Source organism: Lacerta agilis, chromosome 3, assembly GCF_009819535.1.
Source record: "Lacerta agilis isolate rLacAgi1 chromosome 3, rLacAgi1.pri, whole genome shotgun sequence".
Taxonomy (NCBI): Eukaryota; Metazoa; Chordata; class Lepidosauria; order Squamata; family Lacertidae; genus Lacerta; species Lacerta agilis.
This window is the reverse complement of record NC_046314.1, coordinates 27,089,091-27,233,269: the sequence shown is the minus strand read 5'-3', so window position 1 is coordinate 27,233,269 and position 144,179 is coordinate 27,089,091. Positions and strand designations below refer to the sequence as shown.

At 41.9% G+C, this 144,179-nt stretch overlaps 3 protein-coding genes and 1 long non-coding RNA gene across 4 annotated transcripts in view; 2 read left to right on the top strand and 2 right to left on the bottom strand.

Annotated features, from left to right (window-relative positions):
• The window catches only part of ODC1 (ornithine decarboxylase 1), a 10,814-nt gene extending 8,279 nt beyond the window's left edge, over positions 1-2,535 (top strand). Inside the window, exons 9-11 of the mRNA XM_033143097.1 lie at positions 146-258; positions 822-1,036; positions 2,058-2,535. Coding sequence (XP_032998988.1) covers positions 146-258; positions 822-1,036; positions 2,058-2,199 — 470 coding nt within the window. The 3' untranslated portion in view covers positions 2,200-2,535. The remainder of the gene's footprint in view (positions 1-145; positions 259-821; positions 1,037-2,057) is intronic.
• A 20,952-nt stretch (positions 2,536-23,487) lies between these two features.
• Positions 23,488-94,640, bottom strand: HPCAL1 (hippocalcin like 1). The gene is made up of 4 exons (XM_033143096.1): positions 94,576-94,640; positions 29,121-29,523; positions 28,426-28,531; positions 23,488-24,625 (listed from the first exon to the last, which is right to left on the bottom strand). The coding sequence occupies exons 2-4, from the start codon at positions 29,496-29,498 to the stop codon at positions 24,528-24,530; spliced, it is 582 nt and encodes a 193-aa protein (XP_032998987.1). The 5' UTR covers positions 29,499-29,523; positions 94,576-94,640; the 3' UTR covers positions 23,488-24,527.
• On the top strand, positions 27,634-90,802 carry LOC117043442. Its single transcript, XR_004426188.1, has 2 exons — positions 27,634-27,843; positions 90,690-90,802. It is a non-coding gene; the product is annotated as an uncharacterized LOC117043442 (long non-coding RNA).
• LOC117044552 lies at positions 94,589-125,193 on the bottom strand. The gene is made up of 5 exons (XM_033145370.1): positions 125,164-125,193; positions 97,170-97,298; positions 96,430-96,522; positions 95,152-95,663; positions 94,589-94,802 (listed from the first exon to the last, which is right to left on the bottom strand). Exons 1-5 carry the CDS (start codon positions 125,191-125,193, stop codon positions 94,607-94,609), a joined length of 960 nt encoding a protein of 319 aa, XP_033001261.1. The 3' UTR covers positions 94,589-94,606.
• Positions 125,194-144,179: the final 18,986 nt, after the last annotated feature.

Genomic DNA, 144,179 nt, shown 5'->3' with positions numbered 1-144,179 from the left:
TCCTGATGACAATAACCATGCACAGCACTGTCTCAGGTTTCTGTTCCTTGGTAATGGCAAAGCATGACAAAATTGTGAACTGTCTTTTCAATATCTAGCCAATTGCTCTATTCTAATATTCTCCCCCCCCCCTCTCCCCCAATAGATGAAGAAGAACCAAATGACAAAACTCTTATGTACTATGTAAATGATGGGGTTTATGGCTCTTTTAACTGCATCCTGTATGATCATGCACATGTCAAACCAGTTTTGCAAAAGGTACTATGTGTATATTTTATATTCTGTTATATAATGTATTTCTGTATAAAAGTATACTGTTATAATTAAGCCCATTTGTGCTGTAGGTAACTTGTCATTTATCTATGCCAGATACTTAAAACAGGAAAAACAAAAGGGCATGGGTTCTTGCAGAACTGGTATAATGTAGATCTAACTTAGCGACTCTGACTCCCCACATCCCCCAGGACCTTTTGGAAATTGCTATGGGTCTTGGTGGATCTCAGTAGTTGTTCTGCCTGTTGTAAAAGCTGTAATTCCACAGAATTCAAATTGTGATGCAATAAGATACAAGAAATAAAAGCAATAAAATACAATTTAAACATCAGTATGACTATTCAATGTGATGGATGTGCCACCTCCCATCTTCAGCTGAAAATCCACAGATGACACAAACCACAGTTTGAGCAATCCTATTCTAACTGATCTCGGCATTATGTAATAATGGAGCACATTCTAAATACCATATTATTCACTATTGTATTATTGTTGACTGCTGTCGCAGTATGTATGCAATAACCACTTAAATTTTAAATTCTGTCTAGAGACCTAAGCCAGATGAGAGGTACTATTCCTGCAGCATATGGGGACCAACCTGTGATGGCCTAGATCGCATTGTTGAGCGCTGTGGCTTGCCAGAGTTGCAGGTTGGGGACTGGATGTTGTTTGAAAACATGGGTGCCTACACAGTGGCAGCTGCTTCTACTTTCAATGGATTCCAGAGGCCAACAATACACTATGTAATGTCAAGACCAGCATGGTTAGTAGTTCTGCTTTTAATGAAAGTACGCTCTTAAATTTGACTTAAGTAAAGTGTGAGTAAACTCTTGTTTGAAAAAGGTTATGTAGATTATTATGATAGGATGGAATATAAATAGACTGGGGCTAATAATCCACCGTGAGTACACAGAACACATTGAGATTCTTTGGTTGACTTAATAGCCTGCCTCACTAGCCAGTTGCCTGGTTTGCATGCAGTTTTAATCCATAGTTCATTTTAACAGTCATGGCTGGGGTAACCCAGCCAGATGGGTGGGGTATAAATTATTATTATTATTATTATTATTATTATTATTATTATTATTATTATTATTATTATTCCCCCCCCCCACTTTTGACTGCCTTGGGGAGGGAACAAGCCAGTTTGGTTTGTTACGAGTTGTGACTGTGGGTTTGTGGTTTGTGTCTTCTAAATAGCATGAGGGGTAAGCTAAGGACAAACCTTGACTTCTGTTTGTAGAGGAAAATCAAATGCAAGCCAGGGTTCATATCTCAAAACAAACAAGATAGGTTTGTTTCTTCCCACACATGGCAGTCAGGAGTAGGGAAGGAGCAAAACCCCTCATGCATAAATAATAGTTTAACATTGTGAGAGAACTGGACAGCTAATTTTGCTGTCATGTTTTTTCTAGTTCGGGGGGGGGGGCTGCTGTTTGGAAGGTTTGCTTTATCATGACTTCATCACAATTCTATGCAAGTGCAGAAATTCATATTGAGTGCAGAATTCACTTGTTTGAGAATCTCAGCATAATCTTAAAAATACATCCTCAAGGGTGTGAGTGCAGGGCTTGGCTAAAACTCAGAAGGCAGAGCATTTTCAAAATAAGGTTTGTGGTGCATAGCTCTTCACTTTCCCATAGCTAGGAAGAGCACTGATTTGTACTGTTTACAATCCTTTTTGGTGCAGAATTTACCAAGAGATTAGTAGAGGGTACACATAGCCATGGTTATCTAGGTCATCTAGGTTACTCACTCTTATTTCTCTCTCTCCCCCTTATTAGGCAATTGATGCAGCGGATAAAGGAGCAAGGTTTTCAAGCTGAAGTGGAAGAGCAAGATGTCACTTTGCCACTCTCATGTGCCTGGGAAAGTGGGATTGAACACTATCCAGGAGCTTGTGCTTCAGCTAGCATTAATGTATAGATACAGTTTTGGCTAACATGCAAGTTTAGGAATGGATTTTTAGGGCTTTTGGGACCATTAACTTAATTCTTGCTAGAATTTTTAAATGTTTTTGAATGGCTAGGGTGGCGTAAATGTAACTGAATAGACAACTAGGAGACGGGGAGGTCACATTTATCTGTGTTCCTATGGAAACTATTTGAATATTGTTTTATATGGATTTTTATTCACTTCTCAAGTATACTACTAAAACTGATCCTTTCTGTCTGTCAAGCATTGTAGCTTGCATATCTGGCAGAATGGTCTGGACGTAGTATTGTGACCTGACTGTTTTACAATAAAGTCTATTGAAATAACTGGTTAGCTGTTCTTTGTCTATATATGAACAAAAACCTGGGCTGAATAGATTTTTAGATCTTGTGTTGTCACCAGCTCTGGGCTTGAACATATTTATATTCTTTTGATATTTCTACATAATTATGCCTTCTCAGAAAGCAACTAAGGTGGTTCCCTTAAATCTGGCTGTCACTGTGCGCTGCTTTTGTTTTTTGCCTTTGATTTTTTTTTTTACTACTTGATTATAAGACACACAAAATGAAGGGAAGAGACTCTTGAGATGAGGCTTGCATGTTGTAATTATGTATACCTGTAACATCCCATTTAAAGTATATGAAGTATCTTAGTTCTTGGCTATCTAAATTTTAATAAAATACAAGCCTGCTTCTCTCAAATTACAGAAATGCCAGTCAACTATACTTTGCATACACAACCTTTGTAAATTGCCCAGGCACATAAGCTTGTATGGTTTCTTTGGTTTATTCTGTTGAACAATAAAAATGTTCTCTGCAAAGCATTTGTGTGGGAAAATGGCCCGTATGTAGCATTTAACTAATGAGAACACTTAAGAATCTGCTGAACTGCTTTTTCAAGGCAGGTATTTTTTTTAAAAGATTAGTATGAATTGTAGCTCAGAATTGGATTCCACTATAAAACATAGGCTTGAAAGTAAATGCATCTTGTTTAAGTGGGACTGATTTCAAAGACAGCAGGTTTGCAGTCCTCGTGAGAATGAGTTTTGGTTTTGACTGCTTCAGTGTAAATGACATGCTGGTTTTGCCTTTGCCACATTTTCTGTGGCTTCAGAATCTGGCTTTTCTTGTATGTCTCACCCTTTCATGGTGGTAGCACCACAAAATGGGCGGCGGGGGGGAAGCTTTGCACAAGCGTCATCTTGATCAGCATATACTTGAAAGTATAAATTAATACTTGATTCAGATTCTATGATTCCTGGTGTTCTGAATGGTGTATAATAGCTATAAAACAAAATATATAGCATGTAAATCAAATATTTTGAAAAGCATGCTATTTGCAACACAATTTTTCCTTAATTTCAGCTATGAATGATGGGTTAAAGCCCAAAAGCACTTGCAGAACATACTTAGCAGGACTGCTTTTAAGCGTCCCGCATGGTGCATTCTGTTCCTTGGACTTAAAAAGTGAGCTATGATTATCCAAAAACTCTATCCAGCTGCCAAAAGCAGTTGCTTATTACTTTATGCAGCACTGCAGTTATCCAAACATTTGGGGCTCTGCACTGGACGACGTTAATTAAAAATGCATTCTATCTTCCATAGGTGTTACCTGCTATAGATACGCAGACATTAAAAATATCAGCAGACTGGAGGAGGGCAGATGTCCCTATTTTCAAAAAGGGGGAAAGAGAAGACCCAAACAATTACCGCCATGTCAGCCCGACATCAATACCAGGAAAGATTCTAGAGCAGATCATTAAGCAAACAGTCTGTGAGCACCTAGAAAGGAACACTCTGATCACTAAAAGTCAGCAAGGGTTTCTGAAAAATAAGTCATGTCAGACCAATCTGATCTCATTTTTTGACAGAATTACAAGCCTCATAGATGAAGGGAATGCTGTGGATGTAGCCTATCTTGATTTCAGCAAGGCCTTTGACAAGGTGCCCCATGATATTCTTGTAAAGAAGCTGGTAAAATGCGGGCTAGACAATGCTACCATTCAGTGGATTTGTAACTGGCTGACTGACCGAACCCAAAGGGTACTCATTAACAGCTCCTCTTCATCCTGGAGAGAAGTGACTAGTGTGGTGCCACAGGGTTCTGTCTTGGGCCCAGTCTTATTCAACATCTTTATCAATGACTTGGATGATGGCCTTGAGGGTATCCTGATCAAGTTTGCAGATGACACCAAATTGGGAGGGGTGGCTAACACCCCAGAGGACAAGATCACACTGCAAAATGACCTTAACAGATTAGAGAACTGGGCCAAAGCAAACGATGAATTTTAACAGCGAGAAATGTAAAGTACTACACTGGGGCAAAAAAAAAAAAAAATGAAAGGCACAAATACAGGATGGGTGACACCTGGCTTGAGAGCAGTACATGTGAAAAGGATCTAGGAGTCTTGAAAGACCATAAACTTGACATGAGTCAACCGTGTGATGCAGCAGCTAAAAAAGCCAATGCAATTCTGGGCTGCATCAATAGGAGTATAGCATCTAGATTAAGGGAAGTAATAGTACCACTGTATCAGACCTCACTTGGAATACTGTGTCCAGTTCTGGGCACCACAGTTCAAGAAGGATACTGACAAGCTGGAACGTGTCCAGAGGAGGGCAACCAAAATGGTCAAAGGCCTGGAAACGATGCCTTATGAGGAACGGCTTAGGGAGCTGGGTATGTTTAGCCTGGAGAAGAGAAGGTTGAGGGGTGATATGATAGCCATGTTCAAATATATAAAAGGATGTCATATGGAGGAGGGAGAAAGGTTGTTTTCTGCTGCTCCAGAGAAGCGGACACGGGCAATGGATTCAAACCAGAAGTAAGGTTCCACCTAAACATTAGGAAGAACTTCCTGACAGTAAGAGCTGTTCGACTGGAATTTGCTGCCAAGGAGTGTGGTGGAGTCTCCTTCTTTGGAGGTCTTTAAGCGGAGACTTGACAGCCATCTGTCAGGAATGCTTTGATGGTGTTTCCTGCTTGGCAGGGGGTTGGACTGGATGGCCCTTGTGGTCTCTTCCAACTCTATGATTCTATGATTCTATAAAAAATATCAATGAGTGCTCTCTGCCTTGCTCTATCTGCTACGTTTGCACAATTACTGTTGTTGAGGGAATGGGGCTATTTCCGTACTTATTAAGAAAACCCAACTTCCATGCCAATGTTTTTTCTAAACCATGCCACTGCTATAATTTAATATCACTTCTACCCTAAGCTTAATTTATACTATTATTAAGTCTGGACAGTTTTGAGGAACTCTATTAAAACTCTGTTGCCAGATTTACCACATCCCAGTTAAGCCTCACCAACACTATATTTGAGGACTTGTGTTAAAATCTTTGTTTCAACCCCTACTGACCTATTGAAGCACAGGTCTGCTTCTGCTGTACTATCCTGAAATCTTGTTCTGGCTCTCCTACTAGACACCAGAGCCTTTTCAGGTAAGCAGCCTCAGAAAACCAGTATGCTTGACTCTTAATTAGTGCATGAAGGGGTTAAAACCATATAGCAAGCTGCCCTGTGAGGCTTAGCCTATGTCACTTCCCCTCACCTTGAGAGGAAATAGGTAATCAAGGTTTTTTTTAATCCCGCTCCACATGTGAGGAGGTTTGAGGCAGCCAGCCTTATGGTTTTTTAACCAGCTTCTTTCGTTTCAGACAAGAATGGAGTTTGAAACTATTTTTTTCTATACCAATAGTTTAGAAAACTTTACCTTTTGTAACTAAGCAACGTTTTACAGCTGTATGGAAAAACGCATGGCTCTGACCTTGGAAGAGTTTTGTAAGTAAACCATTTTATGACTTACCAAATGGGTGGTACCAGGGCACATTTTAAAGGTTTTGCAGCCTATATTTCCACACTGTTCTTTGCTGCATGTTTTGCAGTTAAATATCTGTTTTGGTTTTCTCACCAAAGAGTTCTTGCCCCAAACCTGGCTTTCAGGATCCCAACAAGCCTAGCTAGCTTTCCAAAGTGTGACTCCCTCTCTTCTCCCTCAGTGTTGAAGGCTGGTTCTCCCATTATTTCTGAGCCAAGCGATTTGTCTACTTTTGCAAGTCTTTAGCCACCAAGCCACTCTTGCTTCCTTTCAGGTCTTCTCATTCCCCTTCCTCTGCTGTCGTCTAATTTGGCTGCCAACCACAAGCACCAACCAACACAGACTGACCCCGGACCGCGTTGCTCCCAGGCGTTTATTATCTTCTGGTTCTCATTATCTACCTACCCCCAGCCAATCACGCTGTCGAACTGAAAATTCTAAACCTCCCCTTAACCAACCAGAATGTGCCTTGCCTTCTATGCTTTTGCACACGGAGAGTTCTATCTCCAACGCCGCCTCTGTTGTCGGTTGAGGTTCCTCAGCGGCAGTTAAACCGATTTTTACTCGGCTTTCCCCATCTAAACACATGACGATACAAACGACAGAATACGTGACAATGCCCATTAACCGTTTCAGCTAAACAGGGTTTCGTCACAAATACCACTATGTATGAAAACTGGGATGGACCGTATTTAGCTCAATGGGGATAAAGAAAAGCGAGGAGTGAGGCAAACAAACTAAATGAAAAAATAAAATAAAACAAACAAGGGGCTGAGGGAAAGTGGTGCAGGAGGAGACAGGGGAGTCTAGGAAAGGTGGCAAGATGGAGGAAGGAGGGCGTAGGAAAGGAAGGGAAAGATGGGGCAATGGAAAGGGAACAGAGGAAGGTTTCTGTGGACTGCCCTGAGACCTCCGGGTATAGGGCGGTATATAAATTCAATAAATAATAATAAAGTAGGTGCCTGAGAGAAAGGATGCAATAAAGCCAGTGGAGGAGAGATGGAGGAAGCATACTAAGGGAAAAATTGAGGAAGGATACTGGAATGCTAAAGGGGGGCGGAGTGGAGGGAAGGCAGCTGGGACTGAAATAGAGACAAGAGACTTGTCTTGTCTAGGTAGGCTTCAACTCAGTTTAAAGAACTGTGGATATTGAATAAAACACCAGTGTGAACTGTTTAGCCATCGTTGTTCCAGAGCTGTGTGTTAAGTATTAAACTTCAAATTGCTTTTCCAAAGTTTTCCCCAGATGTTAAAATCTATATTGTGTCCTATATCTATTGCCCAGTGCATCATAGAGGCTTTGACTTTTAAAAAATCATTTTAAGTTGCAGTGAGTTTTCAGCTTCAGAAATTGTTATATTTGTTGCTTCAGCTGATTTGCAATATTTGCATTTATAACTTTTTCTTTTTGCTAAACCTGTCCTAGGAATGGTAATTGGACATTTAAGGACTGGGTATACATTTCAGAAACAAAACCATAAATAATATCAGGCTCCAACATTAAATCCTTAATTTCATCTGTGTTGGTTTTATTACATGGCCAGAAACTTTAGATACACTCAAAAGTGTAGGAGTTACATCTGGGTCTGAGGGTGAACACCAGGAAGAGTAGACTTAGCATACAAAATTGGTCTTAGGGCAGGAAAATATTGTGAACCCTTGAATTTAAAATACTGTAAAACAACTTTAAAAGCTCATCATGCAGTTTTGACGTCATTTGCCACTAGGTGGAAGCAGTGCTACATGCAGTACTTATTTCTGTCTGCTCCTTGCTTAGCTATGGGCTGCATTTTTGGAATCACAAACATGTTTTCCCACGGTTCATATCTTGAGCCAGATAAACTCACCAGTGATGGTAGATGAGAAGGCAAGAGCTTTAACATAGCTGAAGAAGTTCAGTTTTGGGTGATTCCAGATGGGTGTTTTTATCATAGAATTGTAGGGTTGGATGGGACACTATGGGATGTGGGTGGCGCTGTGGTCTAAACCACTGAGCCTCTTGGGCTTGACGATCAGAAGGTCGGCAGTTTGAATCCCCGTGATGGGGTGAGCTCCCGTTGCTCTGTCCCAGCTCCTGCCAACCTAGCACTTCAAAAGCATTCCAGTTCGAGTAAATAAATAGGTACCCTGTGGCAGGAAGGTAAATGGTGTTTCCATGTGCTCCTTCCGTCATGGTGTTCCGTTGCTCCAGAAGCAGTTTAGTAATGCTGGCCACATGACCCAGAAACCTGTCTGTGGAAAAAACGCTGGCTCTCTTGGCCTGAAAAGTAGATGAGCATTGCAACCCCATAGTTGCCTTTGACTGGACTTAACTGTCCAGGGATCCTTTATCTTTTACCTGTGGGTTGTCTAATCCAACTCCCTGCAAAGTCAGGTGGCTTTTTCTTACACATACATATTTTTTTTTTTGCAGCATCTACATGACACTGTTGTCATTAAAGTGCCACTTTGTATTTTCTCCCATTTTATCCTTTCAGGATGTAAATCAATGATGCCTCCAGACAACCTGTTTATTGAGCATTCATTCTGATTGGTTTGCAGGGAGATAAACTGACATTTCATTTCACTTTTAATTTGTATACCGCCTTTCTACATTACTATACACAAGGTGGTTTATAAGCTGAAGAAACAAGACAGCAAAGTTCACACACATAATAACAATCTGATCCACTTGATCGTGGATGGAGGACTTGACATGGCATGTGTACCAGAGACTTGGTTGGATGAAGCAGATGGGCCTGTCCTTGCTGCTGCTTGTCCATCTGGTTTCTCTTATGCACAGCAACCCAGGCCTTGTGGGCGGGGAGGGGGGTTGCAGTGATTTTTAGGAAGTCATTAGTTTGCACCAGGCGTCCTATTGGGAAGACCCAGTTCTCTGAGTGCATGTTCTGGAAGTTGGGCAATAGGGGCAGTACAGGATTCCTTTTGGTGTACCGACCTCCCTGCTGCACCAAGGATTCCCTGCCCGAGCTGCTTCAGGTCATGGCGGATGTTCTCCTGGAGACACCTAGTTTGCTTGTCCTAGGGGATTTTAACATCCATGCTGACACGACCTTACAAGGGGCCGCTCAGGACTTTGTGGAAAGCATGGCCTCCATGGGGCTGTCCCTGAATAAGTCTTGCCCAACTCATAGCCGCGGACATGCCTTAGACCTGGTGTTCACCTCTATGGATGCTGATGATCTGACATTAAGTAAAAGCGAAACTAAAGAAGTGCCATGGTCAGATCACTTCCTGGTGCAACTGGACTTCTCCGTGACCCTTCTCCTCTGCAGGGAGGTGGGACCGATTCGGATGGTCTGCCCCGCCACTTAATGGATCCAAATGGTTTCCAGAGAGTGGTAGGGGATGTTTTATCCCATGTTGATGGCCTTTCAGCTGATTCCCTGGTGGCCCGCTGGAATGTGGAGTTAACCAGGGCTATTGACTGTTAGGCTCCGAAGCGCCCTCTCTGATTGCATGGAGCCCGGACAGCCCCGTGTTTTTCCATAGATCTGAGGGCAATGAAACAATCGCTGAGACGGCTAGAGCGCCGGTGGCGGATAACTCATTCTGAATCTAACCGGACATGGGTTAGAGCTCAATGTTGAGCCTACCAAGTGCTGATAGCGATGACGAAGAAGACCTCCTTATTCACCACCTTTCCGCATCTGCGGAAAACAGTGGCAGGAGACTTTTTCAGGTGGTTCGCAATTTAGCGGAACCACCTGTTCCATCAGGGCCCAGTACAGGCCACATGATTTCCGAGTCCTGCAATGATTTAGCAAAGTTTTTTGCAGATAAAGTCGCTCAGATTCGGGAAGAGGTAGACTCCACTGTGGGACCAGGTGTGCAGCCTGGGAGTAATTTTGGACTTGCAGCTGTCCATGGAGGCACAGGTTAATTCTGTGTCCAGGGCAGCTGTTTATCAGCTCCATCTGGTACACAGGCTAAGACCCTACCTGCCCACGACTGTCTCACCAGAGTGGTGCATGCTCTGGTTATCTCTCGTTTGGATTACTGCAATGTGCTCTATGTGGAGCTACCTTTGAAGGTGACCCAGAAACTACAACTAATCTAGAATGCGGCAGCTAGACTGGTGACTGGGAGCGGCCGCTGAGACCACATAACACTGGTCTTGAAAGACCTACATTGGCTCCCAGTACGTTTCCGAGCACAATTCAAAGTGCTGACCTTTAAAGTGCTAAACGGCCTCAGTCCAGTATATCTGAAGGAGCGTCTCCACCCCCATCGATCTACCCGCACACTGAGGTCCACCGCCAAGGGCCTTCTGGCGGTTCCCTCACTGCAAGAAGCCAAGTTACAGGGAACCACGCAGAGGGCCTTCTTGGTGGTGGCACCTGCCCTGTGGAATGCCCTCCCACCAGATGTCAAAGAGAACAACAACTACCAGACTTTTAGAAGACATCTGAAGGCAGCCCTGTTTAGGGAAGCTTTTAATGTTTGATTGATTATTTTATTTTAATATTTTGTTGGAAGCCGCCCAGAGTGGCTGGGGAAGCCCAGCCAGATGGGTGGGATATAAATAATAAATTATTATTATTACTACAAAAAAGTCACAATAGCTTTAAAGTAAACAATTTATTTATTTATATTATTTTATTTATTGAATTTCTATACTGCCCTATACTTGGGGGTCTCAGCGCGGTTCACAGAATAAAATCAAGATATAAAACCACCACAAAATACATAAAAAATAAAACAACAACCCAATAGCCCCCCCCCCAAAAAACACATTTTAAAAGGGAATAGTTTTAAATTTATATCAAATAAAGCAACATTCAATAATCCATTAGAATATAATAGTAAACAGTAAAATTAAATATCGGCAAATAATTAAACAGTTGACACTTATCAATGACAATAACGAATTACTAAACTATAATCAAAAATAACAGCAAGTCACAGTGCATAAAATAACACAAAACATACAAAACCATGTAAATGGATCAAATTGAGAAACAAGGGCACACAACTTACAAAATTATTATAATCATCATCATCATCATCATCATCCCTGAACTCCTCTCTTCCCAGCTGTTTCTGTTGTTCTCAAAGTAATGGCATGAGAAAGGTTCATATGCCTGGAGGGTGGGGCAAGGCAGGTGGAAAAAGCCATTGCCTGATGAGCAGCAGAAAGTCTCTCTCCCCTCACAGTTCTTCCTCTGCAGCAGCTCCTTCAGGGCTGGAGGGCAAGTGTTATCCCACACTTTCCTGTGGTTTTTAGGGGAGGAGGAGGAGGAGGAGGAGGAAGAGGAAGTAAAGTCTGTTGTGTAAGTGGAATGGCAGCATTGGCTCTATGTTGGAAGTTTCATTGTGAGGTATTATCAGTATGCTAAAGACACCTGCTTCTTTCTCTCTTTTTCATTAAATACAGATGAAACTGGAAATTCTGAATTGTCTGTGATCAGCATGGAGACCAGAAAACAGAAGCTCAATCCAGATAAGGTAGAGGTTCTGTGGGTTGGTGGTTCATCTAGTGTTCAACCTACCTTTTTGGATGACTTTGCACACTACCAGTTAACTTCAGCCTTATCTACAGAAACTCATGGGGTTTGTCTGCAGCATAAAATATCTTTCAGTAGTCTGCATAGAACAACTCCTGCTAGATAGAGATAGCCTCGTCCCAGTTATCTATGCCATGGTAAATCTTGTTCAGATTATTACAATGTGTTGCACTTGGGACAATGTGCTGTACTTGGGACTGTTGCTAAGGACCTTTTATTAACTGCAATTTGTGCAAAACACAGTAGCAACTGTAAAGGGCACATCTCACCTGTTCTCAGGTCAGGGAGCTGCACACTGGTTTCTGGTCCACTATTCAATAAGCAAAGTAACCGTATGCAAAAAACTGTTGCCAGGTTAGTTCCATGAAAACTGCCAAGAGATAAAATAGCTAAGGTGACACCTTTCAAGGGACCAATTTTCTGCATCTGTAATGGCATATAAATTGAACTAGCGTTACATCAGTGAAAACTGACCCACTGAAAGAGATGTGTGGTATTATCTGAATTTCTAGCTTGGCTCATCACCGCTACAAACCATAATGGGAAAATAGTCTGATTCCAAACAAATAAAATGAACAGAAGCCTAGGAATCTGTCCAATACGAAGTCAGACCACTGGTCTATCTACCGGTAGTTCAGTATTGTCTGAACTGACTAGCAGCAGCTTTCCTTTATTTTAGGCAAAAGCCTTTCCCAGCCCACCCTAGAGATGCTTGGGATTGAACCTGTGATCTCTGGCATATAAAGCACCCTACCAGTGTACTATAGCTGCTCCCTAAACTTCTGTGAGAAACAAGACTGTAAAATGCTACTTTCCAGTTGGCTTTTGAGACCTAAACCAAATGCAAAACAAGACTGTCTTACAAAATGTCCCTTACACTTCAGCATGTCAGAATGCAGGTGGTAGATTCAGAAGACCATTTGAACTCTCATAACTCAGAGCTGCATAGAGGGAGAAAGAATAAAATGTATTGGCTCTCATCCTTAGGGCACCAGCATGTCTGTTCATAGCAGCCGTGTGTGTCAGACTTTTAGAAAACAATGCAAGATTATTCAAATCCCCAGATAATCTGTAGAATGAACGTGGAGTCCACAGTAGGATTTCTAGATGCACAGCTGAATCCTAATATTACAGCAGAAATACTTTCAGTCCTGGGTAAGAGCACCAGCTCCTACTAGAGTTCATTGGAAGCTGCTGTTTCAAATGGAAGGTCCAGTTCACTGAATGTGATGTAGTAAACCAGGGGCAGCCAATGTGGTGCCCTCCAGATGCTGCTCACATCAGTCCCAGGCAGCATGTCCAATGGTGAGGTGAGTTGTAGTTCAGCAACATCTGGAAGGCCCCACTTCGGCCAACCCTGTAGTAAACAGTAGCATAAAGTGCATGCATGGGAGATGACAATTAGGCTCTAAATCTTTTAAGATCCCAGCCTAAACCTAGGGCAATGAAAATATATTCATTAAACATTTCAAGTGATTCATATGTTGTTTGCCAACTGCTTGTCTGGAGACTGTTCCATCCATCTGTAAAAGTGTGATTCTGTGAGAAAGAAAGAAAATTGCATTCATGCAGAAACACACGTGATGCAACGATCCCATTAATATGCAATGCTTATACCATCCTGTGTCTGGTAAAGGTGAAAGCTGTTTGCTGGGGGGGGGGGTTAAGGGGTGGTGGTGGTTGCATATAAAAAATGCATAAGGTAAGTTGCGTGCTCCATTGTTCCACAACCTCTCATGGAAGCCTTAGCTTTGTCCTAAGGAAAATACTGGAGAGCACGTTTCATAGCACTGCATCAGAGCTAATGGATAATATTCAGACGTCTTACTTTTTTATGTGTGTGTTACGTTTTTATTGTGGTCGCCTCCAGATGTTGTCATCCCTGATGATTGGCCATACTAGCTATGGCTGATGAAAACAAGAACATCTGGAAAGCACCCTATTGGTTACCCCAGTATTAGAAGGTTCAAACTGAAGCGTCTCACTCATTTCTTGCCCTTTCTTGATGTACTAACAATCTTGCTAATCTGTCCAGGTACACACTGAGCCAGGCAGAAAAGTCTGTTCTTTTGTGGGGCCTTTCCGTCTGCCTCACTAACTCCACACATGAAACAGGAAAAATAATTTTTCATGGGTACATCAAGGTTTTCATATTTAGTATGTCAGAAAGAAGGCTTGGCCAGCATTTTACTCTCTAGAATTTGGAGGGTGGGGTTACACACATCATATGTAAAAACGTTTTTGCAGCAGTGAGCATTCAATTATAGGACCTCCCACCTGTGCTCTGAATGGTGTAGTGCTACCTTTGTCAACCTGGTGTTTTGGACTACAACTCTCATCAGCCACAGCCTACACAGCTGTAATGGCTGGAGCTGATGGGAGCTGTAGTCCAAAAGAGCTGAAGGCCACCAGGTAAGCAAAGAGTGGTATAATGCAATGAAGAAGACTATGTGCTATTTGTTCGCATTTGCAAAAACAAAAACAAAAACAAAAAGTCACTTCTTACTGAAGGCACAGGGAAGAGGTGGTTAATGTTAGTGGTTTACTAAAGTGAAAGAACAACAAGAAGAGTAGAGACCCAGTTGCAATGTTTGAGTTGCTTGGCAGGGCTAGAAATGGCGTACATGTGTGCGTGCATACACAGGCCCCGAGTAAAAGTAAAACTCTGAGCAAGCACTATACAGCCCACTGACCAGTGAAATGCAATCATCACTGGAGCAAAAAGCATTCATTATTTAACTGTGTATAATGACACTATACTGCTACATAGCAAGGAACTAAGTACAGTGGTACCCCGCTAGACGAATGCTTCGCTAGACGAAAAACTCGCTAGACGAAAGCATTCGTCTAGCGGGAGGCTGCCCCGCTAGACGAAAAAGTCTATGGGGCTGCCTCGCAAGACGAAAAAATTTCGTCTTTTTTTTTTTTTCGTTTTTGCGGAGCGCGGCTCCCATTGCCACTCCGCAAGACGAAAACCCCGCTAGACGAAAATTTTCGCGGGATGAATTATTTTCGTCTAGCGGGGCACCACTGTATATATTCTGGAGTACTTGGCTAGGGTACCTGGAACAAGAGTTTTTAAATATATGCATTTCAACCAGATAATATATATCTTACTCTTATAAAAGGATGCTAGCTGGCACTACATTAAGATGTGTGTATCAGGTTGACTAGCAGTCTGGTTGCATGTCGAGGTTACCGTCCCAGCTCCCCCCAGTAATTCAGACATGACACATTAATTTTGGTTTGGGTTTTTGGCATAATTTTGGCCACAACTTTATTTAAATACAGCCAATGTGAGTGGTTGCTTAGGCATTGGTTCCGACTACTGTCCCCCCAGCCATGGGACAGCTGACATTTGCTTTGAGGGCGAAGTCAGAAAGGGTAAACACCTAAGGAAGAAGCGGAGTCGGGCCACGACCCAGGCTTCTCCCCCAAATGCTCCCAAGGACTCTGCTTGGCCCAAGCCTCCCACCACTTGAGGTGGGTGTGGACAAAAGCAGGAAGAGTCCCTGGATTCTTTTAACAGAATACCCTTATTTCAGGGGTAGGCCCATCCAATTTCCTACCCCTGCCCCGCGCATTCAGAGGTAGGCCCAGCCTATCCATACCCCTGAAGCAGCGTTACTAGGGGCAGGCCCAGCCTATCCTGACCCCTAGTGCAAGCAAATTTATAACCAATGCCTAACCGCCAACCTTACAAGTTGTGACGATTTGCTACGCAGTAGGCAAAACCGGTGACAAAAGCCAATCAGCCACCGACAAATTCCTACCGGGCTCCCGCTCCAAAGCAGACAACCCCATGACAGGCATAGCAAGGTCAAGCAGCAAAGCGCCGTTCCCAAATTAGGGAGGGCGGGCGGGAGATCCGTTGTACACCGCAAAAGTGAAACCAAAGTTTCACAAACTTAGGTTTTAAAGGCAAGAACTGTCAATCAAACAACTAGCAACATGCAAAACTCCCCAGCAACTCAACCAATCCTAGCTGTGGCCAGCCCAAAACCCCCTCCCAATAACTTGGAGCTGCTCCTTTAACCCTTCTGCAACCTGTGCTCTCTTCAATGGGAGAACACGCTTTACCACAATTTGTTACGGATTAGAAGGACCTTTGGTCTGATCCAGCAAGTGTCTTCTATGTTCTTAGAACATGTAAATCTCTCCATTCCCAGACTTATATTGGAGCCAGGATTACATGTGTCCTTTTCACTTGTATCTGACCTCAAATGTCCCATAGAAGAAGACCTATTGTTGCATGGTAAGCAAAGGTGAGCTTTTGGTTGGAAGAGTTCAGGAAAAAAACACCTAAACGATACATTATGCATTGTGTATTTTATAGATGTGTACAATGAATATTTTAAAATCCATAGTATCCAGGCATTTGGGCATGGATGAACGCACACAGGGCTCCTGTGCTAAATCATTCATGGAGCTTTTTGCATCGTTGACCCGTAAGTTCCATAGAGTTGCACCCACTGCACTGAAGGCACTTGTGTTTCTGGTCTTGTGGTCATAGTCCTCTCCCTGATAATTTCAGGAATTGATATGGGACATACGAGTAAGGTGTTCCTTCCAGGTAAAGGTAAAGGGACCCCTGACCGTTAGGTCCAGTTGCGGATGACTCTGGGGTTGCGGCACTCATCTGGCTTTACTGGCCGAGGGAGCCGGCGTACAGCTTCTGGGTCATGTGGCCAACATGTCTAAGCCGCTTCTGGCGAAACCAGAGCAGCGCATGGAAACGCCGTTTACCTTCCCGCTGGAGCGGTACCTATTTATCTACTTGCACTTTGACATGCTTTCGAACTGCTAGGTGGGCAGGAGCTGGGACCGAGCAATGGGAGCTTACCCCGTCGCGGGGATTCAAACCGCTGACCTTCTGATCAGCAAGCCCTAGGCTCAGTGGTTTAGACCACAGTGCCACCCACGTCCCATACTCCTTCCTGGATAGGGCTTAAAATATTCTGGACTAGTACAAAAACTTTAAACCTAGCCTGGTAGCAGATGGGAAGGTCTTTTAACACTCATGTAATGTGTTGGAGGCCATCTGTTACCATCATCGGTCTAGTTGCAGTACAGTATTCTGCACTAGCTAAAGCTCTGGACCAGACCCAAGGACAGTCCAACAAAGAACACATTGCAATATTCCAGTTGAGGTTATTGATGCATGGACTACAATGATCAGGTTGTCCTTGTGTCCTACTTTAATATAGAGGATACTTCTCTATTTGATAAGCTCATCTGCTTAAAGAGCTGTCCAGGCCAAGTCTTAAAGATAAGGAACTATAAAAACAGTGAGGAATAGAGGCCTAGAAGTCGCCCATCAACAGTTAGCACCTAAACAGCAGACTGAGCAGATTTGCAGATCAGATGGTCACTGTCTTGCCCAGTATGCAGTGAATTATATTTCTGTTTTAATGACATTATTTCCCCTTCAATTTGCTGCTATGCACAGACATCAGCATATGCAAATCTGAATCCCCCTTTGCCCTATTTTTTTTGGTAATGCATTTCCCTTTTGGGGATGATGTGTTAATGGTTGCTCTATTTTGGGCTCCTGAACCTGGCTACCTCAACCAATCATCTTATTCTTAGTAATATCATGTACCAAACAAATATTCTACTAGTGAACTATGCAGCATTGCATAGGACAGATCTGTAGAGAGAAACTTGCCTGGGGGTCTATGGCGAATAAATATTGCTGAGCTTGGAAGATTTTGTTAATTAAAGAGACTTGGTTTTTTATTTTTTATTTAAGGCCACCAATGAAGGGGTGGACTTCGGTCTTTCAAATTTTAGCGGCACCCTGTACAAGGCCAAAATTCAGGGCTCCCCACCTCTCGCCTTCTGCTCTGCATGTGCACTATGTCATAGTTGTGATGCCCTGCGGTGTCCCCCTTGGCTTGGTGCCCAGCGCGGGGGGAGCCTGTCGTGCTGCCCTAAATCTACCTCTGGCCAAAGCACCACAGTTCATATATGACTATAGTAGGTCTGCATTGGCAGTAAAACTAGAGAACATTTTAGTAAGCTGGTAACTTTTATAGGCCTATTTGCAGTGTTAGCATTGGTAGATTTTGTATGATATGCACTTAATTTAATTTAATGGATTTCCCAATATTGGCTATAATCTGACACTAGTTGATGTTGCAGAGGGTACGGGGTTGACTCTCCTTATGTCATGGGGCAGTGCCCAAAGTCTGCAGCCTTTAAAGAGACTGTGGATCCAGAGGTGCATTACAACTACCACTAAGTTGCAAATAACCCCTAGAATCATAGGATCGTAGAGTTGGAAGCGACCGCAAGGGTCATCTACTCCAACCCCTTGCAATGCAGGAATCTCATCTAAAGCATCCTTGACAGATGGCCACCAACCTCTGCTTAAAACCTCCAAGGAAAGAGATTCAACAAGAGACCATTCCATTGTCATACAGCTCTTACTGTTAGAAAGCTGCTGTTTTGTTGGACTCTCATTTCTTGTAACTTGAAGCATTGGTTTGAGTCCTACCCTCCAGAGCAGGGGAAAACAAACTTGTTTCCTCTTTCATAGGACAGCCCTTGAGATATGTGAATATGGCTATCATATCTCCTCTCAGTCTCCTCTTTTCCAGGTTAAACATACCAAGCTCCTTCAATCATTCCTCATAAAGCTTGGTTTCTTGGAGGAAATGGATTATCTTGTCTCATTCCATTCTGGTTTCAGGTTTGGGTTTGTGACAGAAACAGATCCTGACTGAGGACCTTATGTAGAAGACTCTATTGATTTTCCTAGTTCTCTCTGAAGATTTAGATATGGTTGGCCATGGTATCTTACTGGACAGACTTTGCAGGATGGGAGTTGGGAGCACAGCCTACCTCTAGGATTTGTTCTAGAAAGTGGCACAGCAAGTGATTAAATGCTGATGCAAATGCATAAAAAATATAGCATCAGGTTGTGGGCTGACTTTGTTGGATGCGGCCAGAGGAAGCTACAAGCTTTTGCTATTTTAACTGGCAAAACTTTGCCAGTTCTAATTGTGCTGCTCCTTCTGTAATCAAGACCCTATATGCTAAAAAGAACCCGGGCACTTATGGGTGAGCCTTCTCTTTGGGCAGACAGTCCTAATTACTTAGTATGTTCTGGTTGTTCCCAAACACGCTGTTCCTTCTGGGCCATTTATATGGCAAGATTATCTGTTTATCTATGACTGTAGGATGGTTCACACTTGGTGACTCAGGGATGAATGTGTGACCCAGCTCAGCTGTAAAATGATGTACATGAGGCAAGATGAAGTTTATATCTGTTGCGTTTGTTCTAAGATGGCTGATTCATTCATTCTCTCTTTCGCACACAAACACACACACATCACACAATACTGCAGCCATCTGGACATGAATGAGTAAATCAGACTCTAAAGACCTGATTTGTAGTAGTTTATTCAGTGGTGTCCACCATTTTCCTAAAACCAGCTTACTTTCCTACATAGCCCGCTATTTGGGGGAAACAGCAGGCTAAAACAGCGTTTCCCAAACTTAGGTCTCCACCTGTTTTTGGACTGCAGTTCCCATCATCCCTGACTACTGGTCCTGGTAGCTAGAACAGGACCCTGTGCTGGAATAGATAGCCCACAATTTGATAAATGCCTGGTGAGACGCTAGTAAGAATAGTAAGAATAGTCCTAGTGAAAAACCCTAACCCTGAACAAACTATATGTCCACACATCTCATTAGTTTTCCATGGTATATAATGTTGGGGCCATGGCCTATTTATGCTTCCAGGCTGAGCCATTTATCCAATTATGTTTATCACTCAGAGTACAGCCAAGTGAGCAGTTTCATCTAAATATACAGTATGCTGCATTTCCCATGTATTTCTGACATCTTTTCTTACGAACAATAGCTTTTATATCAACCAAAAACATTTGCCCGCAGGTGGTCCTCCTGTTCAATGCCAATATTTACACAGGGAGCACTATGTCAATTGTTCCATCTGCACAAGTTTTCAGCTTGCCAGATGGAATGAGCCCTTCTCTTCCCCCTGTTCTGGGAAGTCTCCCTACCCCCTGAGGAAATTGGGGTTGGGTGCCGGGTGGGAAGTCCCATTGCCCCAGCATAAGTCTTTGTGTGAGCCTCCACTAGCAGGACTAGTTAGCTGATTCCTGCCCTCAGCATCATTCTCAAGAATGGAGAGAATAGGTTGACCTTGGAATATGAAGTATGGAGGAGAGTACTATGAAGTTACCTACAAAATCTGTCATCTCTTCTGCCTGTGGGAAATTGATTTATGCAGAGATTGTGGTGAGTTTTGTTCATACAACTTCAGTGGTTGCATCTCTTGGATTTCCAACTGCACTGTGCGGGAGATGAGGCAAAACAACAAATAAGGCTCATACCAAGAACAAACTTAGTTGGTCTCTAAGGTGCTACTGGAAAGAATTTTTTATTTTATTTTGTTTTGACTATGGCAGACCAACACGGCTACCCACCTGTAACTGTTGCTATTGAAGGCATTGTGAGTTTGGGGGTGGAGTGAGAAGGGGGGGGGGAGAAGGGGGTAGTGCTGTTTCCATCTTTTGCATAATGTATGTATGGAGTTTTGTGTCAGCGTTGCGTGGATAGGTTCTCTATTCATTTATTTTTGTTGGCGCGGGAAATTGAGGAGCCCAGAACATGGTTGGTTGCAGCGAATTTTGTTTATGTGTGTAAGGGGGTGGGAGTTGTTGGGTAAAATTAGCCATATCAATCTGTATACTGTCGGGGGAGTTATGCTGTTGTCTTGCTTGGCTATACTGTATATGTAATAAAAGGAAGCCACACCAAGGTGAAGGCACCCTCTTGTCCCTGTGCTAATTTCAATTGGTTAGCTTTTCTAGTATGGCTGTTTCCCATATAGTTTGGTACCAGTGGTCTATGTTCATTCTTGACAGGTCCCTCCAGTGTCTAGTTAGGACACTTCTAGCTGCTGAGAGTAGGTGGCTCATGAGTTCTTTATAGTGTGAGTGTGCATTGTTGTCTTGAAACATTGGCTTAGACCAGAGTTTAGACCATTGGGCTTGTGGGGTCTTGGAGTAGTATTTTGTATATTGTTGATGCCAACCCCTTACTATGTCCCTCAGCTGTGTCAGAAGTTTTTTGAAGGTGGTTGGTGGTCCGGTGGCTGCTGCTTTTATTGCTGGATTATTTAAGAAGGCATATAGTTGGTGATGTATCAGCCAGAATATTTGGATGCCCCCTGGTTTGTCTTGTATTTCTTGTGTTGGCATGGGTTTGTCATTTTTGTAGAACTCTATTAGGCGGTATAAGCCTTTGGCTTGCCATGTTTTTATTTGGAAGCTTAGTGGGGATGGGTTTGGGGACATTTTCTCTACTTTTCCCGTCCATGGACTGTGTGAACCTGTTTAATGTTGTGGGAATTTTCCTTAATTTGTTTTGGAGGAATGGGTACACTGTGGAAGGGGTGTTTCCGATTTTGATCTCTATGTGCACCCATTGTTTCATTTTGTCTTCTAAAATGTATGGGATTGTGTGGTGCACTTGGCTGGTGATGTAGTATAGTTCTATACTGGGAATTCCCCATCCTCCTTCCGAGGGAGCTTATTTATAGCTTTTTGTGTGAGAAGACAATTGTAATTTTTTTCTGCGACCTACAGAGTTGGGTTGGGAGAATCCAAATTGGAAGGGTTTGTTATAAGCAGGTCACTTTGGGGGAAATTATTATTTTGATCAATGGCTATCTTGGTTTTGTTCCATTTATTTCTTTGTTGATTCCTGCCCTAGGGAGTGGTATAGTTTGATGAGGTTTCTGGTTATCTGTACCCCATGGTATTGAATTAGGAGCAGCACAGTTTATCTTTGTGGTGTCAGTGAATTCTTTTAGGATATGCGGGTGAAGGTGTTGAAACACATAGCCTCAGATTTTGTGAAATTCACTTTTAGGCTCAACACCGTTGTGAAGATGTTCTTTGGTTAAAGTGGTTGTGACTATCAGGTTGTCTGCAAAGAACCCTAGTTTATAGGTTTTGCCTTTTATTCCTATTCCCTTGATGTCAGGGGTTGCTCAGAGTCAGAATGCTAAGGGTTCAAGGGTTAGGATGAATAGGAAGGGAGATAGTGGGCATTCTTGTTTTGTGCCTCTTTGGATTGCTATGGTATTGGAGTCCATTCTGTTAATCCAGATTTTTGCTGAAGCTTTAGACTAAAATTGATTAAGGATTTGTAAGTTGGGGCCAAATTTCATATTGGTTAATACCTAATAATTAGGTATTTCCATTCCAAACAAGCAAAGGCTTTAAGGAAGCCCAGGAACATGATAATCAGTGGGGATTTGGTTGTTTTGCTGTGTTCAATCAAATCCACTAATTTCCTAATGGGGTCCGTTATATTGCAACTGGGGACAAAGCCAGGCTGGTCTGGGGTTATTAAGTTTGTGTAGGAAGCATTTTAAACAGTTGGCCAGGATTGATGTGAATATTTTATAGTCTTGATTTATCCGTGAGATTGGGTAGTATGATTCTACTTTGAGGCTATCTTTGAATGGCTTTGGGATAGAGACATGCAAGTTTTAGGGATGGGAGCCCCTTTGTGATGTTGTTAAACTTGCGGATCATGTAGAACATCAGGATTTCTTTGAATTTCTTGTAGAATTCTGTTGTAAAGCCATCTGTACCTGGGGCTTTGTGTGGCTTTAGGTTTTTGAGGACTGTCTCCATTTCCTCTGTGGTTATTAGGACTGTTCAGGAATTCTTGTTTCTCTGCAGCTAGGTTTAAGATGGTCAGTCATGTTAGGAAAATTTTCATTTCCTGATTGGTCAGGTTGTGGGAGGTATATAGGTTAGAGTAGAATCTTGCAAAATCTGATATTATTTCTTGGAGGAGAATGTTACATTGCATCACCCTAAAGGATGATCTTGTATTCATGCTTGGACTGATTTCCCCCCTGCACCTGTTTGCTAATAGTCTGGAGTTTTCCCCTCCATATTTGTAAAAGCGTTGTTTCAAGTATAGGATGTTGATCATTGTTTTATTAATTTCTAATGAGTCAATCTCTCTTCTTTTTTGTTCTATGAGTTTTTTTGGCTCCTGTTTGTAGCATGTTGAGAGGGCCGCAATATCCTGTTCTAGCTTGCTAATTACTCAGGAGGTTTGTTTGTTTGTTAAGGGTTGCCTTTTCTTTTATACAGGCTCCTCTGGCAACCACTTTCATTGCATCCTGGGGGGGGGGGTTGTTATGCTGGCTACACCATTGTTTTGGAGGGTCTTTGAGACACTCTCTTGTTACTTCATTTGCGGTCAGTATGGGGCTAAAGGACAATGATTGGGTGGTTTGCATTTCCTCCCCTATTTTTAGGGTAGCTTCTACTGTGGCATGGTCTGTGATTTTAATGTTACTGATGTTTGTTGCTTCAACCAGGGGGAATCAGACCTGGTGTGAGCAAAATGCTATCCAGTCTGGACATTGTACCATGGTGCCCAGATTGGAATGTGTGACTGGTGTTGCCTGGATTCTTTGACCTCATATATCATATAGGTCTCCTATTTTTAAAAGCATTTTTAGTAGTCTATAGGATTTTTTGATTGGGGGGGGGGCAATGTTGCCCATGGGGATGTGTTGTGGATGTCTTGCAGGGAGATGCCTCTCCCATCTAAGTTGAGGTTGCCTCCTAGAATTGCTTCCCTTCAGAGAAGTAAATGAAATCTATCTGTTTTGAGTTAGGGGCATATACGGAACCAATTGTCTGTTTGTTTTTTCCATCTAGTGGATCCCTTGGCAAAAATGAATCTGCCTTTTTTGTCTTTTAATATTGTTGTGGCTTTAAAATGTAGGTCTCTGCGCTACCCCCCCCCACTTTTCCTAAACTGGGAGCCAACTGGGTGAACGATATTTTAAACCAAGCATTTAGCTCCTCACAACTGGTCCTTTTATTGCTTTCCAGAGAAACCTTGCCATGCACAAACCTGAAACATTGAAGTATGACACAGAGAGACAAGAAAATCAAGTCTTTATTTCAATTAACATTTCTTGGCATTAGGCAGATATTAAATAACACTGGAATGCACAAGACTATTAACAGAGATGGACCGCAACAAGGTAGGACGGCCATAGCAAGTGTGTGTCAAATCACCTCACTTCACTCAAATGCCATTTTAAAAACGCTGCAGCCACAGTAAAGTGGCACTTCACTGATAAACACAGAAGGAAAAATATTCCTTTTAAATTTCATTAACACAGTAAAACGCTTGAACAATCAACAGTAAAAATGAACAAAGTGTTGCAATTGGTAATTAAACAGTGTTATTATCCACAAACAGCTAGTCATGCAGTGCCTTAATGGCAACCTTGCTATGCATAAATATCACTTTTAAAAAAGAGAGATTTGAATAATCACAGACAACTAGAAGAAATGAAGCATGGATTCTACTTGATATATTAAATATGACCTAAATATTAAAAAAAATTACTTCACCATATATATATATATATATATATATATATATATATATATATATATATATATATATGAATGGAAAGACCATTAAGTAAGTGCAAGCAATTTTCCTCATAGCAGGAAACTGGTATCATGCTCTTTAAGAAAATTCTACTCAATTTATTCCACATTTTATATCCGTTTTCTGGGAAGCAAATTAAAATGCCTGCCATTTGTGTTGGTCAAAAGGAACACATGGCATCTCTTTCTTAGGAGCTAACTAGAAAGTCATCTGTTCATATTAACCAAGTGATGTGCAATAAACCCCTCTTTAACCTGCCATTGTAAACATACCCTTCAATTATGTTAGATGTGTAGAGTGAATCATAAGGGGAAGAAACAAAGGATGGGATTATGGAAGGAGGAATTTGCATCAATGTTGGTGAGAGGAGTGAGGCTCTTTTTCACTTGGATACACAGACAATCTGGCAGTGGAATCTCATCCACTAGCCACTGAGGAATGGTTGAGAAGGCATCCATTTACGAGTAAAGCTTGAACAAGCCAGTAATTTTCTTTGCAAACTGTCCAGAGTTTAATTAGAACTGACTTGCACTGCTTGGATCACATTGTAACAACCGCACGATAGAGGGATCACTCTTGGCACCTTTAATAAACTCTTCGAGAGATAGTTTACCTTGAAGGGAAACAAGAGAAAGACACAAAATCAAATCGTTTTCTCTGCCAATGAATGGCAGCCAAAAGTAACTTATAAAAACTAAACTTAGCCTGTCAATTATTGGCTTTTAATATACCCAATTAGTTGCCAATGAGTTTTAAGATGATGAGCTAGGCAATTATTATGACAGATCTAACATTTCCCAGTTCAGGGTGCATTTAGATAGGATTGTGAACTTTGCACTCCAAATGATGGTACTAACAATACTTCTAGCTCCTCCTAATAATCCTTATTCCAAAGATCCTAGCAGACTGTTCTTGGGATGGGCTGTGTAAGGAAATCTTGATATGATGGAGACAATAGAACAATAATCAGAGTGTGAACCAGATAAGACTTTCACTTCCGTTTGCATATCCCAAAAACTCAAGACAAATGCAGATATTTTTAATGGAACTGACATGAAAAGCATGTTTAATCTCAGTAGTGATTCACTGCTTCCTTGAACTGACACCTTGCAGAGGTGTGAACCTGAATAAATCCAGACAGCAGCTGAATCTCACTCAGACAGAGATGTTTTTGAAACAAATGTAGAACACCTCCCTTGCTCTTGCACTATGGCATACAAACCAATGATGTTGGTCTATTTGAAACTAAGTAGACATAAAAACCAACTACTCTAGTTTAGCTTATTTGCATGCTTGGCTATCTGCATCAGTGGAAATATTTGTGCTTCAATAAATGGCTTACATTAATTCCAAATAAGAGCAGAACTACACATTAAGAGAAACAAAGGGCAACCTCTGAAAGTGACACCCCTGCTGGCAGTCCCAGATTATTTGTATTCACTATGACTCATTGCCGTACTTTGGATTGTCCTGAATACCACCATTTGGTTCTGTTGGGTGCATATTGGCTTGCCTGCTGATGAAATTGTGTGGTGATTGATAATATAGTCATTTATCTGTTTTAGACCCCTAAACAGTCGCCAGGACATTAGCTTGTTCGCCTCTGCATAGTTCCATCCTTATTTCAGACATTATGGTAGATTACAATGTTTAGCTGGTGATATAGTGCAATGTTGAAAACCAGATATCACCTAAGCCTCACATACATTGTGGTTCACGATATATTGCCAGGTCAAATATTATGAAGCTTATCACGATGTGAACTTCAAACTGGTTTTGGACGATATATCAATATATCGCCCAGCCCTAGAAGTGATACAGTTAGGATGATTGGGTTGAACACAGATATAACCTCCACAGACACCAAATATTGTGGAGGCCATCTGTGCTTGATCAAATCATCCTAGAAATCCCAGGAATACAGCAGGACAGGACAGAGGTTACACAATGGAAACATGCATCCATTTCTCTCTCTTTTATAGCCTTTCAGAAGGTCACAATTAAAAGTAGCAAGATCTCTGACTTAAAATTGTTATACTTGCCCTTCAATTAATTTCTCCCACAACTTGATGCTACTAAAGAGAGAAAGATGCACTGTGCTTACTCCAAAATGCACTGGCGCCTGAAGCTCTCCGAGGATTCAAAGAGTACATATACATCCAACAACTGTTACCCCACCTCTCCTAGGGTAAATGTTCTTCTAAGAGTAACAGCCAGCAGAGGACTTAAGTGAAAACTGGGGAGTCAGCAAATGAAAGGTACAGTGGTACCTCGGTTTAAGAACTTAATCCGTTCTGGATGTCCATTCTTAACCTGAAACTGTTCTTAACCTGAAGCACCACTTTAGCTAATGAGGCCTCCCGCCGCCGCCGCGCCGCCAGAGCACAATTTCTGTTCTTATCCTGAAGCAAAGTTCTTAACCTGAAGTGTTATTTCTGGGTTAGCGGAGTTAGTAACCTGAAGCGAAATCATAGAGCCTGTAATTCATCCCATGATTTCTTAGCAAGGAAAAGAAAAGTCATTCTAGGCATAATTACTACTCTCCTGATTTTGGTGAAGTCCTCCAATAACTGCTACCATGTTCCCCCCTTCCAGGTGAAGGTGGGGTGTTTTTTGTTGTTGTTGGGGAACAGGGTAGAAGCTGGGAGGATTGGGATGAAGCAGAAAAGTTGGCGAGGCTGCTTGAGATAGGTTGTATCTGGTTTAATTCAGCTCACAGTGATTTGAGCAGGGGCGGGCTCATCGTTGAGCGCCTCAGTTTAATATTCTCACCCCTTCTTGAAATGTGAGTTTCTTAACAATGTCTACGTACTGCATAAGGTAGGGTTCTTCCTTTTCCAAAGCTGTTTGAACACTGTGTTTACTAATAGGCAGCTTTTATTTTAAAAATTCAATTTGAATCATTGATGTGCATTTGCATTTGGTGCCTCTGGAGACAGTGGTTAAAAAAAAAAAGTATAACACATTTTAAGGCAATTTTAATCCCAGTTTTGATTGTTCCTATTATGAGAATAACTTCCATCACATTTATTTTGCCAGAGGGGGAGGTTATTAATGTTGGAAGTCATGTAATACCTAGCATGAAAGGGGCTTTGTTCATGCCATTGTTATCAACTGAGAAGTTAAATCTTTGCAAGGATAGGACACTTCTACCCTTGTGGGTTTTTACCCCCCCCCCCATTAAATATAATCACAGTTAGGTTTATGTTCTTCCTACCTTATAAATATTACTTCCTATTTTGATAACTACTATATTTGTATGCCTTCTCTTATGCCATTAGAGAGGTAACATTTCATGGAATGAAAATCTTAGCTATTCTGAAGTCCTGCTGCAACGGTTATAATTCAGCGATTGCTGTATTAGCCACATGCTCATGTTATGAGCTGCACTGGTGATTTATACCCAAATAAGTATTTCTTGATGGTCACAATCTGCCTGAAGGCACCACCAGTATTTGAGAATGTCTCCACAGTTTGGAATATGAGCCATGGGATGGAGAAACCCCATTTGGGGATATATTTGAGATCCCACTGTCTGTAATTAAAGACCAGCTCCAAATTTTCCCTGAGGTTAGGCTGATCTCAAACTACTGTCTCAGAGCAGTCACAAACACTGTCCTATCAAATCTCAGTTCACTTCTTGATGGGTAAGAGTCCAACTAAGTGGCAACTGTCAAATAACATTTTGGTCCTTCCCCCTTTTCTTCAAGTCATTAACAAAACATCTGGAAGAAGACTGTCTCACTTCTTAATCAGAATTGGAGTCCTCAACCATAGCAGTTTTTAAAAGTGAAAAAAGAGACACTTGGTGATGCAGTTGGGCTCTCCTGGGTATTGAATCATTTGACTCAAAGTTATAACTGAATTGTTACCCTTTTAACTGTGGCTGCAATGGGTAAAATGGATATTTTAACCTGTACAAGTGCTGTGTTATGCAAAAGAGTAGCTAAGTAAATATATGTGCTAAAATGCTGCAGTGAGAATAAACTGTTACAAATGAGGATAAAAGTAATAGTTATGCCCTAAATTTATTTCAGTTGCAAAACATTGCTTGGCGGGGACTGTGGTCCTGGAGGAGAAAAGTATTATGGTCAGGAGAAAACATACTGTGCATGAGGAAAAGTTAGCGCATGGAGAAGGGGATAAAAATGCATGCCCAGGTGTCACTTCTCACCAATGCTGCTTTCAGCAGACTACTTTTTCTGCAGCCAAAGGGCTAGAACATGGTTTGGTTTAAAAAAATGAAAATGTAAGATTTTCAGGTTTGTTTTTTTAATGTATGTGTCACAGATTGTGGCCATGTAGATCTCTAGACCCTAGAGATTAAGGAGTGATGAGCACATGCATGCACGCACATACACGCACCAGTGTTCCAATCATGTTTGTTATAGTGACTTGCTGCAAAAAACATACCGTCATTGTTTGTGTCCATCTGTCTGAATATTTTGTCTGTTCGTTTCTCTGGAGTTGATTCATCCTCTGGCATTTTCATTACCGAAGACACCATTTTGTAGATTGCCTAAGGAACAGCAAAATATAGGAAGTCAGTTTTGCATCCTTGAAGGAAGTAGTGGAAGCTTATTTAGCAAGTTATGGGAAATAAGTGATAAACAAAAAGCAGAACATGTTGGTCGTCGTTTATGCTGTTGCAAAAAAATAATAATCAGGACACTCACTATGATATTTACATAATGAATTCTCCATATACTGCATTTGCTTGTTTATATGCCAACTTACATTTTAGGCATAACAAATACACAGCCCTTATGTTTTCCTAGAAAATGCCCATCATTTTGATAGATTGTGTGTGTGTTTTGTTTACTCATTGGGAGGAATGATGCGTGAATGCAGAGGGCTGCACATTTGGAACTGGGTCTAAGATTTGTGTCTGTAAAATATATACGGTAGTAAGTACCTAAATATTTTCTGTTTGGTAGTCTGGTACAAGATGAGAAGAATTTAATCTGGAATGTGCTCCAGGCATGTGGCACACTGATCAGGATTATGCACACCTTTAAGTGTTAAAATATGTAGTATGTATGTTGGTTAACAAAAGATAAATGAATTATTTTGTACTGGATGAACTTTGTGTGTATCGATTTACTTACCTGCACTATCTCAAGCATTTCTGCACGGCTGATGTAGCCATTGCCATCAAGGTCATACATGCTAAATGCCCATTTCAGCTTCTGCTCAAGTTTCCCCCGAGAAGTGACACTCAATGCGATTATAAATTCCCGAAAGTCAATCGTCCCATCGCCATTGGTATCAAAAGTACGGAACACATGCTCTGCAAATTTTGAGGCATCGCCGTAGGGGAAGAAGTTAGCATATATCTTTTTGAACTCTTCAACAGTCAAATGGCCAGTTGGGCAATCTTTTAGGAAGCCTTTGTACCACTCTTGCAGTTCATGGTCTGTGAATTCTGTGTTCTCTCGGAGGTCCTGGAGCACTTCGGGTCTCAGTTTACTGTTCTGTTTCCCCATTCTGTTCTTGGTTAACGCCTAAGAGCTGCAACAACAAAAATCCAGTCATTCTTAAAGCCACTGGTGACATACAAAACACAGTGTTTTAAACACAGATATTAAACATATGGGATGGCAGGAAAGGGTGATGCATATATAGTGAATTTAAGAGAAAATGGATTATTTAATGTTGATAAAAAAAATTCAGAAGAAACAGCCAACGTCCTTTCCACTTTTGCCCAAGTTTACTTCTGCTGACTGTATCTCCTTCATATTCCACAGTGGCACAATGTGGATCACTTATGCAATAATTTCTTTCTCTTCCATTTTGATTGCGGGTGGCGCTGTGGTCTAAACCACAGAGCCTAGGGCTTGCCGATCAGAAGGTTGGCGGTTTGTATCCCTGCGACGGGGTGAGCTCCTGTTGTTCGGTCCCAGCTCCTGCCCACCTAGCAGTTCAAAAGCACGTCAAAGTGCCAGTAGATAAATAGGGACCGCTCCAGCGGGAAGGTAAACGGCATTTCCGTGCGCTGCTCTGGTTTGCCAGAAGCAGCTTAGTCATGCTGGCCACATAGCCCGGAAGCTGTCTGTGGACAAACGCCGGCTCCCTCGTCCTTTAAAGTGAGATGAGTGCCGCAACCCCAGAGTTGTCCGCGACTGGACTTAATGGTCAGGGGTCCCATTACCTTTACCTTTATTTGTACTGAACATAAAGAGTTCTGACTCCACCCCTCCATTGTGAGTTGCATCCATAAAAATAAAGAATCCTTCTTTGATTTAATGATGGCTTCTGCCAACCAAGAGGTGAGGTTCTTTTTTGCTACTTTCCACACTCCCACACTTTTCTGGAAAGTTTCCTAAACTCTCTGGAGCAGGGTTTTTTTTTTGGGGGGGGGGGATATGAGTGTTTCTTAAACTTGGATCTCCAGCTGTTGTTGGACTACAACTCCCATTGTACCTGACCACTGATACTGCTAGCTAGGGATGATGAGCGTTGTAGTCCAACAACAGCTGGAGATCCAAGTTTAAGAAACACATGGCTAAATGAAGGAGGGGGAAATGAGCAAAAATCACCCTCCCACAACTTCCACTGGTGGAAGGCTTCAACGGGTCAAAAGCCCTTTCACAAACAGAAGAGCACAATTGTACATACAAACTTATTTTTTGTGTAACAAGTTACAAAAACCATTATAACAAACTATTCCCCAAGCATAGAATTTTGTTCTCCCAACACTTTGTGTACCCAGTCATTGTGATTACAGTGCTACTGCTACTACATTTGCCACCTCCTGATTGTAATATTTGTGCATGTCAAAAGTGGAAGTAAAAAATACTGGGTCCCAAAATAAGACCTATTATTCTTATTACTTTTAACACTCTTACTGGAGGTTCATCAGATCTGTCCTGAAATCATTTCCCATGTTTGTCACGATTATATCCAAGCCCAATTTCATATCTACATGTACATCTTTATCACCTCAGGTGTATAAACGAAGTGGCAATATACAGTATTTTACAGGAATTTCTGATACCCAAAGGTATGAACCAATACTGTCAATGTGGTGCCCATTTTAGCATATAAGTTTATTCCTCCCATCATAAAAATATTGTATACAGTACTTTAGACATTGAATGTTGGGCTTTCTTTTCTCCTAACCTTCCGTTCTAGCTAAACAAGCATACAAAGTTGGAAGGCCAAAGATTTTAGAAATGTTTTGAAAGTTGATTGAAGAATTCCAAAACAAATAAGCAGGATACAGGAAGAGCAGAAGGAAATGTGATAAATTCACTGGAAGGCCTGGGCTAACAGCCACCCCTATATTTAATGGGATTACTCTAGAGGAGCATTTCTCTCACATTCACTATCACATTACATGGAAGTTCTCAAGGAAAATTCATTTGTGAGCATTCAAAATGATAAACCTGATTTAACATGTATTTAACAAGCCAGGATAATAAGCCCAGGACCTGATCTATCCATCCTGCTTCAATGTGACCACTAGCATTCTTTACAGTTTGAAAAGGAAACAGTAACTCTCCGTGCTATCATTCATTGCAAGATGACAGTGTCAATTTGCAAAGCCCATGCATCAAAACCTCTCTGAAAAGGATCTGTGAGAAACCAAACTCTGCCTGCTTCCAGGTTTTGGGGGGTGTTTGTGGCAGTGGGCCAATCTGAAGAGTCATAACAGACTGAGAGTGCAAAATAAACTTTTAGTAGCTTGCTACACTGAACAAGCATTTTTCCTAGGGGTTAACATGTTTCATACATACTGTATCTACAAAAGGAAAAGACTGCCATCATTAGATAGGATTACAAATAGATACAAACACCTCTTTCTCTCTTAGCTGTGAAAATTTGTTATGTTCCTCTCATTCCCAAATCCAGTCCATTCAGCAACATCAAGGGGATCTGTGATTGGCAAAACCATTATACATGAGTCATTCGTTTAAAAACCCCAATAAATATATATTGGAGTAGCACTGAGTGCAGAACTCTTGAGCTACATTTGGAGAGGGGAAAATAATGAGAGCTTTAATGCAGTGTTTTTCAACCTTTTTTGGGCAAAGGCACACTTGTTTCATGAAAAAAATCACGAGGCACACCACCATTAGAAAATGTTAAAAAAATTAACTCTGTGCCTATATTGACTATATATAAAATAATTCTCTTGAATTTTTCAATTTTTCCCACGGCACACCAGGCAACATCTCGCGGCACACTAGTGTGCTGCGGAACAGTGGTTGAAAAACACTGCTTTAATGCACACACTGGAATTCCTTGGAAACAATGACAGAATGAACTGTATGGACACTGGTCACGAGTTATCAAAGCAGCTACCAATAAATACTTTAGGATGCTAAAAGCAACTGTTCTTCCCCATGTCATGAGAGCCCCACTGTATTTACAGTGTATGCAAGCAGAGATTTGAAAAAAAAAGATATTCCATAAAGTTTGCATACACATTAGCAAGCAGCCAAGGTAATATGCAAACTGAATGTTGGGGAAACATTACCTGCATGAAGAATAAGTCATTGCAATCTGAATGCAACCCTTTATTTCAAAAGGGATGTATACAAATGGGCTAGTTTGTCTATGAAGTAGAATGTTTTAATCGTAAGATAATGGCAGCCAGTGCAGTCAGGCTGGGAATAGGCTCAAAGCGACCTGGCCACCAAATTCTGCACCAGCTGAAGTTTCTGAACCATCTTCAGAGGCAGCTCTACGTATAACACGTTGCAGTAATCTAACCTAGAGATTACCAGAGCATCAACAGCAGCAGTCCCTGTCCAGATAGGGGCACAGCTGGAACACTAGCCAAAGCTCTTGGAAGGCACTTCGTGCCATTGTGGCCACCTTAGCCTCAAGCAACAACAAAGGATACCCGGTACCTTCCTTCAGATATAAGAATTCATATACAGTACACAAGTGAACACATGTACAATCATATTTGAAAGGTAAAGCCTCTCATGAGAAATAAGTCTTTAAACAAAAGCAAGCTGCCCGTAAATTCTTTTCCTGCAGTCAAAGTTTTGATTTATACTCCATTCCATGGGGGGAGTGGGGACTCTGGGGAGTGTAATGGAAACACATTACATACTTTAAACCTGGATCTCTTTTTAAGGTTTTTCATTAAACAATGTATCATTATTTCAAGGAACTTTTCGAGAAAAGTAATTCAGCTATTGAGAAGGAATAAAATATTGCACTGGGTGCAACATTAGGCTTCTAAAGCATCCAACTACGTATTACATACACCTAAATTAGAAACTCAAGAAGAGAAGAAGAGGAGGAGGAGTTTGGATTTGATATCCCGCTTTTCACTACCCGAAGGAGTCTCAAAGAAAAGCCTTAAAAGCAGAAAAAGCAAGTTGGTAAGTGAGGCCTTTCTTTTTTTAACAGTCCGTGTCGTCTTCTGATGGAACAGAATCACTTCCCCTAACACTTATCTCCAGTGCTGTGCTCTTTGTTAAAATCACAGCCAAATCATAAAAAATAATCTAGATAACCACTCCATGGATATTGTTAGAACTGGGTTATCAATGCAACACTAGCAACCCAAGTGTAATAGAATGCAAACTCTCTCTCACATACTACCACACCATTATTTACATACAGTTTAATACAATTTAAAAGACCATTTTAGCACCTTTTCTAAAAACCATCCTGCACAGCTTTTCATCATAAACACCACAGAAAACATAAGCTTAAATTACACTATTAAAAATACCACAATTCTGTACACAACAGAACACAATATGCAGCTTCAGCTTTAAAAAAGCTCTTCCACAGAGCTTCCAGGAACTGATGATTTCTCCACAATTTTCCACAAAATCTACTCTCCATTTAAACTTCAGAGCCCAAGCAGTCTACTGAAATATTTATTTGTAAACATTTATATGCCACTTTTTTGTTGAGTACAGAATCCAAGGACATTAGTAAAGAAACAGCAATTGAATGCACTAAAAACATGCAGCACCAGATGGTGCCAGAGAGCAGAAATTTTTAAAACACAATTTTCCATAGGTAATTCTTTCTTTTGTTTTAACGATCTAATTTCTGACTTATTTATAGAGGTTTTTCCATTGTCTAGATCCACCCTATGACAGTGTACAACAAAAATTAATAATACATAATTTATCCACAACAAATACGAGAAAAGGCAGCAATTAAAACTGTTATGTAAGCTAAACCTTACACCAGGAGTAGCTAATCTGTGGCTCTTTGGATTTCAATGGACTACAACTCGCCTTCTCCCTGACTACTGGCCATGCTAGCTAGGGATGATGACAATTAGAATCCATCCTCTGGAGGGCCGCTGGGTTAGTCACTCCTGTCTTAAACAACATAACTGGGTAAATAAAGTCTTTTAACTTGGCAGCCAAAGGGTGCCCGGCTAGCAAAGCCAGAGTGTTGTCACTGAAAAACAACAACAACCCTCTTTTGTGGCTGGATAACATAGTTTGGATAGGGAAGGCAACTGGGTTTCCTGTAGAAGATCTTAAGACATGGCCAGGATGGTCTGGAAGAAGCACCCTTCTCATGTATTTGGTTTCCAGGCTGGCAAGCAGTAAGCCACTCTTTTGCTTGACTCTCAGGCTTGGCCATCTGAAAGCTTGCACCTGTGTGCTCTTCTGCTGCCAACATTGGGAAGCAGCATTTTGGCAGTGCTACTGTGCTTCCACTGGGATTTGGGGGGGGGGCAGAGAGAGAATGTTTTTAGATTACATACACAACACATGAATTTGCTTGCATGGTTTGGGGATATCTACTATACAGAAACACATTCCTGGTTTTATTTCTAATTTCCTCACCACCTCCTAAGTTTCTCTTGACCAACGGAGGGATTGGCAACAGATTATGGGCCTGACAATCTCACAAACACGGATAAAACAAGCAACCCAAGACCGATGCGCATGTAGTTTCTCAGACCAAGTTGCATATGAGCACCAAAAGTGGGGGTGGGGCAGGACTATTATCAAGAAATGGTGACAACCAGAGTTATCAGAAACGACACACTCTGATATGCTATTAATACTCCATTTATTTTCTACCCAGCATTGGCGATACAAAATCTCCAACCTGCTCAGAAACAGAAAGCAGAAAAAGAAAAAGCAGCCAGCTGCTCATTAATAAAACACATCAGGTTTAAACAGAAACCTGTGTTTATATCATTAGCTACTTCTGCATTGAAGGAAACCATAAACATCCCAGCCTCCTAGCTTTATTTCTATTCACTGTTTGCTCTAATGGAGCACTGCTTGCTTCCCAAATGTTGAAATGTTTAAACTAAGCTCCCAGCTGGTAGAGCCATAAGCCATGTAAAGAGCACAGAGGAACTCTCCAGCTAATTGTACACATTGACATCTAGGCAAATACTTGGCTCTCCATCCTTATTTCAGAATGTAAGATTATTTCATAAGATGTACTGCTTGCGCAAAAGGGTGGGGAGAAGAAAGAAGGAAGCCAAACCCTTTCCATTCTCGAGTATGTTAAAGGGCAGTTGTAATTAACAGCCTCACTATGGACACAAGGACAAAATTTGTATGAATGGGACTATCAGAGAGGCTACTTTAAAAAGACAAATAATTGGCATCTTGTATTTCCACCCCCCCCCACCATTTACTTTCTGAAAAAAACTCCCATTTTTTTTCTTTGTCCCTAATGCAGCATAAAACCCTGGGTCAGCAAAGTCAACAGCAACACCTCACAATGGCCTGCCAACAGGATCTATTGCTACCAATGCCATTTACTTCCACACTAGGCTGATCAGATTTGGCCCAGAGGCCATCACCTGCACTGAGCAAAAATGCCCTATGTCAGAGGTGAGGAAGCTGGGGCTCTCCAGACATTGCTTGGCTACACTCCCATCATTTCTGAAGGGAATGGTCTTTGTGGATGCGATTCAATGGGATGTGGATGTGGTTGTAAGGGACATGGCAGAGGCAAAGAGTGTGGCCACATGAGGGGTCCAATGGAGGGCAAATTGGGGGTGAAACAATGGCAAAAGAGGCACTAGAACTCATGCTTGTTTTTCCACAAGTATGGTGGAACAAGCCATTTAAGACATGCCTCCAAACAAATCTTTAGATCCAAGGAGCAACACTCTGTGAAAGATGTCCACTGTGTGCATTAGCAACTTGTAAACCACACTGAAATTATTCTATCTATATTACATGTCCAATGAAACTGAAATAATGGAACAGAAATGGGAAAGGAAGAAGAAACTCACCCAGTATAATGATCTCTGTTTGAAGCAATGGAAACTGAAATAGGCAGCTGTCTATGAGAAAGACTTTTTCCGCTGCAGGATATCCCCTTTATTTTGTTCCAATTTTGTCTCACATTGTTAAAATGCATTGGTCTTATATTATCTGCTTTTCCCACGCTCCCTTTCCCAACACAGGGGTTAGGCAAAATAACTTAGGATATTCTTCATAGATCATACATACAAACACTTTCCAAGTTGGCTTTTGTAATCATTTTTAATCTCTTGCAATGGTTGCACTGTGTGGCACACTCATGCAGTTTCAACACCTGCACTAAGTATGCACTGTGCATGTGTGATGTTGCACACCTAACATCCCCAACTGCTGTATTTTAGTTTGGAAAGAAATCACATGTTCGAGAAGGCAACTTCTAACGCTTCATTTTCAGAAACCTCACTACCTGGCAAAAATAATGTCACTCTTTACATGGAAGTGTGTGTCTGCTACATCATTTCAATCAATTCATGAAATAGGTAAGAGCCACTACCTGAATATCAAAGGGCTGTTCCACATTTTAAATATTGACTCAGCTGCAGTCACAAGTTCAGACACAGTTTGTGTTAATGCAAAAAAGAAGAATTCTGCATAGCTTGTTAAGAACATCTTCTTGCAACCTTACCTGAGCAGTATGCTTCCAATGATCTTACAGAATATTTAAAGTGCTCCCTGTGTGCCTGATTGGTCACAGGAAGACTCTGTAATCTAAAGAAACAGGAATAACATCCAGTGTACTTGTACTTTTTATTGTATAGATCAGAGGCCTATGGCCATTTAGACATTGCTGGACTCCAGCTCCCATCATCCCTGTCTGTTTGCCATGCTGGCTGGGGCTGATGGGAACTGGAGCCCAACAAAATCTGAGGCCACAAGTCCCCCATCCCTGGTGAGTAAAATGCCTAACAACTGAATTGTTTCAGTTGTTAACTTTGTACTCAGTGTTTTGTTTTAAAAGCCCTGGTTCTTTCAGTGTGATGGGCTTTAGTATAAGCCTTCTGTTGTATAATCAATTTATTAAGAGAAATTAACCCATAACTGTTCCTTAAATTAATTTATTAAGGCACATATCATGCCCTTGAGCATAACTTGTGCTTCAGATAGTTCCTACGAAATTAAATGCCCCCAAATCTCATTAATTGTGACAAAGAAAAGAAGTCTTGCTGCTGGCATCCAAGTTAACATTTCCTTCAATAGCTCTAAAAGGCTTTTTATCAAATCACTTCCCAGAGTCTCATTCTCTGACTTTGCCATAGCAACCCTTGGAAGAACACACCTATCCCTGCCCTGAAGTACAATTTATACAAGTGGTCAGTGAACATACATGAATATTGCAAAATCCATTTTTCATGTACTGCATTTACTTAAAAATAAGGTTACGTTTTCTGTTTTATTTTGTGAGCTACACAGTTGCCAAAAGGAAAGAAATGCATGTTAGCTGGGGGGAGCAGGCTTACCACGGAGTATATTTTGAGGACAGAATCAAATATGCTTTTGCACTTTTTATTTGAACATTTTTACTGTAAAGTGCCATTCAAAAATATATATTTTTGTTTGAAAGATTTCAAGAAAGTGACAAGTTCTCAATACAAACTGGGCAGAAATATTTGATCCTCCTATCACTTTTCTGTTTGCCTTTGACGTTATTGAAAAGAGCATGAAAAGGAGCATTAGCTAAAAGTAAATGCGCAATAAAAGAAAGTGAATCAAAATCAAAGTTCTGTTGTTTGCTTCTCAGATATGTTCAATGCAAGTTACCCATTAGATCATGGCAGTGTTCATATTCTTTCCATGCCAGATGTCCTTTAGCTGTCAGAACCAAAGCCTCTTTAGGGCTTAGCATTCTTGTGTACAGGGTCAGTGGAAGATCTCTGCTCACTGTGAATGTTGTATCTATGAGTTGCCAGCAACACACATCAAAATACACTGTGCATTAGTAAGAGATTTTCTGTGCGGTGCCACACCGTCTAGTACCATGGAGCATGAAGATATAGAAAACACATTAGTTCTCCTCCCTGCTTTGTTCTAAGAGGCACATTTTATATTTAAAGACTTCCAAGTGTGTTCACTGTGATAAAATAACTATTACACATTCCTCCCCAGAACTACTTGTTACATGTGCACACAGTCTTATCATCAGCTGTCAGTTACCATTTTCCCCTTGCCTTTTAAAACTCCTCTGTCTTAAAAGAGTGTCTTCCTAGCTAAGGGAGCCAAGTTTCATGTTATTACACTTTTAGGGTTGTTTACAGTCATTTGTTTCATTGCATAAAGCAGAGGTAGTCACCTTTTTTATACCTACCACCCACTAATGCATCTTTCTTGGTGGTAAAATTTCCTTACCATCCACCAGTGCTCAATGGAAGGAGGATTCAGCTTGTGCCGTAGAACTCCCTACCCACTTACCTAGAATCCTGAAACGCCCACTAGTGGGCGGTAGGGACCAGGTTGACAACCCCTGGCATAAAGTCACACAGGTAAATCCACCCTGATCACATCAGAGCATGGCTACGTTTGCACTATACCCTATGTATAACAATTAATAACAACTTTGCAAAATCTTCAATTAGGGTTGGAAACGGGCTGGAAGCCAGTGAAGGTGGCAAAGCACTGGCGTGATGTGCTTATATCACCCAGTCCCACTTAACAGTCTTGCCACTATATCCCAAACAGAAGTTTCTAGATCATTTTCAAAAACAGCCCCACCTACAACATATTGAGATTGGTTTAGGAAAAACATGACAAACCAAGTAGCAACCTCTAATGAGCTTTCCCCATGTCAAATGAGTATCACCTTCTCTACCAACTTCAGGCACAGAATAACTGTACTGCGTAGACTAGGGGTGCAGAATATCTAGTACATGGGCCAAACTTGGCCTGCTCAGGGTAACAATTGGCCCTTGAGGTCATTTTCCCAAAACCACAGCACTCAAAAGGCAACACGGGGCTGTTTGCAAAAGGATGTTGCAACTACCTTGCCCTGTGCTTTGTGCTTCAAAGTCCCAACAAACAGGGCTTCAATGTGCAGCACCATCCAATGTCATCATGACATCAGATGACAGTTGGATGGGCCTGCTCACTTGGTCTGCCAGAGGTTGAGCGTTCTGGCCAAAAAAGGCTCCCAAGAAATGTTCAAAATGACTAGTGGTGTGTCTGACTGTATCTCAACTCTTTAAGTTGCTAGTTATAAAAAGAGAAATTAAATCCAGAGAAAATGGGGAAAATTGATGGCCGAAGGTGGTTAGAATCAGAAGCAGATTAATCACACTTCATTCTTCAGGCTAGTTCAACACACAGGTCTAGAAGAGGGCAGAACTTGGTCTAACATACAGTATAACTTACACCATTTTGAAAATGGCGGACTCTGCTGTCCATATCCAAATATGTAAAAGGCAAATTCAGTAGAAAATAATGAGGGCAATCAAGTGAATACTTGAGACATTTTATGATAATGCACATGCAGATGTTTTCAGAAGGGTTCATGCATATATGTGTTCACATGTAGCCAGATATTCAACAGGTCTTTGTACTAATTTTTAGCAGTGCAAGTAGAATAAAAAAGTGAATTGGACATTTTAGATCAAATGCTAAGAGATCTTGTCTTGTGTGTTGGACCTGACATTCTAGTTAACAAGACTCCTATAAGTTAAGTTGCAGTGAGTCCATTTGCAATGGGAAAAAGTCCTCTTTTGTTATTATTTCCTTTTAAAATGAAAATACCAGCAAATCATAGCACCCATTGCATTCTCAAGGAGTTTAAGTAATAAGAGATATTCTTGCTACATTTCGGCGACAAAAATATTAACCTGTAGCTATCCCTATGGTTCCCAAGAACATTCCACAAGGAGCTCCAAAAAGGCAGCCTTAATACCAGCCTGAAACCATTACTAGTTATCACAATATATGAGTTCAACGGCCTGATGGTTGGTGTTGATGATTGTTGTTGTTGTTGTTCGAAACAAAATAAAAAATAAAAAAATCCTTCCAGTAGCACCTTAAAGACCAACTAAGTTTGTTCTTGGTATGAGCATTCGTGTGCATGCACACTTCTTCAGATACACTGAAACAGAAGGGTGGGGAGGGGTATTACTCAGAAGGGTGGTGGGAATAGGTGATTAATGCAATTAATGACTGCAATTGGTCTTCCTGCAAGACTAATTGCAGTCATCAACAGGTTTACCTCACCTATCAGCCAATCACCCATTCCCACCACCCTTCTGAGTAATACCCCTCCCCACCCTCTCACTATTTATAAGGGTCTGGTGACTTCTGTTTCAGTGTATCTGAAGAAGTGTGCATGCACACGAAAGCTCAAACCAAGAACAAACTTAGTTGGTCTCTAAGGTGCTACTGGAAGGAATTTTTTTATTTTGTTTTGACTACGGCAGACCAACATGGCTACATACCTGTAACTATTAATGATGATGATGATTATTATTATTATTATAGAAAACATGCAAAGAAAACAAAGAACCAGAAATAGAGACTCAGCGGAAGCTGAACATTTCCCTTCAAGAATGGCAGCACTCCAATGCACACAAAGTAATGTAGGGAAATTCCAAACGAGTGGCAGCTCCTTAATTTCAAAAGGGAAGAAAGAAGCAAGAGAATAGGGGTGGAAATTACAGTTGTTCAAAATAGCTAAGCCAAATGCTCCAATAGGCATTATAAAACATTTTGTTTTATACAAGAGAAGACATAAATCTTAGGACAAACTATGTACCTATTGGACCTTCTGTAGAGACTGGGATTGGAGAAGTTCCAAGCAGGGCTGGAGGAGGCAGGGAAAAGGGGGGTGGGGCGGGAATCAATGGAATTTGGGCAGAAAAATCTGCTGGAAGGAAATAGTTCATACTTCCCTTGTTATTTGAATGGAATAAAGAATTTTAAATAACTCTCAATCTCCAGTGCTTTATGCCACCATGTCCTTCTGTTGCTTTGCCTTGAAAGATATGTGATATACAGGTACTTTCTAACGGGTTGTGGGGAGAAGAGGTTTCTCACAATTTCTTCTTTATGCCGGGAAAACAGTAATACATCACACATAATCAAGGGCTTTTGAGTTCTTCTATCTTTACTTTTCCTGGACTCCATTCACGATTAACAGAACAAACATACACAACGCCCAGTTTCTCACTGAGAACGAAGTCATGATTTTATTATGCCAGAAGCATACAAAGGAATTCAAAGAAACTAATATAATCTACAACAGGCATAGGCAAACTCAGCCCTCCAGATGTTTTGGGACTACAACTCCCATCATCCCTGAACACTGGTCCTGTTAGCTAGGGATGATGGGAGTTGTAGTCCCAAAACATCTGTAGGGCTGAGTTTGCCTATGCCTGATCTACAAAGTTATGGATGGTGAATGATACCCATTACATCACACCACCCTCCCCAGTATATATAAGGGTCTGGTGACTTCTGTTTCAGTATATCTGAAGAAGTGTGCATGCACACGAAAGCTTATACCCAGAACTAACTTAGTTGGTCTCTAAGGTGCTACTGGACAATATTTTTATTTTTTATTTTATTTCGACACATTACACCTGTAAGTAATACTATAGGACGAAAAGAGCCAGTTAAAAACACACCTTTGATTTTGTTTCATTGTAAATATCTACATTATGTACCCTTCTTCCTCACTAATTGTAACAAACATAAGCCATGTGGTTTCATCTTGAGCTACAGTGGTACCTCTGGTTACGAACAGGATCCGTTCCGGAGCCCCGTTCGTAACCTGCGACGTCCGTATCATGAAGTGCCACATCTGTGCATGTGCATGACAAGATTCAGCACTTCTGCACATTATGTCATTGCACGCTTCTGCTCATGCGCAACGCGGCGAACCTGGAAGTAACCCGTTCCGTTACTCCCGGGTCGCCGTGGTGCGTACCCCGAACGTACGCATCCCACAGTGTACGTAACACGAGGTACGACTGTACTCATATGCATCCAAGGAAAAACAAATGTGCATCTCTTTATCTCCCTTTAGGCTGTTTTACCTAAATGTAGGTCACCTGGAATAGGCCAGGCACATGTTTGCTGCAAAATATGTCATCCTCCAATATTAATAATTGTGGTTTTTTTTCAATATTCTAAGTATTTTTCCCAACACATGCATAAAACTACCATCCCTTGGTACTGAAATGCGAATGCTGAAGGGAGTAAAAAAAGCTGTATATACATTACAATAAAGCCATTATTAATTACCCATCACATCTTTTATCTGTATAAATCAAAATTTAATAGTTTTCTGCAATGATTTACAACCCAGTTCTGCAGAGAGTGTTTCAAAGCAAGCAATATAAAACAAAACTAAGAAATCATTTACTGTATATCTGACAATTAGCATAAAATCCTGCGCAATTAACTAATGGGAACTATATACAACCTAATGCACAAAGTCATCCTGAAGAGCAGATGAGGATATGCAGTCACAGTGAGTTGCCATTCATGTTTATGTACTGACAGTGAAATCATTCTGCTGTCTTGCTGAAGAGGGGGTGAAACTGACAAAGGAGAGAAAATTTTCCAATAGTAATGACCTCAAGATTAAATTAAGCTAAAATATAAAAGAGACCATCTGGCAGCTAGCTTTTTAAAAGGAAGCTAATTTCTAAAAGCCTGCTGAAGGCAAATAAAGATTACTAAGAGCATCACTGGAAAAGACTTTCAGCGAAAGAACACTTAAAATGGCATGGAAAAGCACAATAGACACTCTGCCTTGTTTGGGTGACGATGACAGAGATGGTGTTATGAAAGGGAGGCACAGTTGGATGTATCTAGAGGGTATGGGTATTTCTTTACATATCTCCATGCTCAGTCATCTGTGATCTTGTCAATACAGGGAGATCCAGCTGATCTACTGAGAGATCCTTCTGGTCAGATGACATCTTTTATTAGGCAACTTCCTGAGGTTACACCAACCTGGAATACAACACAGCCTCCAAGAAGAATGTTCTCAATCTCACAATGGCTGCTTTTAAACAAATAGAGAGAATGGCGGGGGAGAAGTCAGCGTGGGGGATGGGTGGGGAAAAAAAGAGAATCCCTTTTAACAGATATAAAAGTTTACAGTTTGGATATAGAAAAAAACGCTAACAGGTTGAGAAGGCTATGCCTTACAATTAGAATGTTCAACACACTTCAGCCTATCTGTTCTCTTGGAAAAGATCAGCCATTTTACATCTTTGGGTAGACCTGTAATACAGGAATTTGACAAATACTGTACATGTTTGTAAGCTTGTGTTTGCAGAGATAACAGTAATGGGATAGGAGATGCTTGCAGATGAGAATCAGCAGGCAGGAAAGAGAGATGCTCAACCCTTTCCCTCCACCACAACTTCTCTCCTTGGGCAGTTTCTCCCCCTTGTGCTCTATGTGGCCAAGCTCTCTTTTGGTTTTGGAGCGAAAAGAAACTCTGATCATGGCCAGGAGGGGCATTTGCAGGACAGAATTGACAGGCAGTAGGGGAAGCACCCCTCCTGACTTGCCAGACCTCCCCTGCAAGTCCCCCGCCCCAACCACTGTTCTCCACAGTCGTTTTGTTTGTATTGTCTAGTTCTGCCCTGGAAAGAAATTCATTACAAAAATGTACACGCGTGCCACTTGTCAAACACCGCAACACTAATGCAACCATGCTGGACTCGCCTCGTTTCCCTGGGGATGGACCCAAGCATTGGCTGGTTGGGCCCGCCCCCTGGGGAATCCCTGGACCCAGGCTTGCTGCCATAGGCCAATCTGCAAGCAGACTTGCAGCCCTCCCCAGCTGGCTGCTGCATCGTTGGCCAGGCCGCAATGCCGCCTGACCGTAAGCGAATTTATACAACACTCAATAGTCTTCAAAGACCTGAATTATTTTTTGAGGCACTCAAAACAACCACCAACACCTGATTTCAGCATAAGCCAGACAGATATGAGATCCAACAAGATATTTAAATATAAAAATTCCATTTAAAAAGCAACAAGATCTCCCCCCCCAAAAAACAGATCTTTATTGAAATTTTCTAAACTACCCCTGGCAAATGTGCACCAGATGCACCAACAGTACTTGTTACCACAAATAAATATATACATAATAAAAGAAGAGCAGAGATAAGAAAGCACATTTGATTTGAACATCTTTGTTTATGCTACAATACAGATAATGAGAAAGAATTTACACTGAAACATCCTTTTACATTGCAATGCAGATCACTTCATCAGAAGACATTAGTACAGTGGTACCTTGGGTTACAAACACTTCGGGTTACAAACACTACCTGGTAGTAGTACCTTGGGTTAAGAACTTTACCTCAGCATGAGAACAGAAATCGTGTGGCGGTGGCGGGAGGCCCCATTAGCTAAAGTGGTACCTCAGGTTAAGAACGGTCTCAGGTTAAGAATGGACCTCCGGAACGAATTAAGTTCTTAACCAGAGTACCACTGTATTAGTTTTAAAAAGGTAGATAAACTTACTATTTACTTAAAAAGAAAAGGCTTTTCTGGCCGTTTCTGTGAAAAATAATAATGAATCACAGCATGAAAATTAATTGTTCTGGCAAGATTTGAGTTAATACTTAGCTGGGCCAAATCCACAAGATGTTCCTGAGACATCACAGACCTTAAATAATTCTTAATTAGCTTAAGTTTGCTAAATGACCTCTCTCCAGAAGCTACTGTTGCTGGAATTGTTAACGGTATTCTTAAGATAACACAAACATTTGGAAACAGGTCGGCAAGTTCTGTACTCTGTTAACAAGTTCAATAGATCTAATGGCTTTAACTGTGCATTTACAAAATGTGTGTTATGTGCTGTGGGTAAAATGTTTCATTTCTTTCCAAAATTATCTCCATTAAGGTCAGCAGGATATTGCTGTGATAGAGCTTTTCTCTCCACATCATTTACGGACATTGTGAGACATTTCCACAAGAAATCAATTTTTTCTGTCAACTGCTTAACAGCATTGAAATGAACGGTTTATCCTGCTATAACATTGTCTATCAAAATGTCAAACACACACTTTCGGAAGCAGGCCTCTTCTGGAGTATCAGCTGTGACATTCCTTTCTTCCAAGTTAGCATCAGGTGTGCTGTCGTTATTCGGCCATCACATACAGTGGTACCTTGGTTCTCAAACCTAATCCGTTCCGGAAGTCCATTCCAAAACCAAAGCATTCCAAAACCAAGGCACGCTTTCCCATAGAAAGTAATGCAAAATGGATTAATCCGTTCCAGACTTTTAAAAACAACCCCTAAAACAGCAATTTAACATGAATTTTACTACCTAACGAGATCATTGATCCATAAAATGAAAGCAGTAATCAATGTACTGTAGTCACACAATCAATCAATCAGTAGCTGAACTGGATTCCACACAGACCTCAGGATAACACTCAAAATAGAAGCATGACACTCAAAGCGGAAGAGTGGCACTCATCGGAAGCGTTAACACTCAAAATGGAGCACATTCAGCTTCCAAAAAATGTTTGCAAACCAGAACACTTACTTTACAGTGTTTGGGTTCCAAGTTGTTTGAATACCAAGGCGTTTGAGAACCAAGGTACCATTGTATACGGTAGAATTTTATTTTTTGTTTCTAAGAGATCTGTGAGAAGAGCTTCTGTGTTTGCTACTTCAACATCCAGTGTGGCATCTGTAGCTTGAATGACCTTGTTGCATCTATGCCAGCTAATTTTTTTTTTTGGGGGGGGGGGTTGTGTGTGTGTTTTGTTATGCCAGCTATTATTTTGTAGCACACAGCTGACATTAACACACAGGCAAAAGATGTCACATAAAACTCCATGGACTTCATTTATTGTTTTGTCCATCAAATTTAGTTCTAGGAGGTATTCCAGTGCTAATTTCATGCCAAGCAAGTGAGCTTCAATAGGTTTTGCACATTCAACACAATCTGGTCAACATGTTTCAGACATACAATGAAAAGAACTGAACAGGTGGTACAATTTGAAATGTTCCAGAAAACATTTGCTTCATGTATATCTTCAGCAGCAGCATTTCCACATAAGTTTAATGTGAGACAACTGCAAGGTTAAAAAAATGCTTTTGAGCATTGTTCTTGTATCCTTGCTTGTGTTCTGTTGTATTTTCTGGCCATATTTACCCCATTATTTTAGGCTTGAGCTCTACAATCACTGAGAGGAACAACATGTTCTTCCAATGTATCAGTTATCAACTAAGCAATTTCTTCCCCTCTTTTGTTGCTACAATCTGCAAAATTGAGAAATCTTTCTTCGATCTCATACTGTGTTTCTTTTAAAAGTACATATCTGAAAATAAATGTTGTTTGTTCAATATGGGTGGAATATGGTGTGTGGAATATACTATTACTGCAAAGTACTTTGCCGATTGCCTCTCAAGCAAAATGTGTTGTTTCACAAGATTCGAGCATTCTGCAATATTCGAGCATTTTGTGAGCCAGGGGACAGATAATGAACTTCAAGCCACTCACTCCTTTTCTGTGGCTCTTCTACACTTAGCACATGTTCCTGAAGGATGGGTCCCACCTAGAAAGCAGTTCAATGAGTCATAAAATTTGCTATTGTTTGAATCTCCAATTCTAGGGGATGAAACCAGTAAATGCTAGACCACTTTCTCCCAAGATTAGTACAGTACTGATGATGCACTTTAAAAGTTTCTACCATTTCACTTTCAGTTTTGATTGATGCTTCTAAGATGCCAGCTCCTGTCTCAGACAGCAGGCACCTTTCTAGCACTCATCAAACTAGGTAACATTCTCTGTGACTTGCCTTTTTCATGTTTTTGGATCCTGTAGTTAAGTTTCTGCCACTTCCTGCTAGAATCCCAGCCTTCAGCAGATACCAGTACAGACTGAGACACAGAGGTCCTAATCTTGACCATCTAAAACTGCCCTTCACCTCATGCTGTAACTGATCTCCCTCTGTTCCAACTTTTCAAATGTTCTCCAGTCTTCACCATTCTTTGTAAGCAATATTATAAATATAAGTAAACATTGCAGCTCCTAGCTGTGCGCATTTGATCAAAACGACAATGCAGCAAGAGCTTCCCTGCAAATTTTGGAATAACTTGAGTTCTGCTCAGCTGTAAGAAAGACTTTACATTTCCTTGTGTATTATATCTGAGCAACACTGTTTCTCAATTTAACCAATAATTCCAAATTAACTACTCCTTTTGTCCAGTCTTCTATTCATAGTATTAATGAAGCAGAGCACTATGAAATATATTGGGTGGGTTTCTTTTCTTTGTTTGAGTGGCCCCCCTTTTATTATACCTTAACAAATATAACTTGAATCAATGCAAATAAATAATAATAATAATAATAGTAATAATTTATTATTTATACCCCGCCCATCTCCTGATTTTAATTTAATCTCCTAATTCTTAGGAGAGTTGTCTGTAAAAGATAGTTTTACTGACGTAGTCAGTTCTTCATCTGTTCATGATGATAATGGTGCTAATGAGCTGCTTTGCCCTCCTCTACTTGAAGGTGGGCCACTGTCGGCACCAACACCTGCTGCCCTTCACTGGCAGATGGCAGTCCCTTCAGTAGGTGGTGCGTGAAAGACAAGGCAAGCCCACCTTCTTCCCTTGCTCACTCGCTTTACCGTATTTTGCGCTCCATTGGACGCTCCGGACCACAAGACGCACTTAGTTTTTAGAGGAGGAAAACAAGAAAAAAAAATTCTGAATAAAATGTTGTACTAAACAACCGTATTTAATAAACAACTGGTATATCACCCCCCCAATATTTTATTAAAGTTGGAAGAGGGAGGGAGGGAAGGAAGGAAGTAAGTGCCTGTTTGTGACGCTGTGATGCTGGAACTCCAGAGCAAGAAGTACTGGTACAGGAGCCCAGAAGCTCTCTCTGCTTGCTTTACAGAGAGGCAGCAGGAGGGAGGAAATATCACTGTGCCTATTAAAGCTACAGCCCCCACTTTTTTCCTTATTCACTTCCTTTTAGCCTTGCAGAGCCACCTCAGCCAAATGGAACCCTCTGCAAGGCTCATTATACCGCCAACAAAACACCTCATTAAGAACTGTTAACACTGATAACACTCCCGCTTAAGAACAATAGGGTAAAGCTGTTAGCTGTCAAATCTTCCCTGAAAGGGGATACAAATGTATCGATCTGAAAATAAAACTCTGAACCTTAAGGAAAACTTGTTACGCTTGGGTACGCATTTTTGTCTTTATTCTTGGACACTGTATCTCTGAAATGTATCCCTTCATTGCACTTTTTAAACTTCTGTATCCCAGAGTAGGTAAAAACACACAGATCCATCTGATACATTAAAAGGGATTTTATTAGTGAACAAATAAAACTAGAGAAGTCAAGAGAATGGCAAATGTACCAGTACATGCAAATGTTCAGTTCCCCCACCCACCCAAAATCCTGTCAGGCGACAACCACATTTTTGTTTGTAAACAGGACAATCAGGAATACCTCTCCCTTCCGACACCCTATTCATCCGCTTTATTCCCTTCACCTCACCCAGATAAGGATATTTGCTCCATTGTCCTTTTGCCGGGGTAAATTACAGTACCCGTAATTTTTTTAAAGCAAGATTTCCTCAGCTTTGTTTTGCCCCCAGGGCCCCAGCCTTTTCTCTGATAGCTCCGCCCCCCCCACTTGCGTTACAGAGAGCAGGGACGGCTCTGGCTAGCTGAACGCAAGGTGGGGAGCCGGTTTGCTGCCTGTGAACACTGTTTTTCAAGCCTGTTTTTGTGAACGGAGGTGGTGGGGAGGATCCAGCAGCTTCTCTGCTGCCATCCCCCACCCCCCCGCCGAACGCGGAGGAGGGGAAGTGGCAGCGGGGAGGCCAGCAGCTGCTGCTGGATCCACCCCACAACCTCTGTTCCCTTGTTTTTGGGAACGGAGGTGGTGGGGAGGATCCAGCAGAATCTCCTCCGCTGCCCACTGCCTCTCGCAGCTTGCTCGACAGGGAGCCTTCGCTCCATAAGACGCTCCAACTTTTTCCCTTACCTTTTCCGAGAGAAAAAGTGCGTCTTATGGAGCAAAAAATACGGTATCTTTCCCTGGGATTTCAGTGCTGCCTCTCTGGATTGCCTGGGAGAAGTAAGCGGCGGCACCTTGGCAGAAGAGGAAGCGGGTGGGGGAATAAGGGCCGTGGCTCTTTACGGAGTATTACACAAAATGCAAATACTAGTCTTCACACAATATATGCAAATGTTTTCTGAGGTCCCAGAAAACTTCTGGTTCCCCTCCTTTAGCTCCCTAGCCCCTTTTGACCCTAGGCAATGGTATGGTGTACCCCCTGCACCCGACTATCCCGGGCCCTGTCCTTAAGTGCATAACTTCATTCTCATAAAACAGTATTTTAATTACACCCACACAGACAGTGTACTGATTCAACAACAATGAAATAAAGAGATCAAGTGCAAAATGTCTCCGACTGATGCAATGCATGGCTTAAGTCGCTTATGTAACTAAGAAGCTGTAGGGTGAAAGGGCAGGAGAACCACCACAGCACATATCTGAACAACAGCTGAAGTGTGAGCTGTGAAAAGCTCATAAAGAGCTTTTACTGGAACCAGAGGAGTCTTGCAAAAATAAGACTGAAAGTGAAGCCATGCTCACAGTCTCTGGTGGTAAGGACCTTGCTGTAATTATCATGTGCAGCAGTGAGATAAGGTTACTGGCAAATGTACAAATAGTACATTAATGCCTTAAAATAACAGAGCATCAAAAACTGGCTTTGGCTTATCTTTTTGCACATAAAACTATTAGGAGCCGCCAGCATATAGTGTTGTTGCATACTTTCAAATGCTCAGCGTGCACTCATGCTTGCTGTATATTCATTCTATGTGTTACACAGGAGAGACTTTTCTGTTTGTTTTGTGCTTCTCTATTATGGATTTTACTCATTATTTTACGTCCAACATCCTCCACACAGTAAATGATTAAGGATTTGTAGTAGGACCTCATGAATGCTGTGTCAACATAGTCATATGTCCAGCATACATATAAATTCATAACTGCTGCCTCCAGAGTTGTTTTTGCTGCATTTGTAGCACCAAAGTGACCTCACCAGGGTGCAAGCCAAGACAGTGTGTATGGAGGTCCTGGGCTGCCCAGACAACAACACACCCACACACCCGCCTCACTGGAGTCCTTCTTTCCTGTAGACGGTCTCAGCATTTCAGCCCTTATACAATTTCAGCCCTGGTGTGCAAATTTCTTATTTCTTGAACAGCCACTATAACCGACCCAAACCCTGCACTTGTCATCTGAGGCCTTTCTCTTTGTCCGCCATCTGGGAAAGGTTTGGAGGATGGCAACAAGAGAACGGGGCTTTTCTGTGTGTGATGGCTCCCCAATTGTGGAATGCTCTCCCCAGAGAGGCTTGTCTGGTGCCATCATTACATGTCTTTAGGTGCCAGGCAAAAACATTCCTCTTTGCCCAGGCCTATGGCTATTAAATCATCTATGGCCTGTGAAAGTTTGGGGGAAAGGACTGTTATTATGATGACTATTTTATTATTAGGCTGTCTGTCAGTATGCTTTTTATTATGTTGTTGTTATGTTTTTTATCATTGATGTTCTGTAATGTGTTTTCGATGTTGTACACCGCCCCAGGATCTTCTGAGAAAGGGTGGTATATAAATTGAAACAACCACAACAACTACTACTGGAAGGAATTTTTTTTATTCTTTATTTTGTTTTAACAACAACAGTTCAGCACTAGCCCTGCCACAGCTTCTTCCTCTGGCTGCTTTTTAGCTCCTGCAATGCTGTGTCTGCCTTTTTATTCTCTTCAGCCAGTCTTTCAACCAAAGGTTATGCTCTGATAATGCAATATCTCATTGGTTTTCAACTAAGGACCAATGATTTCAAATGCAATGTGCACTGAAGGATCTATCGCAGCCTTATCTTCCCGATTCCACTAACCCAGATTAAAACAATGGTCTGTGGTGCCTAACAATATAACAAAAAACCTGGAAACAAAAATACCTCTTAACATCTGCATCAGTACTTTTATTTCTTGGCAGACTAAGTGAAGACACACAGGTACCATTATCCAGTTAGAAATAAAACAGCTACAGAGATGTGGCCATGTTTGGAAGGCTGTTTCTTGGCTTGGCTCATGTGACACAAGGCCTGCTCGCATCTTGACTTGTAAGATACAATTGTCCAAGCAAGGCTATTCATTGAGCACTATGGCATTGGGTAGGAACTCTTAAGGCACAAACAGGGCCATCTTAGAGGGATCGGCCACCATGGCGCGGCGATCCCTCGGCACCCCCGGCGTGCTGCCTCTCCGCCCGCCTCCCTCCCGCGCTGGCTGCCCCTCAGGAGGGACGTGGCGCTGGAGCAGCGCGGGGCTTTGCGCGCCCTTCCAGCGCTCCAGCTGGGGCTCCAGGAGGCGAGGGCGGCTGGCTTTCAGCCCGCACCCCCGTAGGGGCAGGGGCAGGTGGGGGAGGGGGCGCCCGGTATGCCGGCGGGCTTGCGGGGGCACCCCTGGGGGGCCCGGTGCCCTGGTGCAGCACGCCACCAGCCCCTATGGATGAGACGGCCCTGGGCACAAATGCCATTTAACTTCACAAACTGCTCTATGGTGGATTATAGGCTTGAAACAACAGGTTTCCATCCTGTCTGCTTCCTGAAAACGATGAAGTACCAAAACCTGGATAAAGTAAAAGTAGTTCAACCCTTTTCAGATCTTTGCTTTGTGTGTCCATGATTCATTAAAATTGGAGCCAATGTTCATGATTCATTCAAGCTGGAGCCACTAAGTATACCACCACACCCATGTTTTCAGGGAAATTTTGAGTCTGAAAAGTTAACCTGATTTATTTTTTTATGAAAGGTTCCCTTCCAGTTTGGCTTTAACTGAAATTTCACATAAAGATTCTGTTTAGGGCAGGGGTCAGCAAACTATTTCAGCAGGGGGCCGGTCCACTGTCCCTCACACCTTGTGGGGGACGGACGGACTATATTTTGAAAAAATTCCTATGCCCCACAAATAACCCAGAGATACATTTTAAATAAAAGCAAACATTCTACTCATGTAAAAACACCAGGCAGGCCCCACAAATAACCCAGAGATGCATTTGAAATAAAAGGACACATTCTACTCATGTAAAAACACGCTGATTCCCAGGCCGTCCGTGGGCCCCATTTAGAAGGCAATTGGACCACATCTGGCCCCCGGGCCTTAGTTTGGGGACCCTTGGTTTAGGGGAAGGAGGGAAGAAAATATAGATTCAGTCCTTTTTCATTCAGGCCCTGTTTAACAACTTGTCTTAAATTTTACTCCGTCAGGTTAATTATGCACACGACACATATTACACAGAGCCCATCTGTCTTAGGGAAGCCAGCTGCCAAATTCAGCAGCAGTGACACACAGAGCAAACTACAGTGCTAAATCAGTCACTGCAAACAGAAGGGAAGTGGTTACTGTCCTTCACAGACTACAGTATTTGACAGATTTTGTTTCAGATACCCTATTATTATACCACTTCGCTTATTTGCATGGGTACAGAGTTCAAGCGAGTGTTTAAGCTTCAAATGGAGAATCAGAAGCAGGCTAGAAGTTTCATTTATATATTTTATTTTTCAAGGCAAATACGGCATTGCACTTTGTGAGTTTTTTAAAGTATCTTTCCTGGCCACCTTGGAAAATGGGTAGGTCATGGCTGCGGCTGAAGAATGAAATGCAGAATTCTATCCTAAATAAACATATCAGGTAAATTACATTTGGATATTGACGTTAATAACTGGAGTCATATTACAAACAGAATGACAAACCAGAAACATTACATCAGCATTCATACCTTGCTAACACACAGCAGAACAGGGTATCTAGCTTGCAGTAACACCCATAGTAAAAATTTCAAACTTACCCTACCCTTTGTCTTCATTCTGTACTATTTATTGTACTATTAGTAAGACAAGCAGGCCAGTATGCCTTAGCACAAGTGGTTTGTGGCTCTCAACCACTTTAGTCTATTGATTCCCAAACTTTTAAACTTATGGACCACTTACTGATGTTTTTGCCTGTTGTAGCAATTGGTATGTGCTGTTGTGATCCATGGATAACAGTTTGGGAACCCTTACTTTAGTCTAAAAGGACATAATTCTTAAAGCACCAAATTTCACAAGCTGTGCACTCTGCTTGTGCTGGGCAGTGGCAAAATATTTTGTGGGTATCCTCTGAATGTCCATATCTATCCCACCTCAACAAATTATCATTATGGCTAGCAGTTTCACACTATCTCTAACAACGTGGGAGCGACTTTCCTGTACTGAGATCTAGTGCCACAGTGGTGAACAGCTGGACACAGCAACCAAAGGGGAGTGGCTAATTACACAAGTTTGTCCCACCAGATCAGTCCTACCCAAGGGGTTCCGGTCTTCAAGTCTCCCATTACAGTAGTAATGTAGAAGAAAACATGGAGAAGCAGTGCCCACTTCACTTGCATCATTATTCTGGCTCAACGGGCCAGATCCTTTTCAAGATTAATCTTGCGGGCTGAATATGGCATGTGGTTAGGGGGTGCCCACCTTTGTGCAGCCTTTCAAGCCACCCCTTGCTCCCTATTTAAGTGCCTGATATTCAAGGTTTAAAAGGGGAACACAGGGAGACTTGCAAATGTTTTAAGACTGCCCCCATGTTACTATTTGACTCCAATTGTTTTACTGGATTCTTAAAGAGGTAGCCAATGTGGTGTTTTCCAGATGCTGGTGCACTACAACTCCCATCAGCTCCAGCCAGCATGGCCAATGGGTGATGGGTGGGTGTTGTAGTACAACAACATCTGGAGGGCACCATGTTGGCTATCCCCAGATTAATACATTTTCTTTACATCTCCTATAGTCTTCTTCACTCAAATGAGTAAGAGGCCAGTGTCAGTAAGCCAACTAATAAAAAAAAGTTTGTGAATCAGCCCTGTGAATCAAGATTATTAGCTGGAAAGTAAAGATTACTGAACTGCTTACCAAGATTACTGAACTTGCCTTCTCACTCTCTCCTGAAAGAGACTAATAACATGGGGACTACTGAGCAATCAGTTTCCAAAGATGAGTCAACTGGCTACTGTATAGTAAAAGTACTTGTTTAAAAAACTTAAAACCCTACCCTTTTTTCAAAAGTGAACTCAACAAGGTTTATAGTATAAACATAACTAAATAAATCCATACCCCAGAAACATTAAAAAACCCCAAATGAAACATGAATTATGGAGGAACAAAACTAGAACAACAAAGGCAAGAGAACAATAAACTAAAAGCCTTCTGGTACAGACATGTTTGGGCAAGATATGCAAAAAAATTAGGAGGGCATTCTACTAAAGTGTGTGGGCTACTACTCAAACCATCCTACTTATGGTGGGTACCCACTGTATCTTCTTAAGCTGTGGAACCCGGAGTAAGACTTCAGATGCTGAACACATTATGCAGGGAGAAACGTATGTTAAGAAAGTGGCCTTCGAATACCCAGCTCTCAACCATTAAGGACCTAACACTGAAAGCCAGCACCTTGAATTGAGTGAGCCTGGACACAAATTGTCAGCCAGTGTGGAGTGAACAAAGTGGTGCAATATGTTCTGGACACCTAGCCCCAAGTCAGGAACCTGGCTGAAATATTTTGTGTATTATGAGAAACCAGCAGCTGCAAATCCACATTAAACTCTGCTTTGGATGAGTCCTCTGCCAGGAAAGGTCACTGCTAGTTTACTAGGAAAAAGTATGCAGTTAAGGATGAGAAGGGCAGTTCTTGTGACCTCTCATACCTGAGCCATTTGCCCTTTTACTACAGAATGAACTGCCAGGAAGTCTTTTTAGATCTACAGAAAGAAAATTAGATAGGTAAAGGTACATAGGATAGATATGCAGCAGAGATAAAACAATGCAACAGGAGCTTGCAGGGCTTCAGGCTCACATTTCTCTCTCTCTCTCTCTCTCTCTCTCTCTCTCTCTCTCTCTCGTGTGTGTGTGTGTGTGTGTGTGTGTAGAATAGCGTTCAATGCAAGAAAGAAACAGCTTCCTCAGGAAGCTCCATGTTTGGCTATAAGAGATTATTTTGTAACATATCTACCATCATGCAGGGCTGCAAGTAGATACTTCGGTCCTCATACCAATACTGTCAGGAAACATAATCTTTAATTACAGTATGTGTTGTGTGAATCAGTTCTATATTTTTATCTGTCCTGAATCCAGTGCCAAACAATTTTATGGGATAACTCTTAGTTTCTAGCTTTATAAGGAGGAGATTTTTTTAATATAAAAACTATCCTTTTAATAATTTTATAAAACTCCATCATGTCCCCCAAAGCTTTAACCTTTTCTCATAAGGGAAGATGTTCAAACCAATGAATTGTTTTCTGTTCTTTACTGCAGCCCTTTTATCCTTTTGGAGATGAGGTGACTGGAATTGTACACAGTATTCCAAATGTGTCTGTGCTCTAAGTAATAGAAAAAGGATTATGATACAGTACTGGAAATTTTATTATCAATCCTTTCCCTAATAACTTCTGACATGCAGTTTGCCTTTTTCATTGCCACTGGTTATTAGCATCTAAGTGAGTGAGCTATCCACCACAACCCCAGGAACTTTTTCTTGGGTGACTGACAGATTGATTTTTATGCCCTCCTGGAACGTAATTCTGAAATGGGGGGGATCTAGATTTTTCAGATGTCAATTAGTGACAACTTTATGTGGCAATCTGACAGAGAAGCATAGATTATGGAACTTTCCCTGAACACAACTCAAAAAGATGGTGAGATGCGTTCTCAAACAACTAAGGTGCATGCCACTCTTGAATATTTTGAAACTGGATGAACTGATGTCTTTGGAAGACCTTGAGATATTACACAGCATGGAAAAGGGACGGAAGCATTCAGTTCACCAACTAAACAGGGTGTCTCTGTTATTTGGCAATGTTGGTTTCTCAAGAATGTTCATAAAGTGCTGCTGCTATGATGGTGGGGTCGTTGCCAGAATGGGATATTTAAAAGGTCTAATGGCCTATATTCCTTGGGCTTCACTGTGCTGCATGGTTCCGGGGGCTCTCTCTGGGTGAAGAGCGTGTTTAGCCCTACACTTAGGATCTAGGGATCCAGTCAGTTCTTTTATTGTCCCACATGGGCGATATATTACCTATTCCCTGCCCCCCATCCCACAACTAGGACCTCCTGGTGTTCTGAAACCCTGGCCTGGGAATGGGGAGCCTGTGGCTCTCAATAGGTTGCTGTGCTACAGTTCCCACTGGTCATGCTGGTTGCAGTTGACTGGAGGTGTAGTCCAACAATATCTAGAGTGAGGCAGGTTCCCTCTTCCTGCCCTAGACACTGTGTTAGAAGCAGAAATAAAATGCAAGGGGTATTGCCAGCCAGAAACATTTTAAGATATGAAGCTAGATTTGGTTTTTACCACAAGCAAGCTAGGAGGGAGGCAGATTGGCATATGTGGCTATTTAGGCTAAGTGGGTGTGGGAAGAAGCTTCCTGCCTCCAGCACCATTCACTTCATGCCGAATTGTATGTATGAACTAATCAGGTTTCTGTATGTGCCCTATCCTATCTTTTATATAAAAAGTAAAATACGTAACACTATCATAGCAGTAAACTTTATACGAGCTAATGCAACTCTTCAAAGAAGTGATGCTATTTAACTTTTATATTTATATTTATAGCCAGTTAAGAGCACCTTTACCCAGGAGGCAAACCCTGGGAGAGGACATGATCCAGTGTTAATACTGAGCACGCCAAGCGCCCATAAAACACCCTTCAGCAAGAACAGTTGGCTCCCAACATACTTTCACACAACTCTCTGGCATTTTTGTAGCGAAAAAGCCATGTAAATATATTGTATAAGTAGAAATGCTTCCAACTATTCAGACCTGGCAAATACACCAGTAAAGCAACTCACTTAACACCTCGATTCTAATTATTTTGCCCCGGGAATATATCCCACTGGGGATGCATCCATACATGGCTGATTTGGCAATACCCACTCGTTCTGCTTTAAGCTGAAAGAGGAACAGCAATTCTATTTTCAGACTACCAACTCTTGGTTGCCAAGTGGATAGTCCCCCTTTCTTCAGCCCCAAATGTTGGAGGAGGGCAATGGGTAGGGGAAAGCATTAAACAGTCCCTCTCCCCACCACCGACTACACTCCCAGTTTTGACTGCCCGGTGCAAACAAATTTAGAGTGACTGGTCTTCTGATCAGTATATTTACGACTGTAATCCTATCTATGCTCGGTTTTATCTAGACAGAAGCAGCACCCAGGCCAGACCAAAGGCTTCCCACCTCTCCTCCCCCAATGTGTGCCCTGTGCCATTCCCAAATCTGATCCCCAGGTTTGGGGGAATCCCCCAGAACAGATTTAGGGGGCATGTGTGGGAGGATAATGAAAAAAACGATCTGACAGAATCTTGGATGTAGTGCTATGTTACATACAACCCAGTGTTCAAAATAAAAGCAATGCCTTCACAACCAAATTGTTCTCCCTCCAATTTCAGTCATGCTGCCCCCCCTAAAAACACCCTGGAAATTATCATTCTCATGTACAGATGAGGAATTGACACTGAGAAAAAAAGCAACTTGCCCCAGGCCACATATGGCAAGTCAATGTCAGAAAAACTTTTTCACTACAGTGCTTCCAATATTATTTAACAGAGCTAAGAAAAGGCACAACTCTACATCCATCGAAACTCAAATGTCAATTCCTGGGAAGTACCGGTAATTCAAAACGAAAATCACAAAATTTGGAGAAAATAAAATGTCTGTTCTGACTGGGTCTTCCTCACATTCAGCCCCAATGGGGCTACTGCTACTCTTCCACCACCTCCCATGGAGGAAGCTTTATGGAAGACTCCATAAAACCTTAGAACTTTGACTAGGCATGCCCACCAGTAGTACAATGTCTCTTCATGAAGCGGAACACTCTGGATAATTCAGCAAATGTTTGAGAAGGTTGCCATAAGAAAATCTCCCTCCCCCTTTTATCACAATGAAGCAACATGAAGGGAAAGAAAGAAGTTCCTCCCATTCAATCACAGCAGTAATTTCCTCAAGTTTTCAGTAGTGTTTCAAAAGTAAGAACAAAACTATTGTTTGTAGAGATGTCTACAAACTTAAAATCTGCAAGGAGGCCCTTTAGGCAGAAAGCAATTTATAGAAAGTGTCTCTCTTCTCTCAGCCGCTCCTGCTACGCTATTGACCCAAAAGTGAACTCCTTAGGAAGAAGATAATTGCTGCCACAGATGGCAATATACAGTTGAATTTTTTAAAAAAGAAAGGGCATGACTTTCAGAATTGAGATTACAAGAATGAGGAAATGAACATACTATCTGCATGCTGCAGATTCTGTGGAAGCAGGAAGTTTACACACATCTTGCTTCCATGTTGAACTCTGTGTGTGTGTGGTGGGAAGACTGCTAAACACTGGCATTCAGAAAGGTTTCCTTTTGGTCTCTATATCCTCTTTCGATAAAGCTGTGCACTGTATTTACATCATTAGCACCATTTTTATGATAGCTTATTACAGCTGAAGCAGATGCATCATTTGGGTGCTTTGCTGCACTACCTTCGTGACAGCAGTGGAAGAGGAGGAGTTTGGAAGATGGCCCAGATAGTGAACCTCAGGCCTGGGTTAGCCCCACTGCAGCTCCACGGACATGCACAACCCATGAGAGATGCTGGCTCCCTGTACTTCATATCAAAGAGAAGGACAAAGGACTTGGCTCTAAACATCTGTTTTCAATTATCACTTCTAGGGTTTTTCCATTTAGGTATTTGATGATTTCCTTGTCCATAAGTCTGCTGTGTGAGTATGGACTCTTGTGCAGTACAGTGGCACCTTGGATCCCAAATACCTTGAGAGTCAAACGTTTTGGCTCCCGAACGCCGCAAACCCGGAAGTGAGTGTTCCAGTTTGCGAACGTTCTTTGGAACCTGAACGTCAGACGCAACTTCCAATCGCCAATTCCTGCAGCCAATAGTAAGCCGCACCTTGGCTTCTGAACATTTTGGAAGTCGAACGGACTTCCAGAATGGATTCCATTCGACTTCCGAGGTACCACTGTATTTCAAGAGAAAGCTGCCATCAAAATATCAGCCTCAAAACATTTAAGTGGAATGTTACTATACCTTGTAGATATGGAGGCAGGTGTGCTGGAATTATCGGCATATTCTTTATCAAACTTCAGAAGCAAGAGGTTATCTGGGAAGGCTTGCTGAGTTCAGCTGGTGTGGCTACTGTTCTATCAATGCTTATCAACTCCTTCCATTTATTGTTTCTCCCTGACTTTTAATTATACTAGCTCTTTCTTTTAAATATTCTATGTTCTTTGAAAATCCATGCAAAATATATGTTTTATGCTTTAAAATGCAAAACACACATTTATGACATTCAAAATTAGTAAGAACAATTGCTCCCCCCCCCAATTTTTTTCCAGAGTACATCCACTACCTTCATTATAGTTCACAAATCACGTTAGAGGTAGCCAAAACCCAGACTTGTTAAAAGGACAAGACTCCAAATGCCCTAGGCCGCGTAGGTGTATATAAGGGGAAGCCGTGTGTCTGCAATACTCTTAAACCAGGGCTAAAAATAGACCCATCTGAACTGAAGTTTTATACACATTGTATTAAAGACGCTTCAGACATAATAGGATTTGCCAGGTAGCCCAAACCAGTTACAGCAGATTTCAGGTTGGCCTCTGTTCAAGGAAGGAAACAAGGCAGGAGAATGCCACGCCATTTACATGCCACTTCAGCACAGCATCACTTTCCTGGCTGATAATAAAATTATCTGTATTGTATACTAAGAGAATTCATGCTCCAGGAAGGCCAATGAGTCATACTACCCATCAAAACAAGTATTATTATTTTTAATAAATAAGACAAGGAGGTACAGGAATTAAGTAGCCTTTCAACTAGGGGCTATTAAGAGACACAAGAAGCTCAATGTTTATCTTAAAAAGTATTTATATACTGCCATGTCATAAAATATCAAGGTTGTGTACAACAATGTGCATTCAACAAAACATAAAGCACCCTTAAAAAAGAGTAAAGGATAGCATGATACCTCGATTCCAGCCTGCTGCAAGGAAGCAATCAGGTTCTCTGCTCTTGCACATAAAAGAAGGAACAGAAACTCTTGAGCCTTATTGCTTTCTTGGAACCTCTTTCCCTGATGGGCTAATAGGATCCAATATTTGTTTCTTCTTAAGCATACTTTTCTTCAGGACTTGAGACAACAAAACAATATAACCAGTGTCCCTTGGACCTTGCATGCTAGGAACATTTATATTACTCTTACAGTTTCACATAAAGAGAAATAAGGGGAAATTTCAGCAAAATATGGACTGAAGCTATGGCCTAAACAATTAAGAGTAATTAAAAAACAATTTTATTAATAAATTGAGTATTATATAGCGCTTCAGAAAATTCAAAGCACTCCCTCTCATGCATTATCATAGTAATCTGAAGAACTCTGAAGCAAGCCAACAACATTATCACCGCCATATTGCAGATGGTTAGCTGTAGCTTCTTAAGGCCATCGAGAGACAAAATACTTGCATAACTGAATTACTACACCAACTCTTTATTCCTCCATTTTCCACCCACTCAAGATTACAGTGTCAAATCAACAGCCATTTCTGGGCTAGGAATATTTCTTGCAGGATTAGATATTCAGCAGCTGGGAACATCTGAGTACTGGAGGTAAACCTGTGATCACATTCCCCCCTTCCCAATTAACTGTTCTCTGCTTTGTTGCATTTTATAGAGATTGCAAGCCAACTCAAGAACTCTATAGTTAGTAGGCATGGTATAAATACACCAAGACAAACCAAAAGGTCAAGATAAAATCAGTATCCTACCGTGATAACATATCCATTAAATATTAAATGATATTGTGGTTGGAGATTTAAGGCTGCTTCATGCACTGTGGTAGTGGTATACACATTACGTACAAAACACACACACTTCTGCATGGCAACGCCTCCACTCAAGGTGTCATGACATATAGGCAAAGACCAATTAACGCATGTCTGAAAGACAACTGGTGTTGTATGTGCGCATGGTGCTAAACTCGGAATTGACCAAAAAGTCACTCAACACATCACAAAAAGGGTGTAACGGGGGCGTAACACTTACATGTGTTCCGCTGATGTGCTCAGGGGCCAGGAACAGAACCCCCATATGAAATGGTCGTTGAATGTATATTAAGAGGCTAACCAGTTGAATGGCACCACCGCAGAGAAACTCTATGCCACACTACCTTCCTGGGACTATTGTGGGGGCTTTTTTCAGTGGTAATCCCTTCACATGGGTTTAAAAGTTTTATTTGCAGACATTCTCTGTGTACTACGCTGACTGATTGACTCTTTGAAAGACATGCAACCTCTGTCACTAGAGTTATACATGGTTGTACGTTAGTCAATTATTTTATAAAGCAAACTAACTGGTCCAGAATACCAGCTGGAATATAATTCAATTCAGACAATTAAGCATGTTGCACATATGCTTTTATTGTAGTACTGCAAAGACGTTCCCTGCTCTGACCTCTTCGGCTCTGTAGCCCGATAAGGTTCTTTATGAAGAACATCACAATACTTTTAGCAAAGTTTGGTTTCCAGTGAATGGCTCTGTGAATGAATTATATAGATCCAACAGAATATTTTCTTTAATGAAAAGATTATCTCTATTCATAATTAGCTGGTGTACCAATATGCTAAATCCACACACTGCAGGTTTAAGCATCTTTGGCATGGTTGCTACTAAGCATATTTAACTCAACGGGGTTCTTTCTTTTTTAAAACACATCCATGTGTGCTTAGGAGCTATTTTGCTTCTAAACAAAAAGAAACATATGAGTGAACAAGCTGCAATTCAACACAATTCAAGCAAATTAGCTATACAGAAAACCAGACTCCCATCTGTCAATTCTGTAGGGCTGGAAAAAACACTTCATCAAATCCCTTCCACTGAAGCACAATTCCCATTCACTCAAGGAAACCAAGTTTACCCTTTCTCTCTCATTTAATTAAACTTTATTAACAAATAAAATATATACAAAAATAAAAGGGGATAATCTTTTTCTATAATACAACAAGTTACTATCAAACACATCTCAAATGCTAACATTTTATTTGTATTTTCATATCCTTGCCTTGCTCTATATATTTTTATAAAATCAAGCAGTCCACTCCAACACTAGAAATACCCAATTCTCTTTTTACATAAGTAGCTAGCTTACTCCATTTATTTAATTCTTCTTGCTAATTAACTGCGTACTTTAACATTGCTGACAATTTAATCAAGCTCAGCTGCTCCCAGATATTTTTGATGATATTCTGCTTTGTTGGTTGTATGCCATGCATGCCTTGCAACAGTCAAAACATGTAGACTCTGGATCTTATATAAATATTGGGACTGTCTTTTTACAAAATTTTATAAGCAGGCTAGGGGACTTAACAGGAGATCAATTTGCAAGCTTTTTCTTATCATTTCAGCTACTGTACACAGTTCCGAAACATTTTGCTTTAATTCACCCATACCATAAATGGAAGAACTCTCTTTGCAGCTTCACAAAACCAACACTTCCCATCTCTAACCTTCCTCTTTTTCTTCCAGGGCAAGCACTGGAAAGCCATTTTTATAGTTTTCTTTAAAATTGATTGATATAGAAAAGGTGGATCCTACAGTAAAAAATATTAACCAATACCTCTTCTGATTGTTTGATGCTGATGCTCTTTATTACAATTTTTTTTGTAATCTCTGCAGATTACTTTCCCCCGTTTGTTATTATTTTGTAGAGTTTAGAAACATTTTATCCCCCTTTCCCTATTAAATTTTCAAATTCTGCCGGTTCTCAATTTAAATTATACCTTTGTTCAGTATGTTCTTATTGTACCAATGAAATAGGTAGATTAGATGCAACATAATCATACCTCCCCACAAACAAACAGAACAACTGAAGACTTTGCATGCATTTCTTTTTCTAACAATATTCTTTTAGCCCAAATAGTGTAAAAATAGCAAGAATAACCTAGACCAATAGATATTATTGTGCCACACCCTGTTTTCAGATGTGCTGCGTGCTTTATGCACTTCTGTAATGCGCTGCATGCTCAAAGTATATATACTGTTAAGTAGAAATAGAATTTTGCATCTGTTTCAATGGAAAGTAATAATGCTGTAGGCTTAGCTGTCTCAACTTGTTCTTCCAACACTGAGAAATGCTGAAAATGTATTTCATACCATAAAGGTCACATCTTGGAAAGAGAATTGGTTCTCCTTTGATATTGGGTCTGATCCTATTTAAATTCCCCCCAAGCTTATAGAATAATAGGGCTGTATTTTAACATAGAAGGTAGGATTCTTTTCTTAAAACAGCAATGCTGAAGGATGCTATTTAGAGCTATTTAGGTGCACTTTTAATTATCTGATAAAAAAATGTAAATACATATAATCTCTCTTTTAAAACTCCTGTTGACTTCTCAGTTGCTGACTGGAAACTTAATTTATGGAGACTTATTGCACACAACTGGAAAGTTGACTCAACTGGCAATTGTAAATGTCATAAAGTAACTATTTAATGGTTGTGCATTAACTTGATTTCTTTGGCTGAGAAGGAAGGTAAACAAATTAGTATTGTTTTATTTGCGGCGTTAAGCCATATATTACAAACAGATGTGACATTACATAATTTGTTTTTAATGCATCAAGTACACCTAACAATGGAACAGTTGGGTCTTGGAACCTGAAATTGACACAGACGTGAACATCCCTCAGCACCTTGGCAATTGCAAACTTGCAGATGGGCATGTGAACTGGTTCCCTTGTGCTTGATCCAGAAGCTGCAGTTAGTGCAGAACACTGCAGCACAACTGCTGATAGGAATGAGACCTGGTCAACATATAACACCTGTGCTCAGAGATCTGCACTGGTGGCCGATTTGCTCCTGGGCGAAGTTTAAGGTGTTAACTATTAGCATGTAAAGCCCTTGACAACTTGGGACCAGTTTACCTATAAGATTGCTTTATCCAGGCCCATGCAGAGTTTGCCTGAGGCCTGGGGCAGGAGTCTTGACTAGGCCACACTGCGAGGTCTGGCAGGCACCTGGTGCCCTCCCCAGCCAGCTTAGCCCTCCCAGGCTCAAGGAAAGTGGCTACCCACCCTACGTGGGCCTACTCAACCGCTCTGATCAGTGGAGGCACTACTACAGGTGCCACATAATAATACCCGTATTTGTAAGAATTTGATTGTTTAGTGTGGCAGCACTTGCACTTCGGAATTCCCCAACTGCTGAAATCAAGCAGGCACCTTCACTGTACTCTTTTTGGTGCCTGCTTAAGCATTCTTGTTCAAACAGGTTTAGCCAGGCGCTTACAAAGTTGAAGTAATTTTAATTTGTTTTAGCATTTTAATTTTCATGTTTTAAGGTAAGGTTGTGAATTTTTGTGTATTTTGTTGTTTTACCTTTCTGTAAAGCGCTTTGATGTATTATTATTATTTTTACAATAAAGCGGTGTATAAATTTTATAAAATAAATAAATGAAGTGTTTGAGGAACTCCCAGGGGGCTTTGAAAGCTCTGCTTGATGCGTTTGATCTGCAAGTTCACTCACAAACGAGTCACTGCTCAATGTCAAATTGAGCTATGGATATACCGGTAGTAAGGGGGAAATGACCCTCAGATGTCTTTAAATGCATATGTTAATTTATGCCAGCCTTCCCCAACCTGGTGCCCTCCACATGTTATGTGGAACTACAACTAACATGACCCCTGGCTATTGGACATGCTTACTGGGGCAGATGGAAATTGAAACCTAACAACAGCAGCAACAATTGGAGGGCACCGAGCAAGAGAGGGAGCTCTTACAGCTTGTTCCTGATTGGAAAAACCATGGGTGCTTCAATCTGATAGTTTCTTGAGGTCTTTAGAGGTCGAAACAAGACAGGCTCTGTCACACAGCAAGGTGGCAACATGAGACGGTGGGAATAGGTGATGAAAGGAAGTGGTGTCTGAATAATGTATGTCTGCAAACATGACACGAAGGCTGAATGCCTTCATCTGCCCCAGCTTAACAAAACATGCCACTCCCATATTGGTTTCTACAGCCACAGCAGGTGCTGTAAGTCTCCAGTGGTTTGACTTCACCCCCAAAGACTGACTCCTCCGTTGTCTCCCAAGACAGATGGATGCCAACAACACATATTACAACCACACACAAAACCTTCCCTTTTAAATGTTTTTTTCATCCTTGCTATCAGGGCCATTAACAAACATCCAGGTTATTTTCACTGACGATTTCTAGAAGCCAATGTGGTGGGGTTGTTTCCAGGCAAAATTAATAAGGCAACAGAAGAATCTAGAACAAGGTCCTCAAAAGAGCATAATGTTTACAGTAAATGAGATTGATGACTATTCTTTTTCAGATCATGCCTCAACCATTCTCCAAGATGCGCTAAAATTAAATTCTAGTTCAACACAAAAGATCAACCATCTGTTGAAACATATCTGTCACTGTTAACTTTGCTGTGTAATAATTGTGCATCGGTTACTCATTCATCAAGGAGGGGATGATTGAAACATCCTTCCCTAAAAATATTCCTGCTGTGGCAACATCATATTCCCCCAGTACCCAAACCACAATATTTTGTTTGAGGGAAGATTACTTTTGAGTTCTATGTAGAATGCGGGCACCTCCCACTGAATGCCTGTAACATGACTGATGATACTTTGATCCCTTCTAAATATTTTTTAGAATGACCATTCTTCAGTGTATCACCTCCCCCTAATAGCTATTTGGGGGAAGGATGGACCAGACTTGTTGCGCTTTTTGGGGGGAGGATGGACCAAAAAAATTGATTGGTTGGACATGCCTGATATACTGCATCCATGGCAATTTGAAATTGTGCTACTAGTGCTGGATGTGTTTCAATGCCACTATGAATAGAAAACAGTGTAGGTTTTGGTTGTTTGAATGGTTCTCATTCTACAATGGTCAGGGCTCAGAACTCTGGCATCATCACAATGAAAGTCTTTTCCATGGCCGTGTTCATTCTGCCCTGTTGTACCGCACAAGCATAGTGTTTTATTTTGGGCAGACAATCTAGCATATAAAATACAGCATCTCACCCCCCCACCCCAGGTCACTGCAAGAGACACAGGTTTAAAAATGTATGGGAACCAGAGCAAAGTTTAAGCAGAACTCGGAAATTAGGACTTAATACAGTGTTCTCCCTTATAATTAAAAGCAGATTTATTAAATAAATAAGTTTTCTTAATTCACAGAATTTATATAAAAATCTACAGATCTTTTATGCAGATCTGAAAGATTGGCATGTGACTGGGGGTCTTCCTTCCCCTTTGAAGTAGTACAGGACATTACATTTCCTCATCTCTTCCAAGTAAGATAGTCTTAGGAACATTTTTTGGAGGACAGAGAAGAGAATATCAATGCAAAAAAAGTAAGAAAAAAGAAAAGAAAAAAAGAGGAATGTTGTAAGATATATTATTACTGCCTTCATCATCCAGAGGTTTCAGGATGCAACCAAATCTTATCAATTATCAAGACTTTATGAATTTGATCAGCCTATCTACAAGACTTTGAAACACGCTCAAGGCCCCAAGACCACAAAACTTCAAACACTTCAAAGCGAACTCCCACAAGAGCTGTAGGTTCAATAGCTCCAACTCCTGTGAAATTCAGGAGTCCTGGAGGACTGAGTCTATTGAGCTAAGAAAAAGAACTGTCTTTTTATTTTTTTTAATTAATATTTAGTATTTCTTCTTGACCAACAGATCAAGAGTATCACCCCAAGTAGTCTACATGAGCAACGTTTCCATGACCCAAATGCATGAGGTGAAATGGGTGCTGAGTGGCAGGAGGAAGTTCCCATAGCTGGATTATTTGTATTCCAATGTACAGAAACTTCCGCATGGGGCATTCCTTATAATGTAGTCCCTTCTGGTAATCATTGATGGTAGAGGAATTAAAATTATTGTTTTATTGCCATTTTACTTATTGACTAAAAGTTCTTTGAAATGAAGCTTTGATAGGGCATTACTGGAATAACGCTTGTGAGATTGTTGACATACAACTGGGATGAATCCTGTCATGTGTTCATTCAAGTGCTGCAATACTAATGTACATTTCCATATACCAGTCACACCTCGGGTTACAGACGCTTCAGGTTGCACGTTTTCATGTTGCGCACCACGCCGAACCTGGAAGTACCGGAACGGGTTACTTCTGGGTTTCGGTGCTCGCGCATGCACAGAAGCGCTAAATCACGCTTTGCACATAAGCGCCGAATCATGACCCGCGCGTGTGCAGACGTGGGGCTGCGGGTTGCGAACGTGCCTCTCACACGGATCACGTTCACAACCCGAGCATCCACTGTATCACTTGGAGAGAGGAGAAAGAACCACTGACAAAAATCATTATCAGGAGCATTACACTATCTTCAATATAAGCTACTCTAAAATCCCTATGAGACAGTTGTGGAGGCTGAAGATCCCTGCCTTCCCAGAGTTGCCTAAATCTCCTTCTCCCTTGTGTCCTTCTCAAGCAATCTGAGACTATGCCAACGTGCCAATCTCTGCTACTCTCTCTTCATACATCTCCTGGTCCTGGGAGACCAGGGTGGAGGGGAGCTTGTCACGGCAAGAGGGGAAGACACCCTCACCAGCCTGACTCATCTCTGCCTCTTGGTCTCCTCTCCTGCTTCAGCTTCTGATTCTGGACTTCTCTGAAAGTGTGCACTTCATTTCTTAAAAGGCTGTTAATAAACAATGGAACCCAAACACTTGCAAGGTGATTGTGGTTGAAAGCAACTCAGTTCTCATTAGAATACTCAAAACAGAGTTTCCTTTGTGAATTAACTATTCCATTGCACTTAAAATATTGGGGGGGGGGGAGGAAATAAACTGGCCAAAGCAGCATTTTTACTTAATATACAAACATAAAGCAATCTTAACTGGGGTGAGAAGCAGCATTAACAGACAAAATGAATAAATTATGAGAACAACTAAAAATCCAGTTGGCACTGCTGTTCCCACTATCGTACACCAGAGGAGGAGTTAGCACCCCATGAACCGGCAGGTGCAAAGGCAGACAACTTGGCAGAGCATAGCTCAGTATAACGAGCAACAAATGTGCAAGCATCCTTTGAATTGTTAATGAAATGCTGCTTCCACTTAAGCTCGAAGAGACTTTTTAAAATATGCATCAGGTTGTTGAAACCCCTCTAGCACGGATCCACTCAGATCCAGGACCCTTTCAATAGTACCATGGGAGAAAGACAGCATTGTTATATTTACGCCTTCCTTAAGGGTAGACATTTACGGTACTTACTGACAGAATTCGTATCCCAGTCATCCGCCAAAAGGGGTCTCAGAGCAGCTCACATTAAATCAAAACAAGCCACTCCTTACCCACAGGCTTACAATCTAAAAACCACAACACACAAGGGAAAAGGGGTGAGGAAAGGGGACAAACAAAATCAAAACTCAAGACACCAATTTCTAGACAGATTCTGTCCCAGAAAATACCTCTTCACTGTAGCCTGATGAGTTAATGTGAATGATAAAACGTTTGGGTCAGAGTTCAGTGCAAATTTTAGTGTAGGACTGGGGGCAGCCAGACATCAGATTCCATTCCATTTTAGGACACCTGGATAAAATTGTTAAAATCCATTCTGACTTTGATACTGTGCTTATTAATAATAGCATGATTTTTCTTTATTCTTATTATTTTTTCATTATAATTATTAAGTAGCATCAAACTAGATGTCAATGGCATCAATCTATTAATACTGCTTGAGTTTTAACTGCTGCAGCTTGTCCATCCACAATCTTTGCTTTAAGCCCTTGTACAAGCCGTTCAGTTCTAACAAGCCAAGAGAAGGCTCAATGAAGGGTTGGGATCCACAGTTAAGGAAGCTTAGTTTGAATTTTTTTATAATCTGTATCATTTGTATTTGATTGTGTGTGTTTATCCTTTGTGAACTGCCTTGGGGTTCTTTTTGGTGGAAAGGCGGCTTATAAATAAACAGAAGCAGAAACAAAACCCAGTTTGAAGAAACCCTTCTTGGATTTTGTATAAGATCCTGGAAATTAAATGCTAGGCTCAAAACATTTCATTCATGAGCAAGGTGATAGATCAACAGCAATTTCTCTTGGCTGAAATGGATTATTTAGATCCATTTCAATCTTGGGTACATACAATTTAAACTTTAATACACTGAAAAAGATATCCATGTAGGAAAGCCCTTGGAGTCTTATAACCAGAGGGTTTACATTATCCTTTTTTCTTGCTCAAGAGTTCATTTAAGCAAGAAATAAAGACTGATGGAACATTTAACACAATGCAAACCTATACTTAAAGGATACAGTTCAAGAGGTCAGTTAAGGCTGTCATGCTGCAAGGACATGCACAGTACTTACCTCTCTTAATGCAAACAAATGAATACTTGCAATGGATGTTAAGCAGTTTTGCACTGCCTAAAAATCATGCATTTATATCTAATCTATGCAATGCTAAGAAAATGGTCATTTTCATGCCTTTCAAAATTATCTATACTTGTTTGGGTATCTTAAGGAGTTTTCACTTCTGACAGGAGGAAATGCTGCACAGCAATTTCATAAAGGGATCAGACTGTTCTGAGCCCGTCCATAAGTGTTTTAATTGTAAAGAAAAATCAAAGAGTGCAACTTCTCACCAACAGAAAGAAACTGAAAGCCCTACGTTCATGCCTATAATCTTTTCAGTTCTTGGTAGTGGCTGGATTTGTTCAGCCATGTTCACTTTTATAAAAATAGCAAATCGCATTACCACTACACTGCAAGACCAAAGATGCCCAGCGATACCTTAATACAGATTAAATAAAAATAGTGCCACCTGAGTCAATCTGAAGATGATAATACTGTGTAATCCCATGCTATTAAAGGATGAGCATTGTAATAGCAGTGAAACTGCAGCGAAGGCCTGTAGGAGGACAGAGTTCACCCTTTTCTTCCTTCTCATATGCTCAGTTTTGAAAATGTTCAGTATATGGCAAAAGGCAATCCCATATATTTGGTTTTTGCCAAACGTAGAGCATTTATAACAAGAGTGAACAACCAGAAGCTTATGTTCTAAACAGCCTTCATTTTTATTTTAAACTATTCCCACGAGGAGCAATGGGAACTGCTTTCAAGTAGACAAGTTTAGGATAATGGTACTAAGATAGAATCCTTCTATATACACAAATATGTCGATTCAAAGATTCCAAAGCCTTAGTTGTCACCTTTGCTTGTAAACTTCTCCTGAAAAACACCAGTGTCCAAGAGATGTAACATTTCCTCAGAAATGTTCAAGTTATATGAAATAATGCCTTTTAAAAGGGGGGAATTTGGAGAGAAATTAGAGAACCCAAAATAAATTGCGAGCACAATAAATGCTCTGTTTTATTTATAAACCTTATAATGACAATGATCCTGAGAATCCCACTAGTATTTCTGTGCCTACAAGGGAACTTTGGGCTACATTCTGAAACAGTAGCTCCCCCTTCTCACATGGAAAACTGCTTTTTTAAACTTTGGAGACTTTCCAAAGCAATTTGTGATATATTTACTGCACAATTAACTTTAGAGACCAGAAAATGTCAATAAAATTATGGAGTAAAATAAAGCAATCTGGGTAAGTACAAAATTGCCTATAAAAAGATGCAACATTTAAACACACACGAAAAAGCAAGCTGGGTAAATACAAAACTACCAATATAGAAGATGCTGCAATTAAAACATGTACAAATTACTCTATTTATCCACTATATTACTTTCCTTTATTTTGAAACCTCAGAGGTGCTGAAAAAATCACAATGGAACTGGTCGTAACTGTTGATTTCAGGAAGTTTAAATATAATAAATGCACTGGAGCATCGGCTACCCTTTATTGTATGGTATGCATGAGATCCATAAGACTAAGGCTGCTGGGGAAAGTGCAAGTTTTGCTCTACAGACACCCTGAATAGCTCAGAACCTATAGGACTTAAGAAACTGCTATCTACTCTATGGCTTGCTGCCATCTCCATAATGTGCCAGGAGTCCCTTCTTAATATTCACGTTCATAAACTTGCAGTTATGGAATTGCTTCCACCTGGGAAAAGACCAGACATGCATTTCTAGGAAGTGGAATGGTCCAATCTTTTATTTTGCAACTAACTTTGAGTAACTGGGGTGAAGTGGAAAGGAGACTCTCTCAAGTCTTCAGAGGTCTATATTTAGTTGCTATATTAGCCCTATTTTAAGAAGTACTGTTAGCAGTGTTCACTAATAATAAACCAAGAAAATGCTCTACAGACATAAACCCACCACTGAAACTTGTGCATAAATGATACGCAGATGGGTAGAGCAGCAAAGAAGAAAAACAGGAGAATTGTATAAAAAGCACAGGCTTCCAAACTTTGCTGCAGTGAGTCACCTTAAATACTCCAGTAGGGAGTGTTATTTTGGGGGGCGAAATTTAATTTTTACAAATTTATTCTGGGAGGAGGGGTCTTTAAAAATATGTTTTTGGGTGTGAGAAATTCAGATCTGCTATTATTTTTGTGAGTCTATGTCTGATGAAGAAGCGCATAAACTTTTGGAAAAGCAAATAATTTTAATTTTACCTTTTTGAAAATGCCAGGTAATGCTAAATAATAAAAAGTGCACATGAAAGAAAAGTAGCATTCCAACACCCTAACTGCCAATTCCTGCATAGCAGGGGTTAGATGAGATGACCCTCAAGGTCCCTTCCAACTTTGCAATTCTATGATTCTGTGCCACAATTCCTACTGCAGCAATGTGATGAAACAGCCATTATGCATGCGCTTGAGGACCCCAAACACACACACACACACACACACACACACACACACAAGCTAAAATTAAAGCTAGAAATCATCCTGTAGAATAGCAATCAAAGACACATCATCATGGTCTTTTCTCGCCTTATTTCCCTGTTACAACATAAGCCCTTGTGGGACAGACATCCCTCACTGAAGATGGATGCTGGACAATATTTTGGGTGTGTTAATAGATAAAACTTGCCCTGTATTCGCAAAGCAGGGTTCATTTAACTGTTTGTGGTAGCATTTACGATTTCACAGCAGAAATATTCTAAACTTCTGTGAAGGATGCCCAGCATCCACTCCCCAGCCAGAGGTTCAAAGTTTGAGGGTGGCACTTCTGGAACAGAACTGTATGTTTACTTAATTACGCTTGATGGCTTCATAAGTAAGGCTCAAAACTTTTGTTAAAAACAGTTAAGTTTTTAAACAGTGCACTTTCTCAAACCATGTCTCAGATAGACTATTCTTATTGGTTATCTGTGTTCTAACCAGCAACACCCACCCAGCCCCTTCTAGGATTTAACCACTCCACTGGGAATCAAAACCTGGTTGCCCTGCCTAGCTAACCCCACTCAGGTCATCAGAACGTGGCCTGCCCACAGGCGATCCTTATCTGTAACAAAGCCAATTCACTTTCTGAACCCAGCTCCCTGGCTAGCCCACAAGACAACCCTTGCCTGCACTGTCTCAAGACAGGAAGTCCATATTTGATGCCAGTCAGATAGTCTGCCCACCCTGACAAAGTTCCTACCCCACTGTTAAACCGCCAGCAACTAACTTAAATTCCACACCCTCTCCCCTGTTTGGCTGATGGTCTCACCAGATCTCATGGGTTTCTGGATCACCATGTCCATCACATCCTTTTTCTTTACAATGCGTGAGAACTCAGTCATAAATACACTTGTGAATGCTGATACAATGCTAGAAAGATGCATTGTCAAAAAGGTGCTAGAGAATTAGTGGCAATGTCCCCAACTCCTCTCCAAGCATCTACACACACACACACACACACACACACCAACAATGTTGCACATTTGCAGCTTCACAAATATTAAGAAGTGGACTGGTTTTTAAATCCTATTTATATTTCCTATTTTTGCATTCATGTTCCTGAACAAGCAAACCTCTGGTTTAATATCCAGGTCTCAACTAACCATTGTTAGAACCACCATCTAAATTCCCTAAGTTCAAGCTCAGAAAAAAAGGTGGAATTTACAATCTCTGTGCATGGAAGAAAGGGTGGGAAGAGCTCTCAAAGCTCAAGTCTCATTCTTGTATAAAAATCTAGTAAAATTACCTAAAATCCTGTAACCTCCAAGGATTCATTAAATGACAGTGCAACAGTTTATCATACTTTACACCCCATTTTTCCATTGCTATATAAAATTCCATAGGAAGTTTAGGCAATGTGAAGTCACAACTAGCTCAAGATACATGGTTCCAAGGCAGCAGAGATCTTACCTGTGCAGCATTCCCCACACCCAATGTCTTATTTAAGTTGGGCTCTACAATGATCACAGACATGGTGGCCGCCCAAGCACTTTATCTCTGACATGCTAAACTACCTACACCCAGATAAAGTCACCTGGTTCAAAACAGAACCTTGTTTTGATGCAGAGGATCTCGCACAGTTCAGATTATTACATGCTCTATATCACATTTAAACAACAGGCTTCGGGTTTCTTCAACCATTTGTTACTTATAAGACATTGCTTCTCATTATAATGACTTTCTCTTTCTACAACCCGGCCAGTCCAATTTCCCACGTATGAAAATTCTTCAGGGTTTTTGAAAAGAAACAAACAAACAAAAAACAACTCCTCTCATTTCCAAGCCTTCAACTTTGTTCACATACCCCAAGTTTCCAAGTTATTTCTTTCATTTCTAATACTTAAGTTTAGTTTTTGCGTGTCAGCCTACTCATCTGCCCTGTTCGCAGTAGTCTCAAATACAAAACTATTTCAAGAGCCAAGCGTAAACCTGAAGAGCAGCATAAAATCCATCTTGATACTTATTTCTCATCATAGTGACAACTGAAATGTTGTAGACTTTTTTTAAAACCCATGTCAGTTTTTATCATTACCTAATGCTGCTTGTTCTGGTCCCTTCAAATCCCCCTCTCTCCAATCTACTCATACCATTTCACATTACTTGCTTATTGCAATGGCTGAACATTATTATGTGCTACCTGAGTGAATGACACTACAAAGTGCTTCCCTGAAACACATTACAAATACCCAAAGGGCACAGTCTAATTGCACTTCTTGTTTGCAGCCAGCTACACAAAGAAAATCCGCAAAGAAAACGATGTAGGGAAGAAATCTCTTAGCCACAAAAGCTTCATTATGTATTATTTTAAAGTGCAATAATCTAGGACACTCCAAAACAATTTGTCAGGCATGACTGTGTAAACATGAATAGTATAAACAAAACAAATAAGTTTGCTAAAAACTCTGTAAGGCTGTTAAATTTCTATAACCTAATAATTAACAATATTGAATATCTAAAGAAGTGTGCATGCATATGAAAGCTCATACCAAGAACAAACTTAGTTGGTCTCTAAGGTGCTAGTGGAAGGAATTTTTTATTTTTTATTTTGTTTTGACTATGGCAGACCAACACGGCTACCTACCTGTAAGCCATATTCATGTTACATTACAACAGTGCACCTGTCAGTTTCACTGACCCCTACCCCAATTATGATTAATTGCACTTAGTGATTGCTTTCTACATAACACGCCTCATAGCAACACAAATATATAAAATACCAAACAGCATGCCAACCATTTAAAATCAAATACACAGAATAAATACAACAGAACAATAACAACCTTCACAGAAAAGTATGTCCTATTAACACACTTCACTGCCGGGGAATTAAGTAAATTCTGGTATTTTTAACCCACCTCCATGGACATAGATATCAATGGGGACATGGGTGGCACTCTGGTCTAAACTAAGGTTACCAGATTTTTTTTCAATGAATCCGGGGACACTTTTCAGCTTCAATGGATTTTGTCAGGGGAATGATTTGTAAATCGGGGGACTGTCCCTGGGAAACGAGGATGTCTGGTAACATTAGTCAAAACCACTAAGTCTCTTGGGCTTGCTGATCAGAAGGTCGGCAGTTCGAATCCATGTGATGGGGTGAGCTCCCATTGCTCTGTCACAGCTTCTGCCAACCTAGCAGTTCGAAAGCATACCAGTTCAAGTAGATAAATACATACCACTGCAGTGGGAAGATATCAATATCAATGAATTAAGCATATTGTTCTTGAAAGCAGGGGAATATGAAGGCACAACATACACATCTCATGCGTACAAGTGCAATACAATTTTAACCAATTCATCAGGGGGCGCACAAAATCAAGAAAACACAGTCTTCCCAACAGCAACAAATAAGGCAAGTGATATAATTTGTTCTTATAAAACGATTAGTTAGCATCAGATGACAGAACCAATTTGCATGGGATTGAAACAGCTGGTTATTTCTCCAGAGCAGATGCCATAGGAAAACAAAACTTATTGAAAAGGGTAGTGTTAGTATTTCACTGACTTCCAGTAAGATAAACCAGCTATTAAGGCTTGGGTACAGAGTCCACCAATGCACCTTTGGAATATACAATATTCCCATAACAAAGGAGTAATTTTTCTGTAGTTTTTGACAGTTATGTGGAAGAGGAAATCTAAAAGGTATCATGCATATGACTACTTTATTTCTCTCTGTGTGTGCACATGCTTAAAGACAGACAGACAACAGTATGATTCACACAGTATTTCAGCAACACCAAATCTTGTTTTTAAATATCCCATCTAATATACCTCATTCAAGTCTGTTTGCTCTTTGAAAGCAAAAGTACAGCATTAATGAATTCTAAACCAAAGCTTCTGAAAATGATTCATGAACTATCTCCAGGCTGCAAATGCTCCAGGTTGCAGAGGCTCTAAGAAAATATCAAAATCGAGTTATACTACACAGAAAGTTTAATAATTAGACTAAGACCCTTCCTGCAAAAATGTTCCATCCAGCAGAAGTGCCGCACTTGAGGACACAAGAGGAGGCTCCTTGGATGTGGAAAGATTTTCCCAAAGAGGCCTGCCTGCCACCATCTTTGGCACCATCTCAGCACCAGCATCAATATCTTCTCTCAGGCATTTAATTGTTGATTTTATTGCTGCAACTTTGAGGCCATTTGCTGGCACTGTTATTCTTATAGTGCTCATGCTGAGATTGTGCAGCTTAACTGTTTTTTGTTTTAGTGCACGGTCATTTTCAATTTTATTTTGTCTTTAGCTTTCGGTTTTTGCTAATAAGACATTGTGGTGTCTTCTTAGCTAACAATAATGAAATACTGTAAATCAATGGCCAATCCAACATTGATAAAAATTAAACAAGCCTTGCCTTTCAATTGTACTTTCTAAATACTGCTATAAAAACACAGAACCTCCCACATATTTGACAAGTTCACATAACATGCAGCTACAAGGAAAAGAAGGATGGCTTCAAAGAGAAGTACCAGCAACATTCCTGCTTGGTCAGGCTCAAATTTAAGTGCATTGAAGCAAAGCAGTGGAGGCCATATTGATGCTTATCCACATTTAGGTTCATGAACTTGGGCAGGAAGCCCTTCAAGTTAGAAGGGGAGGATTGCTTCTTTAAGCTACTGTAAAATAACACTACTAACTTGATTCAACACTACTAACAGGTGCTTTAAGAAGAAGAAAAGGTTAGCACGTAACTGCCCTTTTATGCTCAATGTGTTACAGCCACCCAGGGAAAAGATTTGTTGTACAGGGCACTTAGCCACCAATCTAAAATTAACACTACATATTTAGGAAAAACCATCCATTTTTAAATAAGCATGTTATTAAAATGTTTACCAATTACAAAAATCCTGTGGCAAACATTTATTTGGAAGTATGGCCCAAGGATTTATTGGAGCTCTCTTTGAAGAGTGCATTCCTAGGATTACACAGCTTTATGGAACTACTCCCATAAGAAACAGCAACAAATCCTTTAAGACAGACATGTGGATTTAGGCAAGCTTTATTCACTGCATAACTCATGACTGTTGAATTGTATAATCAGACATTCCACAGCAGCATTTTAAACAGACATGCTCTGACATCAGATACAGTTTTCTTATGCTTCAGAAGGGGAGGCTGACTTGTTGTTTACCATGGAACTGATCTTACCCCACAAGAGGGAGTGGGAACTTGATGCATTCTAGATGTTGCTTGGCTGCAGCACCATCCCTGACCACTGGTCATGCTAGCAAGCGCTGATGGGAGTTTGAGTCCAGCACCTACAGGGCCATGGGTTCCTCAACCCTGCATTACGTAATAAAATTCGGTGCTGCTCAATTCATCATCACAGCAAGGCGAAATATTCAGGAGATTCAGGATGAAGCAACTCTGTCAACCTCTCCCGCTTCCTTCAAATTCCTCCTCAAAACCACATTTTGTGTGTGACTTTTGGATCATCTTTATAATCTTTAGGGACAGGTTTCAACTACATGTAACGGAATTTGCACACGTTTTCCTGCCCCTGTCCTGGTCTATCTCTTCCTCCCAACCCCATTTGTTTCCCTATTTAGAATGTAAACTCCTTGGGAATGAGGAGCCCTCCACGTAACCTGAACTTGCATATACATTAACTGGCATGGTTCAAACATCATGCAATTCCACCATGGTTAGCAAACTCGGCCAATGGAATGCATTACATAGATTTCATAGTCTTCAAACATGTTCATAGGGGAAACAAGTGCTTGGACCTCTTTCTGCTCTTCTTGGGTGCTTAGCTCAATGATGTGGAGCACAAGCATTGCATATATAAATGCAGGTACAATCCCTAGCATCTCAGGGAACAGTGCAGGGGAAGATCTCTCTCAATGGGACCTTAGAGAGCTGCTGTCAGAGTAGACAGCACTGGGGCTTGCTGAACCAACTGTCTGACTTGGAGTAAGCCCATTGCATATATTCATATGTCAAGCAGAACTACAGAAGGAGTAAACCTATGCTAATATTACCACTAACAAAAAAAAACCTCTCATTTCCTACCAACCTTTCTCATTGGTCTCTAAATATTTAGCAGTAACTAACAAGAACCTTTCTATGCCTGTTTTACTATGTGAAAACTGATTCAATATATTTTATGGTAACCCTCCACTTTAGCATTTAACAATGTTTCTATACCCCTCAATCACCAAAACTTCTAAGAGGTTTACATAAAATATAAATGTATAAGCCACTTACTACACCGAGTAGAATATACTGAACTTGATACTTCCCTCAAACCACTTTCTTCAGAAGCAGTTCATGTAAAATGTTGTAATGCTGCAGTACATCTCATTTAGTCACATCCTTCAACTTTTGAAGATCACACGTGAGATTTATTATTTTCCTTCTTTCTCTACTAAGGCTACAGTATATTTGTTAGTTGGCAGTTGGCAGCATACTGTAGTTCCTCGTGAACCATTCAGAGGTTTTATTTAAGCAATATTCAAATTCTGTTAAATAACTAGATCAACTATCAAGGAAGAAAGGGGGCCGAATGGGGAGATTAAATAGGTAGCATACAATAGAACTGAGCCCATTAATTTGATTTTCCATTTTTTAATGTTAAAGCGTTTCCAATAAGGTTAACACAATTACATCTATGCACATTAATTACTCAGGAAGTTTTTCATTTCCCAATCAACTGCACTTCCAGTTGCCCAGGAACCTAACTGCCACAGTTATTTCTTCAGCAGACAAAATGTAATAACAGCTTTGTGGGGAGGGAGAAATTGAGGGAAAGTAGGAAATTAATCTGCTACCATAAAATTTTCCAAATAGAATCTCAATTAAATAACATTTGAAAATTAGATTGAAAGGTATAAATGAATTTCTGTTAACATGAATAGGAAAGTCATTTAAAAAAAGCCCTTTCATAGCTTGGAACATCTGGAAAGCGACAGATTTAAAAATAACCAGAGAGAACATTTCAGATGAGGACTGCTGAACAGAAGATTTTAGAAAATATTTGTGGCATGTTATTCACCTGCAGTATAATAGCATGCATGCATTTATAAATTTGTAAATATATATTAAAGTACTCTACAGTGCTAACTGTAATGATTTTGCAATTAATGGCACTGTATTCTACAATCTTGATTTTATCACAGAATTCTCTTCTTAAACAAAATTTGTACGGCTGTGAGACAGTAGCGTCCAACTCTGTAGAAATGCAGGTGCAGTTCGGTGTATTTCATGTGTATCAACTATTTCTGTGAACTCTTGTTCTCTCTTAACCTTCAACCTGCAGAGATGGGTGAGAATAATCTCAGCAGCTGCATGACAATGAATGTTATGAATGTGATACTGTTGATAAAAATGAGAGGCGAAAACATTACCTGTAGCTGAAGCCTGGCTGTTACTTTGTATGTAGGCTGCTAATGATCAGTTTCTACAGCTATAAGGAAGCTGTTGCAGGCCTTACTGGTTTACAGTCCAACCTATCAGCTTACACTCTAGAGAGGAAAATTCCAAAAGTCAAGTGCTAATAGACCACTTAATGGACACTCCCTTGGCTCATAGCTATAGGCCAGCGATCTGGAAACTACAGACACGTAGGTCACTGGTCAGAGGGTCCTGGCTGAAATTGCAGAAAGGGGCAATTTGGTGTCAGCATGGTCTGTGTGATTAGTGGGGGCGTTTCGTGGAAGGAAGAGACTGAGGATGCAGCAGCAGAATGCTATCACACAATATCTGTATCACTGATGGTGTACTAAGGAGACACAGTATTACTAAAGGTTTTATGGCGTCAAGTGAAATTTTTAGGGAGGAAAGTGTATTTGTAATATATTTGAGGATTTGTAAACCAGGTCTTCCACAGTTCGGTGTATCCTCTATTGCAGTGTTTCCCAAACTTGGGTCTCTGGCTTTTTTGGGACTACAACTCCCATCATCCCGTTAGCAGGACCAGTGGTCAGGAATGATGGGAACTGTAGTCCAAAAACAGCCGTAGACCCAAGTTTGGGAAACACTGCTCTACTGTCTAGGAAGGGTTTGTGTATGGTACAAATGGGCAACTCTGCCTCTACTGGTATTTTTCCGCTCCAAAGCAGAAAATGTTTCAGGGAATTGTTTGGGCACCAGTTCATAAAGGTGCCCCAAGTCTTCCACTGTGAGAATTCTTTCTCTCAACTCCTTCCGACAATTAGTCGGAACATGCATTTCATGTTCACAATTGAACTTCTAAGACTGTTGTGGAAACCAAAAGGTGACAGGGATGGCGATGGGAGGTCTGCAAAGCCAAGAAATGGATAAAATGATTACACCGGGGGGGGGGGGGGATAAGAGGTCATCAGGATTGCTCAGTGAAGAGCAGACTGCATGCCCCTGCATGCTCTGTGGCAGGTTCAGCAGCTGCTATGGGAACATATTTAAAAAAAAACAAAAAACAAAAAAACAAGAAAGGAGAAAAGAGCTAGAAACAGCTAACTCTGTTAGAGGAAGTTCCCACAGCTTCTGCCTGTATAAGACTTGAACTTTTTGTAGCACTCTCATTCTGCATTTGTAATATCACATTGCACCAGCCTTCTGGCCAAACCTGAGTGCGTAAGAGCCAAAACCCTTTGTGCTACACCCTTCAGGCCAGTTTATTTGGCTGAACAGCTTTATCTGGCTCTATTAAATTCAACTACATTGGGGCTGATCCAAGCAGTGAGTTATTTGTTTTGAGAAGCTCATCATAATAAGCCTTAAGGTATAATCTACAGCTGTCCTTTTTTGGGGGGGGGGTATCCCTTTGCCCTTTGGGAAAGAAGTTAGGGTGCCTTTGATTTTATTTATTTTATTTTATATATAAGTTATGCTTACTATCCTCCCTTCGCCAAATGGTCCCAGGGCAGGGTTACAGAAAACAGCACAATTTAAAACAATTTTTGTTGTTGTTGTTCAGTCGTTCAGTCGTGTCCGACTCTTTGTGACCCCATGGACCAGAGCACGCCAGGCATGCCTATCTTTCACTGCCTCCCAGTTTGGCCAAACTCATGCTAGTCGCTTCGAGAACACTGTCCAACCATCTCATCCTCTGTCGTCCCCTTCTCCTTGTGCCCTCCATCTTTCCCAACAACAGGGTCTTTTCTAGGGAGTCTTCTGTTCTCATGAGGTGGCCAAAGTACTGGAGCCTCAACTTCAGGATCTGTCCTTCCAGTGAGCAATATATACGGTAATTCATTACGCTTCAGCAGCGTTCTAGGACATAATGGAGGCTGTGGGTCAGCCCTCCTTATTGTGAGACTCTGCTGTCCTCAGTGCCATGGAGGTTTTAATGGAAAGGAAAGAGTGGGGCTGCGTCCTTTCGTCAATCAGGCCTTGCTATCAATCAGGAGAAACAGGACCACGAAATTCCAAAGAGGCTCTGAAATAATAGCTCTTCATTTTAAAATACTCAAGCCAATTCCAAAAACTGATATTTTTTGACTGCAGAAGGTACTTGTCCATCACTGAAGAAAAGCAGGTTGAAGGAGAAAGATAAATGGAAGATGAAATGGGATGGGGCAGAGAAGAGAAATAAGCAAACCCAAACATACTGTTAACAACGCATGCAGCAAAACAGTTTTCAATCAGAGTGCAATAGCTGGTCAGTACTAGCATTGCAAAAGCCACTTCCCATACAAAATCTACACTGCAGCACACATGCAGGCTTTCCATACACGGATTATACTTTTTACCCAAGTTGGGGATAATATATGAAGCATGGCAAGAGGCACGGGAAGAGGTGGAAGCACAATGCTTAGGGTTCTCATGTCAAAAACTTCAGAAATGGAGTCCTTTCTTCTCTGTATGTGTGGTAAATCCCAAACAAGGAAGCAAGGAGGGGAAAGGGGTTGCAGGGACTGCATCTGTCCCAGAAAGTCTCCACAGAGCTCTATGGAAGGGATGGTGAAAGCGGCTTCACAGGTGCTCTTGAACTCCAACTCCCATCAGCCCCAGACAACATTGCTGATGGTCAGGGATGATGGTAGAAGCAAGCCACAAGCATTTGGGAAGGCACAGATTAGCCATACCTGTTCTATTGCAACCGAATGTACTGAGCTGGAATAAGGTGAATAAGCAGGTCATGGTTGTCCAGAGCATTTTTTTTAATCACTCTGAGGAAAAACAATTTTTTCTCCAAGGCCAGGGAAGGAGGAATTAATTAGTTCCTAATTTAAAGCATAAATACATTTCATTACCTTCTGGTACCACAATTTTCCTATCACTGTACATGGCAATAATTTTTTTTTTACTCTTCCTCCTTTGGGTCTGACTTGATTCACTATTACCGGTACTTGGCAATATTTGTACTGTCTTCAAAGTCAGATTATAATAAATGAATATTGACACCCGAAACAATGATTCTGGCTTTCTTCTGCCTCCGCCTTTTTTCTTTTGGGAAAACATTCCCACGTGCCTTTTCTTTTCTGGCATCTGCACTAAAAAATGTTTTCATCCCAAGCAACCACTATTAATTAGGAGCAAATCCCATTTTACATGGTGCTTGCTTCTAAGAGGCATAGGATCAACGGCAAGAGCCTGCCAATTCCAAGAACTTTTCTAAAACAGCCATTAACTGGGTCAGGAGTAGCCTTCCAACTTTTCACATGCTGAAATATTTACACATGTCACTTAACTCAGCTGCTGTAAAATGTTCCGGGCCACTGGGACAGTTTCTGCTTCAGGATGCCAAGTAGAATGACCCTTAAGGTTGCGACTGAAACTAACTTTAAAACAAGGAAGGCTAAATATTTCAACAGCTTCCATTGCTATGTTTTCAGTTTAACCAGTAAGAACTTTGCACAACCCTATACTTTGTCGCCTATCCAAAACTCAGGTTGCCCTATGAAATTGACGATTTCAAATTTAGTTTGAACAGACATGTCTGATGCCATTCTGAAATAAGGAACAGACCCAAAAATAAGGAGAAATGCTTGAAATAAACAGCATATTGTAGTTCTAGGCAGACCACTGCATAGCACAAGGGTTGAAAATGAATCTGATACTGAACCATGGGGCCATTTTACACATGACAATAAAAATTATATGCTGTGGAAACACATGGGCCTATCAGCCACATTCCCCCCCCCCCCAACAATATTTGAAACATAGGAAGCTTTCCCTTAAACCAAGTCAGACCAGTAGTCTTTCTAGGTTAGTATTGCTTAGTGACTGGAAGCTCTCTCCAGGATTTCAGACAAAGGACTTTCCCAACCCTACCCAAAGAGGCCAGTGACTGAATGCAATACCTTTTGCATGCAAACCGCACTTAAATTTGTCCCTTCCCCCTAGCAAATACTTCTGTGCGAACACAGAGCTCACATACATAAATGTGAGTTGCAATTGCCTGAACCGCCTAGAACAGTGATGGCCAAACTTGGCCCTCCAGCTGTTTTGGGACTACAACTCCCATCATCCCTAGATAACAGGACCAGGGGTCTAGGATGATGGGAACTGTAGTCCCAAAACAGCTAGAGGGCCAAGTTTGGCCATCACTGGCCTAGAAGGATGCACCCCTCACGATTACATGCAAGTACATCTTGCATGTTAAAAAGGAAGAAGCTACAAATACACCTACCAGTTACCACACCCAGACCAAATTTTACTAGCTTCTCTGCAAGAATATCATGTGGAAGACAGACAAGCAGTTAGCTCTTGGCTACAGTGCTCAGAAAATACCGTTTCAACAAGTAAATCATCTTGTGTAGACATTTATAAGATTTTACATGCCTACACATTTAGGAGGTAGTAGCAAAGAGAGCCCATATCATTATAATGAGTGTTTTGTTCAACATCGTGGGTATATGGGGGAGGCCATTATGTTGAAGTCACAGCATACCAAGTCCAGAGTTCTCAATCCACTCATTTTCAGCAGTTCAACATGGATTGTTTTGCAAGGCAGTTGATTTTTGTGCTCTTTCCATTCACACTCTTTAACAGCTTTATCACCATCAGAGAAGGGGGTGCCAGAAAGGGGTGTTGTTGCTTAATTATCTTCATTACATACAAACCCAGATACTGTATACACTACAAATAATTTGTGGCTTTTAGGAAAACCTATGCTCGTGTTCCATCACCTCCTTTTTTTAAAAAAAATATGCATGCACAAGCTCCAATAGCAGAAAATTAGAATGGGAGAGGTGAAAATGGTGAATGCCACATTTTGTTTTCTATTTATCTATCAGGGCTATAATCCTATTTATGTTTATCTGTAAGTACTTTAGCCACCTCATGAGAAGAGAAGACTCTCTGGAAAAGACCCTGATGTTGGGAAAGATGGAGGGCACAAGGAGAAGGGGACGACAGAGGATGAGATGGTTGGACAGTGTTCTCGAAGCGACTAGCATGAGTTTGGCCAAACTGCGGGAGGCAGTGGAGGATAGGGGTCCCTGGCGTGCTCTGGTCCATGGGGTCACGAAGAGTCGGACATGACTGAACAACAACAACAACAAGCTCCACTATACCCAGCAAGACTTACTTATGAGTAAATATCATGGGATTGCAGTGCAAGCAGAGTTCTAGGAGGCTGCTCCTCTTAATTTACCACCTGTCTTTCACTTCCCTTCCTAATCTGTGCCGTCTGTGTCATGGCAAGGTTTTGTAATGCTATGGAATCCTCAGTGGGGAAAGTGGGTGTGCATTCATAGATTTAACATATTGCAATTTTTATTTTATTTTATTAATTCACTGGTCTTCAACTGGTAGGTCAGGATACACCGCTAAGCCATGGCCTGATCTAAGGTGGGTTGCAAGAGGAGCACTGCGACAATGCAAATATATGGGGAAAGATTCAGAAAGGGGGGTCCCCAAACACATGTTTGGGTTAAAACCAAACAGTTTTGGGTTAAAACTAGGTCCTGGGTATAAAAAGGTTGAAGACTGCTCTACTATACATTCTCACATTCCAAATCATTCTGTAACCTACGGTGAATTTAGCACACATCTTAAGAGCGCACATCTGGGAGGCATAGAAAGCTGTAATGACAAAGACTTCGGGTAGACTACACTGATCAGCTGGGATTATGTGGATGGGATAGGCTGCCACGATGTAGCTATAGAAGAAGGCCAGAGAAGATGCAGTGAACAAGAGAGTGAAATGGTGGGCATCCCTCACGCATACACAAGACAGTGAACTGAACCTCCGAAGGAGACCAAGTGGAAACAGCTGCTTTTTACCGTGCAGAGATATGAAAAGCAAGGCCAACAACAACAACATGCAGAAGCAAATTCTAATAATACACTATTACAGAAAGGTTACTTAAAAGAACAAAATAACAACAACAACATAGCCAGCTGAGTAAAGTTAAGACTGATTGCAGATATTATAGCAGCTGGAAACCAACCAGGGTTGTCTCACACATGTGAACAGTAAGCAAAGGAATTATATTTAACACACTTATGTAAAACTGAAATAATGAGAGTAAAGCAGAATGAATGCTCACACCCAAAATGAACTTAAAAATCATGGAAAGCCAGGCTGACTTTGCTTTCCACCCACACACCCGATTTGTGGCTCAAGAAGATGCTCTCCTCCCTGCCTCTGCCCATATTCCCAACCAAAAACTCCAAATGAAGTTTATACAATATACATGCCAAAAATGAATGACCTCGGCAAAATGCATTTCCTTATCCTGGCCATTCCCTAGATCTCTGACTAAAAAGAAAAGAAAAATAGTATCTGTTATTCTGACAGAATTCTAGCTGCCAAGATTGCTCGAAGCAAAGGGTTTTCTTTTGTTTCTTTGTTTCTTAGAAGAGATCAAACATTACAGCTCATTTGCAGAGGGTCCAGCAGGACCTGGCATGCAGATCTGATGCAACTCACACAGAGGCGTAGGAAGGTCAGGTGGTACCTGGTGCGGAAAATTTCTTGTCACCCCCCCCCCCCAATTAAATCCCCCCCTGCAAAAATGGTATTACGGTATTTCATATTTTCTTACAAAGGAATAATACAAGTAATAATAATAAAAAACTTTTATTTATGTCCCTCCCTCCCCAGCCGAAGTTGGGCTCAGGGTGGCTAACATCAGATACATAACATTGGTATAAAAATCAAACAATAATTAAATTACCTCCTAAAAACATCTCAAAATCAAATTAAAGTCTAATTAGATGGCGTTCCACAGGGTTAGGGTTGGAAACAGTAAGTGCTCCACTCAACTCAAATTTCAGCCTTCACGACATAGGAAAACAGCCAAGTAAACAGCTAGTTTGGTGGAGGAGGGTCAAGATATTAACCGATATGCATGAAATTTCATATATAGCTATATAATCCCTATTATAGTAAGATAAGACCTTTGGAGCAAGCATTTTTAAAAAGTTTTTTTTTAAATGAACCGCCCTAGTAGGGCAGTAATTGTTCCTTGATAATTTGTCACCCCCTCCATTATGGAACATGGGGCGGACCGCCCCCTACGCCCCTGAACTCACACATGCCATCTCCCTGTCTATATAGCAGCCCAGAAAAACTGTCAGGGCAGTATGGGTGGCACACCCCAAACAGAAGGTGGTTGTGCAACACCTTGTCCCATGTACTCCTTCCTGTTCACAGGCATTGCTTCCCATTGCTCAAGTTTAACACTGAAGCAGTGTATTGAAACTGCAAGAGGCTCCTCTGGCCATATGTCCCACCATATTCAATACAAATGCGGAAGCACCACCACCGAGATGAAAACTGAAGCCTGTTGTAATGTGTGCTAAATTTAATCAGGGACACCCCAATAAATTTTGCCTGCTGAGGCAAAGGGTGAAATGGTGCTGCCCACCACCCAGTTCCATGTGCAGAATCTGACCAGCCTGGCAGATAAATCTTATTTCAACGCTGGTAATGGTGTCATGACCCTGGAACCGAGAGGGCATGCAGCGCCAGACCCTTGGATGAACCTGTGGGGCGAGTGTCCCACTGGTATGGAGATGTGGCACTGCCATCCTCTGAATCAGAGGACTCCAACGGAGGACCTTAAGACGGCCCTCGCTTCCCTAGAGCACAGCCTGAACCCTACCTTGCCCCCAGTAAGGAACCTTGTCCCAACACCCCAGTCAGGCCTTGCCTTGATGCAGAGAGCACAGCTCATGAGAGAGACATCCATCTACTACATCTCATGGCATCAGATGCAGGCCAGGCTATGCGTGGAACATGCACTTCTCTCTCATTTATTCTCAGCTGCCTCACTCTACCCAATAGTAGGGATGGCCCTGTGTATCATACAGGTAATCTCTCTCCCACCCCTCCCAGCAAGATTTCCCTTTCTCTTCGTTCCCATGCTGTTGTCTAAACATTGGACTCCATGCAAGAGCCCTTCTGGTGTGTTATTTGAGTGAACGGGCAACACAGATTATAAGGGGCAATGTCTAGACATTTAGTTCTGCCCCTGAGGTTGCACAGCTCCTCAATATCCCCTCCAGGGCTGAAGGATAGCTTCTGAAGCAGGAAGCTTTTTCTATCAGTGAAATATTTAGAATTGAAATATTTAGAATCCTCAAACAGGGTCCTAAATCACACAGCGAGCCTACAGGAATAGAAAATGCTCCTCAGTTCAGAAATTACTCAACATGTAATGGGTAAGAGGGAGCTGAGCAACCACACGGCCCCACAGCTCTGAGTAATGTGTGAAGAGAATCTGATTCAGGTCTGCTCATAATACGGCTCCCCCCCCCCCTTTTAAAGGATGTGCTTGCAACAGTGTATGCACTGATATACAGAACTACTGTACTAGAAAATATGACTGACAGTCTTAAAATCTAGGTGTTTGGGTTGCTACTAAAGTCTGAGGCATTTTGTGTTCCATGTGGTTTGGTTTGTTCACTGTTGGTGTGGCGTGCACTGTTACTTAGGAGTCTGGAGTCTGCATTTTAACCATTAGATACAGAAGTCTCTCATTTTTAAACTTTTCTAGTGAATTCCAGCTTATTCTTTGCACACAACATGTTAACTTACTGTTGAAATTCCTATCAGTCACTCCCAGAAGTCTTCACACACACACACATTGAATATCTAAACATATTGGTATTATACTGCATTAAGCGGGTGGCGCTGTGGTCTAAACCACAGAGCCTAGGGCTTGCCGATCAGAAGGTCGGTGGTTCGAATCCCCACGACGGGGTGAGCTCCCGTTGCTTGGTCCCTGTTCCTGCCCACCTAGCACTTTGAAAGCACGTCGAAGTGCAAGTAGATAAATAGGTACTGCTCTGGTGGGAAGGTAAACGGCATTTCCATGCACTGCTCTGGTTCGCCAGAAGCAGCTTAGTCATGGGTACCTTTACGGTCAGGGGTACCTTTACCTTTAAGCAAATCTACTGCCATCTTGAAGACAAATCCAATTTATGTTCTGGCCTGCTTGCTGTATATTTACACAGAAGACTGAAATTCCAGGCTAACCAAGCCCCAGATGTTCTACAGCAGGGGTCAGCAAACTTTTTCAGCAAGGGGCTGGCCCACTGTCCCTCAGACCTTGTGGGGGAGGGGGCGGACTATATTATGAAAAAAAAAATGAATGAATTCCTATGCCCCACAAGATGCATTTTAAATAAAAGCACACATTCTACTCATGTAAAAACACGCTGATTCCCAGACTGTCCGCGGGCCACATTTAGAAGGTGATTGGGCCGCATCCGGCCCCCGGGCCTTAGTTTGGGGACCCCTGTTCTACAGATAGGATACGGCATTTTTAAAGTGCCTCTCCCCGAACTTTCTTGGCTTATTGGTTCTAATTTTTTTTTCAACTCACAAAGTACACCACAGTGTGTTGCTCTGGCAACTAAGGATGCTGCACTTGGTACACAACGCATTTGGCTTTAATTTGAATTCTTTATCAGCAAACAATTGCAGCATGCACTTATACTACTTTAAAATATTTATCTTGATTATGAAATCACTTTAAAGCCACAGTGGAAGATTTCCTCCCTCTTATGAAATACAGTGGTATGCCTTCCTGCCCATTAGAGTGGCGGCACCTTTTCTACCTAATCTCCTATGTAATTTGTCTACATAAGATGTAACTTTTTGTGTTTAGGAAGACTGTCAAACAATTTCTTGAGGATGGATATACTCCAATTAGGATGCAAGACCACAATGATTAAAGAAGCCCCTTTAATCCCATCTTATCTTAAGAACAGAGGTATGCACAGCTCCTGCTTTGGTCAATATTGTTGCTTTTTTTACACCCATCAGATGAATGTACTTCCAAACCTCTTAAGTTTGAGAAGCAAAGGCAAACCCCTGATCTTTTTATCGTGAGCCAAGGAAGAATGTTGCAAACTTGTGTATTTGTCTGCCTTATTTTCCAGCCTTTGATGTCTAAAATAGGACAGTGTGAAACTGCAGGAATGTGTGTGTGTGTGTGTGTGTGTGTGTGTGTGTCAAACTTTCAACTATGCTTTAATTTGTGCCCTGGTTCTCTGAAATAAATATTTTTCCCCCAGTATTTTTTTTATTTGGCCCAGAGTTATTAAGAACTCAGATTCCTGCAAAGTCTTCTGTTGCTTGTATACATTTGCCTTTTGAGCTACTTATGTATTATTTCCAATATGACAGAAAAAGGGTCACAGCTCAAGTGGTTTGGAAAGCCACCTAGAGTAACCGAGGAACATGTGCACAGAACCCTAGTATTATTTCTTAAAGCTGCTTTAATTAAAATAAAGTATATTCTACTATTATAACTGGAGTGAAGCAGTTAGAACTGAGTGGTCAAGTCAATTTGGTTACTCATACTCTTGTGTGTTTAAAAGTCACATGATAGTGGTTCTATGACTGGAAAGTCTGTTGGTCAACCAGAATGGTCCCCAACACCATCATAGTCATTTGAAGTTACAATAAGGGGGAGAATGTGTTTTCCTTAGTATAATTCATTTGTAAGGAAGTTTCAAATGCTTCAGCTCCCATTAGCCCCAGCCAGGACAGTCACTGGTCAGTGATGAATGGAGTTTTAATCCAGCAAAATCTGAATAACCACAGGTTTCCTACCCTGCCTCTAGAGGATGACTGAATTGACCGGGAAGGAGCCGGTTTTTGTCTAGACAACAAAGTATTCTGTTTGTTAGAAATCAGAGATCACAGAATTGTAAAGTTGGAAGGGACCACAAGGGCCATCTAGCAGCCCAATCCCCTGTGATGCAGGAATCTTTTGCCCAACGTGGGGCTTGGACACAAGACCCTGGGATTAAGAGTCTTCTGCTCTACCGACTGAGCTATCCCACGTTGTAGTAGGCAGTTTGGCTTCCTGTAAGACTGATAGGCCTCATTATTCTAATTATGAGTAATACGTAATATTTTAGCTGGAACTACCTGCCCTAGATAGTGCACTCTGGGGGAATTAATGCACTTCCCCTATGAAAAAAGCTACCTAGTTTTCAGACATGAATGCCGCAGCACTAATGAATTCAGAGATCACAAAGAAGCACGTTCAGTCAAAATTAGTAGGCACCTGAAGGTTCCATGTCCCATGTGTAGCAATCAATCAATTGTTATTCCTCCCATTACTTTTTAGAGTTTGCTTTTTTCTTTACTCTTGGAAGGAGGGGAGGAAAGCATTCCACCCCCATTAATATTCTTTCACAATTGTTTCTTTCGGTTTTTCTCTGTAGTATGGAAGATGACAACTGGAGGAAGACTTTGGACTACATCAATCAAAGCAAGCAAGCACATGTAATATCAATACACCAACAGAGATTTGCAATTAGCAATAAGCTGCTAGAGTTAAGATCATTTGTTGTCTTGCACATTTGTTTGATTGCAAACAGGCAGAATACTGAAAAATCCAGAATTAACTTAAAACATGCAATACTCATTGAAGTTTAATTGATTGGTTTCTGCATGCAAAAGCTTTTTTGCATTGGTAAAGAATTTATAGCTCAGCCACCAGGGGTAGCCAACATTACCTTACTAATACGGTCAACCTGAGCAAGAGATAAATGACATCTTGCCAGCAGAAATTAACTCCACTGAGGGTTAAGCTCCCTCGCTTCTCATTGCCTCATATGCCCTAAAGGTATATATTTTTTGACTCAAGATGAAGTATTATTAAATATCAGAAACTTAAAATAACCGAATAGCCGAATAACAACAAAATAATTGATCTTTCAACCCAGTAACAAAAAACAATTCCAATTACTACAAATTAACACCCATAAAGCATCACAACTTCCCAGAAAATTCAAAATCTTCTTTCTTTAAGGCATTAATATTTTCTGCAAGCTAGTTTTCAGATGGAATTCTATAATCAGTTATATACCAGAAACCCAAACTGGTTTCAGTGGGAGTGAGTGAACAGAGCAGAATGCAAGGCTTTCATTTATAGCCTTTGCAAAATTAAGCAAGATCATAGGGATATAAAAAACACATTAAGCAGACACTAACTCTACTTACTTGGGAGTAAATTGAATTGAATTCAATGCAACTTGCTCCCGAGCACACATGCTTACAAATGCACTTTGAGGCTACAGAGTCAATACACATTCATCTGGGAGTAAGTCTCATTGAACTTATTTGATCTTATTCCTGAGTGGACATGCATAGGACTGCACTATTAGTGTTTTTCAAAGTATTCCAAAATTAGAAAATTACAACAGGATTTAATGGGGGGGGGAGGATGGGCAATGTAACTACTGATTCTCTCCCAAAATAGGTACTTTCCAGATTTGTTGGGCTATAATCAGCAAGCGTTTCCCTTGCTGGAAAGAACTGACGCTAAACTATTTTCTCCTTTAAATGACTTTGCTTTAGGATAAAACATCTTATTTCTGCAAGTAAATTACAAATCCATAAGCAATGTTTTGAAATCTTCTGTCACATTAAACTCAAATAGTTACTTTCCTGCAGTTAAAAACAATTTTCAAAGTATCAAAAATACTCATCAGCATCACATTAACAGGAGTCAAATACTTTTAACTAGCATTTCTGCCGCTGTCAAAAAATGTGACGCAAACTAATTTCTTTCTTATAGCACAGAACATTCTCTAGAACATTCCCTTTCCACTGAATCATGTACCCCTTGATAGAAGAGGACTCAGTCATTCTTAAATGTGCCTGTATGAGATGCACAGAAGCACTACAACCACTAAGTGCAAAAGGCAACCGACATACCGAATTATCAACACACTAAAATTGAGAATCTCAGGGTCCTCTTCGTGTCTCTCCTGCAAAAGAATTGTTTAGTGCCAGTTATACCATACAAAACTCACACGTGTCAGGGACCCTTCCCTGGAAGGCTTCACAATCTACATCAAGACTAGACCAAGATCTGAGAATTTATGAGGAACAGGCGCCATGAGGGGGGACATCCAGACAACTGAGGGGCAGGTGGGACAAGCCTAGGTTGGATTTTCCCTGATAAGAGGAGGATGTTGACTATTCAAGTCAGTTAAAGCCATTTTTGGATTGGCTTGCACCCAGACAGTCTGGAGCTTGCAAAAGCACACAACAGGCACGGGTCAGTCATACAAGCGAGAAAGCGGTTCTCAAAGACCAATAGGCAGGGCACTTCAAAGTCATAGCAGATTAACTGTTGTCACGGCTTTTCTTTTTTAGTGGCAGCAGGAAGCACTGACGGGACATTGGCAAGAACCCATGCAAGGCAAGCTTTATCACAATAATGGTTTACAGAACATTCCCTGTGCTCCCAACACTGTAGCTTAATTTCAAACACTGGAAGGTTGGAGCTCAAGATGGCACCTTAACTTGCAGAATGTGTTGCTAATTTAAGGACTGGACTAGTGCGCTCCCCAGTCCCTTTCACTGCAAGAAGCATTTGCACTGCCTAACATGCCCATTGGAAGCTTTTCTGTTGCTGCTGCCAGTATTTCATGAACACATATTATGGATAACAATGCTATAAACACAGACTTGCCAGCAGGCTCCACTGACCTGAGCAGGACTTACTACTGAGTAAAATTACTCAATTACTGATGGGTTGTTTTCTTTTTTTTATGATGTGAAGCACTGTGGCACTTTGTGTATGTGTGTAAATAAAAAGCTGCATAGAAATCATTTAAAACAAACAAGTCTTGATGGCTGTGATCCTAAGTACAGATATGTTCAAATAGTTTCCACTGAAATTAGTGCTACTTCTAGGAAGCAGATGAGTTTCAGCTGGAGATATATCCTCAAGAGAGATGCAAAGTCATCTAGCTGTTATGCGAACTCAGGAGGAGAGGAGAGTGTTATTTCAGATGCTGACAGGTTACATTTTGCTGCTTATTCTGTCGTTAAATCTGTTTGTACGGGAAGTTGTTTGAAAAGGACAAGTGGATTATTTTGCACGTAATTCCCTAAGAAACTCCAAATGTCAAAGATCTTTTCAGAAGCTCAAGTATGTTGTCTCCATAAACTATCTAGCCAATTCAACCAGAAACAGTTTACAAGGGTTCATTGAAATTTCCTTTGCAAACCCTAGATTTAGAACTGTCTCTCTTATCAATACACACATCTGGAAGAAGTCAGATTCTGTGTTTTTAAGAGAAAGGGGGTGGGGGAACAAGATGTTTTGACAAGACAGTTTGGAGAACAGCAGCTAGGAGTCTTTGTTTTGAAGTCAGTAGCAGCTTAATATTTATGTATTTGTACATTGGCCAGTCAAATATTAACTACCGTTAACACAAGCCCTGTGGGTACTGAATAACTTTAATGCTAGTATTATTTTGCGGCACTGGACAGCTTGCATGCTCACAGTCACAAAAACACCACACATTTCTATTTCCTACAGCCCAAAGCAAAGTACTGTCACCTTTTAGAAAGCAGGGGGTGGGGGTGGGAGTAGAGGAAGTGCCCCCAAGTACTAGCGTCTATAGGGAAAGGGGTGGGGAACCTATATGCCTCTCCTACTCGCTCCAGACAGCACGGTCAACGGTCAGGAGTGATGGGAGTTGTAGTCCCAATAACATCGGTAGGGCTACAAGTCCCCCCCCCCCACACCCCGGGTGCAGGACGAAGTTGAAAGAGCCATTCGTCTCCCTAGTCAAACAAGTCACTCTCTCCCTCTCAGGCACGAGAGAAATGTAGGAGTTTGCCTCAACAACCACGAATCACGAAGCAGCAGCCAAAAACCAAAAACACCACAGCGTTGTTGCAAAATGAATTGAAACCAAGCACACACCGGGGTGGGGGTGTGGAATAAAAGCTGCTGCCAGGAACCTCCTGGAAGGCAGCCTGAGAAGGGATGTAAAGTAAAGCTCTTTTCTCCCCGAACTGGTCACATTAATTCAAGTTGGCCCAGAGGCTTGTGAGAACACACCTCGCTCCACAGCGGTCAACCCCGCCTCGTCTTACGTGTCTGGGCATCTCTCTTTTTTTTTGCGCGAGGATACCTGCAAAAATGCAATGCCTCCGGTTCGAGTCCCGTGACATGGCTGCAAAACCAAGGAAACTTCCCCACTCGATTCAAAGAGTCGCCTTGGCGAGGGAGAGGTTGGTCCAGAAAACAACCGAGCTGAGAGAGGACGAAGACCCCAATAGCCCGCTCCAAAGCCCCCTTACCGGACTCGCGGCTGCTGCGCGCTCTTCTTCCTCACTCTTCGCGGTGCGCGGTGGGGCCCCGAGACTGACCGGGAAGATGGGAGTTGCTTGCGACGGGCGAGTCCGCCTTTCGCTCGCTGGCTCGCTTCTGCTCCCTCGCAGCTGCAGCCGCGCCTCGGCGTCGGCGAGGAAGGGAGCCGAGCGAGGGAGTGCGGGAAGGGCGAGGAGGCAGCGGCAGCAGATGCAGCCTGAAAGGAAACGAGCGGCCGAGCCACACAAGTGAAGGGAGGGGAGGAGGAAGCGGAGGAAGATAGAAAGGAAGAAAAGTGCGTGAGTGAGACTGGAGTTGCCAGGCGCGTAAAAAGGGCCGTGCGCCCAGCAGCGCTCACTTCCCCATAGCGCGCACAGCCGAGCACTACCACGCGCCGAGCCCTCGGGAGCCGCTCGCAGCCTCCGCGCTGGTTTACGCCCGACGGAGAAAAGAAGCCGCGCTCATATTGGATTAGGGGGCGGACCACGCGCGCCCCGGGAGGGGTAGCGGCTTAGCAAGGCGGCTCTCGGCTCCCGCGCGCCCGCTCCCCGTCGCCTTTTCCTCACCTGCCCTCCGTGTCTCCTCCGCCGCGGAGGGCGGCGGGTGGGCTCGCCTGCAGGGACGGGGAAGCGCGGCTCTGCCAGGCGGCCGGGCTCGGGGTTGGAGCGAGTTGGCGCCTCCTGCTGCTGCGCCGCGCTTGGTATCGCCCTCCACGCCCCGCAGATACCACGCTGGCCAGCCCGACGGCGGGGAGGAAGTTGCGAGGAAGTCCCGAGAAAAACAAAAGTGACTCGCTGCCGCCGCTCGAGTGGAGGGCGGAGGGGAGTTTGTGCGCCGCTGCCCACGTGGGAAAAAAAATGTGCAAGGAAGCGGCCGAGCAGGGGCGGAGGGGGCGACAATGTGAGCTCGGCTCGCGCCCAGGAACAAGGCCGCCTGCTTTCGACTCCGTGCAGAGGCAGCTGCGTTGCCTCGGAGTCCCTGCGCAACGGCTGTAGCTTCCTCGCTCGTTAAGGTTGCCAGCTGGATAGCTCAGCTGGTTAGAGCACAGTGCTGATAGCGCCGAGATTGCAGGTTTGATCTCGTATTATGGGATAGCCGCTTACTCCTGCATTGCAGGGGTTGGACTGGATGATCCTTAGGGTCCCTTCCACCTCTACTGTTCTATGATTCTATGTCAGTCCATGCCCTGTTACCCTCCTACTTGAATGGGGAAGGATTAATGATGCTTCTATTGAGCTCCTTAAGGATGACGGTTCAAGTTAACAACATTCTGCATGGCAATTAAAACAGAAACGGTTCTGCAGTGCAGTAGCCGTTAGCCTTTCTATTGCAGCTCACGTGCAACATCACACCCTCAGTTGTTTATAAGGATGGGAAATCTGTCCTTGCCATTCCTTTCCCCTCCCTCCATGTTTTTAACTCTCCACTCGCATCAGATCCAGCTACCATGGCCAAAGGTCAAGAATGATGGCGGGAGCTGTAGCAGTCCAACATCTGCAGGGCACCAGCTTGGGGAAAGGTACCACAGGCAATAACACATATAGTGGATGAGGATTGTTCCCCATCCCTGGTTTACATGTTTACTTCCCACTCCATTCCACCGTGTTTCACATAGAAGCAGCCAAGCAACAAAAGGGAAATGACAAGCTATGCAAGGGCAGTGTGCCCTGTTTTGCCAGCTGAAGAAAACCAGGAAGGTGCCACGCCTTGCTCCACCCCTGCCCAAGCCTCCCGTTACCTGGGTTGTACAGTGGTGGCAGCAGGTTCTGAGTGCGTAAGATCTCATGAAATTTCAGGGAGATCTTGCAAGATCTCTCACTGAAATCCGCTGGTGCCACTGTCACTTCTCCATCGGCAACAGGGCGGATTGCGTGCCACCTCTTCTGGTTTCGCCGCCTGAAGCGGCTGCCTCCGTCCACTTCATGGGCGAGCTGGCCCTGAAATCATTAAGTGGAAACACATCAGAATGAAGACTAGCATGGCGGATAGTCTTGGAACGCTGGGGTTTACAGGGTGCTTATTGTGAGGTGTGGGTTCTTCCTGCATACACATTTTATTTTATATATTTTTGCAGAGTCATAGAATCGTAGAATTGTAGAATTGGAAGGGACCCTGAGGGCCATCCAGTCCAACACTCTGCAATACAGGGATCCTGTCCGCAGCCATCTCTGGGTGGACTCCAACCACCAACCTTCTTGTTAACATTCAGATGCACTGACCTATTTTGCCACTGTAGCAGTATTTCTGCCCACCCAGTTTAATCCCTAGACCTACAATTTTCCTGGGGGGAAATCTCATAAATTAAAAAACCCCAAAACCTGTTGCCAACCACTTGCCTGTGGTATCCAGACTTCCCTTAAAATATTAAGCTCCTGTCCAAAAGCTCCTGTCCAAAAGTTTAGCTGAGGATCAGAACTCAGATCTCCCTAGTTGTTAAGCAATACCCTATGGGGCTTCCAGAAGGGGGCTTAACATTGTAAAGTGTTGGTCAGATATTGAAAATGGGTGGTTGGCAACAGGTATTTTTCTCAACTTAGGGTGCTTCCAGACTGTCACTCTTTCTGAGTGAGATTTGATAATATACTGGCAAAGTCAGGTTCTGCAATTGTAGTTGATTGGGAGGTCTCGTGCAACGAACTCGCTTTCTCAACGGATCAGACTTGTTATAACTGCAGTAGAAAGTGCGAGGTAATACCTGCTTTGACACATTATCCTGCAAACGAATCAGAAGGAATTAAATAGCCACGGCATTTAAGCTCCCTGCAAACAAATCAGAATGAATAAACAGGTCACCTGGAAGCACCCTTAACTGTATTTTTCCTGGAAAGGGTAGCTCTGGATTAAATTATGAGGGCAAGCAGGCTAGCAATGTGATGCTAAGAACACTGAATCAAAGAATAGACACCTTTCCGTCTGACTGCATAAATCGGAGATCTGCACTAGCTGACAGTTTGTTACAGGGCCAAATTTAAGGTTTTACTATTAGTGTATAAAAGCCCTCAACAGCTTGGAACTAGTTTACTTGAAGGATCACCTTACTAGATAGATAGATAGATAGATAGATAGATATAGATGATATAGATATAGATCTGCTTGACCAGTTCAGTCACTGGAGCCAGCATATCTTTAGGCACCAGGCAAAAATGTTTCTCTTATCACCCCAAGGAAGGAGCCGTGAGGCTGCAGAGCCCCCCCCCCCCTTTGGAAATGTCCACTCAAGTAGGACTGGAACCTCCACAAAGCGATGCCAACCACCCCTAATTTGGACAGCCACTCCAGAAGGACACCTCGGGCAATAGTATCAAAAGCTGCTGAGAGGTCAAGGAGAATTAACAGTGACACATTTCCTCTGTCCCCCGCTCACATACTAGCGGACACGGGTGGCGCTGTGGGTTAAACCACTGAGCCTCTTGGGCTTGCCAATCGGAAGGTTCGTGGTTCAAATCCCCGCAACAGGGCGAGCTCCCATTTCTCTGTCCCAGCTTCTGCCAACCTAGCAGTTCGAAAGCATGTTAGTTCATGTAGATAAACAGGTACCGCTGCAGCAGGAAGGTAAACAGTGTTTCTGTGAGCTCTGGTTTCCATCACGGTGTTCCGTTGCTCCAGAAGCGGTTTAGTCATGCTGGCCACATGACCCAGAAAGCTGTCTGTGGACAAACGCTGGCTCCCTCGGCCTTAAAGTGAGATGAGCACCGCAACCCCATAGTTGCCTTTGAATGGACTCAACCATCCAGGGTCATTTACCTTTTAGCGTTACCTACTAGCAAATTCACATTGCTTAATTAAAGTGGATTTGGTGTGCCTGTATAACAGACCCACACTCCCCCCCCCCCGGGCAAAACCAGACTTTTTGCAGTAAGGAAAGTGACGTGAAAGTGTGGGATAACAATTGCTTGATACAATGTCATTTAGCACCCCTACAAACAAATCAGAATAAATATTCACTAAACAGGTAATATTGTCTAACCTTCCCACAAACTTGTGCAAATGATGAATGCTCAATAAATAGGTTGCCTACAAGCTAACTCTGCCTCATATACGCAGGCTTGTTGTGAAGGCCTGCATACCTCCTTGCCTCACAGCCCTCAGTTGTGCTTTGGAATTGCAATAATCTTGTAAGGCAGGTCAGTAGCAGTCCTATCTATACTTATCTAGGAAGCAGCATTCAGAAAGAAATATGGTATGATTTGTGCCCCTTCACCCTGCACATATTGCTGGCTCTCCTCTCTGGCAGCACAACCTTCAATTTATTATAGCTGTTGTATGGACAGAAAGAGAACTTGAGGAGACTTTGCACAGGTTTGTGGGGCTTCGGGTGCACCTTGAAATATAAGGCATGAAATCATCTAATGAAACTTCTGTTGCTCAGAAACAAATTTTATATAAAACCTGACATTTGTTAAGACCACTTCTCAGAAGGGGGGGGGGGGTGTTTGCTTTCAGTTGTTTATATGCACCCCAATAATCCCAGCCTCAGAAAATTTTCTTGTGCAAAAACTTTTTGTACAAATCCTATACTAGTGGCACTCAGAGTAGACCCAACAAAGTTAATAGTTAATAGATTAACACAATTCTTAAAAATTAGCTGAATGCAACCCTTAATTGAAAAGTGTCTTCTTGCAAATTAATGCCCTCTTGCAAAACAATTTAGCATGTGGAGCATACATGCGACTATCGAAGAATCACTGGAGAGAATAATTTTCAAACTTATTTCAAACTACACAAGCCAAACATCTGCACTATCCCTCATTTTCTAAAATTAGAGCAATCTAAACTGTTGTATATAATCAAGAGCACTCAGTACTAATATTGTGATTATTTGGCAGAAGTAGCTATAGCTAAGGGCTGATCCTAGGAATTATGCCAAGACCAATCTTGAAAAGGAGAACTGTTTGGCTGTATACCATCAAGAGCCAGGGCAGAGGAAGGGGGCAAATAAGAGGTTATGGAGCCTGGTTTGATTATAATGAATATATAGGTTCTTTATTGTGTAACCATCAGATTTTTATTTTTATTTTGGAAAGTGTAGAAAAGAGAGATACTAGAAATGAAGCCTGGTCCTATGGAGTAAGCTCCACTGAGCTCCTTAGGGCTTATTTTAAAATAAGTATACACCAAATCGGAGGAAAGTCATGTACAGTATTTAAAAGAGAAAATCATTATATAACCTTATTGTAGTAGCTACAGAGAAAAAGAAACTGGCCACCTTCTCTAAGTTTTGTTCCAATACCTTCTTGTTATATTTCTTCTAGAGTTGTGAGTTGAAGCTGTTGGCAAGGCAGGATAAGATCTGACAAATTAGCCAGCAGGGACCTCTCCATGAATGGCTGTTTGCCCATGTGTTTCCCAACAATGGTAATATTAATAGAATATTGTTGTACGAACAAATGAGGTTGGATTTAGTCACTAGAAGAGCATGCTTTTCGGTTAAAGGCTCTTGGATCTATTGCTAGTTCTTCTTGTTATTAGTAATGTAAAATGCATGTCTTTTTGGCCTTTCCTTCTTGTTTGTTTGATCCTGCATGTCCTTTTCTGAATTCTTACAGAACGGGGAAAGGCAAACACACACACACACACACACACACACACACACTGGCTAGTTGATGTATGTAAGGAAAAGGGATTTCTTCTTGAATCCATAGATGGTGATCTATCATACCCACATGCTGCATGCATTGATCATGTGTCAACCACTGTTTCCATGGTAAACACTGTAAAGTCTGAAGTGGAAGTGCATGTGTTCATGGGGCGACACATGGCGTGAACCACAGATATAGAAGAATTACACATAATCCAGTTTCTGTTTGAGCATTGCCATACAGAGTGCAGGAAATAATATGTTTTGGGGATCCCCTCTAATTCCAAATCTCTATAGCGCCCTGCCACTTTTATCTGATTGACCAGCCAGTGTGGTGTAGTGGTTAAGAGTGGTAGACTCGTAATCTGGTGAACCGGGTTCACGTCTCCGCTCCTCCACATGCAGCTGCTGGGTGACCTTGGGCTAGTTGCACTTCTTTGAAGTCTCTCAGCCCCACTCACCTCACAGAGTGTGTGTTGGGGGGGGGAGAGAATGTTAGCCACTTTGAGACTCTTTTGGGTAGTGATAAAGCGGGATATCTAATCCAAACTCTTCTTCTTCTAATTCAGTTGCGAACTGAAGGAGTCGCCATGGTTTAACTGAGTCAGCCACTTCTTCATGTGCACTGGTCCATTGACTCCAAGCATGTGAACCGATTGGTCCTCCTGTATTCACCAAAATAATTACAGTGCAGGAGTCATCCTAGGTATGCTTCATTTAAATGAGAGAGCCAAGCTGCTTTTTAAAAAATGTGCAGTATACGTAAAAACATACCGGTACATGTGTTTTCAAGCACGTGCATTGTACATTATTTGGCAACTGGTGTAGACTGTACTTTTAGCAGCAAACCTGGGTTTTCACCTCATGAAGAATGAAATGGGTTTTTTTGGGGGGGGTTTGCCACTTTTTAATCATATCTTCACTACTACTGTGTGATTAAATTCTGCAACGATCATTTTTCCTACTTTCAGATTGCTCATGCAAAATTCTTAAAGGAAGATACTCTGGGGGATTTCAAATACATGCCAATCAGCATCACCAGCTGAGGTAATCATGTCGGGTTGGCCGGGGGCTAGGACGACCCCCAGGCGTACAACAGGAACGTTTCCACCAGCGTTCAGCGTGCAGCTCTAGGGAGTTCTGACAGCCTTCCCTGATGATTTATAATGACTCATGTCTTGGAGACACTGAGCACATGTTCAGAGTCCAGCAGAGATAAACGCAGACTGAGCTAGGCTGAGGTTGTATGCACTAAAAGCTACTTTATTAAGTATAAGGCAGAACAAAATAAAACATGTCTCCTCTCTCTGGAGAGAAGTCCGAAGAAGCAAGAAGTACAACAAACAGAAACGGAATACAGTAAACATCCGCTCCCGTGATTCCAACAATCGATGCTGGAATGCATAACACAGACATGTGATAAACCAACCCTACACAATATCTGCACAGTGAGAGGAATAGAAACCCAACAAATCAACCCATTTTTAGTGCAATGAAGTCAAAAACATTCATCTTTAATGGTGGTTGGGGAAATCTCAAGGAAGTCTGTCCTAAAAGCATCATTTTCTTCTGCAAGACAATATATTCCTGAAATAATAGAACTAGATGAGTATTGAGTGTAAATTAACAAAATGCCTGACATTTGCTGCTAGCAGATGCTGATACTTGAACCTTTGCCCATTTCAGTTCGGCTCTTCAGCACTTCCTGATCCCTCCAGATTGCTCACCTGGGCTTAGAGTGTACACAAATCGGTCTTTGAGATGCTAGTTGCATATGTGGTTTTTTTTAATCAGACAGCAAATGTTAGTTTAGTGCAAGAAGAATTGGTGTTTAGCTGTAGTTTATCAGTTAAGCTAAAGGCAGGCGGGATTTCTGGATAATCATTTGTTTGACAGCAGATGAGAAACAGCTACTGGGACTTTCATTTTTATTTCCCTTCAGCTCAAAATTTCCATCTGCAAGCAGAGACAAGCATGTTGTTTGGATGTAAATTCCACTGAAATGAATGGGGCTTACTTACAACTGAATATGTTTAAGATCTGGTTACAGGAGCAGATGTGTTGTGTTTTATTTTTCCTCCCCCAGAAAACCAGCTGCTTCTCATGGCAGGTTAAATATGCATGATAGTGAATTAGTTAACAGTAGAGTCTCAATGGGTCTTATTATTGTATCATACCTGAAGCACATCTCTACAAACTCCCAAAGATTCTGTGAGGATTCACCAAATGTTAATGGATCCATGTTAAGATATAATGTTTTCAGTTAACTCCACATTATCCACAATGTAAAAGATTGCCAGTCAAAAAATACAGTGTTCGTTGTATTGCTTTATAGTGCACACTTGCCTTCCTGAGAATGTCTGCCTGCCTTATTTTTCTCCCAAAGTTCTCAGAATAGCCACTGTTGTGTATTTTTTCATGCACCCAGCATGACACACGTGAGATACGAACTCGCACAGCTAGACAAAGAAAATAGGTTGCATTTCAGTCCCGACTTTTGTGTGAAAGTGCCCCGGGGGACACTGTCATGCGGAAGTATGAATATATGATAAGACCAAGCCATAAAGTTGCTCACAAAAAAAGAAAAATGCTTTTCAGTTCAGTGAAAAGAAATTGTGACAGTATTGAAAATAGAAAGCATGCCCATCCCTAAGGGTTTTCGTAAGATAACACAACAAACACATTCTGATAAAAAACCATCAGTGCTGAGTAATGCTTGACGTTGCCATTCCAATTCACTCATAAGCAGGTCTGGACACAAAATAGCATTGCTGGCCTCCATTCTCCGGTTTGTAGGTATGAACTTGGGCTAACCTGAAATCATGAGTATCTGCAGGGGGAATGGGCAACAGAGGGCACCTACCCTGCCTCACTGGAATGAATAATATATAAACACAGAGCTACACACACTTACAGCCAGCCAACAAGAGGTTTAGAGTGAGCTCTGAGACCACTTCTATTGAGAGCGGGTGCCAGACAGGCTCTCTGCACTTTTCTGGAGAAAAGCCTTCCCAGGCCAGCAAGAAGCTGAGATGTAAGCCACTGCTTCTGATCTAATGGTGCTGCTTCTGCAAATGTTCAAATGATATATAAACAAAGGAGTTGTGCTGGCTCTTGGTGATCAGGTGAGGAGCTTCAAGCTGCTGCAGGACCAGCCCTGCTTTATGAGGGGCAGGTGAGTGGCGGCCAAGAGTAGAAGCCAAAAGTAACCCAGAAGAAAAGAAATCAAAAGTGCCGACGAGGCTCTCAGGAAATGGGTAGCGAAAATCCATTTTGTTGAGCAGCAGCAGCTTATTGCTTCTGTTTTGAATGGTTGAAAGAAAGGCACAAAGGTGATATGTGTAAGGTTGCTAGAGAAAGAAAGCAAAGAAGCGGAGCTGTTTTTATCTGCTTAGCTGTGGGTGTTTTCAGCTACTTCAGAACCCCTGCCTTCTGAGAGCCAGTGTGGTCTAGTGGTTAAGAGCGGTAGACTCGTAATCTGGTAAACCGAGTTTGCGTCTCCGCTCCTCCACATGCAGCTGCTGGGTGACCTTGGGCTAGTCACACTTCTTTGAAGTCTCTCTGCCCTACTCACCTCACAGAGTGTTTGTTGTGGGGGAGGAAGGGAAAGGAGAATGCTTTGAGACTCCTTCAGGTAGTGATAAAGTGGGATATCAAATCCAAACCCTTCTTCTGTAGAGATGCACGTCTGAAATGGCTGCCTTTGCTTGCAGGTGACAAACTGGGTTAGCCATTTGTTTTTTGTCCCGAGGCTTGGGTTTGGAGGATGCCTTATCCAGAGTAATGTTGGTAGGAGGCAGCTTCCTCTTTCTTTCTATTCTAAATCATTTTATAAAAAGATGCTACTGGTGGATGGGGGGGAGATACCAGTTTTGGCCCCTTCTTCGTGAAATGGCTGCTCCTATTTTTGGAGGCCTTTGAGGCCATGCCTACTTGGAGAGGTAAGAGGAATCCATAACTAGCAGAAACCCAGTGCAGAAATATGAGGTGGATGGGGGGAGGGGAGTAAACATCCTTAGCTTCCAGCATTGGTTTTTTTTTTTTTTTTACAAGCTGAGTGACAAAATGCCTGGGATTTTTGAGACCTGTTTATATGCCTTGTGACAATGGCTGCTGGGTTTTATAGGGCAACTTACCTTTTTACAATATTTCTATGTGTGGCTCCTGAAGCATGGAGAAGAAAGAAGGAGGAGAAAGAGAAGAAGAGTTTGGATTTGATATCCCACTTTATTACTACCCGAAGGAGTCTCAAAGCAGCTAACATTCTCCTTTCCCTTCCCCCCCCCACAACAAACACTCTGTGAGGTGAGTGGGGCTGAGAGACTTCAAAGAAGTGTGACTAGCCCAAGGTCACCCAGCAGCTGCATGTGGAGGAGTGGAGACGCGAACCCGGTTCACCAGATTACGAGTCTACCGCTCTTAACCACTACAACACACTGACCTACCACTAAATAAAGAGCCTGGCTATATGCTGCTGTCCAGCTCTAGCTCCCTCCTCCTCCAACTGCCCTCCAACTGTCACCACAAGGGTTTCTGAGGGGTTGGAGATAAAGCGGTTGCAGTGGTCTTTCTAATTTTATTGTACTGTAACTTTTTTTTAAGTGCTTATTGTTATAATAACCTTATGTTAACTACTTTGTGAGGTTTGCCTGCAAAGGAATGTGTGAATACCATAAACAATCAAATGTGTAATGGAAAGTTAGGAGATATGAAGAGCCAAAGAGCTAAATATGTGAGTGCAGAGGAAATGCAAGGTAGACAGAGATTAGGAAATTGAACTGAGGGCTGTGTGAGAGCTACTGGTTGTAGGCTGTGCCAATCTTTTTTCCGTTTTGACTTTCACTTCAAACGTGGCACATTTGCTTTGTTCCAATGCCAGTTGGTGCCCTTTTGCTTCCCTGGATCCTGCCATTTTCCACCTTCTTTTCCCTCATTGATAGTTGTCGACCTTCTGGTCCATGACTTCAACATGCCAGACAAAGCACTGTGACATCATCAGCAAAATAATTTGATTTCCTCCAGCCCAGAGGTGGATTTAGGGGAGCGCGACTGGTTCACCCACACTGAGTGGCACCAAGGCAAGATGGCGCGACAGGAGGTGCAGTGTTACATATAGTTTCATATAGTAGTTTCATATAGTTGGAGATGCGGCATCCCTTACAGCCTAATAGAAAGGTAGAAAAGAATAAAGAATCTCTTCAAATTCAGTCCTGGGATTCTCCAACACCACAGCAGAGACCGCCTCTGTCAGCTCAGTCAGGGAGGTGGTTGGGCAGCAGTATGGACAGTACACCAACAAGATCCCGGTTCTGTCCCTGCCTCCCAACACCAAGTACAAACTCTTGAATTCAGCTTCCTGATGGATTGGCCTCCTGGTGAGAATGATGGGAATTTTATGGATCACTGCTATGCCCCTTACCTGTCCCTCTGTCCTTGACTGCTGCTGCACTGAATATTCAGGTGGGTACAACTGGGAAGGTCAGAAACCCCAGGTCTCAATAATACACACCAGATCAGCCACTTCACCCACAATCAAACCAAACTGGTTGCATTGTTGTTTTTATTGATTACTTAATCCGAGAAACCTTGGACACCCCAAATAAAACAAAGCATGCCAAAACCTCGAAAACATGTTGCAGTGTTCTCTGTTTCAGCTGGTTTCCACACAGGATCAGGCAGGAAACAGACAACAGTTTCATTCACAGTTGACTTGATTTACCGTGTATCACACAAATATTAGAAAACACCAGGACAGCTCATAGCTTATATGCAAATCTGCTGAAAGATCCCATTGTGTCATGAGTGATGCTAGGTATCATATTTAACATCAAATAATATTCCCATAGCCTAGTGCCTTTTATGCACCGTCTATGGATTTCCCTCTGTTTGAGTCGGCTGACAGGCAGGAAGAAAATAATAATAATAAAAAGTTGCTAGATGGGTATCTTCCAAATCCTTAGCTGCATTACTCTTTCATATTAAGTGCTGGGTGACACCTGTTTTGTATCCATTTAATGAACATGGTACCAAAGTACAGTATCTGAATAGAATGCAGACTCTGGTTATCTCTCCCATGTAAGCGTATCGTCACAGAATGCAATTTTGCTTGCATTCGGCAAAGATTCCACAGTGACAGCAAAAAGAAAAACCAACCGCGATAGAAAATAGTGTTATCTTTGAAATGAAAAATAAATATGAGGCGCGAAATAGATATTGTTCCAATTTGCCTTCCCTACTAAGACTTACTGCGTGACTTCCACCAGCTCACTTAACTGGTGTGTCACTAAAAATGGGATAGCAATCCTTCAGGCTGCAACCCTTGTATCTACTTTCCTGGGAGTAAGCCTCACTGAACTCAAAGGGGCTTCCTCCTGAATAGGCATGCATACAGCTGGACTGTCCTAAATTCACTAGGACCATAACCTGGAAACTAATTTTGCAAAGGCCACTTTTAGGAGCAGAGTGACCAGCATCCCCTTCTCATCAAAGGAACTGTCAACAAGTTCAGTTGGCCTGATGTCCATTCTGTCCACACACCACTTTTGTCTTCAGGTTGAATGTGGCTGTGTACACATCATGCATTGATAGCACATGGCTGCCCCACCCCCAGCAAGAATCCTATTTATTAAGAGTGCCTGGAATGGTAGCTCTGTGGTCAGTAAACTACAGTTCCCAGGATTCTTTGAGGGAAGCTGTAACAGATCTGCCCTTAGGCAGGGTATTGTCAGAAACCCCAGCGTGTGAAGAGTTAAGATTCCGTCTGTTTGAGTGGCAGTTCACTCGCAGGAGGCAGGACTTTTTGCCCTTTAAAAGGAGGGAGCGGCAGTTGGTCAGGGGGGAGAAGGAGTGAGTGAGTGGTGACTGAGGGAGAGAGGGTTAGAGACCAGGATAGTGGTGGGTAGGTTAGGCAAGGGCGAAGGTTTAGTATGTTATACTGAATAGAAAACCTTTTATGCTGTTATGAAACTACGTTTAAACTTTTGATTCTCTGAAACCGTTATGCTCTATAAAGAAAAATAAAGACTTGTTTTGTTGTTATAAGTCAGTCGTCGTCAATTTTTGGGTCCAGCAGGTTATAAACTGCTCATGAAGAGGTGAACCCAGGGAAGAGTCCAAACTGTCCTGCGGGGTGTTAGTTTGTGTCTTCGGGGTTTCACTCAGGAGGGGCTAGCGGGCTGAAACATTGTGAATGCCACTGAGTTGCTAAAAGGGTTTAGCAGACTGCTACAGTGAGGGATCTAGAGAGAGAGACCCTGGGGCTGTAGGCAATAAGGTGTTTAACCCCTGAAGCCCAGAGCAAGGATTATAAACTGCCGCGGCAGCTGGACAAAGATACTCCGGTTACTAAGATACTCCCGTTTTGTATCTACCAGGGAGTTTACTTCATTGACGGACCTCTGAGGGACAGGTGGGGTGGCTAATTAGTCTGACCCGGAACACCTGAGCAATAAAAAAATAAAAAAAATAAACTTAGTAACAGGGGAGGGGAGTGTGAAAGGGAGGTTCGTTGCAGAAGCCATGTGCATTCAATGTATAGTGTGCATCCAGTTCCTCTGCTCCATTTGCAATTGTTGGCTCCTTTAATATTTAGTGTGACCAGGTTATTCTGAGCTTTGTAGGCTCGTATAATGCCCAGGCACAAGTCCACTTTTACTTGAGCTCTGTTTGGCCTGAAACTGCTTTCCCAATAGCAAGATTAATTTCCTATTTATTATCAAAACAAGAAAAGAAAAGGAAAAAAAACCAGTCTGAAGTGATAAGATTCCAAGAAGCCAAGCATTTGGCAGAAAGATTTCCTTTGCTTGTTTTCACACAGATCCTGTTATGGCTGACTGATTCTCATGTTGCATCATTTTTTAAAAAAAAATTTTATAACTGTGCAAGCATGAAGTAGCCATTTATACTTCAACCTTGCAAATAGGATAAAAATGTTTACTAGCTCAGATACCAGAGAGAGGGAGAGAGCGAGAACAATCCACTAGTGCCAAAGCAAACGCTCACCCTTTTCACCCACCATTTTCCCCTGACCAGGACTGCACCCTCAGCCCAATTCCAAAGCTTATCCTGTGCTCAAAATAGCACAGAAGTCCCACTGCTGTTTGTGTCATACACATGCCCACCCACTTAACTGTTCTCTCACCATCTTACATCATTGCTGCAGTCTTATTATCTCAGCTGCAGTCATTTTTATTTCCACTGCTACATTCTATGCTGCTCTCAGTCACTTCTGTAAGTCACACTCAGCCACTTTGGGTGCTTTCAGACTGTTGCTATTTTCTAGTAAGATTTGGCCTCAGTAAATAACACATCAAAAACTCCGTAAATTACCCAACAAATGCATGGGAGACTGTTTACTCTTCCTGCTTTGTTCCTGTTTGCACTGGCTCAGCCTCTCCTGCACTGAGCATGCCCCCTTAAACATAACCGTAGTTCATGGGATGCCAGGTCTGGATCATAGCTGTCAACTTTCCCCCTTTTTTAAGGGAAATTCCCTTATTCCGAATAGGATTCCTCACAAGAAAAGGGAAAAGTTGACAGCTATGGTCTGGATAGGTTTAAATATCTTCTTTTGATTCAATATGGTAGGGTTCCTAGGGACCAAATAAGCTTGTCTTGGAAGATGGATTTGGCCTTGCCTACCATAGGTAAACAGCGTTTCCGTGCGCTGCTCTGGTTCACCAGAAGCGGCTTAGTCGTGCTGGCCACATAACCCGGAAGCTGTACGCTGGCTCCCTTGGCCAGTAACATGAGATGAACGCCACAACCCCAGAGTTGGACATGACTGGACCTAATGGTCAGGGGTCCCTTTACCTTTGTACCATACCTTTCCACCTACAGCTCCAATGAAAAGTGTCCCTGCAGCTGATTTCGCTTGGTGCTGCAAACAGAATAGGTTGGACTGGAAAGAGTAGATTGACTTGAGAAACTTATTAAGAGTTGTTCTTCAGTTGGAAAGATGATTTCATAAAAATCAATGACAGTGAGGTAATTATATCTGGCAATCTTATGCTGCAGGGATGCTATAAATGTTCAGATGATTATGACACATATATTAATCACAACTAAGGAAGAAAGGAGCTGCCAATTCAGTTCTCTCTGTTTCTTATGTTTTCAATCTTAAATTCAGTTCTGTGCATTTCTGCACCAATTTGCAATTATTATTATTTTTTAAAGAAAACCTCCTGAAAATTCTTCAGCATTTTAGTGCGAACTTCTCCCAATAAGCTCATTTTGTATGTTGTTTAGACAAATGGACGCAATCACTAGCAGTTTGTCCTAATATAATGCATTTCTCTGTGTTATTTGCAGTAATATATACATTTCTGTGTGCAATATGTGCATTTTTGTAAACACTGGTTGGTTGGAGAATTGCATCTCAAAATTTGGTTACATGCAAATTTCAAAGGATTGCTGTGTTTAGGCTCTCATATTGTTTCAGGAAGTGTGAATTTGATACATTTGGCTTTAAATGTAAACTTAATTGACATTCTCCATCATCCCTAGTCACAACACATATTTTTAAAACATTTTGTAATTTTTATAGTTGAACCTTGAATATATGCAAAAGGGGGTCTTTAGAGCTGGCTGAATTGTACCCCCTTAACAGCATCCCATACATCTTGCTCCCTCTCACTGAAACCCGAAACCTCACCAGAAGAACGAGACAGCGATTTCACAAAGGGCAAAGAAAAAGAAATTGGACATATCTTGGTCTCGGGACAGTAAAATGGAACGGCTTCCAGCATTAGAGAGTGAGGAGGCTGGAAAGACAGTAGTGCAGCATGCAGGTGCTGGCTATGAGGGAAGCAAAAGGTAGCTCACTCCCTTTCTGCTGTGTGGAAAATCCAAGTGTGTGCCAAGCGTACATCAATTCACATTAGTTAAAAGCACTGCAGTCCATAAGAGCAAGTGGAAAAAAGCAGCAGCAAGCTTCAGCAGCCTGAATAATTCATTCTAAGACCTATAAAAAAAACCTATCAGAGGATGGAGTTAGGGGGGAAAGTATAATTTTAGTATAATTATAGCACGAGGCAGAAGAACACTCAGAACTAAGGAAGATATATTACCCATAAAGAGAAAGCATAATGGAATAGACATGCCTCTTTCGGAAATAAGGACCTACCTTAGGACTAGGATAAAAGTTACAACGCAACTGCATGGAACAGTCTCCCAACTTTATTTTTTCATTAAAAAAAAAATAGAAGGGGAGGTGCTACTTAATTATCTACAGAGTGGGTGGGGGATTCCTAGGGCAGGGCATGATAGTTTTTCTACCCAGTGATTGGAGGGAGGAGGGAGAAACAGGATTGTCACATCTGATTTGGGTCAGGAGAAGCCTTGGTTCTTTCAGCAGTGTGTCTGGTTCATAGCTATCAACTTTCCCCTTTTTTAAAGGGAGATTCCCTTATTCCGAATAGGATTCCTTGCAAGAAAAGGGAAAAGTTGACAGCTATGGTCTGGTTGCTCCCATGATGGTTAGTAGATAGGGTGGGAGCCTTAAAGGTGAAGGTAAAGGGACCCCTGACAGTTAAGTCCAGTCGCAAATGACTCTGGGGTTGCAGCGAGATCTCTTTACAGGCCAAGGGAGCCGGCGTTTGTCCGCTTCAGCAGACACTTTTTCCAGGTCATGTGGCCAGCATGACTAAGCCGCTTCTGGCAAAGCCAGAGCAGCGCATGGAAACGCCGTTTACCTTCCCGCCGGAGCGCTACCTATTTATCTACTTGCACTGCATGCTTTCGAACTGCTAGGTAGGCAGGAGCTGGGACCAAACAATGGGAGCTCACCCCATCATGGGGCCTCGAACCACCAACCTTACAATCGGCAAGTCCAAGTGGCACAGTGGTTTAAACCACAGCGCCACCCACGTCCAGGGTGGGAGCCTTACTCTGCTTGTTACTCTCCTCAGCTGCCTTCATGTTTAAGCAGGAGGCCTTCCACCATAACACTTGGGCCAACCCAATATATTTTGCTGCCAGAGGCAGAACAGCATGGCCCCTGTCATCAAGTCAAGGCACACAGCACCTATGGTTGGGCAAGTTATTTTGGCACCTGAGGCAGTGTCCCTTCCTAGGAGTAAAAATACAATAATAGATGAAACAGCAAACAATTTGTTGCTCTTTTATGAAACCCCATATTGGTTGCCCAAGGTGATCACTTCAGTCTGTCTAATGGTAGACCAGCCCTTGTCTAGCTGCTTTGGACATTTGCATTGGGTCATTGGTAAGGATAAGGTCCCCACAACTCAATTTTTGCATTCACATGTAATTGTTAAAACAAATCAAGATTTGTAAGCAAACGTCGCTTCAGATGGTGGTTTGCTGATAGTAAACAGATGGACAGGTTTGTCCATCTCTGCTCCTAGCATAGATGGACCATAGGATCACCCTCCCCAACTGATAAGAAGTACTACTGTGACAATAATATTGTAATGGAATTGACTGCAGAATATAAACAAATATAAGTCGTAGTGCGAACAGTAAATATAAATTAATATAGTAATCATCCATCCTCATAGCAACTCTGGAAAGAGTTTGGTTTTTGGGAAGGCAAATGGAATGACACTTGCATTCTTCAGTATGATTTTGTGTACTGACAAATATGAGGTCTGCAAATGAGAAAAATGATGTATAAACTGTTACTTTGCATGGTTATATTTAGGAGCTTTTTGTTCTGAATGATCGCAGAGCTCCCTGCAAACTATTTATAGGGAAAACTTAGCACACTGCTGAAAAGCAGCATCTGTTGTGTGGCACACAGTGACCTCATGCAACAACTTAGTATGGAGAGTGAGTAATGCTGTATTGTCATTGTAACTGTGGGGGATTTTATAGAAACAAAATTCGTACGTACCAGAAATGCAAATAGGCATTCCACCTCCCAGGAAAGGATTGTAGGTCCTAGTCACAACAAAAAGTAACTAACACCTTTTCTGGGAGTAATTACTGACTTCTACAAATCTAAATAATAATGAATTCAAAATTGCTTCTTTATATATGTATCTGGCATTCTAGATGGCACCTTGTTGCTTTATCCACATTTCAGTTTAACCTATGATTTAGCTTGATGCTATGGAATTTAACTCTTGGGAGTAATTAGTTGCTCTTTGGACAGGTCACCTCTTTCACAGCAGGACAACCAGGACCCTCATGGAATTCGAGAAACTTCTTTTCTCTTGGTTAATGTGAACAAAAGAGGTCTGGTTTCTGTGAGGAGGTCTGTTAGCCCATGATACAGGAATTGAAGGAATGTTAGGAAGTGGACTTCCAGGATACTATAGGTCAGTGTTTTTCAACCTTTTTTGGGCAAAGGCACACTTGTTTCATGAAAAAAATCACGAGGCACACCACCATTAGAAAATGTTTAAAAAATTAACTCTGTGCCTATATTGACTATCTATAAAGTAATTTTTCAATTTTTCCCACGGCACACCAGGCAACATCTCGCGGCACACTAGTGTGCCGCGGAACAGTGGTTGAAAAACACTGCTATAGGTGACTCTGACTGGAATGAAGTTTGCGGTATCATGTTATTTTGTTATTTTCTCTGTGTTATTTTCTTTTTGGAAGTGGGCTGCTTTCATCCAGAGCCTGAGACTGTGCAGCGCTGGGTCAGCAATGTACCCCTTCCGCGTCTACCACTCGATCCCGTTCCCAAGTCCTTAAAAGAGAACCCGGGGGTTGGGAGAGCAGCCAAAGATGCTGCTAGGTACCAGGTACGTCAAGGTAGCCCCCCTTGAGGCTATGAGGACTGCATAGCCTTTGCTAGACCTCTTTCCCCCCTTTGCACTGCTCAGAATTCCCTGAGGGGCTATTCCGCACCCCTTATGATGGCCGCAGTTCCACTGGAAGTCTGCTCTGTGTTCACATGAACCAGAGATGTTGGCAGATCCAACAGAAATCAATCCAGTGTATGGGCAGGGGCAGCCTGGGACATTTTGGCACCTGAAGTGAAACACCCCACCTTACCGCTCCCACAATTGGGGCAGGGGGGACACTCTGTAAAGGCTTCTCCTTTCTGCAATCCCCCCTTGTAAGGGAGAAGCCGTTGCAAAGCCCCTCCACACTGCCAGGGGTGGGGTGGCGGATCTTCCTCCTGGCCCAGCAGCAGAGCTGAGTGGTGGACTGCCTCCCCTCTCACTGGCTTGGCAGGAGGGGAGACGTTCTGCAGAGCTTTGCTGCCAGTCCCTCTCTGCCACTAGAAGCCAGGGAGACTGGCAGCAAAGCTGCACAGCAGAACAGGCATGCTACTCCTTGTGGGGTGCGGTTTGAGGCAGCTGCTTCACCCTGCCTCATGGGCAGGCCAGCTATGCAGCTGGAGTAGAATCTGGCAGAAGCCAGAAAGTGAGAGAGCCATGCTCGATTTCTGCTTGAATCCAAGGTTGTTACTGGAGGAAAAGCATTACCTCTTGGGGTGTTAATGCTGCGAGCCCTTCCATTGTAGGCTTGCCTATACCAGGTTGTATGTATTTGTAAATAAACCATATATCATAGAGATGGCACAGCCTCTGCTGCCCTTCATTCCAAGGAAACAGAGCCCCAGGTAAGCACCTGTTACTCCTGGAATCTCTCACCACTTAGAGATTGGGATGGCATACAACAATATGTTTGTATCATAAAGAATAGAAGCCAAACGCTAGTATCTACTCTGATGCCAGTGCAGCTTCTGGCCTTAGCATTATTTTCTGTTGACAATACTGAAAATTTCCCCAGAGCTTCACTTTCCCTTTGTTCTCTAATTTCAAAGACCCAGGATTCTGATAGGCTGTATTCAACGTAAATATTGTTTGTGCTAACTCAGTTTTCTCCCATATTGATGAGTATCATCACCATTTCAAATGGGTTTCACCGCCTGCCCCTTTTATTGTCAAATATTAAATTTCTTAAAATTGTTTTTCCTTTTTTCATATAAGAATGACAATAAGGTCTGATATTGCTGCCTCACTTGGGGAAATGAGATATCTCAAAATATAAAAAATAGACGCAATTAGGAGGCTGTAAGCTCCCCCTCCCATTCAGCTGTGAAGAGTATCTGATGAAAAGACATAGACTTCTTAAAAAAACCTATAACTTATCCCAATATTCTCAGTGCATCAATATTGCATAATTGGGAGAGATGCATTTATGAAGAGATCCATGAATACGTCTTTTTATATGCATGTCATTGAAAAAAAAGGAAGTCTATTGTCTCAAAAGACAGCTTCAATCTCAGCAACAAACGCTTCTTAATGCCACATTTCTATATTGGTTAGATCTCTGTGCCTAAAATGTTGGTTTCATAAAAGGATAATTGGTATCTGTGTGTGTACACATGGGGGAGAGAGAAAGAGGGAGAGAGAGTATGTGCAGCATACCACCTTAAGGACAGACCTTTCAGGTTGGTAGTGACAAATTCACCTAACCAGGAACTTAATAAATAAGTATTTATTTATTTTTAAAAAAACAGCATTCATATTAACCAATTGACACTGAGTGGCATGACTAGTGGCCCAGGCAAAAGTCAACCAACTAGGCCAGTGGTTTTCAACTGAATGATAGTCAGGGGTGCCAAGAGCAACACTGGCCTCTGCCCCCTTTCATTCCCTCCCTCTTCTGATGCTCTCTTGGGTCTCTGCCTCCCAAAGGCTTGCACAGCTGTTTGTTGCAACAGCTCTGGCTACAAGCTCTCCAGGAGAATGGTGCCTTTGGGGTTGGCCAGGGGGTGCTTCCCAGGCCCCTGTGGGGTAGTGTCAGGAGGAGGCACCTCTCTTTGGGATGGGGGGCAGCTCAGAGACTGGGGGGGGAGCTGCAGCTGCCCAGTGGACTCTGTAGGTAGGAGAGGGGAGAGGAGAGGAGAGGAGAGGAGGCTGAGGGAACACTCCACAAGGGATGGTGTTTGAAAAAAGGTGAGAGGCTGCCAGCTCTGCAGGCAAAGGGTGACATAACTGGGCTCTTGGGCTCCACAGGGGTGCTGCAGAAAGAATGTTGTTGGTCAAGTGAGCCATGGACTCAAAAAGTTGAAAACCTCTAAACTAGGCAATACCATAATCTAAGCATGAAGCTTCTGGATTAGCTAGACAAAGTGTAAATTCCAGGGGTCTGATCTGATGTCCATTCAAAAGGACTAAAGCTTTTACAGTATAAGACTTTTGGGATCTTAAGTTAGAGAAAGCAACCCCTAGATTGAAAGAAATATGACTGTATATAATCTCAGCCATTCTATGGCAATACTGACTGTCTTAGTTGGATAGCAGCGGGAGGATCAAGAATACATAGATAAACACTGTGTATTGTGAATATGGCAGGGTGTCTTTGGCTTGGTGGACATAAATGGCAAAGGCCTGCTAACATAAATTAATTGCAGTGCAATCACACCTCTGGCATTGTGCACTTTGAGCTCTGCCTGGTACCGGATACTCTATTAAGGGAGCTGGACAGGCGCTTCCAGCCCTACATGAACAAGTGTTTGGGTGGGGTGGCTGTCAGGATTTCTTCTAGAAATGCTTCGTTTTATTGAGAGCTGGGGGAGAACCGTGGCTGTTGTTTAACAAAGATCCTCACACACACCTGTAGAGTCCACTCGAAGCTGCCAGGTATTGTTTCAGTAGCACAACTGCGAATACCAGAAGGAACGGAGGCATGATAGTAAGCAAAAAGCAGAAGAATGTAATGAAAAGATCGGCATCAGGGTTTGCAGCAGAAGCATCACGGCTCCTGGAAGCATCATCCCAGTGCTTCTGGAGTGGGGGAGTCAGCATTATTAGCATATCTATAATGTGGATATTCTGAATGTATGAGTTTGCTACAACTGAGGTTTGAGAGATACAGAAGTTCAGAGTACAGAAGGCAGAGTTCTCTGAATTTGCAATAAGACCGGGGATGTGGCCTACAGCGCTTTTTACCCGTGACTTGCTGTTTCTGCAGAGAAACAAGCATAATCGTTTGGAGAGTTGTTGAAAAGTAATTTATTTTACGGTGGAATAGAGAATGCGCTTCTCCAACTTCCAACCAATCAAATGCTGGAGGAAGGGGTGGGGGGAAGCTGCTTGTAAGTTTGGTTAAGAATTTAAGTGGAGTATGGGGAATATTGGGAGTACTGCTGGGGTACAACAAACAGTAAAGCAAGCAGAGATCCAAGAAAGGGAAATTCAGATAGGAAAATGTAATGCACAAATTGCAGAACAAGAAAAGCCTACAAATTACCTACGGTTTTTCCTCAAATGATGTATTTTAGATTGCTTTAAGCAAAGCATTGTATCTGTGACAGTGAGGGAAAGCACTATTATTAGTCGAGGTATATTTTTCTTTTCCTACTGTGGATAATTAACAGTGAAATCCAAGGCACGTCGTCTAAGCCCCACTGAGTTCTCTGAAGCTTACTTCCAGGTAACAGTAATTTCTTAGGATTGCTTCCTGAGAAATACATAGGTGTGCATGCAACTCTATGCACGCATGCTGGGAGTCCTACTGACTTCAGTGGGGCTTGCTCCCAAGTAAGTGGAGCATAGGAGTGCAACTCTAGTGGGAAGATGTTTGAAGCTTTTATTCAATAAATCCAGCAGGTAGGGTTGAGTTCATGTGGCTTATTCACTTAAGTTTTATTTTGCTTATCGCATTTGAATCTGCCAGTCTTCTCTAAAGAAGTCAGGGCGGTATCCAAGAGTTTCTGCTATTTTATCCCCAGAACAGGTTAGGCTGAAAGAAAGATGTGACTCTGCTGGAGGCTACACTTTGAAATGTGTGGAAAAGCAGGAGATCTTTGTCTCCCCAGCTAAGTATGAGAAAAGCCCCTACCTACCCTAGGATGTGCCCTGATTATTATCATTTAAAATAAAAATAAAAATCAAACTCCTAGCTTCAGAGGTGCTCACCAATTACAATTACCTGCTTTTGAACCCCCCTCCTCCAGTCATTTAATTTGTGATGTTTTACAAATGATATTCACAAAGAACCAGAAGTGTGAGTACATTCTCTCTCCCCCCCTTCTGAAATCAGGTATTTGCATTTTAATTGAATCTTTGTCTGAGAAGGCTACCCTGTTTAGTTCATCAAAAGGGAAAGTGGGAAAGCTATTTCACAGCTCTTGGGAGGGAAAAGACCATTATCTACTTGAATAGTTATTAATTTCCGTTTCGCTTAGATTTATTAAAGAGAGAGAGAGAGAGAGAGAGAGAGAGAGAGAGAGAGAGAGAGAGAGAGAGAAGTCAGTAGGGTAGATTCTCAGTTGCTTTTGCTGCAAAACTTTTCAGACTTAACATAGCACTGTGCCAATTTGCCCCAGCTGAGATATCTGGCCCAGCATCTGGAAAGATGCCTTTTTAATAAAGACAAAAGGTCAGTGTGAGTTTTGATGTATTGTCTTCAATATTCGCACCTAGCAAGATAAAAGGGAGGACTCACTGTGTGTTATTGAGAGCCATTAACACGTCATTCTCCATCCAGGGAGGCAGGAAAGTAGCTCTCCAGTCTATGCTGGTCAGCGTATCAGAGATGCAAATATGAAAGATTGAAGATAGGTGATATGTTTATCCTGTATTTGAAAGATTTTCTTTTCTCCCCTGCTTTTTAAAAAATAAAAATAAAAATTAGAGTGCCTTGACACATAATTTATTATGGACTCACTGCTGCTTGTGCTCAGAAACCCACAGCGTCCACATAATGAAAGCATAATCAAAATTGCAGGTTGGACTTTTTCTCTCTTTAATTCATATTTTCCATTACTGTGGAAAATCAATCAAGTAAAGATGTTACACATATGCAGTCACTGCCGGTGTGGAAGCTTCTTAGTGCTTTGGGGGGGGGAGCCTCTATTACAACACCCCCGTGCTTCCCTTTGCCCTTTGCATGAGCAGATTTGTGTCAAGGTGTATAATCAAAACAAAAATCCTTGGGGCAGGGGTGCAGAAATTAAAATAATTATTCCTCACTCCCACCAGTCTTCAACTGATGTTCAGCTTCAGTTTGAAGCACCTCAAGATCTGATTGTGTTGCTGAGAGTGGTAAAGGGAATCAAATCAGTCCTGATGAGTAGGCTGGACTGGAACCCATGTCCCAGTCTAAGTATTGGCCACACTCTATCCACTACAACAGAAGGGCTCTCTGCTTAGGGCTGCTATACATCCACAATTCCCATGACATATCCAAGATTTATCTGTCGTAAATAGCGTCTGGGAGGAATTTTTGAAAATCGGTTGTAATGTCCGGGGAAACCCGGTTGTATGGCAATCAATGTTGGAAGCGTTGATTTTTGTGTGCGTGTGAATTTCCTTTAAAATAGCTCAAAATTTTGCAAAAAAAACATGTTCAATTTTTTTTGTGTCAGGGTCTTCACTTTTTGAAATATGGCAACCCTACTCTACATATCAGCCTGATGATATCTATAGGCAGTGGCGTAGCTAGTTGCTCGGGTGCCCCGTGCAGCACACGTGTCCTGCAGCCGGAGACATGTGGCTCGGGCACACTGCAGGCCCCGCGGTAAGTGCCAGCCCCCACGGTGTGGCGCCCAGTGCCAACTGCATTTGGTTGCGTTTGTTGACTGAACTAAAGTTTTGTGAGCCCATTTTTGTCTTTTTTCTTTTTTAAACACATATTTTTGTCATTTTGTCACACACACCCCAGTGATGATACCCAGGGTGAACCGCACCCCCACACCCCCTTCCTCCGCCATTGTCTATAGGTTAAACTAAGGCTGCACAAATTGACCTGCATTTTTCAATTAAACTTAGGACAGGATTACTAAAAAGGTGTGGGGGGGGAGGTAAAGGACCCCTGAATGGTTAAGTCCAGTCAAAGGAGACCATGGGGTGCAGCGCTCATCTCGCTTTCAAGCCGAGGGAACCGGCATTTGTCCACAGACAGCTTTCCAGGTCATGTGCCCAGCATGACTAAACCTCTTCTGGTGCAACAGGACACTGTGACGGAAGCGAGATTGCATGGAAGCACTGTTTATCCTCCTGCCACAGCGGTACCTATTTATCTACTTGCACTTTGACGTGCTTTCGAACTGCTAGGTTGGCAGGAGCTGGGACAGAGCAACAGGAGCTCACCCCGTTGCGGGGATTCGAACCGCCGACCTTCTGATCGGCAAGCCCAAGAGGCTCAGTGGTTTAGACCACAGTCCCACCTGCATTCTAGCTGAATCATGTTTATTTATTTCAATGGGTCTACTCAGAGTAAAACTCTGCTAACTACTACCCTATAATATAATGCATCTATTAGGTGAATATTTCCCTTGTTCATGAAAAAGCAACATGCTCTGTTAAATAGTTGATCTAAAATGACAAAAAGGGTATCTGAAAACATGCTCATAATATGCAATCTTGAGGAGGAAATCAGACCCAGTTTCAAAAAAGGGGGAGGTGAAGTAAGCTCTTGTGCTGATGAGGATACCATAACCAATATAATCTCCCTGTCACTCATGGGGATTCTGAATCTAGATATGCAGCCTATAAATATACCTCACCTACCGCTCAATTACGGGTTTTTTAAATATATATAAGGCAGGCTAAAATGAGCTGTGATACCTGATATGGTAATTATAGTAACACCATCCAATCAGCATTCCTTGTTTTTAAAATGGCTAAGCTCCTCATATCTAAATAAAGCACCAAGTTGTTTGTGGGCAAAAATTATAATAAGGCATGTATCTAAGGTTGTGTTCAACACAGTTGTTGTAATTTACATGATAATCAAAGAATATTTTTTTTCAAAAAGGTAAACACTATTAACTTACTAAACTTAGGGCTTGTTGTCATGGATCCTTGAGTCCATGATGAACATGGAGGGAAAGGCATTGCTGTGCTGCAGAGAGATGTTGCCTTGTGGACCCATCGCCATATGCATGACTCATATTTTGGCAACTGTAGTCATCTCAAATATAGAGTGGTTTCTGGGCGCAATGTTTTATGAAAGCAAAAACCTGCATTTGGTCATCAGCGCAATTTTGTATGCAATTTTGCCCAGCATGCACATTTTTGCAAGTGGCTATCCCTAATATAATATGTTTTGTGTTATTGTCACTAATATCTGCATTTGTATGCACTATTTCTTCTATTGTATACATTTCTGTATGCATCATTTGGTTGTTGAAACATTTAAGGTGCCACAAGACTCTGGGATTGTTTTGATGCAAACAGGCTAACATGGCTTCCGCTCCGGAAAAATTCTGGTCAGTATGGGTGCAGTTCTGATCCTAAATCCTTGTTAACCCTCCATTGCTATTCAAAATTATGATTAAAATGTCCATTTTGGTCAATTCCCTCTCTACACCTTGAACAGAGAGATGGGTCTTTCTATTTTTATCTTTTCCGTAGCTGATTTCTGTAGCTGAGAAAGATGGAACGACTCCAGCTGTAAGACTCTGATGGGAGGGATACACACACACATTTAGAAAGGCATCTTTCCTTTGATTTGGCAACGCTTACCTGGAGGCCTTCAGTTTTCACCATCCCTGCTGCTTGATACTGGCACTTCATCAAACACCCTGAAAAACGCAGACACGATGTTGTGTTTCCTCTGTATATTGCAGCTGGTTTTGCAACCAATAATTATGATAATTATTATTTGCATTCCCTTCCAAGACAATAAGATAATCGCCTAATTTCTGGGAAACATGTTTCTGTCTGGAGTGATTTTCCATTTTTAGAATACAAACTGCTTCTGTTGCATGTATGGTCCTAAAGGGGCAAAAATAGTACACTATCTGAGAGATCTTTTTTATTATTATTAGTTTGTTAGGAGAACATGAAGCTATTTCTCTCTGTCCTCATGTCACACAAGCTCAGAGCACACAAGGGGGAACATCCTTTGTGGTGCCACCTTTTACTAAAGTTCAACTGGAAACATTGCAAAGTAGAGCCTTTTTAGTGGTGGCACCCCAGCTTTGGAACTTCTACCCCTCTGAGATATGACCCGTACTGATGCTGCTGAACTACCAGAGCCTATTAAAGACCACTGTTTTTCTGCGCAGGAGTTTAATGTCAGATTGGAGGGTCATGGGCATAGCCAGGATTTTTTTTTTTTTTTGCGGGGGGAGGCCTTTTGTTGGGGGAGGGGGAAGAACCTCAGTTTGCTATGTATTTTTATTGGTTGGGGAGCAGCTGCCCCTCCCTACCCCCCTTGGTTGTACCCATGTGGAGAGAGAAGAAGAAACAGCGCCAATTTCCAGTGAGATCTCACCAGATCTCGCTGAAACCTTGCGAGAGCTCACACACTCTGTGATATCTCGCAGAACTTGGGTGAGATCTCACAAGATTTTAGCAATACCTCACCGGAAGAAGAAGAAGAGTTTGGATTTGATATCCCGCTTTTCACTACCCGAAGGAGTCTCAAAGCGGCTAACATTCTCCTTTCCCTTCCTCCCCCACAACAAACACTCTGTGAGGTGAGTGGGGCTGAGAGACTTCAGAGAAGTGTGACTAGCCCAAGGTCACCCAGCAGCTGCATGTGGAGGAGTGCAGAAACGAACCCGGTTCCCCAGATTACGAGTCTGCCGCTCCTAACCACTACACCAAATCCCTATTAATGCTGGTGCCACTTCTCTGCCAGTGACGGAGGCAGGCAGATGGGGTGCCCATGGAGGAGCTGGGCCTGTGATGTGCGTTTTAGCTACATTTTACTTGTAATGCATGCTGGAACTTTTCAGTGAACACTGGGTTAGAAATGTTTTTATAAATAAACAATCCACATTCCAGCTGGTTGCAAGTGACTTATGGGGGTAGTCAGTGCTATTTTACTACAAAAAGAAGTGCTGGAACTCATCATGAACGCCTCCCTTGTTCTCTTATAATGGCAATGGCGCCCACTTGAGAGGTGCCAGAACTGAGTCCTAGTGAGTTCCGGCTAAAAAAAAGCCCTGGGGGTAATGGTTTAAAAAAGACTTTGTGGCGGGAAGGGGGAAAATGTCAGTAGCTTCTAAGAAAGAACAAGAGAGAGAAATAATAAACAGCCTCTACTTTTGCCATTCATGCACATCTATAACTAGCAGGTCCAAGCGGGATGCAAAACCCATTCCGAGGAACAACTCGGTTCTTAACAGAAGATCAATTTTTTTATAATAAAAAAAAACTCACACCAGTAACTGCATCATTTAGGTTCCGACTACTGAATCTGCTATTCTTCCACTTCCTCTGCAATTATGCAGCAGGTTCTTACAGACCATTCATCAATTGTAATTGGCTCAGATACTGCACTAGCTCTTACCAGAAGACTAACCCATTATTTTGCAGCCTCCAATTCCTGTATATCACCCCTCTTTTGTCCTCCCTTGAACAGAGAAGTGCTGGGCAGGAAATAGCTCTCTAAGTCAGACTCTTCTCTGTCTGCTGATTTTTTTTAAAAAAAAATGTTTTTAAAAGAAGATGACAATGCAGAACTTAAAGCTTAAGAAACACAGCATTCAGTCCTATTGGTGAATTATTTACACCACACTTAGAGTGTTACCTCAAATCAATATCACAATGTGATGCAATGCCATTAAAGTTATTTTGGTGCCATTTGGCTTTTATCAAATGGGAAAGTTCAGCTTCTTCAAAATCAAGACCGGTGATTTCTTTGAGGGCTTCCAGCAGTCAAGAAGCAGCCCAGTTGCCTTCCCCTGCTTGGGATACACACAAGAGACCTGAGAGAGATGAAAAGGCTCTGATTGTGGAATTGGAGGAGAATCTTCCATGCATCACTCTGAAGGAACAATTGCCTTCTGTTCCCCCAAATGTTCTGCCACTAAACAACCCTGAAGCTCCTCCGAAGCTCACCATGTCTTTACACCAGTCTTACAACTCTGACAACTTTGAACTGCAAAAATGTTCATAGTTTGTGCGTGCGTATGGCACGTGATGAGACAAGATAACAATGTACAAAGTTTACTTTCTGGGTAAGGAAATGCCACAGGTATAATTCATTAGGGCTTAAGCAGACAGTAGGGTGGGGGGGATGCATGTTTGCTGCTGCTGAGCCACTTATCACCCATATGTCTCCCCAGCAATGACAGATAAAAGAAATATCTGGCACTGAAAGTGTTGTCTTTAATTTGCCCCAGAGAGCAGGAAGGTGTTAAACGGATAAGGCCAGAGGCTATTCCCAGTGAAGTCAGTCTGGGGAAATTATTTAAAATCCATTGGCAGAAAACCAATAAATGTATTTCAATCTATGAGAGCTGTAAGCATAAACCTACACAGGATATCAAAGCAAAATCAAAAGTACCTTGTAAATAAGTGAATCTTAGGGATGGGAAAATATGAGAGGCAGTGCATCCTGGCATGAGCCTTTGTTGTACAGTATATGCTTTACTTCTTCCTAAGTGCTTTCTACCAAATCACTGTTTACTGAATTGGGTTGTGGGTTTAATGAGAGACCTATGGAAAGAAAAAGCCCAAGAAGTCCAGTATAAAATCATAAATATATTAAACTGACTCAGATTTGTGTTTATTAGATTTACTGATTTCCACAACTAGGAAGAAAGTGTTCGCCACACAAAAGCCTAGTAATAAATAGCCTTGCGTCTGTTTCTTTTCACAATTCTCATTTAAATTGTCTCTTGGGCATATACTCAACTAGTTTCTGATATTGCCAGCTGACTTTGCTTGTGGTTATACAGTATTCATTCATTTCATTTTCCTTTCGTAAAGGTTACTTGGCTTTCTTTCAGTTGCTATGGCTTTCCTGTGAGCTTTCTAAATATTCTGCTCATGGATACAATATTATCTGTATCTTGATAAAGGTTAGAGAGTAAGCATGGGAAAGAAACAATAAGCTGCTATAAAGGCACAAGAGTGTTGCAGAAAGTGCTTCAGAGCCGATACGAATCTGGAACTCTCCTCCAGCAATGTCATCACGTCTTTCACATGCTAAGCTTTTAAAATTTAATTTACTATACAGGAAAGGTGGGGTGGATTAAAAAAATAAATACAGGTGACATTTCCTAAAAGAATGCGTACGATTTCGCAACTGTGAAGAATTAATTAAATCAAAGCAAGCAAGCAGCTGCAAGAACACGACTGCAATCCTGCCTGCCCCATGCATATGGTGCAAGGTGCATGGAGCAAACAGGAACTGTAAGCTAGCCAAGTAACCTAGGGAATATTATGGGAATGGCTAGGGCTGTACAAAATGAGCTGGCTTCACTTCAACCAGACCTCTTGGCATGTCAAATAAAAAAGCCCCTGTTTTGACAATCATATAACAGTTTCATTTTCACCCCTTAGGGATGATTCATCCCAATCCAGATGCTCATCAGTTCCTGTTATCTTACTCCCAGGGATCAGTTTAAAAGCTGCTCTCTCTTAATACTGCAACCTGGGGCCACTGAATGAAGTTGGATGGACAAAAGTACTTATTCAGTGTGATGTAGTGGAGAGCCAGTGTGGTGTAGTGGTTAAGAGCGGTAGACTCGTAATCTGGTGAACCGGGTTCGTGTCTCCACTCCTCCACATGCAGCTGCCGGGTGACCATGGGCTAGTCACACTTCTCTGAAGTCTCTCAGCCCCACTCACCTCACAGAGTGTTTGTTGTGGGGGAGGAAGGGAAAGGAGAATGTTAGCCGCTTTGAGACTCCTTTGGGTAGTGAAAAGCGGGATATCAAATCCAAACTCTTCTTCTTATTCACACAGTGGGTGGACTCTACTACAATCAAACCTCGGTTCCCAAACACCTCCGTTTTGGAACGTTTCAGCTCCCAAATGCCAAAAACCCAGAAGTAACTGTTCTGGTTTTCAAACGTTTTTTGGAAGCCAAACATCCGACACGGCTTCCACTTGACTGCAGGAAGCTCCTGCAACCAATCAGAAGCTGCGCCTCAGTTGTCGAACATTTCAGAAGCCAAACGGGCTTCCAGAATGGACTACGTTCGACAACCGAGGTTTGACTGTATCACAAGATGTTGGTGATGTCCCCCAACATGGATGGCTTTAGAAGGAGATTAGACCAATTCATGGAGGCCACTGGTCATGCTGGCTGTGTCTGCTTTCAGTATTGGAGGTGAATGCCAGGTGCTGGGAAACCCAAGTGAGAAGAGTGCTGCTGCACTTACGTCCTGCTGCAATACTTTCCTTGGAGGCATCTTGGATGAATATGGACTAGACAGCCCTTTGCAGAACTCTACTTAAGGTGGTACACATAGTGGGTAAGTCTGAGAGATTGTGACAGGCCGATTGTCAACTGGGTACATTCAAAGTTAACTAGGGGTGAGAACCTGGATCTTACCCCCAAGTTGTCACCTGATATTCTAGCCAGTATATCCCACTGGCTCTAATATCAATAATAACAATAGAAGAGTCCTAATGACGGGTCAGACTAAAACTTCAGGATATGCCTTCCCACAGTAGCCAGAGGGATCCCAGACACCCACAACAGTCATCTCCCTTTTCATTCCCAGGAATCTGTAATCAATGGCATATTGGAGGCGGGTGTGTATGTGTGTGCTGAGGACGAAGCAGCTACCGTACATGAGGAAGAGATTAGAACAGGGCAGGAAGTGAATCAAAGAATTACAGAAAGAGCGAGAAAACAATTGAATTGTGAAAGGCAGCTAAAGTGCCTCCGTCACACTGGGGGGGAACCAGCCCTGGATACATTCCTGCGCACAGCATTTATTCCTTGCAATATATCTGAAAGGGACTTTCTTTCAGATCAGTTCATTATGGGTATCTAATTAACATCTAATGATCAACATAGGCTAATGACACACAAGATTTTGGAAGACTTTTTTGTGACTAATCAACTGTTTAGTCAAAGCATTTAAAAATATCAAGGAAGAGAGAGAGACTTTTCTTTTTCTTGCTTATAAACAAAATTCTTCAGCGCCTAAAGGAACTCTCTCATGTGTATGGAATGTACATTAATCATACGCTGCACAGAAATAAAAACACAAGCATCTTTTACATCAGAGATGCCATGGGACATTCAGATGACTTGCTTAACAGGTATCTTTAACATTCACTACCACAGCTGGGGGATGGGGGAAACGGAAAAGAATTCAGTCTTTAACTTACATTGCTGAGCCAACTTTGCTTTAGTATAAAAGTGTTATTCTTTCACTCTCTCTCTCCCTGAACCATTCCCACTCTACTTAGTGCTAATGAGAAAAGTTAGGTCTAACTTTTGAGGAAGGAATAGCGGAGAAAGATATTGTGCATGGAAGGAGAGAATATGTTTTTTTCCCCCCCCTTTCTTGCCATGTTGCCAGGTTTTCATTTGAATCTTCTCCTCCTTCTCACAAATTAAGCTATAGGTTTTGACAGATATGGAAAACATCTGCCTTCTGGCAATCCATTTGTAAGTATGCATTATTCTAAATTAATCCCAAGAGTTTCTCTGAAGCCTGCTTTTATTTTTTATTTTTTAAATTAAGATAGTACTACTGTCTTTTCTGACAGCCAACTAAAAGATCCCAGGAGATGATTTTCCCAGGTGTGCTACCCAAGGAGCTTCTTTTAAAACGCGAGATGCCAAGTACTAAGGACCAAAACACATTTAAGCAGACTCCCACTTTTTAACCCTGGGGTCAGTTTCCCAGCCCAATAATGCACAGGGAAATATGCACATCTTTCTTCAGTGGAAGAGACAACAACTTCTTCCATTGGAGGCAATCAGAAATGGGATGCCTTATTCCCATACAGGAGAAAGAGGAATTGACTGCATTTGGGAGCTCTGGCAGGCTGTATGTACATAGAAAGTGTTGCCTTCACCACACTGAACAGTGCACTTTGAGCTATCTTCCTTTATTTCATCTGGCATACACAGCCAGTTGTTTTTATGAGAATTAAAAACGATTTGTGAGATGCTTCACTTCCCATTGTAAATACATTTCTTCCTTTTACCCCATGGTCAGACAGATGCAGGTTTTTGAAACAATACATAAACCTGCAAAATATGTTAGACCAGTAGCAAGAAGCTAGATGAAAGATTTGTTTATCAATTTGCCACAAACAGCAGATTCCTTCTTGCTCCACCGATCTCCACAGGATGCGTCCCCTCACTGTTGTACTCAGTCCACAGCCCAGCCCAGCCCAGCAAGCCATTTCCTTAATTTCTGGGTGTTGTGTTTACCCTAAGAGTGCACATTTTATATATTCAAGTGTTAGTGTTTTAAGATTTGGATGCTCGCAAACACCCAGATAATCCCACCATTGCTGAATTTAAGAGGGTCTTACATTAAATCATACTTGTCCTAAGCCTTTCTGGAAGACATTCAAAAATTTTGAATTTAGTGTGATAACCATGAATTATAATGATTGCAAATGTTTCTTTGGAAATACCCATTAAGAGACATTTCAAAGGATTAGTTTGACTTCCAAGATCTATATTATGCTCATTTTTTATCAGGTTTTGACATAAGCTGCAGGAGGGATAGACAGGAAATAATGAAGAGTCATGACATTCAATCCCACAGTTCTTCAAAATCCCTTCTATTGATCTGATTTGCTCAGTCCATTATCCCCCTGCTGGATGCAGCCAAAGGACTGACCCTCATTCTTTTGAGAGGTAGCGTTTGAAAATCCTGCTAAATGCTATGAAACAGAAAGGTAGATTTAATCATTAAGGTCATCAGGGACCCATAGATGGACCAATTAGAATCCTGCCATCTGGCCTGTACTGCTTCTAAGATTTTGTGAAATATTAAAGTAGCTTGGTAGCAAGGGCAATGCTGCAGGATAAACATCCAGGAGGCTGTGGGAATATTAAGGCCATTTTATTGAATGCAGTTATTGCAGTAAGGCAGAAGACGAATTTGTTCTGTAACGGATAATGGATGATATGATAATGCTTTATTTATTCCCTGTTGTTCGGTGTGGTGGTGAAAATCTCAGGACAGAACAAATTGAGTTGCTGTTTGGCCGAATAAGGAGGATAAAAGGAGTGCTAATCATAATGTGCTCTGTGGGTCATGCATTTTATGGAAATTGTGGACCTTAATTAAATACAATTAAATGCAGACATTAATTAAATGCAGAACCCCCTTTATCTGACCCTTAGTCTTCAATATTGTCCTCAAATATGTTTTGAGGAAATGGAGAGATATCTATCTGCCATATATCAAAGAGACAGAAATGGGGACACGTAGTTGTGGTGAGCTCTTCCCCCTCCTGTACTATTTTGAAATGAAATCAATTAATGAAAACGCAAAAATAAAATAAAATAAAGTATACTGGCTGCAGGTTGTGGAAGCATTACTATCTGAGTTGCCCAGAGGGGAACAAACACCAGAACAGAGAACTGTAATTCTAAACATGCATAATACAAGTCTCACTGGATTAAATGAGAGTAAACATCCTTAAGAACATGCATCAGGATAACCAGTTTAGAGATTCCTTATTTTCCAAATGCCACAATGCAGCCCTCCCCAACTTAGTGCCCTCCAGATGTTGCTGGACTACAACTCCGATCGGCTCCAGGCAGCACGGTCAAAGGTTGGGGATGATAGGCGCTGTGGTCCAAAAACGTGGCAAGGACCAGGTTGGGGGTGCTGCCATAGCAGGTCGGTGGTAGTCGAAGTAAGACAGCAGGAACAGCAACGACAGGTGATTTAAGTGCCACTCTTTGACAAAAACAGGACAATAAGGATACAGAAGTACAAATGCAGCACCCTATATCTTATGGCAAAAGAAGCAGGTTGACAAGATGTAAGGGGTGGGTGGGAGAGCCTAAACATGAGAGGTACTACTAGAAGACGGCAGTGTGCAAAGATTAGAGCTGTCAAGCAAAAAAGAACTTCTAGTTGATTCACCATCTATGCTGTAAGTTAAATCAGTTTGCATGTTGGTGCCATTTTTAGGAGCCAGACTTGAGCGTCAGAGGAGTCTAGGCATGATTTGAAATGGGTTCAGGGTTAGGTTGAGTCTCAGAATTAGCTTTCTGAACCCCGCTAAACTCACCCCCCACCATTGCATACATTCAAATAAACAAGGAAATAAGGAAAGGCCACCCTCAATTTTCTTTTTCATTCCCCTATGACAGCTGCACATCAAATGAGAGAGAGAGAGAGAGAGAGAGAGAGAGAGAGAGAGAGAGAGAGAGAGAGAAGAGGGTGGTATTTTTGTTTTTAAGTGTGCCTTTGACTCAGAGCCTCGTTGATTAAAATTTGTCCTCACGATTAGATAGCGGTCCTCGCAGATGAACGAATCACAGGTTGCAGCCCTCAAGAAAATAACAAAAGGAGCATGGAACACAAACTTGAGCTCAGCAATATAATGAAGGAAGAAAAAGAGGACATGGAAAGGAGAGGTTTATGGCATATAGACTATAAACAGTTTCCTGCAGTTCTCCAGGCTGTGTCAAGATCCAGTGTTTCACAGCATTTTCAGAGAAAGGGAAGGGGCGGAAAAGTCCCTCATCTGTTTCTGACAGGGTAACTAAGATACCGCTTTGGGTAAATGTTGACTTTTCAAATGGCAACAGCCATGATTGCGATGGGAAATCACAAGCAATAATTCTTGAGACAATTCATTCTGCTCTTTGTTTATATGTGAGAGAATCTACATTAAACTGCTAGAAAACCTCCCTGTTTTGAAAGCATTAGCTTAAATGTTATCACTCCCTGATATTACTACTGCTTTTTTTAAATTAATGCTAATTTACAAGTTCAGTTGCTAGTGTGTTGATGTGTTGTTTTCTAAGCAGAGTAATGGTATAAAGAGCAATTTTTGGTTGTTACAGCAATAATTTGACGGAATTATCCTAAGACTTTTTGTGTCAGAATTAAGCACTGATGCAACATTACATCAGTAAGTCCGGAAGAAACATTCATGGAATTGCCCTGCATGGGCGCATAAACTCGGTGCTGTTACTGAACCATATATAAAAAGTACTCCACTGTTTCCTGCTGTTTGGTTTTATGAGCCTTCAAGTGTTTAAAGTTCTCCTGTCCTCCAAGGCTGAGGTGGCGAACTTTTTGAGGACTGAGGGCAGCATTGATCCATGGTCAACTGTTGGTGGTGTGGCACATGCCAATGTGGGCGTGGCCAAAGTGTAAAAATGGGTGTGGTAAGAACTGCATTTCCCAAAGCTGCCTTCCAAAAGGCTTTCACATTAGAAAGCCCATTAGAATAATTTTTTCCCATTAGAATAATTTTTTATCCTTTTCTACAAGTACAACCTTTCATTTTGCCTTTTGTGAACTGTGATATCTAAGGCTGGTAATGTTTCATTTGGCACTGGGATTCTTCTTCTTTTTTAAAGGTGCACATGCATAGGTGCAGAACTATCTCTATGCATTGCCAGGGTGGAAAACAGGTAATGAATTGCCAGGGAGGAATGATGGAGAGGTGGGACCAAAAACAGCCTGGATACATTCCATCAAGCGCTGCCCAACACCCCAACCCATGAGATGGGAAGCAGCAGAATAACAAGTATGATGGCTGAAAAAAATTGGGAGTGTCATGTGCCAATTGCACAAACAGAAAAACTGGATTTCAGCGACCCATTTGTGTAAGATAACATCTCCATCTGGGAACTGAGCTGTGGTAGCCGCTGGGGCTGTAACTAAGTGAGTATACAGAAGAACAAGCCCAAATGGTTTCCATTGCTCCACATCCTTGGATTCATATTTGGAATAAACCTCAGCCTCATATGTGTCTCTTGGAAGTGGGGCAAACCAAAAATCACTACTTGAGTGCCTAAATTTGAAAGGCAGAAAATGCACATTTCAATATCCTCTTCATGATTAGGCATTTAATGAGGCCATAAGATACTCATGCTAGATATTCATCCGCTCACAGCAAGACTTATCCTTCCTTTGGTAAACACACAGATTTAGGCAGTGCTTTTTTCTGGGGGGACGCCTAACCCTAAACATTTTGTGAATCTAAGTTTGGCCTCATTGAGGGGCAGTATTTCAATATGAGTAGGAAAATCAGATTACCCCTAAACATTGTTTTGGGGGGGGGGGAGCACTGGATTTAGGCTACTCTCAACAAGATAGGTGCAGTGGGCTAGGCAGAGTTTATTCCCCACAGGGAGGCCATTTTGGGGCAATATTCTTGCAGCTACCGCCATGTGTGTTTCACTCCACACATTTTAACTTTCTCCTCTAGTCTCTTAAGTAACTGCAATGCTTTATCTTGCCTAACATTTGCGTGTGCACACGCGCACACACAAGAGGAAGTAATTCATTTACTACCATATCCAGGGACTTGAATCTGTCAGAATCTGACCTTTAAAGGGAATAATGGAATGTGGCTGCAGCTTAACTAGAGTAGGAGCTACTGAAGCTTTCATTTTGGTGGACTCGTTTCCCCTTTCGTCAGACCTTTGTTGCTTGACAGAAAAATAATTACTTTTGTTGTGTTTTCTCATCTTGATCTTTCTGGGGACAGTATCTTTAAGACCATCAATCATTATCTCTTAACAGTTACCTTTTCACCGCAGCCTGCCCTGTTGTGTCTAATTTAAAGGTACAGGAATATCAGGCAAAAGGAAGTACAGTATAAAGGATTTCTGGGTAAATCCTGGTAATTAAAAGTCCTACAGTAACTGTAGCTCACCAATTGTTTCAGGAAGAGGAGCTAGCAACTAGAAATACAGAATTACATGGTAAGATTTTTAAGAATGGAGGTGGGGATGGAAATCAAGACGTTTACCTTACATAGGCACGATTCCTATGTTGATACCAGGTGTTGTAGGTTTGCCATTCCTTACTTTTATCCAGGAAGTATTGTAGTTTTTACAAAAAGTGAGGAATGAAAAATGATCCCTCTTGTTTTGTAAATGCAGTAAACATTCAACAAGTTTTGGATCTGTCCCTAAACTGCCAAAGTAAAATGGAATGCGTCATCAATTTAGCAAAACTAATTTTGTGCTCATTTATACACATTGGTGGGTTTGTTTGTTTGTTTGTTTCAGGAGTTCGACATAATTATGTTTTGAAAATAATTCTGAACTAATCTTTTAAAAAAATTAAAACTCATTGCAATGTATTCACTTTTTCATTCATACACTATAGAAATTTGTACAACCGAACAAATATTTCATTAACAATAAAGACTGATAGAGAAAAATTCTTCATCCAGTTTTGGAACAGGGTCTCCGTTTCATAGCCAAGATTTCATTGTGTGAGCTATCATTGTGTCATTAATAATATTGCAACGAACAAATGAGGCACTGTTGTTGTAGAATAAAAACCCATCTGCATATAACTATTGTTTACACTTAGAGAGTGTTGGTTGGCTCAATAACGCTCCAAAATTATATTACGGCACACAAAATACACACATCCTCTCTCCTCAATATACACCGTAATTTCATACAGCATTGGTTGAACTGGAACTGCATATTAAATGGTGTTATCACACATGATAAAGCCCCAAAGGCTGCTTATTCAAGGGGAAACAGCTTTAGGAGGGGTGATCTGTATTGGAGAAGAAGAACAGACACGCTAAAGGCTAAATGACACACTGTATGTTTAAAGCGCATTCAAACCACAATTCTTCCCTCAAACAATTCTGGGCAACTGTAGGTTGCTTAAATTTAGGTTAATATCCAATGTTAGCAAACCCTCCATGTATCGCTATTTTCCAGGGACAGTCCTGGATTTACAGAATCCCAGTTTCTGATTTGATCCTCAAATGTCCTGCTTTTCCTTAGGATGTCCCTATTTTCATCAGAGAAATGTTGGAGGGTATGTGATAGTTGTATTCCAAATAGACCCATTGAGCTCAGTGGACTTAAGACCCTTGAAATGATTAGATCTACTCTCGAGTATGAGTTAGCTAGCGATCAAACCAAAGTTGTCCTTGTGCCTGAGTAAGGCATTGTCTATGTATAGATAGTTCATCAGATATTTCTGTTTTGCTTTATCTTATGCACTGGGGTTCTTAATATATTAAAAAACATTTTGATAATATATATCAGGATCAAGCTTTTTTTAAGTCTTGCTGATTTCAAACAGATATTAAAAGACTTTTAAGTCTCCCTGAACTCATTCTGTTTTAAAATCTCTTTTTGCATAAAAATTCATTTGTAGGGGTGGACCTGCGTTAGCTCATGTGGGAAGGCATGAACATCGCATAACAAGCATTGGGAGGAGGCCAAGTTTGGAGGCAGGGGGCTGAGCTCCATGCTCAGCTTTGTACTTTTAAAAAAAGTGAAACCCCATTGGCTCGCCCTGCCGCACTACATCAGCCCCCCATTTCTTTTCCTTCTCTCTGTGTGCCACATTCACCCCAGACGAGCATCCATTCCTTTGCCCCTGTACTGACACAATGAATGTCCCAGAGGCCAGTTCGAGTCGCCAGCACAGCCCAATCCTCCCTGCTAACACACTTCAGCAGGGCAGCGGTAGAACCCATGTGCCCCCTTTCCCAGCAAAGGAGGCCGCCTTCACCCCGTCAAGGGCTCAGCCCCATCCCAACAGACTTTATGGGGCTGATGACACCTCAGAGCTCTATAGAGTTGGTGCCTTTGCCTGGGAATATCCCTTGTCTGAAATCAGAATTTCAGAGTCTCTCCAGAGCCTCTACCAGCCATCTGTGCTAGATGCACCAGTAGTCTGCCTCAGTATAAGACAGTTTCCAGTTTTTCCTATGAGGGGCAATGGGTTTACTTGCCTTTATAAATGCAAATTTGTAAATGTACGTTTACAAATGAATTTTTTTTAAAACGAAAAATATTATTGCAAAAATGCAGTGATCTCTCCACTAAAAAGAAGCCAAATTTTGCTAAGTGCCACCTCTGGAACTTCTTTTTTTAAAAAATCCACACAACAGGCCCCAGTTAACTTGTATGAGGCGAGGGTGGGGTTTAGAAGAAAAATGAGCTGAGGCTTGTGAATGAAATACAGGCAAATGTAAACTTACTTGATGGCTTGGCCATCATCAACTATAAATAAAACAGCCTGCACTGATAGTTTCAGGGAAAGGACAGGCTGGATTGGATGACAGTAATGGAGTCACACATGGATGGATGTCTTGCTTTGTTCTATAAGGACGGTTGAGGCTGGTAGAATATAAGAGCACTCCATGTCTTTTAGGAAGAGAAATGCTAGGGGAGGCCCATTGGCAGACCAACTCTGCGCTACATAGATGTCTGCAAATGTGGCATGAAGGCTGGCAACATCAACCCTGCCATGTGGGAATGCCTTGCAGGTGGTGACAGTGCCTGGAGACGGTCAGGTCATGCATCCATAGCAGTGACCAGAGGAGAAATGACCGCTGGGGAGGAGCACAGAGAGAAGAAACGCCATGGTACACCTGCATCAGCACAACCAAACGCCTTCATCGGCCCCAGCTGCAACCACCATGGCCATCTCATATTGGTCTCTACAGCCACAGCAGGCACTGTAACCTTATAGCCCCCAAAAGCGCACTCCTCCATTGTCTCTCGAGACAGATGGATGCCAACCAACAACCAACTATGGTTAATTCAATTTATGTACCACCCTTTATCTGAGGATGCCTCTTCTTTGTCCACCATCCCCTTTCAGTGGCTTTTCTTTTTAAAAAACTGGCATCAGAGCTCAGTTCCAGGCATTTGCCCCCACCTTAGCTATGCGTATGCACAAGTCACTCAGCATCCATTTGCTTCAGTTTTCCCTTTTGCCAATGGAGTAATTATACTTTCCCGTTATGCCTGAGAGAGATACAGCCTCCCTGAATAATTCATGTCTATTATATGTGGTCTGAGATCTTCAGATGAAAGGTGCCATACAGGAAAAAGTGGAGAATTGTACAGTATGAAAAGTGAGGAAGAAAAACAGAAGAATAAGCTAGCATTTTGTGTCTCCTTTATTCAGTCAGGCATTGTCTCGGATGAGAGGAACGGGGGTGGGGGAAAATGTTTTTGGAACATGAGCTTTCAGCTGACCTAGGCAAGGAGGAAAAGTGAAGTTTGTTTTGGAAAGTGATCTGGACAAATCTGTTTGACTGATTTAGCAGTGCGGAGGGCATTGGGTCCTCACCATGACAGGCTTTGAGCAAGTCAAACAATATTATCTTCCTTCTTTTAAATATAATCCTTTCTATGCCATTCACTTTCCGAGGAAAGTATAGCTTGGCAGACTGACTTCTCTATTCTGCAAGAGCAGTATGATTTGAATAAATGGCTCGCTTTTTAAGAACACGTTATATTGAAAATATTGCAGGAAAGAAAGTATAAATTTAAACACAGACATTTAAACAAAACAAAAGTCTCTTGCAGAAATCCAGGGAAGTCAGGCAGTCGAACCAGATTCTCCTCGTCAAGTGAATAGCATAGAAAGTTCTGTATTCATTGCATTTTATTTATACGTTTTCCATCCCACCCTTTCTCCCAAAGTTGCCCATTTCAAACAAGGATGATAATTTTTGGTGGAATTCAACATTGCACTAAGGAGATTGTTCCATCAACACAAGCATTTAGGCTTGCCAGACAGAAGTCTCCCCCCCATCCATGCACTGTTATGGGGGATCACCTGACCCTCCGGAGTAGACTGGGGGGGCATTCAGGGGCAGGAGAGGAGGGAAAGCCCTGCTTCAGTCCTGTTCCGCTAGCAGGAGGCCTCCTTCAGCAGCCTGCCTGATCTCTGCCTCTTGGCCCCCTTCCTCTCCAGCCTTCATTTCTGCCTCTGATTCTGGACTGCTCTCTGCCACAGACTCTTCCTTCTCACTAAACCCTGTTACCTCTTCAGCTTCCAACATCGACTCCTCCCAATCTGCTCCCTCTTCTCCCACTGACCACTTACTGTCATCCCACCACCAATCTCCTGTCTCTTGTGGATTCCCCAGCTGGTGTCTCCGAGCATTCCTCTGCATCCTGTCAGTCCACGACATACTATAACTTAGCACTGCAAATGACAAGAATGTTTCTTCAATAACTTTCCAATATCAATATTTTAAACAACAACAACAACAACAACAACAACAACATGTCAAACCTCTATGCTGACAATCTATATTTTCCTGCTGACAATACCACACCATATCAATACCACACCATACCAGATAGTGTTCACCTTCGTAAAGTTTAGCGGAATCCTGAACATCTCCCCCAAACTGTGAACATGTTTAAATGAAATGGTTAATACTAATGGAAAGAAGGCGAGTGAAAGATTGCTCTGTACACTTGCCTTCTCCGTTTCCAGAAGCATAAAGTTTCCGTCTCAAAAACATAGTTTTAAGAAGCCGAACTGTCTACTCATGAACTCAGAAATATAAGGTCACTCAGTGTCGCTGTCATTCTAGCTGTAACCTGAGATGGCTCGACAAAGGATAAACCTGACTGAACTGATACGTAACTCATTATTTTTTCCAAACTCATTTTTCAGTAAGGATGCTACACCTGATATCCTGGAAACAATATCTAGACCCCCCCCCCCTTTTTTACACAGTAATTATAGTGCATGCACTTCACCTTTTCTAAAAAATGAAGGTGATGATGGTGCTTCATGGAATGAATAGCAATGGGGATTATTTCAGCTGCTTTGTACTGCTAATGACATGAGAATAAATAGAGTCATTATCTATACTTAAATACATGCTTTTAGATTACTCATTATCCCAGTGCACTGGAAAATTGGTACTCAAGCATGTATATGATCCTAATGGTGCTTTACAAAAAGGTTCCAGCTTTGTTTATTAAAATGTTGTTTTAATCATTTTATTTTGCTTAGAAGGGTAATACTGGGTGGAAACCATAATGGGCTGCAGCTTTGGAAGTGGAGCTCCTTTGTAAAAAACATGGCAGGTTTTTCAAAGTTATAGAGTTGAAATGATGAATCCCTTTATTCATGTGATAATAAGAAATGGAAAAAAAAGCTTCCAAGAAGGTTAGGCTGACTTGAGCAACATATAGACAGCCTCCAAACATTGGAAAGAGGTCATTGCTTCTGAGACCATTGCATTGCAGGGGGTTGGACTAGATGACCCTTGGGTCCCTTCCAACACTACAGTTCTATGATTCTATGAGATATTGCCACTGAGAAAAGCCCACAAAATGTTTTTTTTGGGAAGGGATAGGCTTTTTTCAAAAATATGTTGCTTCCTAAAACTAATAAAAACAACCAACCAGAATTTACATACATTTGTGAAAAAAATGAGTCTTCCATTGTGGCTGTTATCTATTAGTTACAATCCAATACAGATGCTTTTGAAGACAAAAATAATATGTTCTGCACAGGTATAAGGAGTAAATTGCAGCCCATTCTGGCCAAAGAAAGACAGTTAAAGAATGTCCATGAGCTTTCATGGTTTGAATATCTACAATTACAGTATGTGAAAATTACAGGAAGATAAAAGCATGTGGCTGTCAGCTGCAAAGATGTACTGCATTTGCAATTATGTATTTGTCAGGTAAGGAAAATATATATCTGTTGTATTAAGCTGCTAGGCATTCATTGTGAAGAAGAGGGACAATTTAAGAATTATATATAAGCTGGGAACAAGATACAGGAAAGCCTCTAACTTTTGATGTCTGGGAATACATGTGAAAAATCTGAAAATATTTTTCATTACTGTATGTGCTAAGATGTTAGTTGGTTGTATTGTATGGAGTGTGTGGGGGGGGTGCCAGACCCCTCTAAACTCCTGGATCCAGTAAGTGTTAGAATTTAATCAAGGCTTCGGATTTCACACTGGGTGCCAGACACTTAATCTCTGGACCCAGCAAGTTTTAAGAACCAATAAAGCCAGGCTAGCTTCATGTGTTCAAGTAATCGCCTGGGTGATGGGCCATTAAAGAAAGGTGATGGGCCATTAAGAAAACAAAAGAGATGAGGCTCCAGGTAAGATGACAAATTGGTGGGGGCCCTTCTCCAGCTCTTAGATAGTGGCATGTAACAGTATATTACATTGAAGGAACAGCAAAAAACATTTAGTGGGATCTAGTTCCCCCACAAACTGAACAATACTTACACTAAATTTAACCTATTATATTAGAATGAAAGAAGGGGGGGGAGCATTATTACAATCATTTCCCATCCCAAGGGGGGGGGAGAAAGGAAATAGTTTGTTGACTGTTGGCAAATTAAGTCACACTTTGTAAGGGATGTAGCATTTATTTCCGTCTGCTGCAAAAAGTGATGGTTGAGATTTGTTTTTGCTCCCCAAAATGACCAACCTTTTACCTAGCTCCTGCTGAAAAACTAAATGTACCAAATGTTTCATGTTTGCTCCTCTTCTTGAAAGTGGACACAAGGATATGAGGCCCTATAACGCTGGTGTTGCCATGGAGCTTTTTTCTCGACAACTGCTGGTAAATTGCATGTAAACAGAATTATGGCTGGCTATCCTGACTGGGATACAGATCCTTTGAACAAATATTTTTATTTTAGATAAACACGTAAGTTCTACATATATGAACTAACATGACATTTTCCCTAGTTCCTGTTTTCCTCTCTCTCTATATATTTGTACTTCAGCTGTCATTGCTTGCTCCACTTGTCAACCACCCTGCCACCCCCCACACCAACCCCATAGAACTACTAAGCTTGCTTTTCATCTTCCCAACCCCATTTCTCTCTTCGGTCCTGCTGCCCCACTTCGTACCTGTTTGACCCTCAAGCCCAGGTCCATACTTCTTTCTCCTCCTTCTGTGCATCGCCCTTGCACACAAACTGCACCCATGGTAACCTCCTGCATTGTCCCGTCCCCCCACACATTACAATTACTACACACCCTTTTCATTGACTGCCCAGTTATGGAGTCACCATCCCCTCCTATTGTTCACAACCTCATTTTCATATTCACTCCCATTTTCATGTCCCCGTTCCCTCTTTTGTTGCAACCCCTTTTGCACCCTATGTTCACCTTCAACCCCCCTCCACTTTTCTCAACTCTCCATTGCACACAGATCACACACACCCATTTCCATGCCTAATCTTCTCTCTCCTATTGCACAGCCCCCTTTGCACACAAAGCTGCAATTCCCAGAGTTCCCTGGGAAGAGGGTTTGACTTTTCAACTGCTCTGGGAACAACCGTAGCTTTGTGAGGGATCTCCTATCAACTTTCAGCATCCTCAACAAACCACAGCTCCCATAATTCCTGGAGAGAAGCCATGGCCATTAAAAGTAGTATCATAGCAGACCTTGGGCAGAAAAAAAATGTTCTCTACTTTTGATCTACAGCTTTGTGGTCAAAGTCCTTGGTCTCCCCATCAAACAGTAATTCAGCCATATACCTGGTTGATGGCCATAGAAATTGTGGTAACCTCACAGTACTGAACACATCCAGATTATTTGAGGCAGTCCAAAGGATCATATGTGTCCACAGAAAGCATTTTTTTTTTTTTTTATTACATTACATTTATATGCTACTGCACCTTTTCCTCCAAGGAACCTGAGATGGTGTACATTGTTCTCCCCTCCCCCATTTCATCTTCACAACAACCCTGTGAGGTAGGTTAGATTGAGAGGCAGTGACTGGCCCTAGATCACCCCGTGAGCTTCATATTTAGTTCTTAAGTTGAGTTTTTTATGTGCTGTACACGCTGCTTGGAAACCTTTTGTATCAGTGATCTATACATTATTGTAAATAACGCTATTTACACATGAGCCACTTTAAACACCGTAAGGTCACACCAGCCCCCCCCCCACTCATTGAGTTCCAAGCGACTTTTTTTCATTGCTATTCACATCACAGGGGGATCAGGGGTGCACATTGCCTGATTCGTTTCCCTGTGCCAAGCTCCTGTTCACTGAAGCTGTCATCTGCACATGCTCAATGGCTGTCTCAAACGTACACACCTCAGCTTAACTACAGGTTAGGCCTTCAAAATTATTTCTCAATAAACTGTAGGATATATATGGATTGTAGCTAAAGTTGTGTGTGCTTGGCTTCAAACACCAGTGAGAGAGCACTGGAGCCAGAGTCCCGGTAAATGGTATTGGGTAAACAACCCAATTTATTTTAAATAGAAAAGATTCACTTGGAATCTTATTAGCCACTTGATCAATGTCTATAGAAATACTTGCATCAAAGGATGGTGATTGAAGGGGAAGTGACCCAAAGGGTGTGGGTATCTTTTTTATTTTTTGTTACTATTCTTCTTGTAGAAACACATGCCAGTTTGCTCTGGAAAACCTAATCTCTATTATTTGATGTAGGCAAGATAGAAGCTTTTGCGTTCAGAAATGTCTACAGCCTTCTTAATACAATGCAAGCACATCTCTTTCTCTGTTAACAGTGCCACAGTTATTAAGTAGTGCGCCTGGACAAGAATTTTGAAAAGAAAAGAATGCAGGTTAGAAATTTCTTTTCTCCTTGTCCCCTAATGCCAGGAAAAGAGAGAGAAGGTCTAAAACAAAAAGGTAGTGAGCTTGAAATTATTAAAAGAATATAGTTTTTTGCCCAATTTGTAGTCAGACTGTGGAAATCAATACAAGGTGCCATTTCATAATGAACCGTAGCTGTGTACCACTTTTGCAGAAGTGGCTTTTTATCCCTGGTGATATTTCGAGGTGTCTGAATGCATGCTGTCATAGCTGTCTAGAATAAAACACAGCCAAATCTAATGTTTCAGCTTCAGAATCTGTGAACGCTTTTTGAGCAGTTTCTCTAATAGGCAGCCAGTTCAGAGGATGGAAATTAGTTTGAAGTAAGCAGCACCTCATTGGATAAAACAGTCTACTTGCCTTTGTGGGTCAAGCATGTTGTTGTTTTGCCTTATGCGGACCAAGGCCATCACTAGTATTCAGAGCCATACTAACGGACTTGGTTATCATATGCTGGCCAATGTTCCACATAGAGCTTCTGGCTGTGATGGAGGACTGCCCTAGGATGCAATCCACAAATGTATTATGTATTAGGGATCCATTGCTTTGTAGATGTCTAAAACAAGATCAAATTGCTGTACTTGGTGAAAAGTAGACCTCAAACCAGGGGCTGTTTGGGGCACAAGGCTAACCCACAGATCTTTTGGCTCACACCTTACCCTTTCCTGCTCCAATATAGTGGAGCCTAAAGGAGGAGTCTGGAAGTGTTGCTCGCCACCTCAATCTCTGAGCACTACAAGATTTTAGGGGTTCCAGGCACTTACCCAGGGTTCATGTTTCCTGTTGGAATGAGGTGACTGTGTTGTCTTTATGATATGTGGTTTATTGACACATATATACAACCTGAGTCTACGACGGAGGGGCTCGCAGCATTAACACCCCAAGAGGGCCTTGCTTCCCCCATAGCCATGTTGATAATTCCATTCCTCCCGTGCTGCAGATGTGTGTCGGATTGTTACATGTTACATGTCTGTTTACATTCCAGCACTGATTATTGGAGTCTTGTGAGCGGAAAGGGAGATACGCTGTTTCCGCTCTGTATAGCATTTGCTTTTGCAGCTCTCTCTCTGAGGAAGAAAGACAGAGAGAGGAACTATGTTTTCTTTGTTCTGTTATGCTTGATTTAATTTGCAATAAATTAGGCTTAGATGTTACTCCTCAAAGCTGAGCCTCTGTTTTGAACTCTGGTTGTCGTGTGCTGATGTCCCTGGATATGGGCCACATCAGCGTGATGGGAGACCACTGCGACGCTGCAGTTGGGGGGAGGTACCAGGCCTCAGCGTTATCACCCAACAAGCCACAGCCTGGGATTCAAGCATCAATCAAACATTGTCCTGTCTCTCCCCCCCCCCCGCTTGCTGCTTTGCCTCTAGCTCACGTCTCTTGTAACTCTGTGATTTCAACCCTGGCTTAGTCTTTTTAACTACCCATGAGTTGAGGGAGGGACTCCACCCATTTACTGTTTCCCTTAATGGCCCATCACCCAGGTGATCGCCTCATCAGGAAGCTAGCCTGGCTTATTTATTTTTTTTACACTTTCTGGATCCAGAGGTTAGAAGAATTTCAGCCTATGCCTCCCCCCCACCCCCACCCCGCAAACTCGTAACAGAGGCACCTTAACCCTAAACTGTGGTTAATCTCAACTACGGTTTGTGAAGCTGGCTTGTTTCTCCTAACCAAAACTAAGAATGGTTACATACACTTTAGGGTTTGGACAGCATGCCAAATGATGGTTATTCTTAAATGGAAGTGGAAGCTTCCAATCTCCTCCTTGTGGCTGCACCAGAGAGAGCGGGGAGCATGAAAGCCCAAGGCGCATAGAGGCTTATTCTCATAATGGCAGATCATGGTTTAGCATTACATCTGAGCACAGCCACTAAGTCGTTAATCAATAGCTTACAACAGTCAAGATAGCTCCATGGTGTGCTTGAACAGATAATTTCCTTCTTAGGAACTACAGTAAAATAATTTTCCATCCTTGAGCTTTCACTTTTAGGCTTTTCTCTATGGCTGCACATCCAAGAACACTAGCTACCTCTTAGCACTTGATAGCCTGTGTTTATAAACTGAGTAGTTACAAGAAAAGTAAAAAAGGGACTCTCTCACATGTCCCCCAAGGCCTCCAGCCATACACACACACACACACACACACACACACCGGTGTATGTATGTATGTGTGTATGTATGTATGTATATAAGTGGTGCCCCGCTAGACGAAAATAATTCGTTCTACGAGTGTCTTCGTAGAGCAAATTTTTCGTCTAGCGAAGCGGCAATGCAGCGCGGAGGTTTTCATGCCGAAAAAATATTTTTTTCGTCTTGCGGGGCAGCCTTCCGCTAGCGAATGCCGTTCGTCTAGCGAGTTTTCATCTAGCGAGGCATTCGTCTAGCACGGTACCACTGTGTGTGTGTATATATATATATATATATACCGGTATATATAACACAAATGTGAAATTATTAATCAAATATCCCAAGGACAACACACAAATTTCCCCCCCTTAAAATAAAGCACTTGGCATGACCACACAGAATGAGTATGCTAGGCAGATTCCAGTGCTTTGCATTACAGTCGGATTCTGCCCTGCGGGGTGGAACAGAATACTAAATTAAATATGAAGCTGTTAGTTTGATTTGTTAATTTTACAATCCAAACCCTGTCCATTCTGAACTTTTTCGTATCCTGTACAATTTTATCCGATACAGCCCTGTGCAACGCTAGCTGACTTTCAAGGTTTCCTGCCTAAAATTGCTGAAGTTCCACAGTGCCATAATAAAAAAAAATTCAACCAGATGCTCCCTAAGTCCAAGAGAATTTAAAGGTTTAACTCATTAGACATTCTCATCTCAGCTGCTACAAGAGCATGTCATTTCACTTTAATGTATTCACCACATATTATGCAACGAGCTATTTATGAACCTCAGTTTAGCTTCTGATTACTGTAGCGACCAGGTTGGCAGAGACTTTTCTACCTAATTTCTTTACTTTCCTTTCTGTAAAACAGTATCATAACCATATCTTTATTTATAGGCTTTTAGAAAGATGCTCCTTCCTAATTAATCCCCCCCAACCACCACCAAGGCTGCAATCCTAAATCTCTTGAATCCCATTGGCTTAAATGAGATTTAAGATGCCAAAGTGCAGGCAGGGTTGCAGCCCAAAAGCTATTTTCTTACCTTCGGGGTAAAAGAGGTAGAGACGAACTAAGCAATTTTGTTTTCTCTCAATTTCTCATTTTTCCAATCTTAAATTTTTGCATCAGATTGTGAACTTCTGTTTGCATGAAAATGCACATTTTTGTGTGCATTTCTCCTAATATATGCATTTTTTGCAAGTAATTTCTCCAAATATAATGCATTCTCATACATTATTTTCACTGATATACACATTTTGTGTGCACACATTTGCTTAATAGATGGTGCCAGGGTGGAACAAAGGCAACAAGATCTGGCTGTGGACAAGGAACTGGCTTCAGTATTGACTACCAGTAATGCTTGTTCCCAAAGTGGAGCCCAAAGTCTGGAAAGCTGCTTTCACTGAGCCTGTCAAGGGAACTTTGGCAGGGCTCATAGACCTCAACAATACATCTCTATCTGAGGCACAGTAGGCAAAGAGAGTGGCATGTTAGTTGGTGAAAGTTTCCATGCACCCAAAAAAGAAAGATAGGAGGAAAGGAGGCAAAAAGGAGTAAATGTATTTATTTAAAACATTATTTGGCTACAATTCAGGAGAGTGTTCCGAACAATGTTGCTGTTGTAGCGTGGGGTTAGTGATTTCAGTAAGTGATTTCAGCTTTCTGACGTAGCAGGCAGGAGACAGCTTCTTCATGTAACACTCTTTATTCAGGCAAACAAGACAGGAGACTG

Coding starts and splice junctions, on each gene's coding strand:
- HPCAL1 (XM_033143096.1), bottom strand. CDS start 29,498: ATGGGGAAACAGAACAGTAAACTGAGACCCGAAGTGCTCCAGGACCTC. Junction 28,532..29,120: donor AAATGCTTGAGATAGTGCAG/GTAAGTAAATCG, acceptor GCTGTTCCTTAG/GCAATCTACAAAATGGTGTC. Junction 24,626..28,425: donor GATGGACACAAACAATGACG/GTATGTTTTTTG, acceptor TTTCCCTTCAAG/GTAAACTATCTCTCGAAGAG.
- LOC117044552 (XM_033145370.1), bottom strand. CDS start 125,193: ATGCCTCCAAGGAAAGTATTGCAGCAGGAC. Junction 96,523..97,169: donor TGCAGAACCTGACTTTGCCA/GTATATTATCAA, acceptor TAATGATTTCAG/GGCCAGCTCGCCCATGAAGT. Junction 95,664..96,429: donor GCCCTGTTGCCGATGGAGAA/GTGACAGTGGCA, acceptor CCATAATACGAG/ATCAAACCTGCAATCTCGGC.